Source organism: Sinohyriopsis cumingii, chromosome 7 (genome assembly GCF_028554795.1).
Source record: "Sinohyriopsis cumingii isolate HCF-2022 chromosome 7, ASM2855479v2, whole genome shotgun sequence".
Lineage (NCBI taxonomy): Eukaryota > Metazoa > Mollusca > Bivalvia > Unionida > Unionidae > Sinohyriopsis > Sinohyriopsis cumingii.
The window spans coordinates 93,466,420-93,610,502 of NC_142967.1; the positions used below are offsets into that span (position 1 = coordinate 93,466,420).

Sequence of the window (144,083 nt, forward strand, 5' to 3'; positions counted from 1 at the left end):
CTTAGTAGGTGTAAAGTGTTTAAAATGGAACCAAGTAGTTACATTTTAATTTGGAATTAATTAGCTCTTAAGGATATATTTTACAGGTTATTTCCACCTAATATAACATATTTGGAAATTCTAATATGCATTAAATGTTGCAAATTAGTGTGTGTGGAGACTGACTATAACTTGGTCATAAAGTTATTTTTGTATGTTTTTTTTTTTTTGTATGTATACTAAAATTAGATGAAGGTCTGCAGTTAACACAAGCAGATTGTAAGTTAGCACTGCATCAAGTCTAGAAAGTTCTTTAAGGAATGCTTTCTCTGAAGTCCACTAAAAGTCTTTATAAGCTTGTGCCAACTAAAGTGGATAGAGCCAGTATAAATAACTAAATTAGGGTCTAATTAAATGTTAAAAAGAACACACTCTGGTGTGTCTAATTCCCACATGCGCAGTTACATCAAATTATGCACTACAAGAGTAATCTGATAAATAACATGCATTGCAAAGCACAATGCTTCGAATCTATATGGCTTCTTTTCCAGACATAGGCTTTAGGTCCCACATATCCTTCATGCTTATTGGCAAGAAAATTAAAAATTCAGGTTAAGAGACAAGACTCAATTGACAATTCAAAAGACATATTCAAAACCTTGCCAAAAAAAAGTTGTTAGCTTAGTTTATTTGAATATGCATACAGTGTATTGTAAAAAGTTTTCAAACTGTAATGCAGTCAAGTAGAATGCAATATCAATGTAGCTTTGCGGTACGGGTTTTAAAAATAAATTTAATGTGTGCGAATTTGGCTGATGTAATGTTTCAAAGATGTTTAAATATTTTTGAAAAAATAAAAAGTATAAATAGTTGGCCATTGTGTAATGTTAAATGTGTTATATATCTTCCGGCATGTTCTGTATATAAAGAACAGCATTTACGATGAAAGTTAAGTCATTAGGATGATTTCTGTAGAAAGTTGTTTCTTTTAACCTACCATATCTGAAAACTCCTTATTCATTGTTTCAATATGATTTTAATGCCTACTTTATGAACTATTGCATTTAAAAGTTAAAACTCATGTATTTAACACACAGTTACTGACTACAAGCTTCTACAAGCTTGAAACTGAAACAGGTCACAATCATGGAAATAGTTTGTATAGAATGAAGGGTTTGACACCTTTCTAACACATTGACCCTGCAATAAGTACATAATAGTAAACAGGGTAAATGACAAGAGAAACTGCAGGTTCTTACTTAGATCTCAATTTCTGTACAGGAGGCATACTTGCATGACAGTAATAAACTAAATGTCATTGTGAGTTCATGTCAAAATTGTATCATTTTTTTTTGATGATCTTTTCCATCAGACAGTTTCATAACCATGACGTTTTGTACCCACTATTTATACACATGATATTTTTTTCTTCCTTTAAATAAAAAAGATTTGTGAATGTTTATAATGTATTTTTATTTGTTAAAAATCAAAGCTGTCAAACTTTACAATAAAAGTACAATAAAACAATAAAAACAGAAAAACACATAACAAGTCTAAATTGATTCTTAAAATAACTGTATACATATGTATTATAGTACATAAAATCACAATGTCAAATGATTACAGTTAAAAACATATGTGAATAGGGCAAAAAGGCTTAAATTGTCAATTATCATTAAGATGAATGTGAATACCATCCTTTTTGAAGTTAATGTACTTTTGATATACATATATACATATATATATATATATATATATATATATATATATATATATATATATATACACATGCTAGCAAATGTATATATTGTTCTATAAAAAGAGAAATATTTACAAAGCAATCATCACAAATTTTTAATTTTAAAACTAATAAAAGTCCTTGCTTAGACAAAATGAATAAAGGAAATTAACTTTTAATCCCGATAATAAAGCAGCAATTAGAACAATATTCAAAAAATAGCTCTAATAGTACAAGTTAAAGTTAAAGCAATAGCAAAGAATGTGTGAAAATAAATTATATAAAAAAACAAAAACTTCTTTTGAAATTTCACAATACAAATCCCTGTTACGAACGACTGACGAATACACTTCCAACAAGTGTTATAGGTAATTAATAAAAGAAACAAATTACCAAATTACTTGAATTAAACCACTTTTTCACTTTGTTTCTTTTTATCCTTTCTTCTCTCTTCATGTTATTGGCTTGTTTGCTCGGACGCGGGCGTTAAGATTTGTTATTTTGAGTTTAGTTTTTTTCCTTGCTGATAAATTAAAGAAGGAGTTAAAAATATTGTCACCGGTTTTTATCCACCAATGAGAGGCTAGGTTTTTCAAAAGCCAATCAAATCAATCGTTTCTCAGCGCACTAGGAAGCGGTACATTCGAACGGTAACAAACAACGAACGGTATTAACCTTTGATAATGTTATAAAATTATATTTGAACAAAGGTAAAAAGTTAGCACCAGATCAGTGGGAATATTCATGGCGTTTTATTCACCGTTGTGTGGGCGGAGAGGTTTACTGGACTTTGCATTTGAAAGAATTGCTTTGCCGTAGACCTCGACTGTCCACCACCCCCACTCGCCCGTTTATTTGTAAAAAATTAAAATCATATGATTGTTTCACATTGGATACACAATTATTAAGGGTTCTTTGGTCTAATCCCCAAGACACATGCAAAGAAACACAGGAAGTTGTACTTAAGGGCTGTTGCTAATATGAATTGACGTGTTTGTGTGTGTGCGATTTGGATTTTTTAAAAGTGCTTTAACAGTTTTTTTCAGTCATATCTTGACAATGTATACAGTGTGGCTGTTTATAGTAATGTCAAGCAGTGGGGCATCATGCTTGCAGACATGTAGTTTGATGTCCCACCCAGTCACATTATCCTGACACCAGGCCGACCAGTCCTAACACTAACCTAGCAATCCTAGTCCTATAACGTAAGACACATATATTTTTGTTCTGAGGGGAGATGGGTCTTACTGCCTGACTAACGGTGCTGTGTAGCGTGTTTTGATGTAATGAAAGTAAAATTTTCAGGAATATCACACACAACTGGCAACCAATAATGACGCTTTTCTACAAAGTGAAGTTATATTTTTTTGTTAGACTCTACCTATCATGATGTCTTTTTCTAATAAATTCAAATTCTTACAAAAGGAATGGACCTGTTTTCAAGTTTTGTTGGCCTACATTTCAGTTGGCTGGAAAGCAATGAAAGCCAGGAATGCTAAAATCGGGTTAAGTTGAAATATTATTCTTTAACAAAATAAATAAGAATATGTTATGCCTATTGGAACTGTAAGCAATTTTTTGTTTTGTTCAAGAAACATATCCCCCACTTGAACCTACTTAAACATACCTCCACTACCGTCGCATTGCAACAAATTCAAATGTATGTCAACGGAACATGAAAATGCATCCATTTGCTAGTGTCATATTTTCAATCTGCCAGGATAAAGACAGCACAGTAAGTATATTAATTACACATAAATTAGTGGAAGAGTGTCGATATAGTCTGCCAAGTGTGTGAGATGTTCCTGAAACTTTGACTAATTCCGATGTCAATCGACATTGGAACACGCTGTATAAGGCCATAATTTGGATAGTAAGACATAGGACTAAAATAAAAACAACACATGCTATGTCTTGCATTGTAGGACTACTAGCAACCCCAGTCTAACACGGACAAGATCACAGTTTACCTGGAAATCTGATGAAACTGTTGACCAAGTGTAGATTTTTCATTGCAGCATCAATACATGTCATCGGATTGCAACACATTTTATATATTGTAAAAGCAAATAAAATTATCTATAAAGGGCATATTTACTTGTCATATTTGATGCTATATTAATGGAATTATTACTTTATAATCATCAAAAGTAACAGATTTCACTCATCATTGGAAATAAGTGCTGATCATGCCACGGTTGTGGGACACCTCTCTACATTGTTACAAAATGCACGTTATTAAAACTTCATGCATATTCATGACATTTTCAATCAAATAAGAAATTTAAATAATTCTGTCAGTGGTTGTAGCACGTTTCTATGATATTCCTACACAAAGAAATAATCCCTCAAACTTTTCGCAGATTTGACCAAAGGTTTGGCAGTTTAAATAAATGCATCATATATCATAAAATTCAGCATATTCCAAGCCTTATTTTACTACCAAATTTATATATCGGAAATGTTTATAAACCAACCACAACAAGCATTGAACTTTTAATACATTTGAATCTCCCTGTGTTGACATTGTCCCGGTCCGCCATGTTCAAATTTTCTAACAGCTGATAATAATGTTACCTTCTTCACATACGAGGTTCCAAACTAAGCTTATCATTAATTTTGTAATAATTGGTGTGCCAGAAGAATATGCTGCGATCTTTTTTTAAATATTTTTTATATATTATTTACGCTTGTACGGTTTAGGCAATATGCAGTCGCAAAATGAACACGCAAAGTGTAGATTTTCATCCACTATAAATATGCTCAAGTTGTTGATGCTGTAAATATCTGAATTGACAAACAGTAATCGGTTTTAAAACCTCATATTCATTATGTTATTGCATTTGTTTAACTTTTATAATGGGACATTGTCTGATGAATTAATGATAAAAATTTGCATCACTATCAGACAAATTATCTGATGAAATAATGATAAAAATTTGCATTGTGTTTTTTGATAAAATGCATTTGACTGGGTGTCTTAATTGTTTCACGTTTTATAAAACTTTTCATCTCCTTTAATTTTTGTGTAATATCTGTGGAGTGAAAGTCCCTCTTCAGGTTGTTTTTTAATTAGAATGTATGGAATATTCTTATTTTGTTCTTGTTTCATATATATTACCTTGTTTTTTTTGTATAAACCAGATGCAGTCTATTTTCCTCATCAAGCACAAAAATGGTACAATTTGTTATCACAATTTTGTATATACACCGCTCCCTCGATAACTCGCGCCCTGATAACTCGTGAACCCGCTTATAAAGCAGGGTCAGGCATGGATCACATTTTTTAAACCTGGAAATACCCCAAAAATTGATCCCTATTTGTTAAACTTGAAGAAAATCACGATCAAAATTGGTAATGGAAACTTGAATGTATCGCTCGTTTTATCGTCGACAGTGGTAGATAGGACCTAGAAATTTTAATGAACCTAGGTCATACAATATTTTAAATGAAAATAGGCCATACAGTATTTTAAATTTTCTTTCCAAATGACATTCTTAGCGCACAGCAATTAACGATATGTAAGGAAATTTCGATCATGAAAATGTCACTCACGCTGAGCGGAGGCGGTATCATGTCTTTCATTTTTAATACCCACCTGAAGATAATGAAAAATACTTGCCATTAGTTACTTATCCTAAATAAACCTTATATGTGTGCCTTGGTCATCACCAGGCACTCTGCCCTGAACAGTCCTCTTTACTAGAAGCTACCACAGTGCAGACTATGACTACAACATCACCCTCATGAGCAGCATGGTGTGCATACAGCCACACACACTCCACTGCTCCAAACCAAAAGGTCACCTTCACATCAACACTAAGCAGATGTCGGTCCACTCCAAGGTGGAGGAATATGTGTCCACCCTGGACCAGCCTCTCCAGGACCTGCCAGACCATGATGCCATATCCAAGTGGAATGCCATGAAGGGTGCCATCTACAGCACAGACATGTCCACCTTTGGCAAGAAGGAATGGCCCAGTCAGGACTGGTTGAATGCAAGTCTTTTAAGGGTGGAACCAATAATTGAGGACAAACAAAAACCCTTCATAGCTTTAAAAAATGCCTCAATGAACGGATGCTTAGTTTTACCCATCACCCCTGCCGGGGTATAGGCTGCCCACAAAAGATAGCCAGAGGCTTCTGTCCTGTGCCGTCCCTTCAAGCTGACTCCAGGTGTGACCCATCTTAGTGATGTCCACCTTAAGGTCGCGTCGCCAGGTGTTTCTTGGTCATCCCCTTCTTCGCTTGCCTTGAGGGTTCCATTTCAATGCCTGTCTGTTAATGTTGGTTGGCGGCTTACTTAGGGTGTGTCCTATCCAACCCCACCTTCTCTTCTTGATCTCATCCTCTGCTGGAATCTGGGAGGTTCTCTGCCACAGGTTTGGTTTTGGTATTGGTGATGGTATCTGGCAAGCGGATCTGGAGAATTCTTCTTAGGCAGCTGTTGATGAAGGTCTGGAATGGATGCTTGCTGCCCTCAAAAGTGCCAGAAGCATCACCCAACGCATTGCTAGTCACTGGGTGAATGAGTACTGGTAGTAACTGTGAAAGAATCCAGTGCAATGCTGAATCTGAAAACAGCCAAGTCATGTACAGTGGCATCAAGAAGGCCCTAGGTCCTACAGCAAAAAGTATCCCCCCCCCCAACTCTGATGGGATCAGATCACAGACCATAAGCAACACATGGCCAGATGGGTGGAGCACTACTCAGAACTGTATTCCAAAAAAATGTCAGTCACCAATGTGGCCATTAGCAGCATACAGAAACTGCTCACCATGGAGGAGATCAACTTTAATGGAGCTCAGCAAAGCCATCAACTCCCTCCCAAACAACAAAGCACCAGGTAGTGACAGCATCCTGCCAGAAGCTATCAAACGTGGGAAACCAACATTGCTTCAGCCACTTCATGAGCTACTCTGCCTTTGCTGGAAGGAAGGAGCAGTCCCTCAAGACATGTGTGATACCACCATTGTGGCCCTTTACAAAAACAAACCGCAGTGACTGTAGCAGTTACAGAGGGATCTCGTTTTTGATCATCGTTGGAAAAGTATATGCCTGCATCCTCCTCAAGAGGCTGCAGCTGCTGGTGGACCGTGTGTACCCAGAATCATAGTGCGGCTTTGGAGCAAGCAGGTCAACAACAGACATGATCTTCTTCCTCCGTCAACTCCAAGAGAAGAGCAGAGAGCAAGGTCAGCCACTCTACATGATATTCATCGACCTCACCAAGGCCTTAAACCTGGTCAGCAGAAAGGGCCTATTCTCAGGAAGATTGGCTGCCCCCAAAACTCCACAGCATGATAATCTCTTTTCATGCTGACATGAAGGGAACAGTCATGTATGATGGATTCTTCTCAGACTCCTCCATCAACAGCAGTGTGAAACAGGGCTGCATGCTGGCACCAACCCTTTTTGGGATCTTCTCCCTGCTCCTGTCCTACGCCTTTGACTGATGGCGTTCAACCTGGCACGACTTTGCTTGAAGACCAAAGTGAGGTCAGTGCTCATCAGGGAGATGTTTTTGCTGATGATGCAGCTCTTGTGATCCACACGGAGGATGCCCTCCAGAGACAGGGAGACTGTTTCCTTGATGGCTGCAAGCAGTTCGGGCTGATCATCAGCCTGAAAAAGACAACTGCCAGTGCGCCAGATGCCGCCACAGCCCCACCCATCAAAATCAATGGTGTCATCCTGGAAGCAGTCAACGGCATAACTTACCTTGGGTCAACCATCATCAACACTCTTTCACTCAATGTGGAGCTGGAGAGAATGCTTGGAAAGGCAGACACCATCATGGCCCGACTAACGAAGAATTTGAATTTGATAGCAAGTATAAGAACTATTCTAGTTGAGGTATGCATTTCTACTGGTGTGTGAGAAGTCTTTTCTTGCAAAATAAGAGCATGAATCAAATTAAGAAAAAGACAGATTTTAAAAAAGTTACAAACTGATCATGTAAGATAAATCGCCAGTTGCATACTTTACAAGATGGTACTTCATTCACATCTTATGGCTGTCACGGTTGTCACTAATCATAAATGAAATATAATTCAACATGTTCTTCATTGTTGCAAGCAGCTGAGATAAATACCGTTTTCACAAACAATCATACTAAAATATCCATTCTAAAGAGCCACACATTGGAAAGGAAGATTGCTGATTGACTAAAGAAGTGGAATAATAGGTCATTACATCAACTAGATTTCAACCAATAAGCTGATGTCGTGACATTATCTGCTTTATAAGTACATTACACCAGAATGCATTGTTCTAAAGTTGGTAGGAGTCAGCAGTGGTACCTAAAATACTCATTTTTAAAGAATTACAGTAACTGTAAACTTGTATGATTCTTCTTTTACTTATTGAAGTATCTGCTGGCATCTTCCTTTGGCATGACAGCGTATCAATAAAGCTTCACTTTTGAAACAACCAGTTACCAGGGGCAACTGTAATGTTGTCTAACCAGATGAAAAATAAAAACAAATGTTGACATTATCTCTTTGAGGTCTAACTTGTAAAGATGTCTGATATCATATTGAAAGGAAAACTTACTCAGTAATCAAAATGATGCCTAAGTTACTGAAAAGTGTCACTGTAAATGCGAACACCATTATTAAATCTAGGGGTGAAGCTGCAAAATAGTATATTCCTAATATTTACCCATTTTAATATCAATCTTCCATCAGGTAACTGGAAAAGAAAACTCAGTCATTTCCTTGGCGACATGTTTTAGGCTGATAACAAGTAGGCAAATTAGGCAAAGGTTACTTATAATTGACTCGTGCCAAATGTTAAGTGATGTTGAACTTCAGTCTTTTTCAGGGGTAGAAAATGTACTATGGTTTATTAACAAGGCACAGATCTGCATCTACTTTGCACAGGGACATGTTTGTACTAAAGTTTTACTTAGCTTGGCCAGTTTTTACCTGGTCAAGACAAGAGGACAAGTAGTAGTTTTCTTGAGCCTGCAAAAACAAACCTTGAAAATCTTGTTTTCACTCAAGAATATAAGAGCTGGATTCAGTGCTCCATAGTTAAAAAGACACTTTTTTGTGGCTGGTAGTGTGTCAGTCCCTTCAAGGGACTTGTTGCTTTTTATCATAAAGCTTTGTTGTTGTTGTTGTGGGGTTTAACGCCATTTTTTAGCACACAATAAGCTATACATGGCGGCCAGTATTGATGGTGGAGGAAGAACCTGGGAAAACCCCGGAAAGAACCACCGACCCACGAGAAGCTATTGGCAAGCTTTCTCACATACCCACATTGGCTGAATCCGATCTTTCCACCTAGACATCTCTTTTTTTGTGTGTGTGTGTGTTTGGGTGGAAAAAATGCCAATGCAGACTGCCACTGGTTGTCTGAAACTAGAAGATGAATTGAGGAGTTGTTGGAGTGTTGTGATGCTGTCTTTATCTAATTGAAAGTTAGTTAAAAAGTTCAATTAAATCAGAAAAATATATCTGATAATAATCATGCCTTGAATTTATCACAAATGTCTTTGTGGCTGAAGTACAATTAGATGCAAACTTTACTAGCCCTGATGAATCTTCGCTATAGTAAAAGTTGCAAAGGTCATGTATGCAAATTTACTCAAATTAAGTTAAGTAAAAATTGTTGTTTTAAAATATAATACTAGTTTTACTTAACCAAAGTCTATTAAATCCAGGCTATTGATTGATCTGCACCTTAACTGTTACCAAGAAACTTCCAGATGAAAATTATTGATCGCTATGGACAATTACCACAGTGACCATAAACTAAACTGGGTCAAGAATGGGCACATCGAGTCTATCATTATAATGAAGGGTAGTATGAATTTGTTTATCAATATGCATTTGCTTTCATTATGACATTACAGTGCGCGACATTCAATCCAGATTGTACTGGATCATACCTTTGGTTGATCTTGTCCAAAAATATCCATTGATTTTGCCATACATACATACTTCTTGGGGCATTTAAATAATGATTTTTCAAAGGAATTTGGAGGTGTGAGGATCCAGATAAAGTGAATAATTGTCATTTAAAGGTGTGTACAATCAGATTTTAAAAAATGACACCATTATTGAAATACTTGGTGCTGAATGCCTGCATGACATCTGTGGCATTTACTGTGGTTGGTGACAACTGAAACTTTACCTGGGGCTATTGAATTTATGAAAATTACTAGTCTGACAGGAAATTGACTAGCTTTGGACTTGAAGGCTACTGGTATTTTTTTTTTAGCCCTGAGCACTACCCTCACAAATAGACAAATTGGTTTTATATCTGCTAAATTACCTGTATATGATTTGCACACTGTACAGGGATTTTTAGGGATCTTCATAAGCTAACAAGAGATCCCAGTTGCAATATAAATGGACCTTAATCCCAGTATAAAATATTTCAGAGTTTTATTTTTTTACTCCTGGAATTTTATTAACCATTGAAGAATGTTTGTCTTCAAAATGTTGGGATATGATATGTATCCAGTCATCTAAGAACATTTTGCATAATTGATTTATGTAGGATATAACAAGTATCTTAGAAGCTGTATACATTGCGGACAAACTTCTCTTTTTAATCTTTTCAGTCGATTGCATGAACGAATACGATCCTGATCTGGATACACCATGAGGAAGAACAAACCTGTCAAGACTTACGGCCGACACAGAAACAGAGTTATTGCCACTGAACCCTGGTTGTCAGACAGTGTCAAAAAGAAAAATATCTTTAGCACCAGCTCAGAATATGAAAAGTCATCGCATTCTAGTATCTTTCACATAAGCAGCTCCCAATCACTCAACTTGACGAGCAATAGCTCAGTTTCCAGCCCTGCTGTGCAGAACAAAAAAAGAAAGGGGTAAGCATTCATGTTTTGATTACCATAATGGCAGTGATACTGTTAGTTTCATATTTACGGATTAAAATTTTAAGTGACAGTAAAATATTTGTAAAAGTATTCAATGCCAGATAAAAAAAATCGTTGTTCAATAAAAGCAATGCAACAGTTCAGTAAAGCCTATGTGACTGTCCTATACAATCCCCATCATGAAACTACCTGCCTGATACAGACACGTGCCAAGGGTAAACATGATATCTAAAGGGTTCCAAGCATTTCTGACAGTATGTCATTGATGATCGCATATCTTTATGTGGAACCAATCAGACAGCTTGTCATGTTCATGTGTGTAAAAATATTGATCTTCACCAAAAATTAACCAAAATGAAAAATAAATGTATATTCTGTCACATAAAGAAGACAGACAAAATGGCAAAAGTCCTATCAGTAATTGAATATGAAAACACACAAAACAGAAAGAATAATTCTGCTAATTTAGTTTCCAAAACAAGATCTTAAGCATGATAATTTTTGGTATGTGGCTTGTTAATCAGCTTGAAATTTTGTTCACTGCCATACAAGGCCAGCATGATAAAACATTTCACTGATCCTGCCAAAATTTCATTGATCATGCAAACAGTCAAACAAGTAAGTTCAGTTTCTAATTCAACATCTATTTTTCATTAACATCAAATTAATAAATGTTTAGGAAGCAAGATCATTAAAAGTTAAAGTTGCTATCCACTTTCAGCCTGTATAACCATTTTTGTAGTCAATGAATTTCTTATTTCTTGGTCCATTAGCATGCCATAGCTTGTTGGCATCATGTGGGTTTTAATCCTTGTTGCCTGGTGAGTTAAGGACACCAATGTTAGTCTGATCTCAGACATGATTTATAGAAATTTCCATACCCATCAACAAATTATAATGAAGTAACACACTCACTTTTGTATTTCTCTTAATATGCAGTGCAGAAAGTGCACAAGTTCACATCCATTCCTGTGTTATACTTTTGTCATTCATATGCATTTTCCCAGCATTTCTGTTACTTTCTTACTCTCTTCTCTTGATTATATTTTTATGATCTCTATCTCTCTCTCTTATTTGTGTGGCCACCTCCGAACCTCTAGCTATGAGAATCTAGCTGGCCTTTGTAGTTGATTCCACCACTGTTTGAAAGTTCAAAGATTTTATATGTCTGTGTGTCTCCACCAATCTGAATCAGTGTTAAGGGTATTTTTGAAAAAGTAAACAGAATTTTGAGGAAAAGAATTAAAAAGTTTTTATGGGGTTCCTCTTTTTTTTTTTGGGACATACTTGTTTAGATTCCTGTTGCCAGCTTTGCATTCATTCTATCCCTGAACCTAAATTGTTTATCAAAACACTTGTAGTCATATCCTCAGGCATTACACATTATGGCTGGTTACCTTGCCTGTTTTGGAAATATTAAGTGATCCTTGTCATGGATTGATCTAGTTTTTTCTTTCATGTATCAGAAAGTTATGGTGTATTTGTTGTATATATGCTGTTTTCCCATCATTCATGTAATTGTCAAGACCAGCTTTTTTATTGCAACAAGTGTTTTGAGTTCTTTTATTTAATAATACCCAAAATATAAAAAGCTTGGTTGATATAAGGTTGTGTTTATTCTTAAACTGAATGCTAGCCAGGACAATAATGCCCTGTACTCATTTTAAAACAGATGTGCACATAGCACAGAAAGATTACTAGGCAAAACAGGAATTTAAGAAAAACCATTTTATTATTTAGTGTCTTGTGACTTTCAGTATCGGTGCAAGTCAACAAATAACCCTTCATTTAATGATTTAATGACAAAGGAAATGTTGTTTTTGAATGTTTTTTATGGTATTTGTTCTTGAGAAAAATTACTGTGTAAAATCAGTTTGATAATAATTCCACTTTTTATATCAACATACCGTTAAACCTGTCCTAAAAGCCATCTTTATATAGCGGTCACCTGGTCGTAATGGCCATTCTAATTTCTTCATGGCAAACTTTCTGTATAAATGATCCATGTGTAATGGGCATCTGCCTTTCTGCAAGGTGCCCATTCAAAAAGTACAAGAGTGCAAAGCATGCATCTTTGACATTAAATAATTAAGTAAGTTATTGTCCTACTTTACTGATGTTTGTAGATGTTGTAAATAGTTACATATGCATTAAAGTTGTAAAACTTTTAAAAATCAGTGTTTGTTCCTAAAATTCGATGTTTTTGTCATAAGCAGTCAGTATTTTTGTACTCAGGGGTTGGCAGCTATATAGAGGTCACCTGTGTACAAAGGCCAGTTTGGCCTTTGCCCATGGGTGGCAGCTATTGAGAGGGTTTGACTTTATTTAAGTGGCTCTACTTTCTGTTGTTTGAACTGGTAATTATATGTTGCTGTTCCATTTTGATAGAGCCAGGTTCAAGAATGACAAAGAAAATGTTGCTGCTAAGACCAGGGCAAGGCTGAAAGTCAAGAATGGACATAACATTTTCTCTGACAAAGTAAGTAAAGATGCATCAGTTAAATATATGAATACAATGATTTTTGTGTTAGACAATTAACAAACTGAGAAATAGTTTATTGGCATGTAAAGAGGCCAACAGGTAATTCAGTATACACCCATTGACAATAACCTGGATAATAAAATGGACAATTTTCCCACACTGTACTCGACATTGTCGTGATCACGCCCACTTAATATAGAAGTGCAACTCGCTGAATGGAATGCTGCCCTCTCATCGGTCAAATGAAAATGACCTAATAATCCAATTTAGAACTTATTTTTGTATTATTATATAGTATATATATGGCTGATCGTTAAATTGGAAACAATGATACAAGCCACTGTGATCAACGTTGGACCTCTGTCTGCTTTCCTTATTTTCTTTTTATAGTATCTACATGAAACAGTTTCAAGAAAACAGATTTGTTTCTTGAATGTGAAACCATAAGTCACAGATTCATTTTGTTTTGATACCACATACATAGTGGACCAGTGTAAATTGAAAATAAATGGCACCAGATATTGTAATGAACGGGCTCTGTCAAAGTGACTGATGGATGTTATATGACTGAAAAATGTTAGAGGAGACAGAATTTTGTTAACTTAAAAACTTGTTGCATCCGGAAATTGACAAATCAATAGCATTTTAAAAACTTTGCAATAAGAATTCAGCAGTGATGTAATATAACAGTCATCATTTGTAGAAATAATGACTATTCACAAAAGTTTCTGTAGACTAGTTAATGTAAGTGTTATGCATAAATAGTTTATGAATTTCTTTTGTGTCTATACTTTTGTACTAACTACTAATTCACATGGATTTAGCCAATCTGTGACAAAATGTTTGTTGCAGATCCAGGTAAGTAGCAAAAATAAATGTACATTTTTCATACAGTTTTCTGTAATTATGTCTTCCTATGCTCAGTTTATGCTTTTTTGCCACTTATATTAGTAATAACTACACTTATACCTCTTTTGGGGGTTCACATGTGTAAACCTGCAACAAAGCAGTTCAGGTACACATTTAATACAATTTCCCTTTGATCAGGTACTCAGATAACCAGTTTTTAGGATCAATGGGTACCCAGCTGAAATTTCCTTAAAATTTTACATCTCTGTTTGTCTTACTGAAAACACAATTAAATCACAGTTGCAGTGTCTACTATTTCATGATATAGACTGCAATTTTGCTGTCAGTATTTTTACATGAAAAGTAGAGATTATCAAAAGCAAAATATCTTGCCTTGGACAGGATTGATAGGAGAATGTATTCAAATGATGTCTCACAAGGGGTTTAGCTGAAGTCAAATTGATGGCAAGAAGCAACAGAGAGTGGTAGAGTGTAATTTACTGATAATCTACCAAGGTTATTCTCTCTTATGGAAAAGGTGCATTATTACTTTGCATCACCCCTTTCAACCATAACTTTGCATTTCTTTTTCAGTTCATCATTAAGAATATCTGATCACAATATTAAGCCATCAAATTATTGTGGTTTGATAATATCTTTTCTTTTTATTTAGTATATTTGCTCAAGTACTGGAAGTGACAGTTCAGTGGGGTCGATTGAGTGTCATCCTCCTAGAAGAGTGCTTCGAGAAAGGAATAAAAATGTTCAATATAATATTTCGGACTCGTCCAGAAAGGAAACACAGGAAAAGAAAAGGAAGAGGCAACCAAAGGTTGTCAATTCAAGTTGTACGGAACCAGTCAAAAAGCACAATTCATATAATTTTAGTGATTTTGAAGAATACAGTTTAGTGATCTCTAGCTCACCATCAAAAAGTGCCAAAGATGATTTAAAGAAGGTTAATGGTGTGTCTTGTATCGAGACAAGTACTCCCTTAGCGAAAAGAACTAGATGTAAAACTCCAATTGAGGCGAAGATAAAAGAGTCTGATATTTCTCATATTGAGTACATTGAAAGCCCTACATCAAATGCTAGCTCTAGTCGTATTGATTCATCTCTTGGTTCGGCACCATCATCTAGCACAACTGGTGTTGAGAAGTGTAATTTATCCAGCATTCACTTCAGCCCTTCTATAGTTGACTCTGAAAGTGAAAAGTCAAACAGCCTAAACAAAGCAAGTAACACGAAGAGCCCAGTTGTCTTGAGTCCTTTGTTGCCAATTGTCCAGCTGGAGAAATTAAGAGATAGCTTCATATCCTTGCACATTTCCAGTAGAAGAAGGAAGCAAATGCCAAATCGACACAATGATTTCTATGATCAGTCAGCGAGTTTGTTTAGTGGTCCTAGCCAAAGTAGATATGGTCATTTGGAAAATGCTATGTCAGCAGTTTCAATTAAGAGTCAAATTCAAGACTCACTTGGCAGCTTGGGTATCAGTGAGGGAGAAAGTGAGGACGAAAGTGATACCACGGAGACAGAGTATGGGGATGAGGTGGTGGAAGAAGAGGAGGTTGAAGAAGATGATGAAGAGAAGGAAGATGATGGGTATAATAATAATGATAATGATAATAACAACACCAAAAGCACCTTTTTAATGCTTGTGATGCATGGCTCCACCTCATTTTGTTAATTCAGTTGAAGTGTTTGTTCTGTTTATTTTTTCTTCAAAGGAATTTCTCCATGAAGAATTTGCATATTTAACAAGATGTCACAATGAGGTAGTGGATCATAAAAGGCAAAAATGAGCATGTCTATACAAAATCATAAATAATTCTCAACTTTAAGAACTTACACTTTTGAATCAGAAAAATATACCAAGAACTGTGAAAATATTTATTTATTTGAAAAATACCAAGAACATTCCATTTTAATTACATCTGTGAAGTTGGGATTTTGCATTATTTTTCTACACTTTTATGTACCTCAAAAATGCACACACACCCCCCTCCGAAAACTAATATGTGGCCAGGAAGGTTTTATCTTTCTGTGACTCTCCTTTTTTAAAATTGCCACTTAAAGGCTAAATATTGTGGCCTTTGATAAAGCGAGATCTTTGGTTTTGTTTAGGGTATGGCACTTGTATATCAGATAACTAGACTGATTTAGGGTGTGATATTTGTATATCGGATAACTATAGTTTATTATGGTGTGATATTTGTATCACAGATAACTAGACTGATGTGTGATGTGGTATTTTCAGACAAGTTTGATATATAATCTTGACAATGTTAGCCTGCAGTGTAGCTCAGTACATTGTTAATTTCAGCATGCATTATTTTGGGGGTGGATAGAGTGTGTTGAAAGCCACACCATGGAATCGTGTCTCTTGAATGTGGAGAAACTCATAAACCACACACCATTGCAGAACCATGTCACTTCATCACATTAGAAAGATTAGTGCAAGGTGTGACCACCTGTTTTAAACCGGTGCACTAGCTCTAATATAGAAAACAATATTGCAAAATACAAACTATAATAAATTGTTTCTTTTAATTTACAATAAAATAAAAATACAGTATATTGAAGTTTTGAATTAGAGTATGTGGCAACTTAATGCTGTTCACTAATGTTGAAGTCATGTAAAGTCATATTTTCTTTATAAATGTAGTTTTTTTTCTCTAAAACTCGGCAAGCAGTACCAGATATTGCTTGGTAAAATTGTTTTATTTAAATTTTAAAAAACCACATGTAATTCTCTTAGTAAATCATGCTTCTCTTCATGAACATGTCTATTAAAGCTGATAATCAGTGAATTGTAATGATGTTGTTGAATAGATGTTCCTAGCTTAACATAATAGATATATTTGCACTGATATTTAAAAATATAATATGTTCAAAGCACAACAGAGTTTGTGTGTGTGTATGAGAGATATGATGAGAGGTCATTAACTAAATAATTATTTTAACTGAAAACAGTCCAGAATGATCAATAGGAATTTTTTTTCTGCATAGAAACTTTTTGATTTTGCCATAAAGCACAGTCTGAGATCAAAATAAACATAAATCATGTATTCTTTTAGGTTTCACAGATGACAAAAAAAAGAAACCACCAGTCTGATTTCGAAATTTGTTTTATATACCTATTATGCAAAGAGGATTTATTTAATTACTTTTTAGTTGATATTTAGGTGATAATGAAATTTGTATTCTATTTATATTTTCATGAGGTTGAGATTGTGCATAAACATTCATTAAACACTCAACCCTTCTCTTTTGCTATTTGTTTCTAATTTATTTTTCTTGTGATTTAATTTTACATCCTTCCCAATCATGGTGAATTTAAAAATAATGAAACTAACTTTTAGTTACAGTTTTTTTAATATTCTGCTTTGAACTTTTGAATGACCTCTCAGAACATTGTCTGTGTTGTTAGATGGACCTATGGTTTATTTTTATTTAAAATATCCATCTTAGTATATTTAAACTATTATGTAGCTAAGAACATCTTCACCAACTTGACTGTCGATGCATCTTCTTTAGACATATATGCTTGTAAAGAGAAGCATGTTTTGCCAAAAAAAGTGAACTATGTTTTACTGACAGAAATCAAAAAAGCATTTATATTTTTTTTTAAATTAGTAGTATATGAAACTTCATCTTTTTCTCTTCTCTCTCCTTTCTCCTCCTAAACCAAACCAAACACAACAGAATTTGATGATTTCAAATGTATATTCTTTTCAGTGAACACTAACAACCTGCCCCATGTTTATCTCTCTCTCTTGCTCTCTCTCTCTCTCTCTCAGTTTATACATACACTATTTTACAATACATTCATTACTAAGATACTTATACAATTAATACATTCAGTACTAAGATACTTATTATACAGTTAATACATTCAGTACTAAGATACTTATTATACAGTTAATACATTCAGTACTAAGATACTTATTATACAGTTAATACATTCAGTACTAAGATACTTTTTATACAGTTAATACATTCAGTACCAAGATACTTATTATACAATTAATACATTCAGTACTAAGATACTTATTATACAATTAATACATTCAGTACTAAGATACTTATTATACAATTAATACCTTCAGTACTAAGATACTTATTATACAGTTAATACATTCAGTACTAAGATACTTATTATACAATTAATACATTCAGTACTAAGATACTTGTTATACAATTAATACATTCAGTACTAAGATACTTGTTATACAGTTAATACATTCAGTACTAAGATACTTGTTATACAATTAATACATTCAGTACTAAGATACTTATTATACAATTAATACATTCAGTACTAAGATACTTATTATACAAATAATACATTCAGTACTAAGATACTTATTATACAAATAATACATTCAGTACTAAGATACTTATTATACAATTAATACATTCAGTACTAAGATACTTATACAATTAATACATTCAGTACTAAGATACTTATTATACAGTTAATACATTCAGTACTAAGATACTTATTATACAATTAATACATTCAGTACTAAGATACTTATTATATAGTTAATACATTCAGTACTAAGATACTTTTTATTCAGTTAATACATTCAGTACTAAGATACTTATTATACAGTTAATACATTCAGTACTAAGATACTTATTATACAGTTAATACATTCAGTACTAAGATACTTATTATACAGTTAATACATTCAGTACTAAGATACTTATTATACAATTAATACATTCAGTACTAAGATACTTATTATACAGTTAATACATTCAGTACTAAGATACTTATTATACAGTTAATACATTCAGTACTAAGATACTTATTATACAGTTAATACATTCAGTACTAAGATACTTATTATACAATTAATACATTCAGTACCAAGATACTTATTATACAGTTAATACATTCAGTACTAAGATACTTATACAATTAATACATTCAGTACTAAGATACTTATTATACAGTTAATACATTCAGTACTAAGATACTTATTATACAGTTAATACATTCAGTACTAAGATACTTTTTATTCAGTTAATACATTCAGTACTAAGATACTTATTATGCAGTTAATACATTCAGTACCAAGATACTTATTATACAATTAATACATTCAGTACTAAGATACTTATTATACAGTTAATACATTCAGTACCAATATACTCTTTATTCAGTAAGTGAGAAAGCTTGCCAGTAGCTTCTCGTGGGTCGGTGGTTCTTTCTGGGGTTTTCCCGGATTCTTCCTCCACCATTAATACTGGCCGCCATGTATAGCCTATCGTGTGCTGAAAAATGGCGTTAAACCCTATAACAACAACAACTTTTTATTCACTTAATACATTCAGTACCAAGATACTTATTATACAGTTAATACATTCAGTACCAAGATACTTATTATACAATTAATACATTCAGTACCAAGATACTTATTATACAGTTAATACATTCAGTACCAAGATACTTATTATACAGTTAATACATTCAGTACTAAGATACTTATACAATTAATACATTCAGCACTAAGATATTTTTTATACAGTTAATACATTCAGTACTAAGATATTTATTATACAGTTAATACATTCAGTACTAAGATACTTATTATACAATTAATACATTCAGTACTAAGATACTTATTATACAATTAATACATTCAGTACTAAGATACTTATTATAGAGTTAATACATTCAGTACTAAGATACTTATTATACAATTAATACATTCAGTACTAAGATACTTATTATACAATTAATACATTCAGTACCAAGATACTTATTATACAGTTAATACATTCAGTACCAAGATACTTATTATACAATTAATACATTCAGTACCAAGATACTTATTATACAATTAATACATTCAGTACCAAGATGCTTATTATACAGTTAATACATTCAGTACCAAGATACTTATTATACAATTAATATATTCAAGACTAAGATACTTATTATACAATTAATACATTCAGTACCAAGATACTTATTATACAGTTAATACATTCAGTACTAAGATACTTATACAATTAATACATTCAGTACTAAGATATTTATTATACAGTTAATACATTCAGTACTAAGATATTTATTATACAGTTAATACATTCAGTACTAAGATACTTATTATACAATTAATACATTCAGTACTAAGATACTTATTATACAGTTAATACATTCAGTACTAAGATACTTATTATACAATTAATACATTCAGTACTAAGATACTTATTATACAATTAATACATTCCGTACCAAGATACTTATTATACAGTTAATACATTCAGTACCAAGATACTTATTATACAATTAATACATTCAGTACTCAGATACTTATTATACAATTAATACATTCAGTACCAAGATACTTATTATACAGTTAATACATTCAGTACCAAGATACTTATTATACAATTAATACATTCAGTACCAAGATACTTATTATACAATTAATACATTCAGTACCAAGATACTTATTATACAGTTAATACATTCAGTACCAAGATACTTATTATACAATTAATACATTCAGTACTAAGATACTTATTATACAGTTAATACATTCAGTACCAAGATACTTATTATACAATTAATACATTCAGTACTAAGATATTTATTATACACTTAATACATTCAGTACTAAGGTATTTATTATACAGTTAATACATTCAGTACTAAGATACTTATTATACAGTTAATACATTCAGTACTAAGATACTTATTATACAGTTAATACATTCAGTACTAAGATACTTTTTATTCAGTTAATACATTCAGTACTAAGATACTTATTATGCAGTTAATACATTCAGTACCAAGATACTTATTATACAATTAATACATTCAGTACTAAGATACTTATTATACAGTTAATACATTCAGTACCAATATACTCTTTATTCAGTAAGTGAGAAAGCTTGCCAGTAGCTTCTCGTGGGTCGGTGGTTCTTTCTGGGGTTTTCCCGGATTCTTCCTCCACCATTAATACTGGCCGCCATGTATAGCCTATCGTGTGCTGAAAAATGGCGTTAAACCCTATAACAACAACAACTTTTTATTCACTTAATACATTCAGTACCAAGATACTTATTATACAGTTAATACATTCAGTACCAAGATACTTATTATACAATTAATACATTCAGTACCAAGATACTTATTATACAGTTAATACATTCAGTACCAAGATACTTATTATACAGTTAATACATTCAGTACTAAGATACTTATACAATTAATACATTCAGCACTAAGATATTTTTTATACAGTTAATACATTCAGTACTAAGATATTTATTATACAGTTAATACATTCAGTACTAAGATACTTATTATACAATTAATACATTCAGTACTAAGATACTTATTATACAATTAATACATTCAGTACTAAGATACTTATTATAGAGTTAATACATTCAGTACTAAGATACTTATTATACAATTAATACATTCAGTACTAAGATACTTATTATACAATTAATACATTCAGTACCAAGATACTTATTATACAGTTAATACATTCAGTACCAAGATACTTATTATACAATTAATACATTCAGTACCAAGATACTTATTATACAATTAATACATTCAGTACCAAGATGCTTATTATACAGTTAATACATTCAGTACCAAGATACTTATTATACAATTAATATATTCAAGACTAAGATACTTATTATACAATTAATACATTCAGTACCAAGATACTTATTATACAGTTAATACATTCAGTACTAAGATACTTATACAATTAATACATTCAGTACTAAGATATTTATTATACAGTTAATACATTCAGTACTAAGATATTTATTATACAGTTAATACATTCAGTACTAAGATACTTATTATACAATTAATACATTCAGTACTAAGATACTTATTATACAGTTAATACATTCAGTACTAAGATACTTATTATACAATTAATACATTCAGTACTAAGATACTTATTATACAATTAATACATTCCGTACCAAGATACTTATTATACAGTTAATACATTCAGTACCAAGATACTTATTATACAATTAATACATTCAGTACTCAGATACTTATTATACAATTAATACATTCAGTACCAAGATACTTATTATACAGTTAATACATTCAGTACCAAGATACTTATTATACAATTAATACATTCAGTACCAAGATACTTATTATACAATTAATACATTCAGTACCAAGATACTTATTATACAGTTAATACATTCAGTACCAAGATACTTATTATACAATTAATACATTCAGTACTAAGATACTTATTATACAGTTAATACATTCAGTACCAAGATACTTATTATACAATTAATACATTCAGTACTAAGATATTTATTATACACTTAATACATTCAGTACTAAGGTATTTATTATACAGTTAATACATTCAGTACTAAGATACTTATTATACAATTAATACATTCAGTACTAAGATACTTATTATACAGTTAATACATTCAGTACTGAGATACTTATACAATTAATACATTCAGTACTGAGATACTTATACAATTAATACATTCAGTACTAAGATACTTATTATACAATTAATACATTCAGTACCAAGATACTTATTGTACAGTTAATACATTCAGTACTAAGATACTTATTATACAATTAATACATTCAGTACTAAGATACTTATTATACAGTTAATACATTCAGTACTAAGATACTTATTATACAATTAATACATTCAGTACTAAGATACTTATTATACAATTAATACATTCAGTACTAAGATACTTATTATACAATTAATACATTCAGTACTAAGATACTTATTATACAGTTAATACATTCAGTACTAAGATACTTATACAATTAATACATTCAGTACTAAGATACTTATTATACAATTAATACATTCAGTACCAAGATACTTATTATACAGTTAATACATTCAGTACTAAGATACTTATACAATTAATACATTCAGTACTAAGATACTTATTATACAGTTAATATATTCAGTACTAAGATACTTATTATACAGTTAATACATTCAGTACTAAGATACTTTTTATTCAGTTAATACATTCAGTACTAAGATACTTATTATACAGTTAATACATTCAGTACCAAGATGCTTATTATACAATTAATACATTCAGTACTAAGATACTTATTATACAGTTAATATATTCAGTACCAATATACTCTTTATTCAGTAAGTGAGAAAGCTTGCCAGTAGCTTCTCGTGGGTCGGTGGTTCTTTCTGGGGTTTTCCCGGATTCTTCCTCCACCATTAATACTGGCCGCCATGTATAGCCTATCGTGTGCTGAAAAATGGCGTTAAACCCTATAACAACAACAACTTTTTATTCACTTAATACATTCAGTACCAAGATACTTATTATACAGTTAATACATTCAGTACCAAGATACTTATTATACAATTAATACATTCAGTACCAAGATACTTATTATACAGTTAATACATTCAGTACCAAGATACTTATTATACAGTTAATACATTCAGTACTAAGATACTTATACAATTAATACATTCAGTACTAAGATTTTTATTATACAGTTAATACATTCAGTACTAAGATATTTATTATACAGTTAATACATTCAGTACTAAGATGCTTATTATACAATTAATACATTCAGTACTAAGATACTTATTATACAATTAATACATTCAGTACTAAGATACTGATTATAGAGTTAATACATTCAGTACTAAGATACTTATTATACAACTAATACATTCAGTACTAAGATACTTATTATACAATTAATACATTCAGTACCAAGATACTTATTATACAGTTAATACATTCAGTACCAAGATACTTATTATACAATTAATACATTCAGTACTAAGATACTTATTATACAATTAATACATTCAGTACCAAGATACTTATTATACAGTTAATACATTCAGTACTAAGATACTTATACAATTAATACATTCAGTACTAAGATATTTATTATACAGTTAATACATTCAGTACTAAGATATTTATTATACAGTTAATACATTCAGTACTAAGATACTTATTATACAGTTAATACATTCAGTACTAAGATACTTATTATACAATTAATACATTCAGTACTAAGATACTTATTATACAATTAATACATTCAGTACCAAGATACTTATTATAAAGTTAATATATTCAGTACCAAGATACTTATTATACAATTAATACATTCAGTACTAAGATACTTATTATACAGTTAATACATTCAGTACCAAGATACTTATTATACAGTTAATACATTCAGTACTAAGATACTTATACAATTAATACATTCAGTACTAAGATATTTATTATACAGTTAATACATTCAGTACTAAGATATTTATTATATAGTTAATACATTCAGTACTAAGATACTTATACAATTAATACATTCAGTACTAAGATACTTATTATACAATACATTCAGTACTAAGATACTTATTATACAATTAATACATTCAGTACCAAGATACTTATTATACAGTTAATACATTGAGTACCAAGATACTTATTATACAATTAATACATTCAGTACCAAGATACTTATTATACAATTAATACATTCAGTACCAAGATACTTATTATACAGTTAATACATTCAGTACCAAGATGCTTATTATACAGTTAATACATTCAGTACGAAGATACTTATTATACAATTAATACATTCAGTACCAAGATACTTATTATACAATTAATACATTCATTACTAAGATACTTATTATACAATTAATACATTCAGTACCAAGATACTTATTATACAGTTAATACATTCAGTACTAAGATACTTATTATCCAGTTAATACATTCAGTACCAAGATACTTATTATACAGTTAATACATTCAGTACCAAGATACTTATTATACAATTAATACATGCAGTACTAAGATACTTATTATACAGTTAATACATTCAGTACTGAGATACTTATTATACATTTAGTACATTCATTACTGAGATACTTATTATACAGTTAATACATTCAGTACTATGATACTTATTATACAGTTAATACATTCAGTACTAAGATACTTATTATACAGTTAATACATTCAGTACGAAGATACTTATTATACAGTTAATACATTCAGTACTAAGATACTTATTATACAATTAATACATTCAGTACTAAGATACTTGTTATACAAGTAATACATTCAGTACTAAGATACTTATTATACAGTTAATACATTCAGTACTAAGATACTTATTATACAATTAATACATTCAGTACTAAGATACTTATTATACAATTAATACATTCAGTACTAGGATACTTATTATACAGTTAATACATTCAGTACTAAGATACTTATACAATTAATACATTCAGTACTAAGATACTTATTATACAAATAATACATTCAGTACTTAGATACTTATTATACAATTAATACATTCAGTACTAAGATCCTTATTATTCAGTTAATACATTCAGTACTAAGATACATATTATGCAAATAATACATTCAGTACTAAGATACTTGTTATACAGTTAATACATTCAGTACTAAGATACTTATTATACAATTAATACATTCAGTACTAAGATATTTATTATACAGTTAATACATTCAGTACTAAGATACTTATACAATTAATACATTCAGTACTAAGATACTTATACAATTAATACATTCAGTACTAAGATATTTATTATACAGTTAATACATTCAGTACTAAGATACTTATTATACAGTTAATACATTCAGTACTAAGATACTTATACAATTAATACATTCAGTACTAAGATACTTATACAATTAAGACATTCAGTACTAAGATATTTATTATACAATTAATACATTCAGTACTAAGATATTTATTATACAGTTAATACATTCAGTACTAAGCTACTTATTATACAATTAATACATTCAGTACTAAGATACTTATTATACAATTAATACATTCAGTACTAAGATACTTTTTATACAGTTAATACATTCAGTACTAAGATACTTATACAATTAATACATTCAATACTAAGATACTTATTATACAGTTAATACATTCAGTACTTAGATACTTATTATACAATTAATACATTCAGTACTAAGATACTTATTATACAGTTAATACATTCAGTACTAAGATACATATTATACAAATAATACATTCAGTACTAAGATACTTGTTATACAGTTAATACATTCAGTACTAAGATACTTATTATACAATTAATACATTCAGTACTAAGATATTTATTATACAGTTAATACATTCAGTAGTAAGATACTTATACAATTAATACATTCAGTACTAAGATACTTATACAATTAATACATTCAGTACTAAGATATTTATTATACAATTAATACATTCAGTACTAAGATATTTATTATACAATTGATACATTCAGTACTAAGATACTTATTATACAATTAATACATTCAGAACCAAGATACTTATTATACAATTAATACATTCATTACTAAGATATTTATTATACAGTTAATACATTCAGTACTAAGATACTTATACAGTTAATACATTCAGTACTAAGATACTTATACAATTAATACATTCAGTACTAAGATATTTATTATACAGTTAATACATTCAGTACTAAGATACTTATACAATTAATACATTCAGTACTAAGATATTTATTATACAGTTAAGACATTCAGTACCAAGATACTTATTATACAGTTAATACATTCAGTACTAAGATACTTATTATACAATTGATACATTCAGTACTAAGATACTTATTATACAATTAATACATTCAGTACCAAGATACTTATTATACAATTAATACATTGATGACTAAGATACTTTTTATTCAGTTAATACATTCAGTACTAAGATACTTATTATACAGTTTATACATTCAGTACTAAGATACTTATTATACAATTAATAAATTCATTACTAAGATACTTTTTATACAGTTAATACATTCAGTACTAAGAAACTTATACAGTTAATACATTCAGTACTGAGATACTTATACAATTAATACATTCAGTACTAAGATATTTATTATACAGTTAATACATTCAGTACTAAGATACTTATACAATTAATACATTCAGTACTAAGATACTTATTATACAATTAATACATTCAGTACCAAGATACTTATTATACAGTTAATACATTCAGTACTAAGATACTTATACAATTAATACATTCAGTACTAAGATACTTATTATACAGTTAATACATTCAGTACTAAGATACTTATTATACAGTTAATACATTCAGTACTAAGATACTTTTTATTCAGTTAATACATTCAGTACTAAGATACTTATTTTACAGTTAATACATTCAGTACCAAGATGCTTATTATACAATTAATACATTCAGTACTAAGATACTTATTATACAGTTAATACATTCAGTACCAATATACTCTTTATTCAGTAAGTGAGAAAGCTTGCCAGTAGCTTCTCGTGGGTCGGTGGTTCTTTCTGGGGTTTTCCTGGATTCTTCCTCCACCATTAATACTGGCCGCCATGTATAGCCTATCGTGTGCTGAAAAATGGCGTTAAACCCTATAACAACAACAACTTTTTATTCACTTAATACATTCAGTACCAAGATACTTATTATACAGTTAATACATTCAGTACCAAGATACTTATTATACAATTAATACATTCAGTACCAAGATACTTATTATACAGTTAATACATTCAGTACCAAGATACTTATTATACAGTTAATACATTCAGTACTAAGATACTTATACAATTAATACATTCAGTACTAAGATTTTTATTATACAGTTAATACATTCAGTACTATGATATTTATTATACAGTTAATACATTCAGTACTAAGATACTTATTATACAATTAATACATTCAGTACTAAGATACTTATTATACAATTAATACATTCAGTACCAAGATACTTATTATACAATTAATACATTCAGTACCAAGATACTTATTATACAGTTAATACATTCAGTACCAAGATACTTAATATACAATTAATATATTCAGTACTAAGATGCTTATTATACAATTAATACATTCATTACCAAGATAGTTATTATACAGTTAATACATTCAGTACTAAGATACTTATACAATTAATACATTCAGTACTAAGATATTTATTATACAGTTAATACATTCAGTACTAAGATATTTATTATATAGTTAATACATTCAGTACTAAGATACTTATTATACAGTTAATGCATTCAGTACTAAGATACTTATTATACAATTAATACATTCAGTACTAAGATACTTATTATACAATTAATACATTCAGTACCAAGATACTTATTATACAGTTAATACATTCAGTACCAAGATACTTATTATACAATTAATACATTCAGTACTAAGATACTTATTATACAGTTAATACATTCACTACCAAGATACTTATTATACAGTTAATACATTCAGTACTAAGATACTTATACAATTAATACATTCAGTACTAAGATATTTATTATACAGTTAATACATTCAGTACTAAGATATTTATTATACAGTTAATACATTCAGTACTAAGATTCTTATTATACAATTAATACATTCAGTACTAATATACTTATTATACAATTAATACATTCAGTACCAAGATACTTATTATACAGTTAATACATTCAGTACCAAGATACTTATTATACAATTAATACATTCAGTACCAAGATACTTATTATACAATTAATACATTCAGTACCAAGATACTTATTATACAGTTAATACATTCAGTACCAAGATGCTTATTATACAGTTAATACATTCAGTACTAAGATACTTATTATACAATTAATACATTCAGTACTAAGATACTTATTATACAATTAATACATTCATTACTAAGATACTTATTATACAATTAATACATTCAGTACCAAGATACTTATTATACAGTTAATACATTCAGTACTAAGATACTTATTATACAGTTAATACATTCAGTACCAAGATACTTATTATACAGTTAATACATTCAGTACCAAGATACTTATTATACAGTTAATACATTCAGTACTAAGATACTTATTATACATTTAGTACATTCATTACTAAGATACTTATTATACAGTTAATACATTCAGTACTAAGATACTTATTATACAGTTAATACATTCAGTACTAAGATACTTATTATACAGTTAATACATTCAGTACTGAGATACTTATTATACACTTAATACATTCAGTACTAAGATACTTCTTATACAATTAATACATTCAGTACTAAGATACTTGTTATACAAGTAATTCATTCAGTACTAAGATACTTATTATACAGTTAATACATTCAGTACTAAGATACTTATTATACAATTAATACATTCAGTACTAAGATACTTATTATACAATTAATACATTCAGTACTAAGATATTTATTATACAGTTACTACATTCAGTACTAAGATACTTATTATACAATTAATACATTCAGTACTAAGATATTTATTATACAGTTAATACATTCGGTACTAAGATACTTATACAATTAATACATTCAGTACTAAGATTCTTATACAATTAAGACATTCAGTACTAAGATATTTATTATACAATTAATACATTCAGTACTAAGATATTTATTATACAGTTAATACATTCAGTACTAAGATACTTATTATACAATTAATACATTCAGTACTAAGATCCTTATTATACAATTAATACATTCAGTACTAAGATACTTATTATACAGTTAATACATTCAGTACTTAGATACTTATTATACAATTAATACATTCAGTACTAAGATACTTATTATACAGTTAATACATTCAGTACTAGGATACATATTATACAAATAATACATTCAGTACTAAGATACTTGTTATACAGTTAATACATTCAGTACTAAGATACTTATTATACAATTAATACATTCAGTACTAAGATATTTATTATACAGTTAATACATTCAGTACTAAGATACTTATACAATTAATACATTCAGTACTAAGATACTTATACAATTAATACATTCAGTACTAAGATATTTATTATACAGTTAATACATTCAGTACTAAGATACTTATTATACAATTAATACATTCAGTACTAAGATATTTATTATACAGTTAATACATTCAGTACTAAGATACTTATACAATTAATACATTCAGTACTAAGATACTTATACAATTAATACATTCAGTACTAAGATATTTATTATACAATTAATACATTCAGTACTAAGATATTTATTATACAGTTAATACATTCAGTACTAAGATACTTATTATACAATTGATACATTCAGTACTAAGATACTTATTATACAATTAATACATTCAGTACCAAGATACTTATTACACAATTAATACATTCATTACTAAGATATTTATTATACAGTTAATACATTCAGTACTAACATACTTATACAGTTAATACATTCAGTACTAAGATACTTATACAATTAATACATTCAGTACTAAGATATTTATTATACAGTTAATACATTCAGTTCTAAGATACTTATACAATTAATACATTCAGTACTAAGATACTTATAGAATTAATACATTCAGTACTAAGATATTTATTATACAGTTAATACATTCAGTACCAAGATACTTATTATACAGTTAATACATTCAGTACTAAGAGACTTATTATACAATTGATACATTCAGTACTAAGATACTTATTATACAATTAATACATTCAGTACCAAGATACTTATTATACAATTAATACATTCATTACTAAGATACTTATTATACAGTTAATACATTCAGTACTAAGATACTTTTTATTCAGTTAATACATTCAGTACTAAGATACTTATTATACAGTTAATACATTCAGTACTAAGATACTTATTATACAGTTTATACATTCAGTACTAAGATACTTATTATACAATTAATACATTCATTACTAAGATACTTATTATACAGTTAATACATTCAGTACTAAGATACTTATACAATTAATGCATTCAGTACTAAGATATTTATTATACCGTTAATACATTCAGTACTAAGATACTTATACAATTAATACATTCAGTACTAAGATACTTATACAATTAATACATTCAGTACTAAGATATTTATTATACAGTTAATACATTCAGTACCAGGATACTTATTATACAGTTAATACATTCAGTACTAAGATACTTATACAATTAATACATTCATTACTGAGATACTTATTATACAATTAATACATTCAGTACGAAGTTACTTATTATACAATTAATACATTCATTACTAAAATACTTATTATACAGTTAATACATTCAGTACTTAGATACTTTTTATTCAGTTAATACATTCAGTACTAAGATACTTATTATACAGTTAATACATTCAGTACTAAGATACTTATTATGCAGTTTATACATTCAGTACTAAGATACTTATTATACAATTAATACATTCATTACTAAGATACTTATTATACAGTTAATACATTCAGTACTAAGATACTTTTGATTCAGTTAATACATTCAGTACTAAGATACTTATTATACAGTTAATACATTCAGTACTAAGATACTTATTGTACTGTTTATACATTCAGTACTAAGATACTTATTATACAATTAATACTTTCAGTACTAAGATACTTATTATACAATTAATACATTCAGTACTAAGATACTTATTATACAATTAATACATTCAGTACTATGATACTTATTATACAGTTAATACATTCAGTACTAAGATACTTATACAATTAATACATTCAGTACTAAGATACTTTTTATACAATTAATACATTCAGTACCAAGATACTTATTATACAGTTAATACATTCAGTACTAAGATACTTATACAATTAATACATTCAGTACTAAGATACTTATTATACAGTTAATACATTCAGTACTAAGATACTTATTATACAGTTAATACATTCAGTACTAAGATACTTTTTATTCAGTTAATACATTCAGTACTAAGATACTTATTATACAGTTAATACATTCAGTACTAAGATACTTGTTATACAGTTAATACATTCAGTACTGAGATACTTATTATACAGTTAATACATTCAGTACCAAGATACTTATTATACAGTTAATACATTCAGTACCAATATACTTTTTATTCAGTATGTGAGAAAGCTTGCCAGTAGCTTTTCGTTGGTCGGTGGTTCTTTCTGGGGTTTTCCCGGATTCTTCCTCCACCATTAATACTGGCTGCCATGTATAGCCTATCGTGTGCTGAAAAATGGCGTTAAACCCTATAACAACAACAACTTTTTATTCACTTAATACATTCAGTACCAAGATACTTATTATACAGTTAATACATTCAGTACCAAGATACTTATTATACAATTAATACATTCAGTACCAAGATACTTATTATACAGTTAATACTTTCAGTACCAAGATACTTATTATACAGTTAATATATTCAGTACTAAGATACTTATACAATTAATACATTCAGTACTAAGATATTTATTATACAGTTAATACATTCAGTACTAAGATATTTATTATACAGTTAATACATTCAGTACCAAGATACTTATTATACAGTTAATACATTCAGTACCAAGATACTTATTATACAGTTAATACATTCAGTACTAAGATACTTATTATACAATTAATACATTCAGTACCAAGATACTTATTATACAGTTAATACTATCAGTACCAAGATACTTATTATACAATTAATACATTCAGTACCAAGATACTTATTATACAATTAATACATTCAGTACCAAGATACTTATTATACAGTTAATACATTCAGTACCAAGATACTTATTATACAATTAATACATTCAGTACTAAGATACTTATTATACAGTTAATACATTCAGTACTAAGATACTTATTATACAGTTAATACATTCAGTTCCAAGATACGTATTATACAGTTAATACATTCAGTACTAAGATACTTATTATACAATTAATACATTCAGTACCAAGATACTTATTATACAGTTAATACATTCAGTACCAAGATACTTATTATACAGTTAATACATTCAGTACTAAGATACTTATTATACAGTTAATACATTCAGTACCAAGATATTTATTATACAGTTAATACATTCAGTACCAAGATACTTATTATACAATTAATACATTCAGTACCAAGATACTTATTATGCAGTTAATACATTCAGTACCAAGATACTTATTATGCAGTTAATACATTCAGTACCAAGATACTTATTATACAATTAATACATTCAGTACCAAGATACTTATTATACAATTAATACATTCATTACTAAGATACTTATTATACAATTAATACATTCAGTACCAAGATACTTATTATACAGTTAATACATTCAGTACTAAGATACTTATTATACAGTTAATACATTCAGTACTAAGATACTTATTATACAGTTAATACATTCAGTACTAAGATACTTATTATACAATTAATACATTCAGTACTAAGATACTTATTATACAGTTAATACATTCAGTACTAAGATACTTATTATGCAATTAATACATTCATTACTAAGATACTTATTATGCAATTAATACATTCATTACTAAGATACTCGTTATACAGTTAATACATTCAGTACTAAGATACTTATTATACAATTAATACATTCATTACTAAGATACTTATTATACAAGTAATACATTCAGTACTAAGATACTTATTATACAATTAATACATTTAATACTAAGATACTTATACAATTAATACATTCAGTACTAAGATACTTATTATACAGTTAATACATTCAGTACTAAGATACTTATTATACAGTTAATACATTCAGTACTAAGATACTTATTATACAATTAATACATTCAGTACTAAGATACTTATGATACAATTAATACATTCAGTACTAAGATACTTATTATACAATTAATACATTCAGTACTAAGATACTTATTATACAGTGAATACATTCAGTACCAAGATACTTATTTTACAGTTAATACATTCAGTACTAAGATACTTATTATACAATTAATACATTCATTACTAAGATACTTATTATACAGTTAATACATTCAGTACTTAGATACTTATTATACATTTAATACATTCAGTACTAAGATACTTATTATACAGTTAATACATTCAGTACTAAGATACATATTATACAAATAATACATTCAGTACTAAGATACTTGTTATACAGTTAATACATTCAGTACTAAGATACTTTTGATACAATTAATACATTCAATACTAAGATATTTATTATACAGTTGATACATTCAGTACTAAGATACTTATTATACAATTAATACATTCAGTACTAAGATACTTATTATACAATTAATACATTCATTACTAAGATACGTATTATACAGTTAATACATTCAGTACTAAGATACTTATTATACAGTTAATACATTCAGTACAAAGATACTTTTTATTCAGTTAATACATTCAGTACTAAGATACTTATTATACAGTTAATACATTCAGTACTAAGATACTTGTTATACAGTTAATACATTCAGTACTGAGATACTTATTATATAGTTAATACATTCAGTACTGAGATACTTATTATATAGTTAATACATTCAGTACCAAGATACTTATTATACAGTTAATACATTCAGTACTAAGATACTTGTTATACAGTTAATACATTCAGTACTGAGATACTTATTATATAGTTAATACATTGAGTACTGAGATACTTATTTTACAGTTAATACATTCAGTACTAAGATACTTGTTATACAGTTAATACATTCAGTACTGAGATACTTATTATATAGTTAATACATTCAGTACCAAGATACTTATTATACAATTAATACATTCAGTACTGAGATACTTATTATATAGTTAATACATTCAGTACCAATATACTTTTTATTCAGTATGTGAGAAAGCTTGCCAGTAGCTTCTCGTGGGTCGGTGGTTCTTTCTGGGGTTTTCCCGGATTCTTCCTCCACCATTAATACTGGCCGCCATGTATAGCCTATCGTGTGCTGAAAAATGGCGTTAAACCCTATAACAACAACAACTTTTTATTCACTTAATACATTCAGTACCAAGATACTTATTATACAGTTAATACATTCAGTACCAAGATACTTATTATACAATTAATACATTCAGTACAGGGGCCCCGAGTGGCCGAGTGGTCTAAAGCATTCGCCGTTACGGATCACTGCGATCTCACCTCTGTCTGCGCCGGTTCGAGTCTCAGATTCAGCCAATGTAGATATGTGAGAAAGCATGCCGGTAGCTTCTCGTGGGTCGGTGGTTCTTTCCGGGGTTTTCCCGGGTTCTTCCTCCACCATTAATACTGGCCGCCATATATGGCCTATCGTGTGCTGAAAAATGGCGTTAAACCCCACAACAACAACAACAACAACAACATTCAGTACCAAGATACTTATTATACAGTTAATACATTCAGTACTAAGATACTTATTATACAGTTAATACATTCAGTACTAAGATACTTATTATACAGTTAATACATTCAGTACTAAGATACTTATTATACAGTTAATACATTCAGTACCAAGATACTTATTATACAGTTAATACATTCAGTACTAAGATACTTATACAATTAATACATTCAGTACTAAGATACTTATTATACAGTTAATACATTCAGTACCAAGATACTTATTATACAGTTAATACATTCAGTACTAAGATACTTATTATACAGTTAATACATTCAGTACTTTGATACTTATACAATTAATACATTCAGTACTAAGATACTTATTATACAGTTAATACATTCAGTACCAAGATACTTATTATATAGTTAATACATTCAGTACTAAGATACTTATTATACAGTTAATACATTCAGTACTAAGATACTTCTTATACAGTTAATACATTCAGTACTAAGATACTTATTATACAGTTAATACATTCAGTACCAAGATACTTATTATACAGTTAATACATTCAGTACTAAGATGCTTATAGAATTAATACATTCAGTACTAAGATACTTATTATACAGTTAATACATTCAGTACCAAGATACTTATTATATAGTTAATACATTCAGTACTAAGATACTTATTATACAGTTAATACATTCAGTACTAAGATACTTCTTATACAGTTAATACATTCAGTACTAAGATACTTATTATACAGTTAATACATTCAGTACTAAGATACTTCTTATACAGTTAATACATTCAGTACTAAGATACTTATTATACAGTTAATACATTCAGTACCAAGATACTTATTATACAGTTAATACATTCAGTACTAAGATGCTTATAGAATTAATACATTCAGTACTAAGATACTTATTATACAGTTAATACATTCAGTACTAAGATACTTATTATACAGTTAATACATTCAGTACTAAGATACTTATTATACAATTAATACATTCAGTACCAAGATACTTATTATACAGTTAATACATTCAGTTCTAAGATACTTATACAATTAATACATTCAGTACCAAGATACTTATTATACAGTTAATACATTCAGTACTAAGATACTTATTATACAGTTAATACATTCAGTACTAAGATACTTATTATACAGTTAATACATTCAGTACTAAGATACTTGTTATACAATTAATACATTCAGTACTAAGATACTTATACAATTAATACATTCAGTACTAAGATACTTATTATACAGTGAATACATTCAGTACCAAGATACTTATTATACAGTTAATATATTCAGTACTAAGATACTTATTATACAGTTAATACATTCAGTACTAAGATACTTATTATACAATTAATACATTCAGTACCAAGATACTTATTATACAGTTAATAGATTCAGTACTAAGATACTTATACAATTAATACATTGAGTACCAAGATACTTATTATACAGTTAATACATTCAGTACTAAGATACTTATTATACAGTTAATACATTCAGTACTAAGATACTTATTATACAGTTAATACATTCAGTACCAAGATACTTATTATACGGTTAATACATTCATTACTAAGATACTTGTTATACTGTTAATAAATTCAGTACTAAGATACTTATTATACAGTTAATACATTCAGTACTAAGATACTTATTATACAGTTAATACATTCAGTACTAAGATACTTGTTAAGCAAATAATACATTCATCAGGCTTCTGTCATTTTGCATTCTTGTTTTTCCTATCACTTGTATAAGTGGGTTTGCCAGCTTTTGCATGTAATGGATTTAGCAAGTTTTTAAAAATATATCACATTTAAATAAGTGAAGTATTGAGTTCAATATTCTTATTTATTGTATGATAAAGAAATCATTTGCAATTCTTGTGAAACAGGATTTTTTAAAATAAATAAAACTCCTGATCTCTAGATTATATTAAGCTCACATTTAAAAAAAAAAGTAAATGATTTTTTTTGGTGTGTGGTAGCTATCAAACTTAATAAGGTATGCAACCTGAAGACAACCAGCAACATTGATCCACCTCCAAAATGTGAAAACTGTTGTATAGGTTGTCTGCTCTTTTCTTGTACCACTTATTTGTAACTGCTGTGTTTACCTTTCAGCTATGATGATCTTAGTTCAATAAGTGAAAAGGAAGAGTGGGCGAACACTGAAGAGGAACAGAGGGAGAGTGAAGAATTACTAGATTCTTCAAAGACGCCACTGTGTTATAAATCAAGTGAAAAACTATACATGCTAAATGATGATTTCTCCTCTAAGATCCACATATATGGAGACATTGAAATTATCAGTGAGGAGGAGGAAGAGGTTGAAAATAGCAGTGCATCATCAGATATGTCTGATGAACAACTTCACTCCAGATCAAGTGAAACACTGTATATGCTCAATGAGGAATTACCAGGGGAGATTAGAGAATCATCACAAATAATTGAAAGCATCACTGAGGAAGACCATGATCTGTCATGTCTCAGTGGCAGGTCTGTTTACTGCACAGCTGAATCATCAGAGAATCATTCTCAGTCAACAGAGAAATCAAATTACCACACAGCAGATGATGAGGGGACATCTCCAGGCCCTGTGACAAGAGCTTACAGTCTCAGGAATAGAAATAATAACTCCATGGAAGAGTCATTTATGGTAGGATATTTTCAGATTTGATTTAAAATTTTGTAATATCATATTATTGCCCTTATTATCATGAGGTAATATAGTGAGCCAGGTTAGAAACTATATTGTCCATAGGACCATAGCTATATGTGAAAAATCGTAAAATTGAATGTTATTTTATTCTGATTACATGAAGATAGATGTACATGATCTCTGTTTATAAATTTATTTATTTTATGTTTTTGGTGCAAGGTTTGGCCACTTATACCCAGTATTCTTATGATTGTTTAGGTGTTCTGTGATGGTCTGTGTAGACAAAAAGCTTTGGAAATTAACCTACCATGTTACATTTGTTTTAGCTCTGACAATCAGTTAATTCCATCCTCAAGTGACTTCATATTCATGTATTTAAAGTGAAAAAGTCAAACAACTCTTGATATCTTTTGTTGGTTTAAGAAAACACTGACTACATGACATGTATAATGCTTAGGTGAATTTCTTATTACACGGTTAAATTAATCTATTTCAGGAGGTACTGACTCCCTCAAGGCAGAATGGTGACACCACAGAGATTGTGCCCCCACAGATAAAACTCTTCCAGCAATGTGAGCAGGATTCAGGACCCATAACTTTTGTTTCAGCCATTCCAGATAGGTAAGTTATTCCCTGGAGTTCTAAATTATTCATATTTGGGGCTCATAAACAGGGCTTTGTATGTGTGCGATTTAAGCTGAAATTTATGAAATGGGTGAAGTAATAGTCTTTCTTATCCATGGGAAGCAAGAGTGGAATTATTAAAGGAGCTTATAAATTTCTTTTGAAATGAATTTAAATCTAGAACTAATTAGGGTTCATTGAAAATTGCAGTGCAACAAACCACATAAACATGCAGCGAAATCACATTGAGGTAAATTGAATGCCTCAGAGAGCATTCAGGGATCATGTTTTTGCATTGAATGACATGATGATTAGATGTCATGTTGGATATCATGAGGTTGTTGTTGTTGTAGGGTTTAACACCATATTTCAGCACATGATATGCTGTACATGGCGGCCAGTATTAATGGTGGAGGAAGAACCCGGGAAAACCCCGGAAAGAACCACCAACCCACGAGAAGCTACTGGCAAGCTTTTTCAGATACCCACATTGGCTGAATCCGATTCTCGAAACCCATGCAGACAGAGGTGAGATGGCAATGATCCGTAACGGAGAGTGCTTTAGAACACTCAGCCACTTAGGGCCCTGATATCATGAGGTAATTTTAGAGATAATACGTAAAACAATAAATACTAGATTGGTAAATGAAACAGCATGTTAGCTAATTCATGTAGTATAGTTATATACTGTTTATACCAAAACTTTTTAAAAAAAAGTGGAATGGATTTTTCATTTCTGAAAAATTTGCAAGTTAAGTCTTGCAATGTTGGAAGTATTTATTATTATAGTAATAAGTTATGGTACTTATGCTGTTATACCATATTAAAGTTCATAAATGGCACACGATGTGTACATGAAATCTAAGACTTACGTTTGCCATGTGATTCTTAGCAAGCAAAATGAAACAGAATTGGCCTGGAGTACATGAATAAAAATACATGGAGTCTGTTTTATGTGATGCCAACCACCTACTACAGTGTGAAAATGATTTTTACCAAAATGTATTATCTGGTAAACATGTACCCAAGACAAAGGCACGACCATTGACCAAGCATAATTGATTTTAAAATTAGGATTTAGTATTAGTACATTGACAGGTAAGTTGAAGAACCATCACATCATGTTGGATTCATTTTGGGGAAGGCGGTTCTGTAAAAAGTCAGCCATTAACTGGTTGCAAGAGAAAAACAGGGGAAAACAGAGATCACTGATTCATACGGTGAAGAAAAAAGTGTGTGTGTGGGGGGCAAACTCTTGGCAGCTTGACAGCTTGTTTTAACACCAATTCACCATTCAAAATTTTGTTTAAAACATGATAAAGAAGATTGCATTGTGCAAGATTTTACAGATGAGACATTGCTAAGTCCATTATCATTTTTAGTGTAGATCATGCAAAACAATGAGTGTTTTGGAGAGATTTCACTGGGGCAAGAGTTAGTCACTATAAGGCACATTGCTGTACAGGACATCAAATGTCCCAGGTACAGAAGGACACAAGGTATGATAAAACAAAGCATGTCCTGACTTTCCAGGATCACTGGAAACAGATTTGGCCATGGGTTGAGTTTGATGAAAAGAGGTCAGTTAAGTTTTGTTCAGCATGTACGGAATTACCCTGAGTCAGCAAATCATTCAAATGCCATAAAACAAGTTCTGTTTTAAAACTGACCCAATGATGGCACATGAAACAAGCAAAGAACACATTATTTTCACCAGAAAGGTTATCGCTAGAAAATCAAATACCCACCTCTATCATTAGGATGCAGATTGCTGAAGCCTTTACAAAATTAATATTGGCATTACTGTTCCCTCTAAGCTCCATAGCTTAGGCTCATCTGGGCATTGTAAGGTCATATTGGTCCTTGACCAGTTAGTCGAAAGTGAAATTTTCAGGCCCTGTGCCCCTGAAAGATTTTCATTTTATTCGGCCTGAATCGAAGCTAAGACAGTTCATTCTGTAACATGTTTGCACGCCCTTTTTCCCTTGGGGTCACGATCAGTCAAAGAAAATTCACTTTAATGTTTTGGTTGAAGTTTTTTCATTTGCTAATAATTTATCAACACAAATTCCCAGTAGAGTTTTGGTCAAGTTTTTTTTGTTGCTAATGTTTCCTAAACATAACTGGAATATGACAGTATGAAGTTAGAATAATTCATTTGGTGGTGTACATGTTCTTGCTCAGTGCTCAGAGAAAACAGACAAAGGCCCAGGGTTTGTGACTTTAACAAAATCACAAGACTGGACTCAAATACCATAAGACCTGACTCCAATTTCTATATGCCTAAAATTGCCCCAATTTTATTAGTATTGTTATTTGTCAAACAACATTGCAATTGCTGCACATCAAATATTAAAAAAATTAAAACAAATATTAAATTGATTTGTGTGTTTATTTGGATATCAAAATATTTCATGTAAAGCAACGTTTTCCACCAGCCTGCTTCATTAGGAAAAATAACAGTAGTGTTGTTAATTTAATACAAGTTGCTCACTGGGATTAGAAAAAAGAATACTTCTGTCATTTCTTATATGAACATGGTTGGCTACAGTGTTTTCACAAATGGTGTAAACAGTCCTAACTATTGTCCACAGCAGTGAATATGTATGTTCACCTGAGATTGACTATAGTCCATTTCATGGTCTAATAGATAATACCCTTCCAATTTTTAGAAAAAGTACTTCTTCAAATTTTACAATTGATAGTTACAAACCTTGACAACATGGGAGTGTAATTATTTTGAGCAGGTGAACAAATGTCAATTTCAGTTAGAAGTTTTAATTTAAGCACAGAAATTCCTGTACAAGTTACCATTTTTGCAATTCATTGTGGTTAATCATCTGCATGTTATTATGGGTAAGACTGGGATCATATTTCTTTGCAGAATTATCATTGCTATATGGTGAGCTATATCCTCTAACAGATAACCCACACAGCCTTGCAGAAAAATTACCCACAATGGCTTGGGAAAAAAACCGATGGATTCATGCAAAAATATCCACATAATTTATACCATCATCAGCTTCAAACTGTTATTCTTGCTGACATTTTCTGCTCAAAACAACTGTTTGATGCTCAGAGAGTTTCTTACCATTTTATATTAGGTGAAGTATGCTCTCAGAAAGCCAGAAGGTTATAACTTTTACACCATATTGAAATGGATTTTAATGGATTGTACCTAACAGATCATGAATCTTTGAATATTTCATCATTACATGTATACACCAACTTAAAGAAGGTGACCCTGGAAAAGAAAGAAATAGTTACGTGGAATGCTATCTGTAGTAATTGTTGATTCAGTTTTATCATGCATGCCCAGAACAAAGACTGCTGAATCATTACCAGTAAACAAAAAAGAAGAAATTGTCATCACATTTTTATATTAAAAATTAAGGAAATGAGCCAATATTTTGCCATTTTTACTTAAGCATATAATAATTTTTTTAAAAAATTGCTGTTTCAGTTATTAAATGAGAAGAATAGGCTACTGTGGTGTATTTCAGTAGATTTCTTGCCTATAAAATAATATATGTCTTTAGCAATGATGCCATATATTATTGTGTTGTTTAATCTCAAGCAAGAATTTGATGTGATATGTTTGGTTTTTTTGTGTGTGTTTTTAGCATGTGTTTACATGTCTGTATCAAGCCTGATAACTGTTGATATTACACTAATGGAATATTGTGTTTGATATTACAGGATGATGAAGAAGTGTGTTAAAATTGGGGAAGGAGTATATGGAGAGGTTTTCAGGACTCAAAATAGGGGGGCATCAGTTGCTCTGAAAGTAAGTTTGATAACTGTCTGATGATTGAAACAATCTCAAATCACATCATTCATAGTCTTTGATGTCCATCTGGCATCCAACTAAACACTCTGAAATGGGTAATTTTACCAAGAAATATGCGCTTAATTTGTGCTTGGTTTTTTTCACTCACAATTTCGTAGTACTGAGGTTCCAGGAACTGCCTAAATTCTGTAGATAGCAATGTGTACATGGGATTTCAGTTAAAAAAATAAAGTAAGAGGCTGAAGTGGAAAATCAGCCAGGCTACACTCTCACCTCTTAGGTTCCAAATGGCAATGCCTCAGTGGAGGGGGTTCAAACCCCTCCCATCTTTTGCTGGACACACATCACTGAAATGGCTTGATTCTGTCAACTTAATTTAAACTCGCCCCCATGATGGAAAAATGTGAAATTTGTTTGAAATGTATCGCCGATAAAAAGGAAAAATGAAAAAAAACAACTGCACAAATTTCTGGAAAGAATGTTCATTTATTTTTCATTGAATATGATTACATGCATTGATTGTGAATGATACTGACATTTCATTGCATATAATCATACATGTCATGAGAATTCATCTTCAAGTCTGTATTTATCAACATTAATCAGATTCATCACTTTAGGCAACCCCCTTTTTTCTGCAAAACTTGTGACTTTGTTTCATTATCCACATCTTTTATTAGACCCATTTATGTCCCACTGTCTGGTAATGACACCCATTTGTGTTCCACTGTCTGGTAACAACACCCATCTGTGTCCCACTGTCTGGTAATGACACCCATTTGTGTTCCACTGTCTGGTAACAACACCCATCTGTGTCCCACTGTCTGGTAATGACACCCATTTGTGTTCCAATGTCTGGTAATGACACCTGGTCTTGGATAATTTATGTTCATCTTGATGTGCTTTTTATCTGTTTATATTGAACTTCTGTTACAGTTTATATATTGTACATGCATTCATCTGCTTGCCTATCTGTTTCATGCTGCAACCCCAACCCCATCTACATACTGCATAATTTATAGAGCTATCATATGTTAATTTGTTTCATACCCTTTTTTAAAATTTCTATTCCCCCATTTTATCTAGTAGCTACTGCTGTCCTCTCATTGCTATTGGAAGATGATTGTTACAGATTGGAGGTAAAAGTAAAGGGGCTGAACATTTATTATTCATTTTTTTATAGAGAGTGCCTATATGTCAGGCATTTGTTTCTTATAATGACAAATAGGTAAATGAAATCATCTTTTAGACTCAGGCTATACTGTGTCAACCTGAAGAAGATAATCATAATTTGATTAGATGTGTCTTATGGAATTTTGGCAGTGAAGTTTTAGATGATTAAACTTTATTTAAAAATTCTGGAATTGTAGGTAGTAATTCATGTACAAATGGTGAAAAATTGCTGCCTACCAGCTTCTATTGAAACCCATGTGTACAGTTAAGGTTTATACAGGTCCTTAAAAACCTTGAAAGTGCTTGAGTTTTGATATGGCAAAAAGAAAGGCTTTGAATGACCTTTAACATTTACATGGTAACTGAAAGGTCCTTGGAAGATTTAGCGGAAGGTCAGAGATGACTTCAGTAATTTTCTGAAAGTTGCAGTCAGGTTTTATTATATGCATTGACTGATGTGGAAACAGACCATATTTTGAATAAAATATATCTTATTTAGAGCACAGTCAAGGAAAACAGGTACATAATTGATCCATAATTTGTTTTACGAATATCAAGAAGAAGAAAAAAACTTACAATCTCTTGTGATTTGTCATGAGTTAGGTCCATGAAAATTATCATGTGCATCTTTTAAAGTTTATAAAATGGCCTTGATTTTAATACTTACAATTTTGTATGAACCCAGGGTTTTACCATAATAACACAACTGCTTTTTTATCAAATATGGTGACCGCTCTGGTGGCCCCAGCTGAGTCATAGCAAAGACTTATAAAAATGGTACTAACAGCTGCCTTGCTAGATGCTCAGCATTAAGAGTGTAGTGTTAGGACTGGTTGGCCTGGTGTCAGAATATTGAGTGGGTGAGACATGATGCTTCAGTGCTAGACATCACTATAAACTGCCACACTGCAAACATTGTAGTGATAAACCTGAAAAATTGTTAAAGCAACATTAAAAATCCAAATCACAAACACATCAAATATGGAGCATACAGATGACCAAAAGTGATCAGCCCAATGCTCAGAGGTCAAGAAGGTTGTTGAGAAGTTGTTGCAAACAAGACTGTTTAACTCCTAATACTATCAGAAATTATACTCTGAACATCTTATGGTTTTAAATATGTTACATGATAATAATACTCAGGCATACAACCACTACCTTGAAAATCCAGCCCTCCCATGCTGTGTTTTAGCAATATAAAAGCTAAAAGTCATCAGCAAACATTGGTGGGAGTCGGGTAAGTGTGATCTACCCATGAATCAATATATTGGCACTGAATCCCATCCATATTTGGTTACTATTTCGCTAATGCTAGAAAGCATATTTTTTAACAGGCATTGCAAAACTGATTTTTTCACCTTGGGGGTGAGTTTAAGGAGGTTTCTCTCTCTCTTGGAAGTATGTGCTATCTTTTTTACATCTTTTTCTTGCTCTTTTTTGTCCAAGATGAAGTTTCTCACTTTATTGGTTGAACCTGTTGGTGCCTTTTGGTCACATGCCCTATAGTTGGTAGCATGATCAATCAAATAATGTGTACTTGGCCAAGTATGTGTAATCAGTCACTAATTGTGTTATATTATTTAAAGAAAGATCATGCAAGAAATTATTATTGACATTTGTGTTGGTCATTTGGTCATTAGTGTCCTCTTTGCAGTATGTCTACGCAACATTTGATTGATTTCACCTGTATAGGCTACTATACAGATTTCTATATTTACAGGTGTCCAGAGGATGGGCTTGGAGTGCAGGTGCTTTAAGCTGGCTTAGGATAACCATGTTATATGCGAGAAATATATCGTGTGCAATTTGAATCAAACATGTGATATGTAAATAGATGCCAACATGGAAGGGTGGGGTGCTTTATGGGAGATCTTTGTTTATGTAGGGAGAAGGATGTAGCCCTTCAGGAACATCTAATGCCTGTCAGTTGCCTGTAGGAAAAGACCTTAATTCATGCATATCAATCTTGGCAGGATACCCTGTTCTAAAAGAGTTTTCTCTTTCTTCCATTGTCATGGTGGTAATTATATTAGAAGGCAATGAGAAACAAAATGTGCTGATCTCTGCTTTCTGATTTGAGGTTTTCTACATTAGTGTCATTAACAAATTCACATCCATGACCAACACATAAAATCAGTGTCCTAATGGACTCATTGAATTGAATCAGCTAATCCAAACCAAATGGTCTTTTCACCCAACAGTTTGCAGATAAAACTACACCCACTGGGGTCAACCACTCATAGATTTTTATGCATCATGTTGGATTGCAAAGCCACTATCCTTTGTATCTTAAATCCCTGGTCATAAGGCCTGGGCAGTAGATGCATTTTTCATGAATTTGAATGGTCTAGATCAGGGATCTCAAACTACCCTGAGGGCCGCATGAGGTCATTTTCGATGGCCTACAGCTTGCTATCTCTCATGACACCTTGTGACACAAATCATTTTGCGGGACACATGGCTGGGCCACATGATTGAGACCCTTGGTCTATATGCATATGTATTTCCTTCAATTTCTTTGATCTCTAGGTCTTGCAGAAAGCGAGGGAATCAGAGTACCATCTCATCTGGATTGCTTCTTTCAAACAGAAAAATCATAGATAATGATTTTGCTTGGCTGTGGAAATTCCATTGTGTGGTTTCCTCGTCTGCTCAAGCAACCTGATATTTAGCAATCATATTAAATAAGCCCTCAGGGGCAAACATTTCTCATAATAAGTGGTGGAAAGAATTGCTTGGGCTGAAACATTGATACCACAAATAGCTAACTTCCTGTGGCTTTCTGAGGATAAGAAGCTAACACATGTTACAACAGAAGGCCATGGTTCCACAGTCTCAAAAGTGTTTTGTCACTGCAGAAGAAAGGATATAAGCCAAAACAAAGACCTCTGTGACTTTCTGCCAAACTTTGACCTGTCATGGCCAAGGCTTTGGACTGATGTCTGAAATGGAATGTTCCATAGGTTCTGACATGACTGAATCAAGCTCTATTTGAACATTACCTAGAACCTCTTTGACTCATCTCTCATTAGATCTGCTTCCTAGTTTTGGCTACAGCATACAGAATCTGCTTCCTAGTTATGGCTACAGCATGCAGAATCAGCAAAATACATGCCTTGCGAGTTGCTGCCAGCAGATTCTTCATGGTGTTTGATTTCATTTATGACAGCCCTGTTTTCATTGCTAAAAACAGGTTCATGCTTATGGAAATTCTTTTCTTTTGGGATCTTTGCCTCCGAACCATCTGCAGGACAATGTAGATTCTTTGCAGTGGTACCTGAAATGAATCAGTCAGGTACAAAGAGGTAAATCTTGATTTGTTTCTACCAGTGAGGAAAAGTGAGGTAAATATTTCAGCTCAGATTTATCATCCATGATTCAATGTTTTTTTTTTTTGTGCTCTGCTTATAAAGAATTAATTTTAGACCAAATTAATTCCTTGCATAGAAATTCAAGCATGAATGCTCTGTAACTGAAATCCAAGTTATGGGATGGTAGTCAGAGATGATGGTCTCTAGCATTTACTTCAGAGATCTTTCATCTCATAGGGCTGTATAACCTGGTGGAGCCTATAACTACAGAACATTAGGCTCCTTCGTAGGTCATTCAGCATCTTTGCAATGTCATGCCGCTTGACTTCTGCTAGATTTATGAGGATGAGGAGGTGGGTTCCTATTAGCTGTATCAGGATATATGGAGTCACTACTTTAGCTCATGTAGTTCACAAGATTCTCATGCTACTTCATATTCCTTAGGGGATCAGAGATGGGGCCTTCTCTGGGATAAGAGGATGTAACTCTCTCCACCTCTTTCTGATTTTCCACAGTTATTTTTATCAGGTAACTTATTTGAAGAAGAAACAAATGTTTGAATTAAAATAAATGTAATTGATAATACTTACCCAATCATAATGTGCTCACATCCTCAGATATCTTGGAAATGCTTAATCATGTGTATTTGGACGCAATATTTTGTATGGGATGTAGAAAATCTGTTATGCAGGAGTCCTCTGTATGCGTGCAATAGCTGGACGGCAAATTCAAAGGTTTGCCAGTCCTGCTTTATCCACCCACTGAGTGGGAAATTATGTTGATCAATTGATCATTTTAGCTGTGTTAATATTTACAATGAGAGAAGTCAATGGCTGAAAGACCTCCAGATGTACATGTCATTGTAAGAGTACATCAGAAGAACATAGTTGAAGACATGTTCAAAGAATTCGACTAGCTGCTGAGTGGTGGGCAAATGTGCTGATATTTACAATGACTAAATTCAGAGGAAGAAAGACCCAGTGATGTCATTATAAGAGTACATCAAATGAACAACTTTAGCTCTCATTATTGTCTTCATTTCCAAGTGTAGCCAGCTAAGTAGTACATGTGACCTTGAAAATCAAGATACATTGAGACTTCAACAAAATGCCGTTGCAAATTTGGATTAGTATTTTGGGGTTAAATGGCAAATTGATGAAGATTATGAGAATTCAGAAGAGTGCTTAGGTTATCAGAACTGATTGTTCGCATGGAACAGTAGCAAGATGTAAGAAAGTGTGTGATGCCTAGCTTAGTGCATGGAATAAGACCTTTCCTTGGCTGACATAATACAGTCTCACTCTAATGGACAGACAAGAGCTTTATGTCAGTGGTGTAAAGATTTTAGAGAATTAAACTCAGTGGCAACCACTGGTTCTTCTCATCTGATGATTTAGCCAACTCATTTATGCCCAATATGCTCTTGGGAGAGAATGCAAATTTGCTGGTGGGACTCCTATTTTTCCCAAAATAGGAGTCATAGACTCCTAGTTTTAAAATCCTAGCGAGACCTGATCCTGCCAACCTCCCTACAGTTACATTTTACTCACTCCTGCCAACCTCCCTACATTCACATTTTGATCACAAGTTGTGCATTTCTGCTCCAGTAAGATCTGAAGTCAATCCAAGGGGAGGTCATTCTTGTCTAATTCCCACTGATGTGGGCAGATGACTTCTAGCTTTGTAATTGTTGAAACGGTCTTTTTAAAATTGGAGGGCTGGATTTGTGAAATTGTGGTCATGCTGCTAAATTATGATAATCAGTTGAGTTTTATCAAAGAAACATATTCTTCATAAATTAGTTTCTCCAGTTATCCATATTAATAAATAGTCTGTAGTTGTGAAATTTGAGAAGTTTCATGTGTGTAGATTTTTATGGAAAGTAATTTTTCTGAGGTGTAATTTGGTTTGATAACACTGAGAATTTCGAATTTTATACTGGGGCACGGTGTTGGCTTTTTACAAAACACAGAAGCTAAAGTAGTTGAGCAGGAATATTTTTTCATCATTTGTCTCAGATGAAGAAAAATGAAGACCACAGTTTTGATTTAAGTGAGCAAAGTACAATGATTTGCTTGATATCATTTGTATGTAGTAACAGTGTGGACTTGTAAGAGGTGTGACCTAATATGTTTTACGAAGGGGTGAAGAATTGTCTCATGCTGATGCAAGGTCACATGGCTTCCTGTCAAGAGTTAGCCTTTCTCATAAGGAGGAAGGGAACTTGTACATATAAGAGGGAGACCACTGCACAGTAGCTAATGGATATTTTTTTTCTTCAGGTTTTAGTAAATATAGTCCCTCTTTTCCTTTTTCAATTACAGATTATTCCTATAGAGGGAGATTTTACTGTCAATGATGAACCACAAAAAACATTTGAGGAAATTCTCCCAGAAATCGTTATATCTAAGTAAGTCTGTAATTTTAGAGCAAGATTCTGATCTTTCATGCACCATAATCATTTTCTTAACCTCCACAACATATTGAAGTATATGTAAGTGTTTGAAAGTTGTATGATAAAACATCAGTTCTGCTTGCAGCTGAAAATTTGAGTTCTGCATAACCCTTGATGCTTTGATGCCGACTGACTAGCATGAAAAATGAATTGTGTAGATATATTAATAGAAATCCAACTCACATTATGAATCACGTGGAGATTTAAAATAATTAAGATCTTAATTTGTGATGAAACATTTTTTATGGAAGTCTATTGACAAGAAATAATAGAAATAAGCTCTTCATAGCTTAAGGGTTTAAAAGGTCTTGCCATTTATTTTAAGTTTGTAGATGACCTGTATATAAAAGTAGACTTTAACATAGTAAAAAGAAATTAACGTCAAGAACTTAGTATTCGAGATTCTTTTGTTTCTTTTTGAGCCTTTTTTTATTGGGGGAGGAGTATATGATAATTGTTGTGTGCCTGTTCTGCAGACAGTCATGTTAGTGCAACTAGTCCTGCAAGTTTGCTGTATAACTTGGTAAATATTATGGTAATGACTTGTAGATTCACGTATATATCGATCACTTTAATCCTGCAGCTTTTATTGAGAGTTTTTGTCCTTCTTGCAGCATGAATACTATACCACATGCATGAAATCTGATTTATTAACACATGACTTTGCCCAGTAATATTTGAAGGATATCATGGACATTGCGATTTCAGGCTGTACTTTAAGACCTAGGACATATTTGATATAAGCATTCATACAGTACACTTTTATGGAGTTATGACTGTGGTTTGACTTAGAACTTTGCCCTTCATTTGCTTAATTTTGTTGGGGGCATATCATATAGGCATACATTTGATGGGTTTTTTTTTTTTTTTGCTTGTTATTACCAGTGTAAACAAACATGCAGAGTGTCACTGTGGGTGGATAGGTGGGTGGGTTGATGCATGCGTATGTTAATGGCAAAACCTGACTTTGTGATCTACCAGTAAAGAACTTCAATAACAACTTGACTTGGCTATCTGGAAGAACAGTTATCCCTTTACCTCATAGAGTGTATGGCTTTTTTAGCCCTTCAATACACATGTAGCAAAGTTACCCAGTGCAGTGCACTATAAATAGAACACCCGTTACCTATTCACGACCCAGTTACTTTAAATAGCAAATTTCAACCAGAGCATAAACAGAGACCACGTGATCTGACATAATGGTTGTTCACGGCATTGAATGAGGTATCTAATAGGGGTTTTTCTCTGTAAATGGCCACTACGAAAACCTGCTAAAAATGTTTACAGCATTTGATGCAAATTGGGTACAGGCCTCCAAATGCATTTGTATGCAAATCGGTTAGAGGCATCTAAAGGCGCTTGTATGCGAATGGAGTAGAGGTGTCCAACGGTGCTTGCATGAGGTAAAGGGTTATTACAGGGATTAGAACCATTAAAGCACAAATGTAACAGAATGATTAGCTGACCTTTCTTGTATTTTGAATTACTTTGTATTAAAACCTCTAACCCATACGCAGATCTGCAGATCTTTAACAGTAAGCAATTATTCCATCAGATTGTTGCACCTAATACAATAAACTGGATATTACATATATATGGAAATTTTGAGATTAAAACTATATGGATGGTAGAAATTTTCAGCAAATTCCATAATACATGATGACACTCATAATTAAATCATTGTGGCAGGTTGTTTGTTTTTCATCTAATTACCTATATTATAATAGCTATTGTTAGGTTAAAGCCAGTATTTAGTTCTTGGTTTTAGCATACCTCTTTTGTAGATAAGTAATTCATTTTTATTTTGGTCCTAGTGGTAATTGAATGGCTTAGGCTGTTTGTTAGAATTAATATACTCATACTTTGTTACAGAGAACTCAGCCAGCTCAGGTGCAGAGACATAAATTCCACTCATAATTTCTGCCAGGTGAACAGGTATATATTGTTCATTATTAATAAATATCAGTGATCGGGATTTAATTATTATTTTGAACATGTTCTTATATGATCTTGCTTGTCACATTTAGTTTGACTTGTACACTTCATTATCAGCTGTATTAAAACATTGAAAATGCATGTCTTGAAAATATATTTGTTCATATAAGACTCTTATTTTAGCTCTACTGGTCAGAGACAAGAAGAGATTTGAGGATGGTCTTTGTGTCATTGGTTCATCTATTAGCACAAGATTTTTTATCGCTACTCCTCCTGAGTAACTTGGAGGACTGCCTTGAAACTTGACAATCACAAATATCTAGTTGGTCTTAATTAAAATTGTGCCATTTGGACATCCAATATGGACAACACACTGGTCTGTTTCAGTATTTTGTTATCACTACATAGATGGTCATATCAACATGGGCTTTTCACTAAAATACTTCTTAGGATTTCTAATTCATCCTAAAGAAAAATGGAGCTGATCTGATGTTCAAAATGGCTACCACAGCTGCTATCTTGAAAACCTGGTCATGGCTACTGTTGGTCAGTAAGTCATATTGACATGTGGTTCTTCACTAAAAGACTTCTTATGATGTCTAATTGGTCTTAAATGAAAATGGGGCTGATCTGATGCCCATTATGAAAATCTTGTTATCCCTTTCCTCCGGAGCTAAAGCCTGCCAGTAGCTTCTGGTGGGTCGGCGGTTCTTTCTTGGGTTTTCCAGGGTTCTTCCTCCACCAGTTATACTGGCCGCCATATATGGCCTATCTTGTGCTGAGAAATGGCGTTAAACCCTAGAACAACAACAACAAAATCCTCCGGAGCTAAAAGTAATATTGCCATGGGTTTTTTTGTACCAGAAAACTTCTTATGTGTAGTTGGTTCAAAAAGTCATTTCATTATGGGGTTTCCACCAGGAGACATTTTATGTTGCCTTGTTGGTCCCAAATGAAAACAGTACCAAGCTGACATCTAGCATGTCTACCAGCTAATTTGAAAATCTTGTTGTTGAAAAATATCAAAAATGGTCTCAAGACTCAGTAGTTAAAAGGATGAAATGATCTTATCATGAATTTCTAGTTAAAAGGATGAAATGGTCTTATCTTGAATTTCCAGTTCGTAATATGAAATTGTCTTATCTTGAATTTCTGGTTAAAAAGATGAAATGGTCTTATCTTGAATTTTCAGTTGATAGTATGAAATGGTCTTATCTTGAATTTCTGGTTAAAAGGATTAAATGGTCTTATCTTGAATTTCTAGAAATTCTTTTCAGCCAGTAGAGCATCAGTGCTTTCAAGGGACTCTTGTTTTTTCATAGCAGATGTGTAAATACCCTCAAATTTTTATAGTAAGTCAATACTTGAAAACAATTTATATAGCAAATAAGCTCAACAGGTCCTTTCCATATATTTATAGCAATGTTGTATAAGTAAATATGTACATGTGTGTAAAAGGGACTAAAAGTATGAAATGTAAAATTCACTTTTCTGGTGATTACATTATCATATTGTTACTGTTTCCTTCTTTCTATCTTTCATTTCTCTTTACATCATATGCTGTAAAATCTTATTCAATATAGAAAGATAATATTAAGTACAGCATTCTCATGTTATAATATGGCAGTCAGGGTCAGTCACCATTGACTGCATTATGTAACAAACTTTATTATACTGAGTACTGTGATATATTGAGAACAGCTTAATATACAAAACTGTGATATATAAGGCAAAATAAAAATTTGTTAAATAATGGTGTTTTGAAAAGGAAGTCGATATATGACTAAGTTTCACCTTGTTTCCTTTCAACCCTTATTGTTATACTGGTATGATTTTGGTCAGGGGGTCCATAAGAGTGCTGTGTTATAATGAGGTATGTTATGACGGGGAAGAGCCTTGATTTTTTTTTTACTGTCAATAAGTGTATGATACAGAAATAAGCATATAATCCTCATTTATTACAGTATTGCTGTTAATGAGATTTATCATCTGAGAATAGCAATCACATGATTTTCTAAGTTCAAATATTTGCTGGAGTAGTAGGAAGATTTCGAACCTTGGGGTGCAAACTCTTGTTTGCTGGCAAAAGCTAGAACTTAGCAATCCAGTATGATTCTTCTAGTAATCACTGCCTTGAATATCAGTTTTGTATAAAGAAAAACATGCATGCCTATGTAATTGTTAGCAAGGAAAATTTTAGTAATATGTCTAATGAAGTGATTTTGCACATGAAGAAAAATCTATGAAAATGCATCACAGAAAGTAAAACAAAGTACCAAGGTTTCAGCAATTTAGTTTTAATGAGAAGTGTTTGTATTTTTTTTGTTTTTGTAATTCTTGTTTTGCACTGTTAGGCTCTACTTGCATAAAATATCTAAAGTTTGATTGCACACTCAACTTAAACTGTATACATGAATACAATTTGTAAACTATAAAAGGTTGGATATATTAAGCCTAAATTTTAGATTGAACTTGTTATTTTCAAGCATTTTGTTCAGAAATTGACCACAAATTTGATATTGTCAGTATTCCGTATTGAGATAAGTTTTGTATTAAATATGTGCTTGACTGGACAAGTTGTATGAAAGACATGAAGATTGTCATCAGACTCTGTGCCTATTGATGTTTAGGCAGTGATTCATTTGAGTTAGGGCTTATCTGCTAAATTAATTCATTTGTACTTTGTGGGTCACATACAATGCAGTGATCTGCTCCGTAGGGACATTGCATATATGACTTGTAACCATAGTTTGAATCCAGTCAGTACTTGCCAATTATTTTCATCTTCAGTGTTGCCTGTGTAAAGGGAAGGTATCCTGATCATTTACTTGAACAGTGGGACATTTACAATGAAGAAAGGCAGTCTGAAAATGATAGGCCAGGTAAATGTATGCACAATGGTTATTGCTGTTAGAGTTTAAATTGTTGAACACATCATTTTTATGCCCTGCCATGAATGTGGAACTGGCATATTTACCTGTGTCTTAACATCCATCCATCTGTCTCTCTGTCACACCTTGATCAAGTTTGTTCATGTTAGGCAATTCATGTATTGCAAATGAAGGGATGGTTGATTTTTCATGTTCAATAAAAAAAATCCTGGTTCCATAAAAATATACAGTTATGACTCTATTTTTTAAAATCTTTCTAAAGTATAATTTGTCTATAAAGGTTTGAATTATGCATGGTATTGATGGTAAGTTTTTCTCAGTTTATACTGTATTATAGTTTATACTATATTATAGATGCTCAGCATCTAAAACAGTCGAAGGTATACTCATAATAAATTAAGGCTGAAAATTATGAATATTTGTATAAAATCAAAAGAAAAGCTTATAGGCTTACTTCACCAAATATCAGCACAGATGACAGGATACACAGCATCTAACATGTATTCGGACAGTGTCAGTTAAACCAGAAAGAGTTGCTGCAAGTTGGAATCGTTTTTGTGTTACAGTTAACTGTACACTATCAACCCGTCCTTCAGTGATGTAATACTTTCACCTCAGCTTCAGCTAGACTGGTTGGAAGAAGGGCCTGGTTGGCTCAATTTTGCCAAAGTTTATACAGGTCACATTCATAAGGAACATCTCCAGTACTTAGTGCTGACAGCACCATATTGCCCACTGACAAAGAAAAGATACTTCAAAGATGGGCACAACACTTCAACAACATCCTCAATAAATAGTCATCTATCAGTGAAAGGCAATGGATCGACTGCCCAAAGTGGATATCAATATATCACTTGCTGATCCTCAAATGCTGACTGAAACTGTGAAAAACAATTTACCCATATCCATCATCCACTTGTGCAAGCAGGAGGGCAACAGACAATCCTGTTCAATCATCATATTATCTCCTTGCTGTCAATAGCTTGCAAATTCTTACCAGAAATTTGCCGAATCATCATTTACATCACATTGATCAATGGTTCCTGCCAGAGGGTCACTGTGCCTTCAGGATAGGACAAGGGACCATAGACATAGCATTGGTGTTTACAACTTGTTAACTAAAGGAGATATGCCAGGAACAGAACTCCAAGCTTTACACTACATTTATCAACCTTACAAAGCCTTTGAAGATCTTGGCAAAATTGAATATTTTTTTTGTACTTTAGAGACTGCCCTAAGAAGAAACATGGGAAGATATCCAAAAATCAAAACAGGAGAAATGCAGGAACTTCCCCAAGTCTTGGAAATTTGTGGAAGCTACAGCTTCACTTAACATAGCTGAAACATTCTACCCATTGCAGAGTGGAAGAAGAAACAATCCATGGACTGTCTGTACCCAGATGGACATTAGATGCCAGAAGGACAAAGTAATTTCACAGCCATAATGCATGAGCAGCCACTGAAACTGTGGGTGAAGAGATAACTCCATTAATCAGTGTTATAGTGTAGCAAATAGAAGAAAAAAATCCAATGTTAAAGATGGGAAGCGATTTCAATCCAGCCCATAAATAGATCTTACTACTGGTACTAGTAATCATAGAAACAGTTTGACAAAATATATTACTTCAGACTGGAAATAGAAAAGATTAAAGAAACTACTAGACTTGTAAAATGATCTGATTATCCTAGCTTGTTAATAAGTTTGGAAGAGGATGAAGACTGGAGAAACCCTGATATCATACCAGGGAAGGTTCTCAGATGCCCAGAATTTGTACCACTTTCATAAATATGTATTATGCCGTTGCCAAGATTTAAAGGTCAATATTGATGAAATTAGTTACATGACACAGTCACAGTCTGCCTTAAAGGGACCTTTCTGAAAGAAAGTGATAGAACTAATTCAGAATATTTCACAACCTACAAAAACTTGTCAGGAAATATTGATAAGGCTGCCATAAGAGCATCCATCATTATCAGTAATAAAACTCAGTCGGATTTATGTCAGTACTACATCACAGGCCATTGTTGTTCACATGCCCATACACAAACCTTTCCACTCTCCTCAGTTTGTCTCCCTCCAAGCACTCCAGTCAGTCAGTCTGATCTTCACCATTTTGTTGTACTTAGTAACTTTAATAGCCACCATACAGTTTGTGGCTGTAAAGATAACAGTGAAAGTGAGAAGAAAATACAAACACAATATCTGCCTTTTTTTAAATCCTGCTACATGATTTTTCTTGTCCTTAGAACTGACAGTCTGCAAACTATCTCTCACTGATTTCTCTTTGGATAATAGTGATGACATTTGTGGTAGTGACAGATTGAAATTTTCAAAATCTAAAACTGGATGCACTTTTGGTTGTTATATAGAATTAATAATGATTCTCTTGATCCTGTTGCTGAGAAGACCAGATTTGCAGGACTTAATTTTGACCATAAACGTCATAACTGCCCTGCATGTTAGACACCTTGGGGATAAATGTAAAAATAAAACCTGGATTTAGACAGCTTGGGGAGAAGACTGATAGGTCCACTCCAGCTATGCTAATATAATCTTCTTGTGTTCAGTTTCACACATTGTATGATTAAAGTATTACCTACAAAGCTCAAGCTCACTCTTTAAATAAGCATCTGTATGTGCAGGGTTGCATCTAGGACACGCGATTGTGCAAATCCTCCCCTCCCAATTTTTGTGTGGCATAGTGGTTAGAGTGTCCACCTTGGATGTGGGAGGTTGTGGGTTTGAACCGTGGCCAAGTCATACCAAAGACTTTTAAAAATGGTACTAACAGATGCCTCGTGTGGCACTCAGCCTTAAGAGGTTAGTGTTAGGGCTGGTCAGCCTGGTGTCAGGATAATATGACTGGGTGGGACATCATGCTACATGTCTGCAGCATGATGCCCCAGTGCTAGACATCACTATAAACTGTCACACTGCAGACATCGTAGCGATATGACTGAAAAATTGTTAAAGTTACATTAAAAATCTAAATCACACACACACAAACCTAAATTTAAGATTTCCCGCAAAAGTTTTAATCCTATGCGGGCAGAATTGCCCCAAAAATAAGAATTGTGTGCATTTTTTTGTGATGAATGCATTATTTTCTTTTCTTTTTGCAGTAGAATTCCCACTCATCACTCTTGGCGAATATGTTGTACTCGCATAGTTGTAAATACGTCACGTATTTCTATGTATCGTGTGCAATTTTGATTGGTTAATTAAGAAAGGTCAGAAGAGCACGTTTGATACAGAGGCTGGCTTGGCAGAACAATGTGTCAAATGGCAAAATCAGTTAAAACTCTGACCCTTTTTCATTATTTTAGCATTAACACTTCTAATAACAGTCGGGGTGCTGAAGTTTCTGTTAATAGGCACAATGAGAGAGAACAAACACTTCCTCAGGCTAATCCTGTATCGGATGATGCTAGTAATGATGTGCTTAAAGATGGCATCTAATGCCAAGAAAAAAATACTCATTCAATTCAGACTGGAAACCAAATCGACCATGGCTGGAAATGAATGAAAAAAATTAGATGATTTGCATATGGTGGGTAAAAACTGGCCAAAAAAATTCTTTCCCACTTGGAAATGCTAATTTCAGGACATCAGCCCTTGAGTATCATGTTGAATTACCAGCTCACAAACGGGCGATTCAGGATTTGAAACTAAGTGAAAATCTTAAAACTACATGCATGGCAGATATCAGCAAGAAATCTGAATCAGCTATTCATGCTATGTCAGTTGCCTGTTACTTGGCAAAGGAGAATATTGCTTCTCTAAAATATGGCTCACTGTTGGATTTTGTGGACTTTCTGGGTATTGGTGTTGGCAGCATGAGAGTAGGAGGAAACAAAAACATATTCGTCAAAGACTTCTGTAGAGGAATTTCAGATCAGTCCTTTTATTTTATTTACATTTGTTCTGTTGAAATTAAATTGGTGTATGCTAACAACTTACAAGTAACCAAAACATGATCATTTAGGTTCCGATCAGTGCATATCTTGAGTAATCCATGTGTTACTAAAATAGTTCCTAGCATCGTGATAACTTCCTGTCAGCGTTTATTGGTGGATAATGTTTTTCTTTTATAATCAATCTGATTATTGGTACCTGTTGTTTTTTGTCCTGAAATTCTTTTCTGTCACGACAGGTCACATTTCAGTATCACTGTAACGAGTTTTCATGTGTTTGAAATGATACAGTCACTGTTGTTTGAATGATTTCCTGAGCATGTAAGGAGTTGCTGTCGACATCGCGATACCATACAGTAGTCAGACAAATCCCACTGCTTGAAACGTACATAATGCTTTAGAAAATAAGTTATTATTATTTGCTCTGATGATCATTGAAGCAAATAACATTGACCCTGCTTATATCACAACTGTGCATATGTAGGGACCCATCATTGATGTATATAATACAATGATAGAATCTAAGTTAATGCAGGAAGTATGATGTAGTCCATTCATTAGCATCTTAATTGATGAGGGTGCAGACATTTAAAATACCAAGAAGCTGGTCATTTATGCCAGAATCATTGAAACAACCATTTTTTCTATACAACTCATTTTCTTGGTAATGTGTCAGGAGAAGAAATCAAAAGAAGCTATCAGTCCCCCTTTGTGTGACCCAAAACATGTTTTGACAGAGTGGTCTCTTGTTAAGACTATCATTAAAAGAGAAATTTACCCTGGAGACAAAATGTGCAGACTCTGGCAGATTGTACATCAACATCAAGGCAGACACATTTCCAAATCTTCAATTAGCATCAGTGCTATGGTTATGCCACACCAAACCGCTGACAGAGAGCATTCAGCAATCAAAATCGTATCAAAACTGCAGAAAGAAGCCATCTAGAAGAAATGGTTCAACTTTAAGAAGGCATTGGTAGAGTGGAGGATGAGGAAGGACAGGAGGCTGTTTAGGAAATAGTGATCATATTTGTAGTCACAATTACAGTCAGTTTCAGTGCAGATGTATATATGTTCCAGTTAAGAGTTAACTGTTATAGAAACTGTACAGTAGTCCCCCTCTTATAAGGCCACCCCTACTGCAGCAGGGAAGTGGCCTTATAATGAGGGTGGCCTTTCTAGAGGGGGATGACAAATGTGAATAGTAAATACATATGAAGAAAGTCACAAGTACATTTAATTTTAAAACATTTAATATTTTCATTAAAACATCACATGCATGTTGTGAAATAAATGAAAAACAAACTGTTTTGTCATTTTCGAAAGAATATTATGTCCAGCAATAACAATTGATATAGTTTTAAAACTGTCTTTATAATTATGTTACAGATCACATCATCTGTCACTCTGTTGGTAACAGTCTAGAAAACAAACCAGTCTCGTCACAATTAAAAATATCCTTGCTGTCATATCTCCTACATATATCGTTTAGTCTTTTGTTCTGATCTTCGACAACTTCATTCTCCACTAAGGACAGAATACTGAATATTGTGTCGCACTTGAAATCTGTGCAACCATCCGTTACTTGTGGTAAAGTCGGCATATCCAAATTCAACTGACAAAATTGTTGCTTTTTCTAGTCATTCAAATCACATCTCCTGGCTCAAACAATCTTCCTTTCTCCGTCCATTTCACCTTCCCACTTCTGCAGAACTGTTTCCTTATCTTTCCCAATATTGTTTACCTGAGTCTTTCCAACTTTAGTTTTCTGCAAGGATCCTCGACCCCCCTCCCCCGAACCTCTCGGTCAGTTGAATTACTTTCACTTTCTCTTCTAAATTGATAATTTTTCTTTTCCTCTATGACATGTTGATCTTTTTGCAGTAAGTTATTCATGTTGCCAACTACAATACTGATAAAACAATTTTTTTTAAGCATATAAACCAATTGCCGTGTGTTTTTAAGGAAGTGATCTTGTCACGTGATTCGTTAGTCACAGTCTGGTACTCTATTGTTTTTATACATTTCTTTACATTAAGTGAGGGAAGCCAAAACAGCTTCGATATTTACCATTTAACATCACACAGATTTGACCTTGCGGCTGTTAGGATTTGTAATTCTGACAATTATTGTCAGTAGTATTAGCCACTAATTATCAAAATGAACATCTTACTAAGGGAAGCCATAAAGACTATCAAACCATTTTCCTGCTGACTTGTGTATTGTACATCGATGCTGCCCTTTCTCAGCTGTTACTACTGTTCAATAATTGTAATCTTAACAATTATCGAAGTAACTAAACCGGACATATTATGATAACACAGCAGTAAGGCTAATTGGATTACATGTACTTACCCTTTTTTATGGATTAAAATTTTAGTCTTTCTCGGCTTTATGGAAGAAATGTGGCTTGTCGTGAGGCGTAAATGATATAATATTAACCTTAGTGGTACATGTACTTTAGTCAACACTTCTTTCAGTAATGAAAACTTGACATCGGGAAACAGAAATCAGTTTACTTAACACACGTTATGAATAAAATACTGGTTCTAGACATCAAAATAAAATGCAGCAGCTTGTGAGGGGTAAATTTTATATTATTGCACTAATATTCTGGCCGCTGGTTGCGTTAGCCGGGTGGCCTATCGTGAGGGGTACTTTTGAACACAAACTTGTCGGTGCCAGCAGATTCTGGCCGTAAAGAGTGGGTGGCCGCTGGTCAGGGGGGCTGTTCAAGAGGGGGACTATTGTATATATACTTTCCATAATTCATTTTGAGCTTTGGACTTTTCCTTAAAAATTATTTGTTAGCATCCATAAAAGGAAAATATGTGCTCTTCTGATCTTTCTTAGTATGGAGTTGTAACCAATCAGAATTGAGCATGTGACACGCAAGAAGTACGTGACACTGTTTTATAAGATTGGCCAGAGGAGTGACATTATTTGCAGTCTTTGATTTGATTCTTTAATGGTTAGTGTGTAGATAGAATATTGTTATTAGAAAACAAGACTTTGATTTCAATTTTAAGTGTTATACTATAATATACAGAAGACATAATATGCTTTTAATGCACTTATTATACTTGCTATTGCTCTTTTTGAATACAATGAAGTTTTTTTATGCCATTCTGGAACCACCCCCCATATGGCTACATTGACCCCCTTTTTTCAGATTCAGTGGGGGCAAGTTCCCACATTTATCAAATCCTAGATGCAACCCTGCTGTATATGACATTGAGGACAGAGGAAGGGAGTCAGATGATATTTATGACTAGGCCTCAATGATTTACTAGATAATGATGGAGGATTTCAGAACTTTATCAGACAGTGATGGCAAATTCTTGGACATAAGTACTAGATGATAATAGGTAGTGATATTTATAGAATAATATGAATTTGTAAAAAATGTGAATTTAGCTTAAGGTTGGTACACATTTAGTACAATTTTCCATTGATTGGGCACCCAGGTAATCGATCATTAGAATCGACAGGTACCTGGTAGAAGTTATCAGAAATTTTTATGTGTACTGACAGGGAACACATTCTTGTCAAGTGTATCAACTTCCACCCTGTTGTCAAGTGTATCAACTTCCATCCTGTTAATCTAGTTTTATTATGTGAACTACTTGAAGAAACCTGATAATGTACCACCCAAGAAAATTCTGGACTTTTTGTGGGAATGTGGATATATGATAAATTTTGACCATTTCTTTTAAGGATTTTTACAGTATCTTTAAATTTTATTTGATACATCTTTTAATGTTTTTAATATGGTTTAAGGATTTTACTTTTGTTTTATCCACATCCTTTATTTCATATACCTTTTGCAAAATTTTAACAACTTTACCTTTTTATATTTAATCTTGTCCATCATGTTTTTGTTTATTTGGAAGGACCTATCTTCCTGGGATTTTTTGTGAAAGTCTTTGTTTTAACATTGCTAGAACTTTGCTTTTAATTGGCACCATATAGTTATTATTGTGCTGAGGTGCAGTTAAATTGTAATACATCATTTTGAAGGTTTTTAACATCTCTAGTCTTTAGCTTATATTAATATTTCATGTTTGGGTGTATTTGGAAAGCTTTAGCTTCCTGTAGTTATTTAAGTACAAGTCTTTATAAAGTCAAACCTGTCAACAGCTGCCACTCATGGGAAAAGGCAGAACTAGACATTATTTATGGGTGACTGAAGTTCACATGTTTGCCTTTAAAAATTATTTTTTGAACAAATGCTATGCCCTGGATGGATGTCATCATCATCATCGTTTTACTTTTTGAAAAAATTATAACGAACAGATATATGTTCTCTTCCAAATTTTTGTTCCTTGCAAGATTACTGTATCATCATCATCATTTTAATCCATCCAGTAAATTAAATCATAGCAAACTTAAAATAGTCACTGATCTTAGATTGTTTTGTGCACAATGACAAACAAAACACTAATTTCACCTCAGATTTACAGCATACATACTGTAGTCAAAAGAGAGCCCTATGGGATATTCTTTGTGACCTGTGAGCTGAAACTTTGCTTTACAGACAAGTTTTTAAATACTGAATGACTCTTGACCTTAATGAAAAGGGGTGTACCGTATTTACCGCATATGTTGGGACACCGTATTTGTTGGAACACCATAAATTAATTTTAAAAGTAATTTTTTTTGTGCACTGTATGTTCTGTGGCACATTGTTTTTTTCGAGTTGTAAGTTGTGGGACACCTATTAAATCATTCGAAAATTACATGTTGGAAATTGCAATCCAACTGAAATTTTATTTTTTAAATATAAAACTACTTGAGATAAAACTGTTTAATCCACTGCAGCAGCATCTCATCAACACAACCCTTCTCCTGCACACGTACGGTCTATTATTTTGGTACATGAATACTTTTTTAACTTTCTCATACCGTGAAAAATTGTTGGAGGCAACACACCACCTGAAGTGGAAACTGCAAGAACAAAAGGAAGATTTTTTTCAAATCTGCACTAGTCTTGCTAATTCTCACACTTTTGATGCCCATCTTATCGTCAGTCCATCCAGGAATGCGATCAAAGTACACTAGAGTTTCATCCATGTTAATGATCATATTGTCGGCGAAATGATCTGTGTCTCTTCTGGTCATCACGAATTCATCATGTGATTTTATTTTCTCCAGATCTTCTGGATGATGCTGGGTCATCGATGTTCACGCACGAAGCACTATATTGTGCAACTTTAAAAACTGTTCTATTGTTTTGCTTTATTGTCAAACTTTTTGTGAATACTGTTGAAAAGGAACCAAAGTTAGCTTCCATATCTCGGCCGTCTTTGTATATTCAAAGCTAAAAAAACAAATCGGCACACTTAAAAGAATCCAGTAGTCAGCATCTGAGGTCAGCTTGCTTTGCAATAAAATAACCTTTGTATTGATGTCCTTTAAAAAAAAATCGGCTTCCGAGTCCAAAGTCGGCTTCCAACGTCTGCTTGCTTTGTAATAAAAATAACCTTTGTCTTTGATGTCCTGTCGGCAAGTTCAAAGAAGTTTACTGCTGGCTGCCAGTTGTGTTTATTTACCACCAGGGCTTATATGTGCTTGGCATCTTTAGTAATAATTAATACAAAGGTGCACTGATGTCTGCGGGTAAATATTAATGATACTTATGTAACCCGAGCTGGCGAAAAGATTGTCACTTGCACTCAAGTGAATGTGTTTTAAAATAATGATTTTTATTTGCGAGATACTGGTATACAGTATAGTTCTCTTCTGGCCTTAACGAATTTATCACATGATTTTATTTTCTCCAAATATTCTGGGTGACGCTGGGTCATCGACATCTGTGCACAAAGCACTACATTGTGTCATTTTAAAATTTGTTCCATTGTTTCAATTTATTTTCAAAATTCCCGTGAATACAGTTGAAAAGGAACCCAAGTATGCTTCCATATCTCGGCCATCTTTGTATATTCAAAAATTTTTTTTAAAAAGTCGGCTCACTTCACAGAATCCATAGTCAACTTCCGATGTTGGCTTGCTTTGCAATAAAATAACCTTTGTATTGATATCCTTTACAAAATAAAGTAACCGGGGTTGGCTTCTGAGATTGCCTGCTTTGTAATAAAAATAACCTTTTGTCTTTGATGTCCTGTTGGTAGGTTCAAAGAAGGAGTTAACTGCTTGCTGCCAGTCGTGTTTATTCACCACCAGGGCTTATGTGTGCTTGATATAGTAAGGATAATTATGTAACCCTAGCTGGTGAAAAGACTGTCACTTGTACTCAAGTGAATGTGTTTTCAGATGATGATTTTTATTTGCGAGATATTGTCATACAGTAGACCTGGATATAATTCAATCTTGATTATTTTGCACCCAACACTGTGTCATGCGTGAATGGCATCTTCAAGATATCAGTTGACTATTTCCCTCTTGTATGCGATTTTGTTGGCTCCAGTTTTCAGTCGGATAACATGTTCAAACCTTTGAGCACAACCACACACAATTGTTTCTCAGTGTTCATGTCAATGAACAACATGGTGTGTGGTATCGGACATAATTGATACACGCTACAGTATGGAAGCCTACGCTACTTATATGGATTTCGTGGAAATATTTTATTCTTTAATGCTCATGTTGAAAAAAGGAATAAATGATAACAACACAAGGTTAGTTTCTTTCTTTTTATTATCAATTAAATGTTTTATTTATCTATTTTATTGCGACCTGCAGTTGGGGGAGGGGGGGAAGCACAAATGCAATACAAATTTATTTCGTTTCTTAAGTCTTGGGACATATGACCAAAGTGAAAAAATGTTTCACCATAAGTTCTGGGACAGGAGAAAAAAAAATTATTTTATCGTGTCCCAACAGATGTGGTAAATACGGTAACTCGTATCCCCTCAAAGATGAATTTATTCATCAGAGATTAATTTGCAATTAAATAGATGAAGATATTATAGATGTCACACTGACGCAAAAGGTTACTTCAGTTTCTGCTGAGATAACCTGACTACTTTATTAACCATCCAGCAAATGAATTTCTTCGTACGTCTATGTAAATTATAAAAATTGCCTTGCTTTTGAATTTGATATAATTACACCTTTGAGTTACATTGACAGTGTGATATGGGTACAGTAAGTTCAAGTGAGATAAAAATTGTTTGCACATTGATGCACATGAAATTCCTTTATCTATACAATGTGTTCCTCATGAAACAGTTGGTTGTGTGTATGTAAATCAGATATTCTATTGTTAAAGCTACATTAAAAATCCAAATCACACTCACACTCCATTGACCACTTAAAGCAGGGAGAAACCATTGTTTGGTTAGGAAATTCTTGACCACAGTAAGCAGAGAACCATTTCACACGTGACATTTATATAGATAATTTGCTTGAAGGTGGATGTTAGATTAACCATTTTGACTTTGTGACCATTATGTATAGGTGACATTAGGAAATGTTTGACTGTTTACAGTTTTAGAACTTGCATTTTATCAGCACAATGTAGAAAGTGTTATGCCAGTAAACCATATTATTAAATAGTACTACTTACTGTACCTCAGAAAGCAGAAAGGTTAAATTTGTAATGTAGCAGAGTTGTTTGCTTTGTTTGATCATAAGTTGCATCAAGCAAGTAGGAGGTTAAATTCAGATCAATATAGGTAATAATTTTTCAACAGAGACATGTAATTTTCTCCACAGATATCTTCACAGACAACCAGTTGTATATTATGTTTGAGTTTGCGGATGGAGGAAGAGACCTGGAGTCCTTCAAGGTGAGAAATATATGTCTAAAAAATATGCTTTATACTATTCCCTTAACATAGTAATCAGAACTTTTTGGTACTTAGCCATGTCTGTATGAGTCTAAAAAAAAAGCAGAGATATACTTTTAATAAGTTGATCTGACAGGCACCTATAAAATAGATCTGACAGGCATGTATAAAGTAGATCTGACAGGCAGCAATAAGGATTTACATTATCTCAGAGATATTGATTTTAATCATACTGATGTCTGTTAAACATGGATGCCTGTGTAGCACTTCAGACATTTTCATCATCAGTCATCCACTTCCTGTATTTTGAGTGGAAATGTTGTTTTATGGATAGTTTAATGTCACTATAGTTCATAAACTATGTTTGCATGTTCAGCTGTCCGTATAATTAACCTTGCTGAAGTAATTATGGAATTAAAAGTTGCTCAGATCTTGGATTTATTTGGCCTAATAGGGGCTGTTATTTGTTAACTGAAGCACAGTCAAGCCTTGTCTAGTAACAGCATGCATAGAAAAACTACTTATCCAGAGACAAATTTTCTTATATAGACTGACAACCTGCCTAACACAAATAACAACTGTAATTTGCCCCCTCCACTCATTAGCAGATGGCATTACTTACTTGCAATCAGTATGTTGCAGATTGAATAAACAGCTGATTTTTGGTCCCATATTTAATGCTGGGGTGCATGTCTGCTTCTCTTGTGTGTGTATTTCTATTTTAACCTTTATATACTTTGATATTTTTCCAAGGAATCTGGAGTGACTAAAGTGCTTAGATCAGAATTACTGGGTCAATATGCAGTGTAACTGTTACACATGTATATCTAAACCATTGACTTTGTAGCATTTTTGGTGATGTGTTAATGGTCGAGAGGATATTGTGGTTGGTTTATGTAGGCAAGGCGATGAATGCCATAACCAACTGACCTATGTTTGAATCTTCATTGAGTATGAATTAAAAAGTCTCAATTCTGTATGATAATGTTATTTTTTCATCATTTCAAAATTCTGGTGATGTTTTTTTAGCATTCTCATGTAGGAACCATGATAGCACTTATCATTCTGTAATTAGAGTGACAAAAGAAGAAATATTGATCTTTCTGGTTATTAAATGTACTGGAAAATGTGTCATATTTGGCTTCAGATTTTCTACTGCATTAGTGTTAGTATTCTTCCATGATCAACTGGTTTACTCTCAAACTAAAACATTTTTTCTCTGAGAAAACTATACAGCACATTAGAATTTCAACCAACAACTAATAATTGACAACAAGCTGACTTGCTTCTTATTACCCCTGATTAACATGGATTTTGGTAAAGTTTTATTTGATAAAGTCCCAAAATAAATCTTGGAAGATTGCAGTTTGATTAAAAAATCAGATCTTCACTTTCCTTTGTGAAGATCTGACAGTGACCACTTTGGGTTCATGGTTTGGTGACCTTTCAATTAGCCAGTGGAAATGATGCTTCCAGATATCTGAATATGAATCAAATCTTTCTGCACACATTGATGCACTTCAGCTAAAATGCTCAGTCTCCCAAATGTGAAGATATAAGACATAATCTGATTTGCTGATAAAAATAGTGATTATGGTAATAACATAGGTCACCAGAACATGACCCCAAAGCAGTTGCTGTCGGATCTTCATGTAGGACAGTGTAGATCTGATTTCAGTCAGATTGGGAAAATGGTAATAAAAGGTAGTTGTTGTAGGTAGTATCATTTTTCCTGAATTTGGGCCTGGTCTTCGCATATTTTTCTCTAAAGATTTTATGTGCTGAAACATCTCAACACAACAAAGTACATGGTGAAAGGGACTGATCTAATGTCTATTAGTATTGATCCTGCATGCATTCATTCAGTTAAAGGGTTTTTGATAAACCTAGGAGATAAGTTCTTACATCTTTTGTGTTGTATTTTGTGGTCATAGGGAATTTCAACATTTGGGAAGACATGCTGACCAAACAAGCTTGGTCGATAACACATTTTTTGATTGTCATACAAATGTTTTTTAGCCATCTTTTTGAATTAAGCTTAGTCAGAAACAATCTGTAAACTTTTAATTTTATTTTGTTAAGGTGTGTATTTGGCTGTTAAATATATAAACAAATTAAAGCTAAGGTGTTGTACTGATATTTGAGAACTCTTGTGACTGATGTTCAGTTGCTTATAGTTTATGCCAGTCAAAATCTTTTGATGTACCAGACATGTCATGTCTTGAAAGCACTCTGTGATCCAACTAGCTGTCCCAATTAGCTGACTTACATAAGTTTTATTTCTGTTTATAGACCACCTTTCTGTTGGAACCATTATTAGCTGGTTCATTGAGTTACTGATTTGTACAGGTTTAACTGTGGATCTAAAGTCATTTTGACTTCTGGACAATGGCCTTTTGTCTCCTATTGACTTGATTTCACTGATTATGAACTCTTATATCCAAATTATACTGCTGTCAAAATACTTCCTTAGCAGTGTGTGTTAGCAGCCATTGTTTGGCCGATTAAATATGCTTAGCAGTTAGTTTGCTTCCTTAGTGGTAAGTATTGAGAAGTCATTTGTTTTTTAAAATAAAAACCTCTGGAATGTTGAATGTAGACTAATAAATAAATAATAATGGTAGAATAATTACTGTGTGCATTTTCCTTTTAGTTTGAAAGTTTTCTGGAAGCAAAGAGTATCCTTGTACAAGTGATTTATTCTCTTGCTGTGGCAGAGGAGGCATTGCAATTTGAGCATCGTGACCTACATTGGGGAAATGTGCTGGTCCAACGTACAGACCGCCAGGAAATTGAGTATAAAATCCTTGGGGTAGAGCAGATAATCCCCTCACATGGAGTAGAAGTCAGTATTATTGATTTTACACTGTCAAGACTACAGAAAGGTTTGTCAATATTTGCTGAAACGTTTGCAATACTATCTACTCATTTTCATTCAAAATAACAGATAGGTCTTTCTGGAAATCATTTATAACATTGTTTTTAGATGGTTTATTGAATTTATGTAATAATCATTTATTAATATCAATCAAATTAATATAGAATGGTTATTGAATTATTCAGATAGCCATTTTTAGTGACAGTTGGATAGATTTTAGTACACTGTAACAGACTTTTATGATACAGTCTCTCAGACATCTTGAGAAATTTCTGTGTCATATGACTGGATTCAGAGTTAGATTGCTTGATACTTATCACTGAATAGCCGTCTGTAATGTTTACCTTTATGCAGTGTGCATGGGAGCTTTGCAACAGATAAGTATTCAATACAGAATCGGAAAAAAATCACCATCTCAAATGGTGTAGCAGATGAAGCTGTCAAAATTTACCCAATCAAAGGGAGATTGTATTAAATGTGAACCTGAACAGCTTTGTTGCAGGTTCATACATGCCAATCCCGCAAGAGAGGTATAAGTGTAATTATTATTAATATTATAAGTGGCAAAAAAACCATATTCAGAGTATGGAAAGAGCAGTCTATATTTTACATACCATAATTACATAAATTTGTATAAAAATGTACATTTATTTTTTACTACTTACCTGGGTTTGTAGTTAAAATTCTTTTCATAAATTGGCTAAAGCCATATGGATTAATAGTTTGCACAAGTGTATAGACACAAAACAGATTGATATATTATTTATGCATAACACTCGTTTTAACTAGTCTACATGTCTACCTTTTGCTGAATGGTCATTTAGTCCACAAATTGTAAATGCTATATTGCATAACTGTCGAATTCTTCTTTAAAAATGTTTTAAGTGCTATTGATTTGTCCTTTTTCTGAAGCAGCATCTTTTAAAGTTTAACAAAATCCCTCTCCTCTAATACTTTCAGTCATTAACATTGATTTAAAAATTTTCATTTGTGTAACATCCATGAGTCACATCTATATATGGCACCTTTTTTTCAGTTTTGACTGGTCTTTTGTGTTTATCAACATATGTATCTGTGACAAGTGATTTCATATTCGAAAAACCCTTCTATAATTAAAAATATGTTTGTAAAATGTTGATTATCTGGAACCATTAGGACAATGGTTCTCATACCTTCTGCACCTCCACTTTTATGTTTCTCATTCAACTATGTTCCACTATCACAGTACATTAGAAGTATTAGCCTGCTACCTCGCAAATCCAGCCCTAATAAAAGACAAAAATCATCTTATCCCAATGTCAAATAAACAAAGGGCAGTAACTCTTGCCCATTACCTCCCCTTCGCACCGCCAGGCGTTCAGAGGGTGCTCACCAGTTATTATGTACTTTTGAGAGATTGACGTATATAAGTTGAAGTTGTTTGCTTTTAAAACATGCACAATGGGGAGAATGTTGGCATACTTCTATGCTACATTAATATAATATGGATGATATTTCTTTGGAAATTGTACATGATCTAAACACACTGCTAACTAAAATGACTGCTCCCATGTGCTAAAAAAATCAGCCTGAATTAGTCTAAAGTACATTATCCATAGCAGCTATTAAAATAGGGAAAATGAATTTTGCCAGACTTGACAATACCAGCTTCTGAAAGTGCAATAAATGAATTACCAAATATATGAAATGTAAAATAAAAGTATTGGCTCTTTTTTATACAATTTACCTCAGAAGCTTAGGAAGTGAAAATGACCAAGTGGAGCTAGCACTTTTTGAAAGGTGCACATCTGGGGTAAGGCCAAGCTGTATACTCTATAACCCATATTACACCCTTCAATCATACACCAAAAAAATGGAATTAAAAGTTCTTTGAATTATATACCTAACATATATAAGGTCTTTTTTAAGTAGCCAGTATAACCAGTGACGAAAGTTGGTGCAAATAGTTTTCTTTAAAATCCTAACCATATGCAAAATACAAAACTGTAGGCTTAAAAGCCCTTCCAACCACCCTGCAATGCAAGCATACTTGTTAGTATCTTGGTTCCCTAAAAATTGGTGACACGTGGTGGTATCAAGGAAAGATAACTACCACACTAAAAGGCACATCATTATAACACAGTTCCTGTTATAAGATAATATTGTTATGGTTCCCATGTCATTGAGTGGTAGTTATATTAAATATATTATGTACTTCATCAAAAGGCAGTCTCATTATAATGTGCTACATTCTATGATTCCCAAGGACATCATTATGAGGGATCCTTGTATGTACATATCGAGTTGTATTGTCCTTAGAATAATTTCTTGGTCACGTTATTTTATTAATGAGGAATATACTTGATGTTGAGGCTATTGTTAAGGATTTGCTAATTATACCCACACCTCCATGCTTGCTGGGGAATATAGTAATCTTTGTTTCTATCTGTCCTTCCCTACAGCACTTAATCTTATTAGCACAACTAGTCCTGTGATTTTTTATTGATTGCCAGAAAACTAGGTAAGCATTGAAGTCATCTTCTAAGGATTTGTGTGTCAAAAAATCACTTTGTACCTTTTTGTTTGAGATTTGCAAGAGCTTTCTAGCCCTGTTTTGAGACTGAAATTCAGCCTCCTTCGTAATGCCAATGAGTATTAAAATAATTCCCAGTAGAAGTTTTAAAACTCAAATGTGCGTTGCAGCCTCATTCGTAATGCCAATGAGTATTAAAATAATTCCCAGTAGAAGTTTTAAAACTCAAATGTGCGTTGATTACTTTATGTATTCTTGGAGAGACAATGTGATAAAGACAGAGAGTGATGCAAACAGACTTGCACACATACATATTGATACTTACAAAACATAAATAGATATTTAATAGCCGAGTTGTACCTTCTAGCTGTCTAGTAGTCCAAACTGTTTATCATTCTGTAACAAACTTTGTTTCCTTCAGTTTCATTCTTTTCTGGAGTTATAATTTAGACAATTTTAGAATTTGTTTCAGAGCTTATTTTTAATCTGTTAGACTTTGAGCACATTCTTTTGGCTATGGGAATATACAGTTTTTGTTTCGGCCGTGTCAGGACTTGGGTATTTGTTTCTTTGTTGACTTGGTGTTAATTGTTTTTTATAACTTACTTTTCACAAGTTTATATTATGGCACAATTTGTGTACAAGGGACATAGGATTCTTTGGATCCATTGATTTACCAATATTAACATTAGTTCATTCCTCAGTACTATTTGTTTTTCCATTCATTTCCGATAACTTTAGAAAGACTGGATAGTTTAAAATTTTTGAAAGTTTTGGATAGATATGTGTAATTTATATTAAAATTTTCTGTGCAGGTACTAATAGGTTTGTCCCATATTTGACTTGTTTGTTCATACCCATTGAGTATATGACGTAATATTTTATTTCTTTTTCTTTTTATGATAATAGTAGTGGAATAAATGTTACCTTTGTTCATCCATTAGGCTGTGACATGGGTGGGATGGGGACAGTACTGGGCTCCATAAATTTCAATGTGGATTCATGGTTTTGATGAGTAATCCCTACCATATCTAAACTATGTAATTGTGACCTAATTTTCATGCTTGAGTGACTTTGTATTTTTACATATTTGCTCATTAAACCCTAAAATCATGAACGTTGTTCCATTTGCCTTAAAATTAGGAAGTGGATGTTCTTCAAGGAAGATAACTCAACCATACCAAACTCAGTGACTAAAGCTTAATTTTCATGCTCAAGAGACTGCCTTTCATCAATCCGTTAATTACACCCTCCATATTTTAGACCGTATTTCACCTACTCATACATATTGGTATGCAGATGCATTTCAACAGAAGTAACTCAGATAGGCCAAAAGTAGGTCTGTGACCCAATTATCAAGTTTGAATGCCTCTTGTATTTTCTTAACATCATCACTTAATCCTAATGTATTCATGCTGGTGATGGGATTTTTATTAACAAGTGAACCCCATGTTTAGTATTAAAAAGAATTATTATATACAAGGGTAATGTTTAGCCAATATATTTTCTTTACTTCATTCTGTTTCTTGATTTAAAGAGACTATCCCTTAAGCTGTGCATTGTTGGAAAGCATACAGTTCCCATTCAAATTGTAATTATGCAACTAATTTCATGGATTCATTTCAGATGGTTGCACAGTATACTGTGACTTGGCAAAGGATGAAACACTGTTTGAAGGCAAGGGAGATTATCAGTTTGAAGTATACAGGTTGATGAAAGAAGAAAATGGGTATTTGTTCTCATTTTCATCTAAAATTTGTGTGTTCTGTGTCTCTCTCTCTCTTTCTCCCTTGCTCTGGTGGCCTAGTGGTTAGAGCATCCGCCTCAGATGCAGGAGGTTGCGGGTTCGAGACCTGGTTGAGTCTTACTCAAGACTTATAAAAATGGTACTGACAGCTGCCTCGCTAGGTGCTCAGCACTAAGAGGTTAGTGTTAGAACTGGTTGTCCTGGTGTCAGGATAATGTGATGTGACTGGATGAGACATCATGCTACATGTCTGTGGCATGATGCCCCAGTACTAGATATCACTATAATCTGCCACATTGCAGACATCGTAGCGATATGACTGAAAAATTGTTAAAGCTATGTTAAAAATCCAAATCACATCACATTGCCCATTTGTCTGTCCATCCATACATCCATTATTTACACTTTTATTTCTCAGGCAAAACTTCATACCATTTAAGACATTTTTATGGAAGTATTAAGTATATTCAATAATGCTTTTTTAATTTTGTGGAGTGAGAATAAATTTCAAGAGTGTTTTTTCATTCAGTGCACAAATCAAACTTTTACACTCATTTGTTTATAGATTTCTGATTGATACAAGAAATGAAATAGGCTGGCATAACTGGAAATAATTGCTGAACATGTGCTGGTTTCTTGGAAACTATACAATATATGCACAGTTTGGCAGCTTTAAAGCTGGAAAATATTGAGAGATTATGCGTCTCTTATTGATAGACATAGGATCAAGCAAATGCTTGTTGTTAATGAGATGGAAACATTAATGCCTCATGTGCAACATCAACTAATTGGTGGAAAAAGTATGTGGTGGAACTAGCTGTTTGTGAGCATAAATAATCAGAAAATGATGGATTTGTTTAATTGGTACCTAGGGTTTCTTTTGACATAAATATTTATTTTTTATCTTCACTTTGACTTAAGCAGGACAAATTTGATTGTAGCAATAGATCATGGACCGGGTCTTGCATTTTTGGTGACATAGGTGATTTGCTGACACAATTAATATCGATAAAAGTGGGTAGGACTTTAGTCGTTTGGTATATTTATTAGATCAGTAGACTAAGTGTAGTTGTGCATTTACAAATTCACAATCCCCCATTTTCAGCATTTTTAACATTTCCACCTGTTTCCTTGTCTATCCATCCATGGTTCGCACTTTCATTTTCAGGGCATATGGTACATCACTCAAAATTGGGCATGAGTACATGATGGGCTCAAAATTTATATTTGTCTGGTCATCCATGGCAAAACAAATGTTAGGGAACTTTTGTAACTAGTCTTTCAGACTAGTTAAAGAACGAATAAATCAAAATTAGACATAAAAAAGAACAACAAAACCCATACGAATTGGATAGATTCCAACTTTAGCAAGACACACAAAAAAGAAAAATTAAGTTCATGACTAATTCTGGCTCACATTTCAGAATAAAACCATGTTTCTGTTATCAAGATGTTGACTTTTCCACAAATGACTGTCAGATATCTAAATGTTTAGCACCAGATTACACATGACCAGCTCAGCTATTGAATATTGCAAATGGCTGCCCTAAGAAGATACAGTATTTTGCATGTTGTGATAGTAATCACATGAATCTTAAGTTCTAACTTTAAAATCGGTCTAGAATTAATATTTACCCCAATCAGTGCAGTTGGGGCTTTGGTATTTATGGGGGTGGGGGATTTCTCGGCCCATTTTAATGATGGAATGTGTATCCTTTTATAGCAATGGAAATGTGTCTGAACAGACCGTGTAACAAGTTGGATGTTACTAGTGTATTTGGGACTACTAAAAGCTGTCAGGGACTAGTAATATTGGAATATTTGGGACTACTAAAAGCTGTCAGGGACTAGTAACATTGGAATATTTGGGACTACTAAAAGCTGTCAGGGACTAGTAATATTGGAATATTTGGGACTACTAAAAGCTGTCAGGGACTAGTAACATTGGAATATTTGGGACTACTAAAAGCTGTCAGGGACTAGTAACATTGGAATATTTGGGACTACTAAAAGCTGTCAGGGACTAGTAACATTGGAATATTTGGGACTACTAAAAGCTGTCAGGGACTAGTAACATTGGAATATTTGGGTCTACTAAAAGCTGTCAGGGACTAGTAATATTGGAATCGGCAAAATACTTCCTTGTGTAAACAGATCTGAAAGGCATCAGTCCCCGGTACATGGGATGATGGTACAAGATGTTACGTACTATTATATCATGGTAGAAAGGTAGATAGATATATTAGCGGATAAGTACATGGATGGATATTATGTCTGTTTTGAGAAGCTTTGCATTAAACATTTGCAAAATATTTAGAATTCATGTATTTGTATTTTTTCAGGAACAATTGGGAGCTTTTCAATCCTCACACAAACGTATTATGGATCCACTATCTGGCTGACAAAATGGTTTATGCAAAGAGATATGCACAGAACAGAAGAGAGGATAGAGAAGTGATGCGTGAATTTAGACAATTTGTGAAGGAGGCAACTGAATACCAAAGTGCTCTAGAACTTGTATACAAAAGTCATTTTGTCAGCTCTTATATTGAATCATAGCTACTAATGAATGTCAATGGATATTAAGTATTAACGAGACTGAATAGGTGCATGTCTCAGTAAGAAATCTGAGGTACTTGTCTCATAAATTTGATCATAATAATGAAAAAGTTTGTTCTCGTGTATTAGGAAAGAGCAAGACATTGGTACTGTATATATTTGCTTATAAGTCGAAGCAAACTGCACAGACCCTGGTCTACCATTGCATACTGAGCAGTTCTGGGTATGTGCAATTTGTTAGGTGTTGTCAGTAAAACAAACATCATGGGCCATTATCTACCAGTGCATTATATAGTGGCAAAAAAGGGTCTATATTGTTTGCAACTGGACATGACATATACATGAGTATATATGATAATCCTTTTCTAATAGAATTATCTTCCCTTTAAACAAAACTGTTTTGTGGAAATGTTTTTGAAAGTCCTATAACATGAACGATGAAAAAATTGCAGCTAATGTAACTTTTGAGGAATCATTACTTTTAGTGACAATTCACATTCCCAATTATTATATGAGAAACTAATTGACTAGATTGTTTGTAATAGGTTAAAAAATGGCAGCAGAGAAGAAAAGAGAAGGAAGATGCAGATAATTTGTCAGGAAAATTAATGTTTTGGCCAGGAATGCTGAAAAATTGAAGGTTCCAAACTTGAGTCGATAGATCATTTATTCTTGCTGGACTTTAATTTTCACTTTGTATGGGTATGTATAAGCACACAGGAAGTTGTAATATTATTGTATACAAGTTTGTTCATTTAAAGAAATGTGTTAACCATTCTGCATGGGCTGCCTAGAGTCTGAAAAATTTATACCATGGTTCCTGATTAGCATGGTCATGATCATGTGTTTCACAGATAAGACTCCCATCAATTATGTGGAACCCATGCCTATACTTGAAATTATCTTTATGTGAAGACATTGTGGAGATTGTGATGCCTACCATCTTTCCATACTTCCACATTCTCCCTTTATGATGAAATGTAAAGATGGTTAATATCTGAAGGTTTGTACTCATGGGTTCTAAAGAGAAGCAGAATAGTGGTGAATTGTTTATAAGAACACATGGGTGTGTGTGTATATTTTTTGTATTTTTCTAACAGCAATATAAGTAATATACAGGAAGTACAATGGAAAGACCTATATATATATATATATGGAAGTAAAAGGACGTTAAACATCTTGGTCATGTGTCAAGAGAGGAGAGTTGATGTGAAAACCAGACATGATTATTGTCTTGCTTTATCAAGAATCTTGAATGCATGTGTCTTAAGTATTCCAGTTTTAAAAAAGAAAGACTAATTGGTTCTGTCCTAAATGGTATTCACAAAAATGCAGCAGTATTGTATTTTTTTTGTACCCTATCATCTGCTGTGTGTACAGAAAGCTATGTATCAGATGTGCCATTAAAATTGTTGCAGTGAAGAAAATAAAATGTATTGAGAGATTTCCACACCCCAGCATTTATTCTATTGGCAATGTAAATATTTTACATATTTTATTTTTTTATATGCAGTGTGTTTTAAACCTCTTGAACACAGTTTAATCAAATTAATATTCTGCAAGGTATGCAGCAAAACTGTCTCATTATATTAATGAGGTATTATTTATGTTTTCATTTTTGTTTGTTGTATTTCCATCAGTTATCTTATGCTTGTACTTAGTTTTGAAGAATATGAAAAAATATCATTCTCTATCCATTTGAAATGAATACTAATACTTGGGTAAGTGTAACCATGCTTGTGAAGTATTAGATTAATGTAACCATCTTTGAATAATTGTGAAGTACCACTTTCTTCTTTGCCCATGAATTACTGAATGGCACTATGTGTTCAGTATTGTGCTGACATGCCATTAAACGATGCACATAATACTACTGTGACTTCAAGTATTTATGGATTTTGTTACAAACCAAAAATCATTGATAGATCTGCAGAAATAATATGAGTCTTTTCCCTTTTCTATGTATTTAAGTACCACAGAAATATGTCCATTTTTGTAATATTACAAAAATTGCCAAACAGGAAAACAAATGCCTTGAGAGTAATACCTATTATTAAATACCTTAATGAAAGAATTGAGAGTACCGATGGTTTTCATGGTTCAGGTACTACTAGATTAAACAGGAATGTAAAGTGATGAACATAATTTTTAAGATAATTGTGTTTTATTTTAATGAATATGAGCCAATGTCATCTTTCAGAATATATTTTAATATTAATTATCCATGTTTAATGTTTTTTCTTCTCTTTATCTCATAAAAGAAACTGAAAAAAATCATTGATATTTTTTTTAATCAGACTTAAACAATTACTTCGGAGTTTTTTTTCTGTGAAAAGGTTCTATAAAATTCTATATAGAAGCTGTCAAACTACTTCAAGGGAGGTAACCACCCTGATTAACCTTTTGCTTCCCATATAAAAATCTAACACTCTTACCTGTGCGTCCCATATGACGTTCATGATGTCATACTCTTGCTCCGCATACAAAAACTCGATAAACCATAAAGCAACGTTATCTTCACAAAAATATTATTCTCACATTCCTGAGAAAGCCTCAATAACCTAATCATTTCCACCACAAGTCTGCATTTGTTATTAATGCCAGATTACCATAAGTTATTATTTGTCATCATTTCGCAATAAAAACAACTGCTGATGCATAAGTTGTTTTGTTTTAATCACTGCAACTTGCGCTTCAAAACTTTAAACATCAATATGTAAATACTAACATATATTTAATCAGCATACTTGGTGACATTATTTTAGAAAATATTTAACTAAAACTTTTCACTGCCGTGTTCGCGTTATTTTCTTCGTAATATCTGTTGGAAGTCACAAGTGAACCTGACAAGAGGCAGAAACGTAATAATGACAGACATCGCATTATCTAGGCAGTACCTGTTCATTAGGCAGACTGTAATTATAATTCATTTGGCATATACATTAAGGAATATATAAAACTCATAAGGAGGCCCCGAGTGGACGAGTGGTCTAAAGTGCTCACCGTTCCGGATCACTGCCATCTCACCTCTGTCTGCGTGGGTTCGAGTCCAAGGCAACAACAACAGAATTCGTAAGAAACATGATATAAACATTCTGTGATTAAATATTTAGCTATTTAAAAAAATAATAGACTGAAATATATTACAATATGCGACATTGGAGAAATCAATGTGGTATATAAGGTTAAGGTTATTTTTTATATCACTCATTTTGTAATGATAATAACATAACATAAACAAGAAAATCATATCTAACAAATAGAAAATAATATTACGAGTACATACTAGTTATTACAACCTATAATTATCAATTTTTTTAAACATAGTTAAAACATGAGTGGTCATATTAAGAAAATCCCCGTTTCTAAAAATAGATGCACCCACATGGCATGTGTGGGGCCATTTTACTCATGGCCATAGTGTGATTCAGTTGGATATAGGAATCTGTTTCATGCAAGCATGGACTTTTATGATTCATTTCATCATCGATGAAAAACTCGGGTACTGTTTTGTCGGAAATATGAAATTAAGCATCATAGTTTTGATGTTTTATCTTTGGAGCTTGAAATTATTCGTACTTTATGTGTGACTAATATTCTAGATTTTTCAAGTGCAATTCAATGGTCTTCACAGAAACATATTTTATAAAGTTATTTATTCACTTAGCCTTCTTTTCATACATGGCCTTATTAAAGGCTATTAAAAATATTTCATAGTGAGTTCTTGTTATTTGTCATTAGTGATGTGGCTAAGGATATGTAAATCTATCTGGTAAGGCATATATATGTGAGAGGAAAAAAAGATCTTACCTAATGATGTTTCATTTCATTGAAGAACTGATCTCAAATATAAATATGAACTATTTAGCAAATCACTTCTTTATCAGACTTTCATGTTGAGAAACAAAACAAACAAACGTGAGAATAAGAAAAAACTATCTACAATTGTATTGGAGCACATCATAGCTACTTCTCTACTATGACCATGCTTTGATGAAACAGGCTGTGACATTCTATGCAGCATAGATGGTCATTGCAAATGACACAGCCAAATTTGGTTTCTTTACGTCTCTGTTCTCCACACTTGGTACGGTATTTGCAGCTGGATTTTTTTATTTTAAGTGTCTGCAGTATATGTGTCTCAATATTGGCCTGTGTCACTGGGGCTACAGATTTTTGATGCATGGTAACCTTCCTGCACTTGAAACTTCCTATGAGCTGCTTCGCCAAATTAATTTGAAAATCTAACTGTCTGAATCGTTTTCTTCTTTCCTGACCCTCAGGATGACTCTTCACCATTGTTATAAAACCATTGATTATACATATATTTATAATGAAATGAAACATATATTGCCACCATTTCTTTGATGATCATCCAACCAGATATTTAGCCCTGATTTGGTCACATATGTCAACCCCTCGGTAGTACTGTTGGTAATTTGTTATGGCCTTTGGACAGTTAACCAGTCGCACTGTCCCATCTTTGTTTCCGGTTAGCAATATCAATGATGGTTGGATCTGCTGCTGTGGATGGGACAGTCGCTGGTTTCTTGTCCTTCCACAGTGTGGCTGTCAGGTTTCCATCCTGTCTGACTAAATGGTCTCCTTGCTCCATATATGGTGGATATTTAAATTCTTCTGGGAAGCCTTTATAGTTTTTCCTCATGGTGCCACAGGCATATATACCATGTCTCAAATAAACTTCATATCAGTCGAATGGATGTAAAAAAGTTATCAAAATATACATGATAAAATTTTCCTCTCAAAGGCATAGTAAGCTTTTGCACAAGTCGATAGCCAAGACCCTTCATGCTCTCATTTTCTTCATCTGTATCTTCCTTCCCCTGGTAAAACTCAAACTGGTGACAGAAACCAGACAAACTATCACAGCGCATCCATACTTTCAGGCCCCACTTGATTGGCTTTGAAGGAAGATACTACTTGGCCTTGTGTTGTCCCTTGAATGCAATCTTACCTGCATTATCTTCTTGATAAATCATTTAATGAAGTACTGTATGAAGTTTTAATCTAAACTAAAAATAGGACCAGTGAATGAAAAGTTAATTTATTTTTATTTTTAATTTATTTGTATTATTTTGAAAAGGTGTGCATTAAATTTAAGATATTCATGGATGTAATGTTTAGATTTATGTATGGAGATGTGATAGATTGGAGTTGTGTGGTTATGGATATCTAATGTATGTTTTTGTGTGTATATCATATGCAAATCAACATGAATATATTATGGGCTATTTGTTTTAATTTTATTTTTAAAATTATCACATTAATGTAAAGATGAAAGAAAATATAATGTGTATGCATGCATGTATGTGTATTTCTTTTATGATCTCTATATGTGAGTGTGTCTGCTGTGCAATTTACTGTTGGAAAGAAATACATTATTTGTAATGAATGTAGAAATTTATAAAACCCTTCATCATTGGTTTGATGTTGGCGAGGCTTGTATGTTTTCTCAATGTTTGCCAGAACTTCATCCAGTATTGGACATATTTTGTGAAGTTTATCATGGTTAGGGTGATCGGCAGGAAAATTGGTGTTGTCATCATTTAGGTGAAGGTATTGGAGGAGTTTTTCAAACCTTTTGCGTGGCATTGCATTTTTGATTCCTTCATTGGATAGAAAATTGTCATTTGACCAATAAAAACTATAGTCTGGAGCTTTGATTATCCCCATGAAGATCAACATGCCAATGAAGGCAGACATCTCAGGCACACTGGTCTCTGTCCAGTTTGCATCACTGATTTCATGATCCTTATGTTATTCAGCTGCAAATTTATTTGTTTCACTTTCAGAAAGTCCAACTGGAAAATATAAATGGAAATAGTCTAGTTCTGGTGCTGTTTCCTGCAAATGGACTTCTGTTAATATCATGCACGTCTTCAAACCAATTTGGCTAATCATCATCAGTGTCACTCGAGTCTGATGACATTTCAATGTCGACATCTGATGACAGAATTTCACATCCTTCGTCATTAAAGGCATCATTGTTTATAAAATCTGGTATTTCATTGGAACTGAATCCAGAAAAATCATTTTCACTTCCAGACAAATCACTGTAACCAACAGACGAGGATGACATTGCCATGACGAGATCAGGGAATGCCTTTTGTAAATAAACAATTTCACTTCCGGTATCGTCTGTTACACGATTTGATTGAAACTTTGCATATTGAAATGAATGGAAGAAATGAACAACACAGACATTCTTAATTATTTTATTTTATTTTATATGCCACCCAATTATGTCAGATTTCGTGTTTTAAACACGTTAAAGCTACATTATACATTACAATGTATGGAAGAAGACTTGCCATATTTGCATCCCATTCTACGAATGTGATTTTCCACATAAAGAACATGACATTATGAATTTATACTAGTAATGTAAATTTCAGCATTATAGTTGGAAAAGAATACAATTACGAGTAACTTACATATGTTGAAAAGGCCATAATATTTACATCAAATTGTGGTAATACATTAGGCCCATGACACCATTTTGGATGCGGCCGTGGAAAACCCACCTATGTATAATTGGCCGGTTAAATTTAGATTTATATGTTCTAATGTTAAGTAATACATCATTAAAATCGAATGTTAGGAAAGATGATTTTTTTTTTTTTACCAGCATTTGGATACCTCACGCGAATCGATGTTTAAATGGAACATGTAACATATTCATAGTAGATACTGTGTAATGCGTAGGTAAAAGCGTAGTTACGCGTAGATGCGTACCTGGGGAGTAAAGGGTTAATAATTTCCACAGGATTAAAATTTCAGATGTATTCCATGACATTTTGACTGACCTTTCCAGATACATGTAATAAATTACTCGACGTCAGATTTTGAAGGAGAAAATTAAAAGTTATGTGTCAGTACTTAAAATTTCCATTGCATTTTGTCAATTTTAATCAAGTTTTGTTTGCTTAGGTCGTACATACCTGGGACCCAGGGAAAACACTTTTAGTGTTGGGTACTCACCCATGGATGCAGTTGAGAATTTTCCTGTCATTTTAATGTGAACTATGGGAAGTCAAAATACCCTGGCATATATTTTTTAAAAACTGCCTTCCCTGGGTACCATGTAGTTTTAAATCGAACAGCCCTTATGCAGCAAGGATATATTGAAAAGACATTATTCACATTGGTTTCAAAAATATTTACAGAAATCATCATGGGAAGAACATAAAATTGAAGAGATACAGCAGATTGATCAACAAATGAGTTTACTTTGAGCTCTCCTCTTTAATAATAATATTTTATTGCAAACATTGAGACATGTTAATGAGGTAAAGAGAATTGGACTTAGGATATTGTAATAATGCTAGACATTAACTTATAATTAGTTTAGGTTATTGTAATAATACCAGACATTAACTTATTATTAGTTTACAGCAGAAACGTGTTCCCGTAAACATGCAAATCAAGAAACTTAATTTTGACTTGAGTGGTAGATATTTGTAATAACCAGATAAATAGTAGAGATATAATGGCTTAAAGTGATGACAAAAGTAGTGATCAGGCAGATCTCTTAGTTGTAACTATTTACTTATAGACTGCTTTTGAGGTTCATGTTAAACTGTGGTGAGAGAGACTAGTTCCAATCTTTACTGTCAATACAAATTATTAAGGAGGGGGTGGCTGGCACACTTCAAGTATGACTGCTGGTTGAATTAAATAATTGGCTTTATAACAAATTTATGTTGAAAATTAGGAAACAATGGTGTTTCCTGTATATTTTAGGTTTTAATAGTCTGATATTTTAAACACCATGGCATACACCAAAGGAGCCTATGATAGGGCAATGGTGATGAATCTGTGCCCCCCCAATAAGGGGTGCTTATTTCTAATATATTGTGATTGAACCTGGTAAGGTTAGTTTCTCTGGCAGCAATGAAATAATGGAAAAGTTTTATTATGAGCAAAAGCATCTCTATTTAGTAATGAGTGGTCCTGCAGACATTTATCTCAGTAGGTTATTACCCTACATATTTTTTCAGTGAATGGAGTTCAATTGAATTTGGAGTGCATGCTTACATCATTAAGCTCTTGTGAGCACCATCTGTGCATAATGATTATGTGATTTTATTATTATTATTTATTTTTTTTTACCATGAAAATTGAGACCCATTAAAATAAGGGATACTACAGTAATCAGAGCTTTAATATTTTTAAATTGCTATTGTGCTTCAGGACAAAAGTCAATTATGTGGTTTAAACAGAAAAGAAGTTAATTATCCTTACCCACCCACTACTTGTCAGGACCAGCAGACAAGGGGATTTATTGAGCCCTGATGGTACAGTTCCTGTTTATTTGGTATTTAGCATACAGAGTGTGTTGATTATTATCATCTTTTAAGGAGTTTAATTTTGTAATTTATATTCATGTTGACAATACTTGGGGATTAATTTACATGTAAAATTATGTCATTTTGTCTTTACCGTTTTAAATAAGACTACAGTCAGATTAATGATGAAAAATTTTGATGATTATCATGTTGTTAAAAGAGATCTAGGTAATAATATTATAGAAAATAGCAGCATTAGTAGCATTGCAGAAACCACACGGTAATATACTAAATACTTAATAATGAAAGTTAGTTTAAGTACAGCAGCAAAAACAAAAACATGCAAAAAAAATCAAACTATATTTAATGTATTAAGATATAGTACAATGTTTTAACACTTAGAAAGCACATATTTAAGGTTTGTACAAACTTTTGTGAGTTAACGCAACACATCTATGACATGTTGAAAATGTTTACCTGTGAAGCATTCATGTTTGCCATTTTGCTCAGATATTGACAGTATATAATGACAAAATTAATGTACATATACGGTGCTAGAATCTGTCATTTGGGGAGTTATAGATTCCGATAATAATAAAGACTAGAAAGAAAAAAAACAATCTTTGCTGATTGCTCATGTTGATTATTTTAACATGTTAATGTAGTGAGAGGTTTGGCATAAAGATCTGTACATTTAATGCACTGGCTTTGCATCCATTATATGGAATAAGATAGACATCTCTGCCTTGTGGAAATTGATCAACCACAAAAACAACAGCTCTCAACAGATTAATGATTTAGGGCCATTCCATTTAAACATGCATGGTACCCAGGGAAGGCAGTTTTTAAAAAATATATGCCAGAATGCTTTGATTTATATTAAAATGATAATTCTAATTCATCTATGGGTAATACCCCACATTAAAAGTGCCCTCTCTGGGTCCCAAGTATTTTTTACTGGAACAGCTCTTATCCAGAAGATTTTATTTTGAACAAAATTCAACTGAGTCGGGGTTTACAGTTTGAGATAATAAATTAATTCTGGATAAAAGTTACAACTTTGTAAACAATTTAGTCAAATCTGCCTACATCATTTGCGATTAAAGCGTTATTTATGAATCCAGTGAAACCCTACTATAACACACTTTGTTATAGGTGAATTCAGTTATCAAAATTTTGGCTTGGCTCCCAAAATGTTACTATAATTTCACCATTTTCTTGAAGTACCTTAAAGTTTTAGTGGACAAAGAAACAAGAGTTTAATTTAATAATTTGGCAATATCACTGCTTCTTTAAAGGAATACTAGTTTCTAATTGTTAGTGTTCATTCCAGTTGCATCAATATTTAATCACTGCACTTTAAACTTAGCTTAATTTGTTTTGAACGATGATAATTGAGTCAAATTATTATCGAACCATCAACAATAAAACTAATCCGCTTTTTTTCTTGTTTTCTGTGCATGTAGTTTTGCACCCACTCCTGCACACACACTATTTGCAGAGCCTTGGGAATATACATGAATCATTTTTGTCAGTTAACTGCTGACTTGCTGCATAATACATTACATAGCCATTTTGTTATAGTGGTATTTCGTTGTAACTTATAATGAGATCTGTCAGTACTCATTGTTATTATGTGTCTTGAGTGAGAGACAGCTGGTGGCCAATAGGTGGAGCCTGGCAATTTGTAAAGTTTACGTTACCTTACAACTCTTTGATGGAATACTTGCTATAGCAAGTTCTTTCTATGGCTATGTTATATTACATTTATTGATTATATAGTAGTATGACAAGTTATGAGAGACCACCTGTCTTGAGAGACCATACTTTTTTGGCAGATGGGGTGGTCTTTCAAGAGAGGTTCTACTGTATAACATCTTTCCCAGAATTTCCATGTAGCATATAAGCCACTTGAAAATTTAGAAGGCAACAGTGATCTTTTTAATCATGTATCACTAAAAGTCCATATTTGAGTATGTTTAGCTCATCTGACCATGAAGGCCATGTAAGCTTTTTGTATGATTGTGTGCCCTTCTTGCATTGTTTGTCAACAATTGCTTATTACCACTTTGGAGTCCACAATTCTGATCAAATTTCAGTCAAACTGAATATGGATTAATATCATCATAATCACCTACAAGATCAATAAAATTAAAGATCCAAGCATATTATTGAGGTGATCCTGCCTCTGACTGGTTAAACTTGTATCCACTCTGCAGACCAGATTTCTGCTCCAATTTTCACCACAATAAACCAGTAAGGCCTCAAGCAAGTTTGAAAATGAATGAGATCCACTCACACTAATGAGCTGATCATACATTTGATTGGCTTAACTACACTGGGACTTGATGAAACTTGGAATATATGCTTATATCACTAAATCTTCAATGAGTGAGATCCATGCATGCTTATTGGGTGATCTGGCATCCAACTGACCGAGCTTGTTGTGTCATTAGAATTCATACATCTGATCTCATTTTTATCTAATTTAATATGGGTTTATGTCATCAAGATTGTGGTTGGGTTCCAAGCATATTAATGAGGTAAGCTTACATCTGATTGGCCAATGTTGATACCGTTTTGGATGTCAGATTTCTGATCTTATTTTAATCAAAACTTGAAATAACTGCTTATATTATGAAAATCCTGGACCAGTTCTAGAATAAGCACTATCCACTCATTAATGAGATGTGCTTGCATCTGATTGCATATGTGTGACATAACCAGGGCATCAGACCAGTAGATTACAAATTCTGATCATTAGAATGCTTCTGAAACAGTCTATTATTTATGGACATACATTTTATGTGTTTTAAAAGGACTAAAAAGAAAATAAGTCGTTTTTAACAAAAAACTGTATTCTTTGCATTCTACAATAAATTCCAACTTATAAACATAAATCAGATTCTGACAGAAAATGTTACAATAAAAATGAATGAATACCAGACACTTTATTGTCCATTAAATAGAAAAGGAAGAGTTGTATTATCTCGTAGTACGTTGCTAAGATATGCTTTTTTTCTAAAGTCTACAAGCATTTTAGTTTCCTTTACAAGATATGGAGTGGTGACCATTAAGCTTCATACTTAACAGGCTCTCAGTAGTTTTCTGGTTTCTGGACTAGATTTCACTTGCATCATTTCGTATTTTGCCAAGAATGGAGAGAATGTCCTCCTTTTATCAGCTTTATAAGTGGCAATGACAAAACAACCATGCTCAGCCTATAAAGAAGTTTGTTTTCCCTGTGGTTGGGTTTTTAAGGTTGTTGACTTCTTTCCAATACCAATCCAAGATAAGCTTACAGAGGAGGAAGTTCCTGAACAAGACTTGGGATGTATTTGCAAGTCTCATATTTCTTAGCCAGTTTAGCATTGGGAGAATGCACATTATTCAACATTTTGACATGATATCAACATAACATGTATGAGCTGCCCATATCAAAAACATTAAAACATCTTGAACAAGTCAATGACAGACATTACATAATCTAAAATTATTAGTAAATGTGTCTTAGACAAAATCATTTTCGGTTTGTCTCTCCTGTTTATCTCACCTTTGCCAAGGGTCAGCCAAATTTTTTGCAAGGACTTGAAAACCATCATTTAGTAACTTGGATCCCTTTACTACTTACAACACCTCATAGAACATTCTGGATTTGGCCTTAACCCCTTTAGAATACAATAATGAGGTAATCAATTAATGGTTTGTTGTATACATGTTAGCCTTCTTAAGCTGATTACTCTACACATCAATGCACTGGTACAACACTTCTGGCACCCCACCCCCCAGTAGAATGGTTTCTGTAATGTGTTGATAGAACATGTAAAGTTCAGATCTTTATACATTCTGTAAAAATCGCTCCGGTGGTCTAGTGGTTAGAGCGCCCGCCTTGGATGCAGGAGGTTGTGGGTTCGATCCTCCGGCTGAGTCATACCAAAGACTTACAAAAATGGTACTAACAGCTGCCTCGCTTGGTGCTCAGCATTAAGAGGTTAGTGTTAGGACTGGTTGGCCTGGTGTCAGGATAATGTGACTGGGTAGGACATCATGCTACATGTATGCAGCATGATGCCCCAGCGCTAGACATCACTATAAACTGTCACACTGCAGACATCGTAGCGATATACTGCAAAATTGTTAAAGCTACGTTAAAAATCCAAATCACTCACACATTATGTAAAATGTCTATTTTAAAAAAGCAGTAAATTTCAACTATAAAACAGTATTACAGTAGATGGCCTTTAAAACTTACTTTGTCCTACCAGCAGTAGAATCACATGTATGTGATTGTTAGAACTTATTACCATACTGGAGGCCACATTTCTGATAATGTTTTGGTCAAATTTGGAATTTATGCTTATATCAGGAAGATCTTGAATACATTAAATATCAAGGAAGATGCCTGCATAGTAACAAACTGATTTTGCACCTGAGATTGTGTCCACAATTAAAACCATTTTTCTGATCCCATAATGTTAAAACTTTAAATATCGGCTAATATGCTTGAGATCTTACATGGGTTCAATACTGAGCCAAATCCACTCATTAATGACATAATCTTGCATCTGACTGGTTGAACTTATCACTCTGGAAATAATATATGGGATCCACTGTTATTAAACCTAGAATATATACTGATATCAAGATGTTGGAATGTCTTAGTAATGAGTAAGATCCAAATACATTTATAAAGTGATTTTACATGTGACTGGCACAAAACCTAATTTTGATTTGATTTTAATCACAACTGGAATATGGGCTTGTATTTTCAAGATTTTGGGCAATTTTTAAAGCAAGCATATGACATGTTAATGAGATGATCTTGAAACTTATTGGCTGCCCAAGTTGACATTCCTGAAACCACATTTTTGATAAGATGGATTTACTACCATCAAGATCTTGATGACTGATTTTCAGCAAAACTCCAGGATAATTGAAACTTTATTTTTAACCCATGTGAAATGGAGTTCTTCAAGTTATGAACAGTTTATGAATTATTCATGAACTGAACAAGAAACGTCCTTGAAATTTGTTTTGGCAGTTCATGGACTACAGCCGCAGTTGATTTGTTCAGATATGTATACATTATTTCTGTGTACTATTTATAGAAATAAAAACTGCAGTCACTTTTCATATTATGCAGTAGGGCTCCTTTAATACGTGAATCAAAGTTAGGAAGATCCTGAAAGCTCCATGAATGTTTATATCACTGTAAGTTAGAGAATGTAAAATTTTTTAGATTGAGCTTAAATGTCTATTGTTTGTGTAAAAGAATTAGTTAAAAAAATTAAAGAGCATACCATCTGACTGATCATCAAAGTATTTAATACAGCATGGTTACTCTGGTAGTAGTAATATAGTTGTGTCTGTGACTGTGTGTGTGTGTTGCAAGCTGGTAATAGTGGTATAGTTGTGTCTGTGAGTGTGTTGCCAGCTGGTAGTAGTGGTGTAGTTGTGTCTATGAGTATGTATGTGTGTTGCCAGCTGGTACTAGTGGTATAGTTGTGTCTGTGAGTGTACGTGTGTTGCCAGCTGATAGTAGTGGTATAGTTGTGTCTGTGAGTGTATGTGTGTTGCCAGCTGGTACTAGTGGTATAGTTGTGTCTGTGAGTGTATGTGTGTTGCCAGCTGGTAGTAGTGGTATAGTTGTCTGTGAGTGTATGTGTTGCCAGAGGGTAGTAGTGGTATAGTTGTGTCTGTGAGTGTACGTGTTGCCAGAGGGTAGTAGTGGTATAGTTGTATCTGTGAGTGTATGTGTTGCCAGAGGGTAGTAGTGGTATAGTTGTGTCTGTGAGTGTACGTGTTGCCAGAGGGTAGTAGTGGTATAGTTGTATCTGTGAGTGTATGTGTTGCCAGCTGGTAGTAGTGGTATAGTTGTGTCTGTGAGTGTACGTGTTGCCAGAGGGTAGTAGTGGTATAGTTGTATCTGTGAGTGTATGTGTGTGTTGCCAGATGGTAGTAGTGGTATAGTTGTATCTGTGAGTGTATGTGTGTGTTGCCAGATGGTAGTAGTGGTATAGTTTTATCTGTATGTGTGTGTTGCCAGATGGTAGTAGTGGTATAGTTGTGTCTGTGAGTGTATGTGTGTTGCCAGAGGGTAGTAGTAGTATAGTTTTATCTGTGAGTGTATGTGTGTTGCCAGATGGTAGTAGTGGTATAGTTTTATCTGTGAGTGTATATGTGTGTTGCCAGAGGGTAGTAGTTGTATAGTTTTATCTGTGAGTTTATGTGTGTGTTGCCAGATGGTAGTAGTGGTATAGTTTTATCTGTGAGTGTATGTGTGTGTTGCCAGATGGTAGTAGTGGTATAGTTTTATATGTGAGTATATGTGTTTGTGTTGCCAGATGAGAGTAGTGGTATAGTTGTGTCCAAGTGTTTCTGTGTGTTGCCAGATAACTTGTCAACAAATATGTTGAATGCATGTTGCAAGAGAGCAAGTTCTTTCATCAAGTGGACTTCATCCTGAATATTATAATGAAAAGTTCAACAAAGGGTGGAGCTTTGAAAAGTTTTGAAGTCATGAATCAGGAACTAGACAGCATGGTCTGAGAGAGATCCCATGGACAATGCTGGCTGTATAAATGACCTCTTTTTATGTGGGCAAAGTTGTGTTGTATTGTCCATCATGGATGATGTATTACATTAATAGACAATTTAGCAACTATATTTTCTGTAAAGTAAGAAACAAAAATATTTTATGGTAAGACAAATATAGCACCAGTCTGCTGTAAAAATTTTTTTATTTATTTCTTTGCAGACTCTTTGCATGCCATGAGAGGCTATCTGAGGCAACATTTGACCCAGGATGCAAACATGATAACACTAAAAAGTTTTAAAATATTTATATTTGTATTATATTTTTAGTTTGTATTTTACAGATTTCATCCATTTTTCACTTTATCTTTGTCTTCTATGTATATTTTCGTAGACGGCCTAAACAAACTTATGGCTAAATAGCCAGGGCTGTGCTTCTAAGCTTTTAAACCCATCCACGTACACATGGATAAAGTATTGAATATTTTCAAACTTCCATTTGTTTAAATACTTTTTTTTTGCAGTTGTGATATAGGTACATTTTATATTCCTAGTGGGGGTTCAAGGAGTATCAATGTGTGAATTATACAGCAACATATGTTCTCAACCACCTTACATCTTCAAACGACTTTTGTTAATTGACACTGGCTGATCCCACACAAATGTGCTTCAGACTAACTTGATACAACTTTGTTGCACATGTATGTATTTTTGAACAACTGTATAACACAGTTTTAACCAGAATGTTATGAATGTTTACATAACTCATTTTTTCTATCAGTTCTCCAGCAACAATTATCAACACTAATTATCATGCTGGAAAGAAATTCAGACTAAAGTGATTTTGTCTAGCAGTTCATAAAATACATAATAAAAAGAACATTAATTTTTGTTATATCAAATTATTGGTACTGTAATGAGTTGATAAAAATAACAGAATAATGTATTTCTTTTTTTAAAAAAGATATTTTTTTCTTAAACTCAGTTTCAGAAGCTATTATGATTGACCTCCTATAAAAGCCAGATTTTACAGAAAGAAAGTCACAGGCTTTCAATAACCAAAATACAATATGACTGTTCTCATAAGCATGGTTCATGGATTTGTAATTACTCTTAACTACTAGAGCTCCAATCAAATCCATACAGTGTATGCACACACACATACATATGTATGTAAGTTCGGGCAGTTGGGTGCACATATGTATATCCATATGTCTTTGCATATGTACTTACATATTATGTTCTTTTGTGTGAAGGCATAAAGGTAGTTTAGTTCTTCAGCTGTCACCATCTTGAAATGCAGCCATTATTATTATAATTATTATTATTATTACTTATCTAATTCCTTGTCATTCACATGTACAGTACAAAGTTAATCTGTTCAATGTATGTGTGTACGTGTTTTTTATAAAAAAATATTTATATCTTTAACAATTTGAGTCATATCACTATGATGTCTGCAGCACAGCAGTTTATAGTGATATCTAGCACTGGGACATAATGCTGCAGACATGTAGCATCATGTCCCACCCAGTCACATTATCCTGACACCAAGTCGACCAGTCCTAACACTAACCTCTTAATGCTGAGTCCCAAGTGAGGCAGCTGCTAACACCATTTTTATAGTCTTTGGTATGACTCAGCTGGGGTTTGAACATGCAACCTTTTCACATCTGAGACAGATGCTCTAACCACCAGAGCAGTCCTGTTGAAGGTAACATCACAATATGCAGAGTATAGTCATCAATATGGAAAGTTTACCCACTTCATATATATTTATTTTATTTCCAATTGCTGTGGTTGGAAAAGGCTTTAATGTGGACAAGAAGGCATATAGAATTGAGGGAGGGGAATCTTTGGCAAGGCACTAAATACAAAGATTTATCTGGAGTTGATAAAGTATAAACAATAGGTCACGGTGACATTCTTTGGTTGTATGGGTGAAGTACTGACAGATGCACCAGAATATAAAGTAAATGTATTTTAAACACACTGATGCATTTCAGGGCCGGCCTTAGGTCGATTCAACTGATTTGGTCCAATTGGCCCTGCACTCACAGGGGCCTCACGCTTTAGTAATTTTTAAATATATATCTATATAGAGGAAGTAATTTTAAAGTGACTGAAGAAATTTTAAGTTCAGTATCATTTAAAACCTGTTTAAAAGTTTATTTTCAAATGCATAAATCCAGTGGGCCATGCCAAAATGATCCAAATTGGACCCCACATTTGCTAAGGCCATTACTGATGCGTGCAATATTCTGGAGTATGAAATATAGGTAACAGAAAAACCTTTTGCAACAAGGGTACAGTACTTATCAAGATGTATATCCGCACTAAGTTTCACGCTTCTAGGTAGAATAGTATGAATACAGCAGGATAGCCAGCAAAAGATGTCATAATGGTAATGGCCACATGAGCTTCTGTTGTAGGAGTGTGGTACTAACAGAGATGTACATTATCGTTAATTTCACAATTCTAGCATGAACAGTGATTGAGAAATAACGTAAGATGCAATAATTGACCCATCAGTAAGTGTAAAATACAGGCCATAATGACCTACTTCTGCAATGAATAGTGCTCACAAAGTGCATCTGCTTGACAGGTGTCAAGATACAAGGTAGTACAGTACATATAGAGCATGCCAAAAATTTATATAGTCATAAACTTAATGCAAAAACTTACCCTAAGACAGGTACAATGTGAAATGTATGTCGCAATAACAAAATTGTTATGGGTGGGGTACTAACAGATTTGTATTGGTCGTCTAGTTTAATGATTCTACTATGAGCAGTTAAAATACAAAATGCCACAAGTCAATGAAGTGTGAAAAATGATCACATTGACCTACTTTTGTGTAGCACTGATGAAGATACATCCCTTCAAAAGGTTTAATGATTACATGTATACATGTGTTTTTTTGCACCCTGTATACATACTGTTATATAACAGGATTCCTACAGGTTGTAAGAAACCTATCTGGTAACAAGCTAAACAAAATTCAACTACAACACGTGAAATGTGGGTTACGGTGGACTGTTGTAATTGTTAATATGAAATATGGGTGACAGTAACTGATTTGTTTAGATTTCTAGTGTTAATCACAATGCATTCCCTCACCAAGTTTCATTATTCCCAGTGTACAGAAAACCTGAACTAAATGCAAAAACTTAATGAAGAATTACAAATAATGTACATGTACAAAATTAGCCCCCCTTACTATAAAACCCACTACAAACTGATGCCTTGGACCTATGATGCATCAACACTTCTTCTCTACTTTTACTCATTCATATCTTGGTATAGCCATATTTCTATACAAATGAGTGCACTCAAATTTAAATATGCAGGGAAAATAAGAAACAAGGCTATAGCCCACTAGAAATATGTAGCAAACTTTCTGAAAGGGATATAACACTAGCACAAAAATAATCTGTAGGATGTCATATATACTTCTTAAAAAAACAAAGCTACTTATAGGACATACTTTCAGACATTCCACCCTGCACTGGGCCATCTGATTACTTGTTGGGCGAAGATAGCATAATATGTATGGTAGCTGTGATTGCCACAGGAACTACATAATTGTAGAATATGTATTTACAAATTTCTTGATCAAAATCACCTCCATCAACCCCATCACACTTTTAAAAATGTTTCAGTGTCCTTGGAAAGGACATGACATAGCACCTACTATACAGATCATTATATGGTTCGATACAGGCTTTCTGATGATGGATGCAATTTTGACAGATGAGGTCTATGTTTTGGAGGCTTATTTGACAGTCTCATAATTATCGTCTTGATCTATTTCAGTATATTCATTTTCCTCCACCTCCTGTTTTGCCTCTGGATAAACCAAAGGGTCACTAGATTTAGCAAGCTTCACTTGTTCTGACTGTAATTGCTTTTTGGGCTTTTTTGCCTTTGTACCTCCCTGTAAATTGTGGGTGCCATCTTTGGAAGATGAATAAGCTGTTGACTGATTTACCTTTGGCAACTCGGGTCTTTTATCCGACTCCTCTGAAATACCTGATCCTTTCTGTTTTGCAACTTGCTGTGAATGTGAAGGGCCTACTATAACCACAGGATTGTATGATATTTGCAACTTTGTCACAAGATCTTGAACCAGGCCATTAATTTCCTGAGCTTTGCGAGTCTGGAATCTGAAATGTCCTTCTCCACTGTCACACCTTCTTCCTGCTTCAATTACAAACACATTTTTATTATTCTCTACTCCATATCTTCGAATATAAACATACGGCCAACTATACACCACATTCTGTTTACTGTCCAGAAGACCAATGCTTGTGCTACTTATATGGATGGTGTAATGTCCCTTTAGGTGGCATCTCTTTGCTGCGTCATTTTCATCTATCTTAATTTTAAACTTTGAAGCTGAAAAGAATCAAATGAATGTGTTTAGAGTCCTGATAGAGGTTCATACAAAGAAGAGAAAATTAAACTGATGCCCTGCATTTGAAACATTTTGCATGGTTAATAAATCAAGGAACAAAGACCGAAGTGGATCTGAGAGATTTTATTTGCCCGATTCCCAAATGTAAGAGCAGCTGGCCATGAACTCTGGGTTGGTAGGATGTTTTCTGCAAAACTTTCTTCAAACTCTTTAACTGGATATGAAAACATTTTTAGAATTAGGTCTCTATATTTTTAGTATCTTCAGCCATATATGATGGCAAATACATTTTTTACAACCTATAACAGGCTTAAACTAACATAGTATCTCTCAAATTTAGTCAAATAAATATGGAGCTGGGGTTTTTGTCATTTTTTTGTTTTTAGTAACTGCACAGCGGATGCAAGGTGAGCATCATTTGTATCATTTGAAAGGTAACATAAAATAATTCTTTCTGTACAGTTCTGTCAATGTCTTTTTCTTTTAGGAATTCATTTTCATGTTATCTTATCTTTCAATAGCATGGCCATGCTGGAAGGTGGATTCGCACTGTGTGTACAAGTTTTAAATGCCTTTATGCCAAGATTCTTTCTGTCAAATCTGGTTGAATTATGTTTCACAGTATTTGAGAACAAAGAGGTTGAAGGGTTTTCTGTTTTTAGTATCAGCAGCCATTTGGAAAGTAGATGGACATGATTTGTATGAACTTGAAATGGTCTTCCTGTATTAGTGTTGTGTTAAATCTAGACAGATTTTGTTGAGTGTTATTTTATAAGTCCTTTAAATGTTTTTCAGTTTTATGGAACAATGTCCATAGTGGATGGTGATGGTGGTGGGAATGGAAATGTTTAAATGAGTGGTCTTTAGGATGGAACCTTCTGGACCTTGAATCTTATCCATCTGTAAAATTTCCAGGGAATAAATTAAACCATTCCACTGTCAAGTAAACACACTATAGGAAATGTTCCAGGTTTTTGCGCTTTTGAGTAGGAATGGGTGTACTGTCTCCCCTCTCCCATTTAATTTGCTTTTGTTTTTGTGTTTGTGTCAGTAGTAATACTAGTGGAGGGGGGCAGACAAATTGAGTCATCTGTAGAACTTTGAAAGGCTTTTATGCAAGGATGTTTTTTGTCACATTTGGATAGCCTGAGAAAGAAGACTTTTTAAAGGCTCTTTTTTCAGTATTGTTTTGTTATACTGGATGAAGGGGTGATACAAATGTACAAAACTGAAAGGCATTTATGCAAAATTCCTTTCTGCCCAATTTGGTTCAGTTCTGTCGAGTGGTCTTTGAGAAGTCTTTGAAAGCAGGGTATTTCTGCTTCAGTAATGTCAGCATTGTTCAATGGCAGATTAGTATTTGCCACATACAAAAAGACATTTATGCCAGAATACTCTTTCAAATTTAGGAGAAACTGATTAGATAGTTTTGGGGAAGAACATGACATCTTGATCTATGATGAAAATTTTGCACAGCATACTTCAGATGACAAACAATGGATTAGGTACAGGAACATAATGCTGGGTCATGTCACAAGATCACATGGACTTAACGACCATTTCGGCTAATAAGAGACATTTTCATAGTGATTACCGTATATACACATGCTTTCAGCATAGACCTTGATCTTGCACTGCATGATACTGATTCTTTAAATTCTCACTGAATAAGTATACCCTTTCAGTTTCATGGACAATGTAAAAAAATTCAGTTGTTTTGAGCAGTTAAATGAATTTTAATTGATATTGCACATGTAATTTTTGCAGACAATGGCAACCATGTAAATTCCTGTACATAAAAGGCAAGGCCATTTTGGCAAGACATTGTAGTTAGTTTCCAGCAAGACACTGTAGTCAAAACTTGTTCAATGCTATATTTTTGCTAGTCCACTCCTATATTAATAAAATAATTTTCAGAGATGAATTATAATGAAACATCAATTGTGCAGGCCATTGTCTGCTAAATTCATACTTGTAAATGAAATTCAAATTCATTTAACAAGTCCAAAACACGGTAGGCTCAAATGTTGCCATGGTCTGTAGTTATTATATTTTTTCATTATTTTTTTCATAAAACTGGAAGGATACACCCACTCAACCATGCTGAAATATTTAATACATTGTGAATCCTGATCTGCCCATGAATATTGTCCAATGGCATATATGGAAATGAAAACAGATCACAATTAATACTTCCAGTTCAGTACCCACAAATGTAGTCCCAGTCTATCTTTAGAGCGTTTTTTCCAGGTCTCCTTTTGGTGATAATACAAGAGTTAGATTTAGGTATTCTTGGGATGGATTTAGAGGCAATTGTTTATTCTTCAGAATATGAGCTTATGGTGTGGTTGTCTGTGTGTGTTTCGGCGACAGTTGTTGTTGTAGGGTTTAACGCCATTTCTCAGCACAAGATAGGCTATACATGGCGGCCAGTATAACTGGTGGAGGAAGAACCCTGGAAAACCCAGGGAAGAACCACCGACCCACGAGAAGCTACTGGCAGGCTTTCCCACATACCCACGCTAGCCGAGCCTTGGACTCGAACCCACGCAGACAGAGGTGAGATGGCAGTGATCCGGAACGGTGAACGCTTTAGACCATTCGGCCACTCGGGGGCCCCTGTTTCGGCGACAGTATACAGTGAGTAATAAGGTCTTGGTGATGATTGATTATCACAGAGTGTTAAGTTCAGTACTGAGAAACAAATGTAGAGAATATCTAGTACAATTAATTGTGTTTTATGTCCTGTCAGTGTAGCATTTAAGTTTAAATTGGTATAAAATCTTTATTATTAAAGACAAACACATGAAATTTTAATATTTTATGTATACTGACTTTGAGAATAAAAGAATGAAATTAAAAAAAATAAATTTTATTTTAAAAATTTGAATGAAATTTTAAAAAAAAATGACATTCCTCCCTCCCAATGCACATATATAATGTTTATTGGGAATGCTATTAAATGATATCAGCATGTATGTATTCCTACACCATATACAAGCTGCAATGATGAATATTTATCAAATTTTGTTAGAGAAAATATCTTTCTAAGTCAAAATGAGACCTTCATTTAAAATACACGAAGACAAAATTCTGTATTGTGTCTTTAGGTCATTCAAACTGTTTATTAGGTGTCCAAACAGTTAATTTTTGTGTTTATGTATGGATTGAGAGGCAATTGTTTATTCTTTAGAATATGAGCTTATGGTGTGGTTGTCTGTGTGTGTTTCGGTGACAGTGTACAGTGAGTAATAAGGTCTTGGTGATGATCTGGAAGTGAAATCTGTGTTCCATTGCATGCTGGTTTATTTACAGTCCAGCCTCTCAAAAAATGCTGGTGAACCTATGACAAAAACTTCACCCTGAAGTCATCTTTGAAGGTATTTTAGATTAACATATGATTTGTATTTATTATTACAGAGTGTTAAGTCCTTACTGAGAAACAAATGCAAAGAATATATAGTAAAATTAATTGTGTTCTCTGTCTAAATGTGGTAGGGCATGCTTGATTGGTCAGTGCTAACACAAATTTGAACTGTTCTGTGTGTTCTGACTATTCTTTCAAATTGAACACATATAAATTTTTCTGTTATTTGCTTAGGATTCTACTTTTTCGATTGTGCTAATTCCCATAAAGCATGTCAACTGATGCAAATATATCTCCATATTTGGTGTGATTCCATTTGTAATTTTTTATTTTTATCTGTCTTTACAAAACTTACATTCAGGGTACATTAATGAAAGATATTACTGAGAAACAAAAATGTATGGCACATGCTACATCAGGTCAGATGTGTAACGCCATCTTGATTCTCTCTAAACCAACATCTAGTATGGAACAGTTGGCACTCTACCAGAATCAAATTTTATGTTATACGATTGGGATTCTTAAAATTCTGGCTGTGCTGATTCCCAAACAAGAATGCACACAAAATATAATGTTAAGAAAGAAACCTTTTGCCATTTACCAAATTGTCCTTAAAATGTGTACCCATGATACTGTAACATGTAATGTTCTATTTCTACTAAGCTTTATAAAACCATAAAGTAACCGTAATAAAACTGAAATAATCTATTTTCCTTACTTGTATTTCCTTACCTTCTACAAGTGATATGAACAGTTGAATTTCCTGACTTTCAAGTAGCAAATTTTTTGGAAAACAAGGGTGATGGAAGATTCAACCTTGCTTACATTGTTCACAAATGTCACAAAAAAGTTCTAATTAATAAAAGGTTTTAATATGTATATGAAACCCCTTAAACAAAATACCCTCAGGAACCAAGAAACATCCATTTTGAGAAGTTTTCTGTTTATTGAGCTTTTTGCAGATGAGAGAAATAAAAGTATTTTTGTAAGCACTTACGTGATTCAAGAGTGTGTAAAATTATGAAAGCATCAGTGTCTATTTGTAAGAGACACTTACATTTCCAATACAATTTATCAATATTTTCAAATTTCAAACATTCGTTAAGACAGAACTTATGTTGTATTACAATTAAGTTTTTACTGCATTGAAAGCTGTTGTTCTTTGTTAAATACATGTATTTAGCGAAACATTGGCTATGCAATGTATGTTCCTGCAGAAGCGGACATTTTGTCACATATAGTTTTCTACATAGAAAGATGAAGATGATTTTAACCTTAAGTCATTAACTTTAGTCTCTCATTAATTACGAGTGCTTTAATCAATATCTTCATTTTACTCTGAATTGCTTGTATTTCCAAACTAATCATGTGCTGAGTTAATGCTAAAGTATTTATTTATGCAGTTTTATTCCTTCCAATACTTAATAATCGTTAATCCCACTTAGAAAATGCATTACATTACTGATTCGTGGTTGATTTGCAATGCAATTCAGCTGACAAGAAATTATGACCATGAATTTTTCTATAAAAAAATCAGTTTGAAACTTATCTCATCTGGCAATCGTCAGCACACTACAAAACATATCATTCATATGCAACGTCGAATATCTGAGCTCTAAATTCCATTGCCGAAACATGTCTTCTTAGGCACTTGTCCTATGTTGTGCGATGAAAACCCATTTGGAAGCCATTAAGCCCTATCATAATAACACACCACCCGTCCCCTCAATTGTGTTATTATTTGTAACAAAACTATAAAGAGTAGCTAAAAGGTATTCAATGCATCCAGGAATATTAAAAATCTAACCATATTTTCTATCCTCCAACGATGACATAATGTTGATAACCCTACTAGGAAGTAATACACATCTCGAAATTTTAAAATCCAGACGACTCTCCCAGCAACAAAGACTATGCACGGTACCCGAGCAGCGAATATAAACGTTTTCCTGATTGGATAAATCAGGGTATGCCAGTTGTTGCTTAAAATTTCTGATAAAGTTTCAGTATATATAAAAAATTTACGAACTTGTGTGAAAGTTAATGTTTACAAAACAGTATGCAAAAGACTCAGAATTTACTCCGAAAACAAATAACGGCTTGATGCAATACTTAGGCCAGCTGGATTTCCCGACAGCATGGCAAATATCGATTTTGCATTATGAACTTTGCATGAAATATTAGTAGTGGGAAAATGCACAGGTGCTCGACACGAGCTTGATGTTAAGAAAAAAAACAAAAACAAACCAATAATCTAAAGGAAAAAAATCATACAGAGTGAAAAAAAAAATACCTTAGCTTACCCCGATGACCCGTTCTGACATAGGACCCTCTCTATCAAAAATACTTTTGATTACCCCGATGACCCGTTTTGACATAGGACCCTCTCTATCATAATATATAATCATACAGAGTGAAAAAAAAATACCTTAGATTACCCCGATGACCCGTTCTGACATAGGACCCTCTCTATCAAAAATACCTTAGATTACCCCGATGACCCGTTCTGACATAGGACCCTCTCTATCATAGGGTCCTATGTCAGAACGAGTCGTCGGGGTAATCTAAAGTATTTTTGATAGAGAGGGTCCTATGTCAGAACGGGTCATCGGGGTAATCTAAGGTATTTTTTTCACTGTATGATTTTTTTCCTTTAGATTATTCTTTTTTTCTTTCTTAACATCAAGCTCGCGTCGAGCACCTGTGGGAAAATGGCGAATTTGGACCACATAGCATTATGCGACAGGTGTTAATTAAATAGCCGCTGTACGTGTTTTCTGAGTTGCAAAATTTTCAGGCTACATATGGAGGGCATAGGTAAGTTTCGGAGACTAGTATTAATAGTACCCCGCACAGGCTGTTTAACCTGCAAGGCGCCATGGAGGGGCATTGAACAGCATTTTGAGATAAATGCTTATAAGACGCTTCAAAAATCCTCAAAGACTTGTATTGAAAGTAACTGCGCAGGCTGTTTGATCACCAAAAAAAACTACAAAGTAGGGAATATAAGCAAATTCGAGACGAAAATATTATTCGTTTACTTTCCCGTTTGTACCCCTCCGATTAAAAAAGCATTAAAGAAAAAAAAAAAGAACAAAAAAAGAACAAAAAAAAAATAAAAAAGAAAAAAATAAATAAATATGCATGTGATCAAAGAGATGTAACTCCTAAATTAACTGAATGATTAATAGCTCATTGAAGACGGCGAATTACTTCACGTCTGTTGCCTGAAAACATAGACCCATGCAAATATTACGACCGTGTTACTAAAGAAAATCCCGCCTCGGAAGCGGAAGGTCGTGGATTCGATCAAGTCATACCAAAGACTTAACACAATTGGTACTAACAGTTGCCTCCCTTGGCGCTCAGCATTAAGAGGTTAGTGTTAGGACTGGTCGGCCTGGTGTCAGGATAATGTGACTGGGTAGGACATCATGCTATACGTCTGCGGCTTGATGCCCCAGTGCTAGACATCACTATAAACTGTCACACTGCAGACATCGTAGCAATATAATAATAATAATAATAATAATAATAATGAGGACTTTGTATAGCGCCTAATCTTTAGAAGCTCTAAGCGCTTTACAACATTAGACAACACCTATGAGATAAAAAAAACAAACATATAATGATATGATTACAAAAACAAACACCATGAAATTAGAAAACATTAAAAAACATGCAGAGAATATTAAAGGTAGGAAACATTATTAGTTCTTTAAGTTTGTTCCTGCAGTCGAAATAAGTGAGTTTTGAGAGCCCTCTTGAATGTGATCACTGTGTCTTTGTGTCTAAGTTCAGTGGGCAATTCATTCCATGTTGCTGGGCCCTGGTAAGTAGTGCCTTTCACCCTTTGGTCACCCTAGGGACACTGGGAATTACCATTAAAAACACCCTTGGGTCACTCTGGGGACTATGTAAATTTAACATTAACCACCCTGGGTCACTCTAGAGACAATGGAAATTTAACATGGGTAAAAAACCCTGGTTTACTCTGGGGACAAGGGAATTTAACATTGGAGAAAGGAAATATCCATGCTAGGGACATTCTAGGGACAAAGGCATTCGAACAATGGAAATTTAACATGGGAGATAATGCTGGGTCACTCTAGGGACAATGGGAATTGAACATGGGGAATAGAGTTTGGGCATGTCTAGGGACAAGGGGAATTGAACATGGGGAATAGAGTTTGGGCCTGTATAGGGACAAGGGGAATTGAACATGGGATTTTTTTTTTTAAAAACAAAAATTTTAAAAAACGGGTAGGCAATGGAAAGTCAATCTCTTTTCGAGAAATGTGGGTGGCCCTGAAAAGGGCCTTTGGTTTCATCATCATCATCTTCTTCTTTTATTTCCTCCACTTCTGTAGCTCTCTTCTAACTTTTGCCATCATTCCTTTCTTCTTCTTTTCTGTTTCCGGTATCCAGTCCGGGTGACCCATGGCTCGGAACTTCTGTTGGATTTTTATCCAGTTAGCGTTCAGTTTCTCTAGTTCTTCCTTTTTTTCTATTTTCTTCTTCTTTTCTATCTTTTGCCCACCTGTCCTTTATTTTCTCCACTTCTTCATCTATCACCTTTCTCATCTTTTCTTCCCCTTTTTTCAATCTTTCAACACTCCTTTTGACAAAGGGCCACTCTGACCTTTTTTCTATCTCTTCCAAAAACCTTCTTACTTCTTCTACCTTCTCCAGGGCCTCTTTTAATGTTCCCACTCTGACATAAGGGGGATTTATTAGCCCTCTCAGTCTCTTCACTTCTTCTTCAATTAATCCTTCTATCATCTCCCCGGCTAATTTTAGTTCGTTCACATAGTGCACACTTGTTCTTAACCTCCAATCTCTTTCAATCCTTTCAACTCCATATTCACCATCCACCATCCAAAAATAAACATGCCTTAAATCATTGAACAGTTGGGACACTTCCATCTTCTTTTTTATTCTTTGTGGAATGGTTTGAACATCAAACCTTGTGGGTTCTTATAGTGAAAGCGCGGACGTGAAGGAAAACATCCCCTACTTTTCTCATTTCATATAATATACTATCCACATAAGTGAAGCAACATTTAACAAACCCCAAATCTACTATTTACACACGCAAATCATTAAAACTAAATCCATAATCTACTCTCCACACAATCGTACGTGAGCGGTTACAAAACCCAAACTATACTCTCCACATACGCTAAGAAACAATAAACAAATCCATAATCTACTATCCACACAATCGTACGTGAGCTGTTACAAACACAAACACAAACACACAAACACATACACTCACACTATGAAAAAAGAGTCAGTGTTTATATTCACACTACTCTACATACACACATTGGCAAATCGATTGTTATTTCTTTTCTAGAGTATTGGGTAGCCCTGAAAAGGCTGTTGGTTTTTAACTCCAGATGCACCTATCTAATGCTGGCACCTTCGTGGCCTGGCGCCACACACACATCTTCTTCCCCAGTCTCTTTTCACTCTTTTGTGGGGCAGAGCAGAGGCGGGATATGTGGCTTCAGAATCCCAATTTTCTGTCTCTGGGATTCTGAAATTTCTTCTCTCCTTTTCCCCCTCTTCTTTTTTTCTTCTTTCCTCCTCCTCTTTCATCCTTCCCTCCTCGACAATGGCCTCCGCGGCCAGTTCGTTCAACAGGCGCCTGGCATATTCCAGGTGCATCTGGAGTTCTAGAAGCTTTACAATTCTGGTATTCATTCTCTTCATCAGTCAGCAAGGGTAGCTAGACTGCCCAGCGAGTTTCAATTTATACTGAAAGCGCGGACGTGATGGAAAACATCCCCCTAAAAACATAAAATTGATCTTACTTAGATCATGACCAAAACAACGCGCGGACCTAAAAGAAACACTCACTCACTTTTTTATACTACCCATTACTATTCTAAAAAAAAATTCATTAATCACTTCAATATACTATCCACATACGCAAAGCAATCCAATCAAACCCCCAGATCTACTCTCCCCACACCTCAAACAGCCAAAAACATGATCTTAATCTACTATCCACACCAACGTACGTGAGCACTTACAAACACACAATCCTATACACAAACACATACCCTCTCACTATAAAAAAAGAGTTAGTGTTTACATTCACACTACTCTACCTACACACATTGGCAAATCGATTGTTATTTCTTTTCTAGAGTATTGGGGTAGCCCTGAAAAGGGCTGTTTTTTTGGGTTTTTTTGTTTGCTATGGCAGTCTTTTAGTTTCTAAGAATACGACGTCCTCTGAAGATAGACTTTCTGACGATAGGTCTGCTTCTTCGGAAAGGGAAGAAGAACTCTTTGGTGTCGATACGACAATCGACAAAGCCTCTGTCAGGTTCAGGTTCCTGCTGCTGCTGCTGCTGCTGTTGTTGTTGTTGCTGTTGCTGCTGTCTCTGAAGTCTGTACTTCTCTGTCCATTCTTCTTTCTCCCTGTTCACTTCTTCTCTGAAGAGCTCTTCTATCAGGTCTTCAGTGACTTTTAGCATTCTCACATTCTCTATCTCTTCTGGCTTCGGTATCAGACTGTGTCTGACCCTATGCAAATTCACGTAGGCTTCGTTTAGCTTAGCTAGTTTGGAGCACATCTTCGTGGGAGGATGAGTCGACAATGGATGGTTAGACTGGAAACTACCTCGGTTCTTAAAGTCAAAGCGCGGGCGTGAAGGAAAACATCCCTCTACGGTTTTCGAGCCGCAACGTTCAATGAGTGTCATGAGAGGGATAGTAAGAAGTCAAAGAGCATGAATCAACATTCTTATAGCCAAACAAAACACAAAGGCATTTTTTTTCAAAACACAACATATTTTATTCAAAATCACTTAACACTAACCAACAACTCTAACATTTTTAACAATAATCCAACAATATAACATCAAACATTTTTTTCAAATCACAAACATTTTTTTCAATTCACACTCTACTTTAAACAGGGTTGACAACGTTGTGAATGAAATTGTGATTTCCACTGTTGGAAGTCATTAGGCCATTGATGGACACTACGTTTCCTAGCTTGAGACAAAAGATAAGCACAATGGTCACAAAACCATTGATCTACTTTCACATCGTTTCTTGAAGAAGAACGAGGATCAAAATGAGTCACTAAATGTTCTAAGGAATAGCCCAGGCTGCGATGATGCAGAAAATACACACAGTACTGTCCACACACCAAGGAATCTGTGCCTTGTAATTTTACATTATTGAATCGGGTGGTCTGAGCATTTCTTCTCATAAAGTCAATGATATCGTCTTCCAAAGGGGGGCAATCCGTATGAATCGAAATATTCCACACATCCTTCTTGAGGAAAGTAGACGGCTACCCAGTGGGTTCCTGGGAGATGACTGTCGTCCGTGTTGCGGACATAAGCTAGATGGTCTTGAGGTTTGCGATGAGGGAGTTCATCTTTAGCACAGACGATAGGATTCCAAGAAGCCGTGTACGAATTGTGGTTCAAAAGGTAATAAAGTTCCCAGGTATCCATGTTTGTTTTCTTCTTCACAGGTAATAATAAGTCATCAATTCGATCCTGACTTTTTGCTTGAAAATGTCTGACAAATAACCGTTTCTTCGTTTCGTCTCCCCACTCTGATTCAGGACATCTTCGATACGATGAATCTCTTGAGTGGTTAATGGTGGACAAGAATGTTCACGCAAGTCTTTATACCACTGATGCAACACGACTTCGTCCGAGATGAGACTCCAAGCTTCGTCCAGATACTCATCCAATTTTTCTTCTTGACTCAGCATCAGACATTTATCGTGTTGAATTTGACTGGGATGATCGTTTTGACATCCATAGCAATTTTTCTTGATCAATTCCGTCATTCTTTCGACCAAGTGTTTGGCAAAACAGGAGACTAAATGGGCTTCTTGTTCTGGCCATCTTGACTTCATCAAAAGTTCATCGTCTTTGTCTTGGGATTCTCCTTCCACGGTCTCCTCACATTCCATCTCCAAAGTTTCTCCACAAGGTAAAGAGGGATAACAGTCTTCCATGGCTTCTAATAGTCTAGAATGACTTCTCTAAAACTGTTGATTTCTATGGTATTGTCGAATTCGGCATACAGGAGGACGTTCACCGTCTCTGTTAGATTTGTAGTAAACTGAATTTCCACACGAATCTGGCCAGATTTTATAGGGTGGAAATGTCCCTCATCGCTGCCTTGGTCTGGAGTGAAATCGAAAGCCCACAAAGCGTAGCCTCCTGCGTAATCCTCGTACGTAATGCCGTGACTGGTGTTGGTTCCTAACTGACCAGTGGCTTCGTACAGAGACAAGTACGACCTCAAGTAATTCTTCTTGTCAAAGTTAGGTTCGAAAGGTCGGGTACACAAGGTCTTGCCATCGCGACTGACTTCGATCTTGGACACGTCAAAGTGTTTAAAGTGGAAAGGATTTTTAGCCAAAGCTCCGTTGAAAGCAGCATTCTCGACGATACCAAGGATCAAACGTTTGGGTAACTGTCCTTGGAACAGATGATCTTCGATCATGGATCGCAGCCCCGTAGGAATGGTGAAGGTTTTCACTTCCACGCGTCGTATGAGATACTTGGCGGTCGTTCTGCTCAACGTCTGACTGATGTCGTTACCCACTTTAGGTAACACGTCCATGCGTCGTACGTAGAGCCTGGCTTCCTCGATGACAGTTTTGCAAGCAGTAGTACCTATCAAATGGAAAGCGGCACTACTACGATTCAGTCTCAGGCGGAGATTCACTCCGTTCAGCAAATACTTTTCTTGTAACCACATGTCCAAATGCAAACGATCCATCAGTTCTAAACTATCTCCACTTTTGATTCTGTCTCTTCGTTCTACAAATCCCGCATTGTGTTCTTTGGTTGTATTAATTTCGAATTCTTCAAACTGGCCTGCATCGTCAGCTTCCCATACCACACAGGCATTGAGATGAGTGTTCTTGGCGTCTATTCCGTACTTCAAGAGATTTTCCAGGTACGCTCGATAAGGGTAAGTATCCATGCTGCTACTGACTAGTTTGTTATTCAAGTACAAGTCCACTCCACTGAACAAGGAATGCATGAAATTGTTGACGGGAGCTATTACCTCATCACCATCTAGGGGCGTATTATCCTCATTGACAACTTTGACTTTCAGGTACAAGTAACTGCTATTCAGATCGATGTAATCTTCGGGCTGTCCTTTGATTTCAAACTCGTTGGGAGCTGAGGCTGTCAAAGAGGAGACGGGGTGAAATTCCACCCACTGGGATTCTTGCATGGTCATCATGGTGGGGGGCATGGCAAACAGATCCAGTTCCGACTTGGAACAAGCGCAAGATTCTCGGTGCATCATTTTGTTCTTTCTCAATAATCGAAAACGTCTAAGTCTCGAACGGTTCTTCTTTTCTTTGTCTTTCTAGCTTTAGACGTGTGAAGTCTGGTGAAAGGGTGTTTTCTTCGTCGTCTCTTTCTGCCTTGTCCTTGCTGAATGCCTGACTCGGTAGCGTGCAGGGCATTTATAGGTCTTTCTCGTCGACCCAAAAGGTCTTTGCCCGTTTGCAGCAAGACATTTTTGCCTGCCCTCATGAAGGCTTCTTTAGGGTTTTGTTTGTCGATGATGACATTTTGGAGAAATCCTTTGCCTTGTGTCAGTGCCGCATCTTTCAAGGCGTGCAATCCGCGTGTCACCATCGGTTTCAAGACTGGGGCCACCGAACGAAAGGCCGATTTCAGCATATCTCCTAAACCGTGTCCTCGCTGTCGAGCAACCCCTCGGTACACTGGATACATGACTTACGAGTCGTTTCACCGTGACTTTTCCTTTGGTGAATGGAATATTTTGTTCCAGATCTCCTTTTATAGCAATGTTGACCGTGTCCAAATAAGACTTACTGACAGGCAAATAGTGAGGATGGACTAATTCGCGGTGAACGTGGTAAGTGTTTCCACCTTCCTCGTCAGCTTTCGTGGCAGAATCCACTTTGAAAGGAATGACACACAGTAACGGTACGGAGGTGTGTCCCACACGTTGTACTCCACCTCATCGGAGTACACAAACCTCAAATTCAGTCCTTGGTTCAGTTCTACCGGGGCACGAAATAACTTGCTAAAAGACTCGTTGTTGTAAACGATTGGTAATTCGTTTTTCTTGATCATGGCCATTCTCATGTCCATGTCTCCGCCCAACATGTCAAACAATTCAGGACAAAATAAAATGGACAGGATTTTACTCCCGTCAAATTTCATCAAGAAGCGACGAGCTGTTTTGTGGTATTCCATGGTGACACTTTTTTTGACACTTTCCAAAGCTTTCAGAAACACGACATTAAACCTAGAGGTAATGGTGCTCACCAAATGTTGACCACTAAAATAATAGCCTGGGGGAATGAACAAGTAATAGGTGGTGTACTTTTGATTTCTTGTGCCAGGGGTTTTCTTGTCATATTTGCCATGGGTATCCAAGTACTGTTGCATTTGCTCGTCATAAACTTCCACATCAAAAAAGTTTTGATTGGGAAGGACATTGAGGACTTGGGTCGGGTGAATGATTTCCACTAAAGCCACTTCCCAATGGGCTTCGTGATCTAATGGGATGGCCTGAGGTAATTTGGCCGTGTAACAGCACAACGTGTTGTGGGGAAACACCTCCATGGAACTGTCACTGGGTAAGGTTAAGTAAAATTGGTTTTGGTGACTCATAATTCCAGAGTTCTGTGGCTGTTAGAGGGGTTACTGGACGTCAGAGGTGTGTCTCCGCCCAAAATGGGGTTCTGATTGTGGTTGTTATTGGAGTGGTGACTGGCACTGGCACTAGACACAAGGTTCCCGTGGTTCCCGTTCGAGGAGAATTTCAGGGAGGGATTGGGAAGCAGGTAACCGATGCAGCTGCTCAATAAAATGGTCCACAATTGTTTGTCTCCTTGTATCAAACTCAAATTGGCGATGGCTGACCCGATGACACAATACACCACGAAGATTTGGCAGAAAAAGACGATTTGCGTTTTAGGCACACGTTCTCCACACCACACCCACAAGGGTTGTTTTTGTAAATCTTGCACAGAAGAACTGGGTGAAGGAGTGGTCGACGTAGCTGCGTCTGTGTGAAAGGGCATGATGGTCACTTCTTTTTATAGTCGATGACTTGCGAAGCGTCGATCCAAGAATCAAAACTGGGTGGATATCCTTTCCAACGTACTTTGACTTCTTTGACACGTCGTTTGCCCACTTTATGGGTTCTGCGTTCGAGAATGCTTTCGATGTCGTACACGTCGTCTTCTTTTTTGGTGACACGTTGTAACTCGGGCAAATAAAACGTTCCTTTGAGCACTTCTCCGTTCATGTCTTCCAATTTATAGACGGCAGGATGACGGCCATGCACTCGTCCAGTGACGCGAAACAATTCGGTCGTCCAGTTAGGTAAGTAACCTTTGTCGAAAGTGCGTTTGGTTTTGCCAATGCGCACCCAATCTCCTACGGCCAACTCTCCACTTTTCTTGGGGACAGCCCTCGTCGGGGACGTACCAAACAGGCGCTCAAACACCAACACTTCGTTGTCGGGAGTCACGTCTTGCGGGGCACGTCCGATGCTTCGATGGTAAGATTGGTTGTACGCTTGCACCAGGTACGGTAAGATGTCGATGTACTTCAGAGTGTGGTGATGCGTAAAATATTTCCACATGCGTTCTTTCAAAGTGCGTTGAAAACCTTCCACGATGCTGACTTTAGTTTCAGGATTCTCGGTGGTAAAAAAATGAATGTCACGTTTCTTTAATTCTTTTTGGAAAGCTTGGTTCAGAAATTCGGTGCCTTTGTCCGTTTGCCATCGAAGAGGGTGACGACCGCTTTGTTTCAACACCCGTTGTAGGGCTCGCACTAACTCGCTGCTGGATTTGGAAGTCAAGGGCACGACCCAGGCAAATTTGGAAAAGACGTCGATGACACAAAACAAATATTTGTAGCCACGATTGTAGCTGGCCAAATGAGAGACATCGGCTAAATCGGCTTGCCATTGATGATCGATGCCTTCCACTCGGGTGCGACTTCTGGCAAACTTGCGTCGAATGGGTTTGTGTAAAGTGTAGGTAGCTTGTTCTTGTAACCATCGTTGCACTTGAGGTAAACGGAGACTTTTCAGTCGAGTTTTGGCAGCACGATACAATTTTTGAACTCCTGCGTAACCTGCAGGATGGGAGGGATCGTAGTAAATGCTGTCTAATACTTTTTCCATTTTTCGTGTTTGTGTGTTAATAAGACACCCACTCTTGGAGGATCCTACTCTTTTTCTCTTGGGGTACTTTCTTGGATTGCAATGCTTTGCGTGTGCGACCGGCAATAGGTGTCGAAGAGGAGGATGTGTGAACAGGGGATATAGGTTCTTGTTTCACTTCTGTCTTCACTTCTGTCTTCACTTTCTTTTTCTCTTGTGATGAAGAAGGGGTGGCCATCATCTTTTTAATCCATCCAATTCTAGACGTAGGTGGTGTTGTTAACTTGCGTACCTTTTCTGGTGGAGTTTGAAACCCTTCCTCTTCTTCTTCTCCTTTTTCTGTCTTGGTCACTGGTAGTGGTGGTACTGGTACTGGTGATGGTGCTGGTCTTTTCATCAAGGTCTTAAAATCTTTCAGAGTGGGTAGAGCTGTTTCGTCTAAAGCTTTCTGGTGAAAGAGTTGCAGTAGTTGGAAGAGTTGACCGTACTTTTGCGATTTTTCCGTTTCGGACAAATCTTGGCGATCCATCAAGGACTGCAATTCGTGTTGTAACTGGGACATCTCGCTCAAATTGGGATTGGGAGGTAAATGCGGGGTGCGTTGTTCTTGCCAACGATGGTATTCCATCCATCGTTTGTAAGGCACTAAAGCTAGTTTTCGTCCTTCCATGGGGTTGTCAAGGGTCGATTCTGAGATCTTAGGACTTCCGAGGGCCTTTTTATCTTGCTCCCACCAGTCCTCCCAACATGGTTCCCAAGACTCCTCTCAGTAAGGGGCCTAACAAGAGAGGTAAAACGCCTCCACGTTGGACCAACATCTTCTTTTGACGAATGGGAATTTTCTTTTGAACCATTTGGCGAAGAACGTGACGATGTTTGCATAAGCATTGTTTCTGGTGTTTGGACAAAGGGATCGTGCCTTTCAAGACGTTCAAACAACATTCGCACACGGTATCGATGACCTCTTTGGAGGCTGATTGAATGAGTTTTTTTCGTAGAGGTGGAGAAGCTTTGGATAGGACAGATAACATGTCCCCATGTTTGACTAAACGTGGAGGTAGTCCTTTTCTTTTCTTTCCTTGGGGCTGTTTAGAAGAGGGATGTTTTCTGGAGGGTGACATCTTTGAGTCTTCAGGAGCACCAAAAAACACTGATACCCCGACTTGGTCACAGGCCTTTTTTATACTGGAACGCGTCGCCACTGATTGTCTTTACGTCGTATCAGTTTGAGGACAGGCATGACACGTCGTGCAGGGGTACGTAACGGACTAAATCGAGCCATTTCTTGCTTGGACAAATCCAGTAAACTTTGTAACATGCCCGATCTTTCATGAACTTTGATTTTGGGAGAAGGTACTTTGTGAGCAGCAGCCACTGCCACTAAATTGGAGGGTCCTGCCACTGGGGAAGTTCTTTTTGGGGTCATCAACGGAGAAGTTCTTGGTGTGATCAACGTCTCCAAGTACTCTTCAGTTCTTGGTGTCATCAACGGAGAAGTGGATGGACTTGAGGCTGCCGGAGACGTAGTCACCGCCGTGGCAGGTCGTGGTTTGTGAGTGTAAAGTTGCGTCCTGGCCGAAGTGCCTCTCTTGCGACTAGTTTTCTTCTGTGGACTTTTCTTTTTCTGGGGGCTTCTTTTCTTTTTCCGGGGTGGCGTCTGGTAAGAGGAGGGTCCCGGCACTGGAGAAGTTCTCCTTGGGGACCTGGTCTTTTTCTTCTTTTTGGAGCTTCGTTTGACTTTCTTCTTGGGGAGAAGTTTGGGGGCATTAGGATCCAATCTTAAGAGAGAGCGAATGACGACCCCTCCTAGAGTACCGCTCCCTCCAGGTTTCAAAATGATTTGTTTTTTGGTTTGAGTGTCGATGCGGGGATCAGCCAGTTTGGTCAAAGCGACTTTGTTTCGATCGAAAAAGCGTTTGGTTTGATGAGGAATCTGAATGATTCCTTGGAGTAATTGACGTGCCGTCACCGTGAACCATCGTAAGACTTCTTTGAGACTAGCTTCTAACACACGAGCTCGTGTTTGTGGATTTTTTTTCTCGATTGATGAAATACAAGGCACGAATTAATTTGACGGGAAGATGCGACTGAAGGGACTTCATGCTCAAAATGTGTGTGAGACAGACGAAAAGGGTCTGAGGTTTTTATAGATTTTTTTGTGGAGTGAAATTAAGTCGAGGACGGAGACGTGTACAGGACAGGCCCTCCGTCTTGGCCCCAGTGGTGAAACAAGTGGGTACGAAATCGCAAATCCTCGGTAGTCGTAGGTTTCAAATCGACGAGTAAATAGGCGTGTGGAGTTTGAGTGGCATCGTCGTACGCCTGAGTCAGCCAAGGTGTCCCTAACTGTTTGGCTAAGACTTGCACTTGCGATTTATCTCGAGGGCTTTTAAACAAGACCACGTAATGCGCATTGAGACTGATGGTACGATGGGCTTTACTTTGTTGAAACAAATTTTGGGTGATGTAAACGACACTGGCATTACGGTGATGCCCTTTGCGCGTGAACCACAGTTTAATTTCTTCTTCGTCTTCTCCTAACATGTCGTCAAAAATGACCAAATGGGTTTGACGGGAGTCAGAGACGATGCCGTCGTCTTCTTTAGGAATGCCTTCCACAAACACGATGGAATCGCCTTGACTTTCTTGCAAGAGGCTGTACGCCGTTTGCCACTCTTTGTAACACCACACGATCCGCTGAGGTGGTCGATCGATCAAATGATGTTTATGTTCGATCAAACGTTTGACGAATTCGGTTTTGCCTGAATCGCTAGGTCCAGCAATGAGCATGTTAAAGGGATGACGAAGATACAAAGCCTCCCAGCTGGCACGATCTAAGTGTTCGTCGATGACTTTGACAGTGGAGGAAGAGGGAGCAGAGACAGCAGAGGTAGCCATAGTGTGAGAAATGTCACTTGTGACACAAAAACAAACAAGACGAGAGTTTATATACTTTTTTTTCAGAACACGTTTATTGAATGTTTTAAACATGAATACGAAAGACAAAAAATACATAAAAGCCAAGGGCTTAAGTACAACGATAAAAGGCACATGATAACCATGAACATGGAATAAACACAAGTGTCTGTACAACATATTTTGGGTAATGTTCTGACCAGTTCTATAGGGGGTAAGGTCACACAAGTGTCCTCCCGAAAGGGTCTTTCAGGCCTGTCCACGACAGTCCTGTCCTGGGTGACGGGTTCTTCTGGTACTGTCACTAACACAGGTTGAAAAGTCGCAAGGTTCACAATCGCATTTCACTTCAGAAGCCCCACACTTTAATTGTGCCTGTCTAAACTTGTTTTGTGTTTCTCTGAAAGTATTCATCTTGTTCGCTCGGTCTTGGTAGTCACAGTGAACTATCGATCTTGCCTAGGGTTCCTTTTTATATACAGACCAATACCGACGTGTCCATACGGTAAGGTGAAATGATTGGGAAGTCGAACTCGCTTCTGGTACACGATTTGATAGACTTTTTCCAGGGGTCGACTGACGATGTGGTGAGTGGGTAAACGTACAATCTTGTTCGGTTGATAGGTGGTCACTTTAAAGTGTTCATCCTCTCCGGATTGCAAGGCTTCTTTCAATACCCCAAAGTTCACCACACGACTTGTACGATAATTCAGAGTCAATCCTTTCATTGTACACGTCGTGTGCACTTCTCCTTGTGGGTCCCGGTATTCGTAGGCGTAATTTTTGGGACCGCCACTGACGAAACTTAGAATCTTGTCGTCGGGATGCTCGTCTGTCCAGGCTACTAAACGGTCTCCTTCGATGTCAGGGTGCTGTTGACTCGGGTGATGGATGTAAATGGAACTGTCCGTGTCAAAGTACAGGACACGTTCCCCTAACAGTTCTAAAGCTTCGTACAATTTTAAGCGAGCATGAGCTGTCACGTAAGCCGCAATGATGACATTTCCAAAGGGGTCGTCTTGTACAAAGTCCAGATCTTCTTCGTAATTGACCAAGATCAAATCCTCGCGAACGACGTCCACGTATTTCATGTATTTGGTTTTGTCGTGAATCATCTGGAAGTAGCGGGAAGGTTCTGTCAAATATTCCGTCTTGGGTAAACACGGTCGTTGTGCCATTCCACCCCACAAGCAATTTAACATCACTTTGGCAAACGATCGCCTGCCTTCGTTTTTCTCGATGTGTTCTAATGAGATTCCTTCTTGTTCATAGTATTTCTCTTTGAATATCTTTTGGTCTTCGGGAGTGTGACACCAGGAAGGATAGCCGCTGGCTTCTTGTTTTAGTTTCAAAAAGGCATCCACGTAGTCGGCGAAAATGCCTTTCTGACTGGGGTCACCCTTGTGGTATTGTTGTGTCTTGGGAAAGTGGCAAATTTCGTACACTTCTAACAGTTGGTATCCCATGTCCAGAGCTTTGAACAATTCTACGCTGACCCACGTCCCCGTCAAGGCCCGTTCTTCCTGGGTGTGCTGACAAGGTTGGTCTTGGTTGCACGTTTCGGCACAAGTACGGCACAATGGAAACATCAGTTTGCCTTGGCAATGGTGAGGTAAGACGGGATGGTACAAGTCCGTGGGAGGCAAAACTTTACACTTGATCAAGGCTTCGTATTGTCGAATGTTTTTCAGGTCGATGTGTTCCGTCAGCAATTGCGGGTGCCCTACAGGAAAGTGACAATATTTGCACAGTAGGGATACAGCGAACACACGTCCAAGTATTTGATTTCTTCTCCTTTCTCTTTGTCGGCTTGGTACAGCAAACAAGTGGCATTGGTCCTTCCTCCGTACAAACTATCCATGAACTGGTAACTTTCCACGAGGCGTTTAAATTCAAGATCGGTTTTCATACGGTGATCGAACTCGTGTTCCCACATTTCCACCACTTGGTATTCTGCCTGTTCCAACTTTAGGCGTCGCTGACAAGTGTCCTGGTACAAGTCTTCCATGGTTCGTTGGTAAAACTGATTTTTAGTGCTACGATCAGGGTAACAGACGGGACATCCGTGAAATAAGCAACCGTTAAACTCGTACACGATCTTGGGGTTTTCTAAGTCCCAGCCATCTACCGAATACGTTCCGATGGTCTTTTCACCCCCTCCGTTGCGGGCATGCTGAATCCACTTGTCTTCCTTGTCGCACAAGTAATGTAACCAACGTAGGGCTTTGACCGAGTATTGACGTTTGACAAAGTGGGTCGTTTGAGGACTGATGACAGCCACGGTGTTTTCAGGCATGAATCGTTGTCGATACACTAAGGAACACGCTTTGGCAATGGTGCAAGCTTCTTTCAAAGGATCGACCCCTCCGTGTTCCATGAACAGTTCTCGAAATTTCCCATAGCAACGTCGTAAAATGTCCACGTCGGAACGACAATACTTTAACATTTCTTCCTGAAAGTCGAAAGGGTCCGAGGCGTGAGCCTGGTGCCAAGCGTAGAAAGCTTCTCGTTGTTCGGTACGGATGTTGTCGGGGTCGTAATAGTGAGCCACAGGTAAATGGGGTAGAACGGCGTGTTGATTGGCTTCCGTATTGAAAAAGTGTGGAAAGTACCCTTTAGCCATTTCTGTCATTCCAAACGTTTTAGGCATTCGACTCAAAGGCATGGCCAAATAGCTCATCGAATCTTTAAACTGCACCTGTCACACTTGCATGAAAATGATTTTGGCTCCGTTCAAAGTGACTTTAGGACGTTCGGTGCCTTGTTCCGTATAGTATCTCAAAAGAAACTGTCCATCGTATCCGAAGAAATTGTGAGCCATCACTGTGGCATGACGATGACAATCTCCGTAACGTTCGATGTCCTCTTGGCTCCACGTCTTGTCGATGGGGTCTAAGACCCATTGGGCAAAATCGGCTAACGTGTTCGGTCCCCGAAAGATTTTTTCACGCCCTCCGGGAATCTTACTGCAGTGAGGGCAATGACTGAAGATAGGTTCTTGAATGCACTTCTCGCACGCTCGATGAGCCACGCAGAAATTAGGAATGTGAATACCGGTCTCTTGCATGCATTCGAAATCGAAAAAGATGAAATTGCCTTTCTTCTTGTGACCGTCCTCTTTCTCTGGTGGGGGTTGGTATTTTTGCACGTAGCATTGGTGTTCCAAGTCCACGATGTGGTGACAAATGTGACATTTTTTTTTCCTGAACATACGTGTGCCTTGGTATTATTGGTACGTAGGTCTTGTCCACAAATAGGGCACAATCTCAGGAGTTGACAAGCACATTTCTGCTGTGAACCTTGCGTCTTCAGATGTTGTTGGTAACAGGCAGGGCTGACAAACGTGCGCAGACAAGCAGGACAATGTACTCTTTCTTGTCCTTCGCTCAGACAGGGTGGAGAGGCCAAACATTTCAATCCACAATGTTTGTGTTGTTCTCGATTTTTATGGCCATAGTCACATTTCTCACAATAATAAACATATCCCAGGAATCCAATGATACTGGTAATGGTATCGAAATGGTCATCGTGATGATAAAGGTGAATGTATTTTCCATCCTTAAAGTCTTTCCCTCGAAACAACAGAGGTCCGCGCATTTCTTGAGGGTGCACTTTCAAGGTGTAGAATGGAGCTAGGACATCTTGCAATTTTTGCATCTCAGGAATGCCACAGGGTGTGTCTTTGGACAGTCCGGCTTGTTGTAACAGGAGTTCTGCTTCATTTCGTTGTTTGGCTCGGTCCGATTTTCGAATAGTCTCCCAGGCTCTTTTCCATTCTGTCGTGTCGTTCTTGTTGGCATAGGTTCGTCCCACCACGATGGCTCGGGCTAAACACATCTGGTCTTGAGAATTGTGAATTCGGACGAGACGTGTTTTGGTGTTGCGAGGGTCGTCCACCAATAAGACCTTTTTGCGTCCAGTCCCTTGAGGAGGAGAGACGTGGGCCATTTTCAGTGTGGCTTTACCATCGGTGATGTCAAACTGATCATTAGATTGTTATACGTGTTGAATCTTGTCCATGACTTTGGAAGGGGTTAGTACTGCGGGTCTGCTAAACTCGATCCAAACAGGGGATTTCAAGCTGTCGTGATCTATGGATAGTGTCAAGCGATCGTCTTCTTTGGGTTGACATTGTCGCTTGAATGCGGTGAGCAAAGAATCCCACATCTCGGTGATAAACCCTTCTGCTTTCTCCAACGGTACGTCGGACTTGAAATCTTTAAACTTCACTGTGTAGGTGTAAGCCGTGGTTCTAAATTTTCTAGAGGAGCGCTTTTCCGTCTCTCGAATGGAATAGTACTTTTCAGGGTTGACTAAGGGTGGTGAACTTTGTTTAGAGGGTTCGGATTCTGGTTCACTCATGTCCTCTTCAAAATCACTGGCATGAATTTGTGCCAAGACTTCAGCTCTGGTACGAGGCGATAGGTCACGTTTCTGCCTCTTACTTTCTTCTTCGTTCTTCTTGAATGAATAGGATCGTTTCATCTTGAGTGCAAAACGTCAAATGACTCAAGTTTAAACACCATAGACTAATTTATAGTCATGGCAAACCAGCGTATATAAAAGGGTGTGTGTCTTGTCCTTTCACTATTCATTTCACTCTCAAACCGAGCACAACGATGGAAGAGACTACCCAGATGGAACGTTTCATCAGAGCTTTGCGAGGGGTCATTAGAAAATTCTCTTCAGACCAGCCGACGGACTACTCTCCTTCCTTTCGAGATAGAAGTCAAGATACTTGCTATATCTGTCAGAAGAAAGGGCATTGGTCTTCAGAGTGTCCAGACCGTCAAAAAAGAAAAAAAAAACAGGGGCTAGAAAAGACAAAATTCAAGATACCTGTTATCATTGTCAAGAAAAAGGACATTGGTCTCCAGATTGCCCAAAAAAGAAACAAGAGGAGTCAGAAGAAAAGAGGGATTCCTCGGAAGAAGAGAGAGATTCTTCAGAGGAAGAAAGCAGCCAGGTGAAGAAAAATAAACAGGAGAAGAAAAGAAGAAGGGAAGAAAGTGAGGAGGAAGCGGAGGAGAAGACTGTGACGGTGAAGAAATTAAAAAAAAAGAGAGAGTAAAAAAAAGAAACAGAAGAAGTGAATGTAATTTATAAAGTGTTCTGTTGTAAATTGTGAATTGGATTGTAACTATGGAGAAAAGAATACATTAATTATATAAGGTAAGTGTCTTTGAATTTTGATTTTAAATAAGATTTTTGAGTTATTGGCAAAGTGAAAGGCTATCTCTTTTCGAGAGAAGTGGGTGGCCCTGAAGAGGGCCTTTTTTTGGTGTAGGGGTGAGTTTAAGCAATCAACTTTAACTGCCTTAAGCCTTTGCCACGGCCGAGGCCTACTTCTGATGATGATGATTGGGTTGAAATCACTAAGGGTTGTACGGTAGGCTTAGTCACAGGGTTGGCGTGTTTAGCTCGGGAAGGTCGTATTCTCTTCGGTCGTGATAAAGAAGTCTGACACATTTGTTTCAGACTTCTTAACTCCGCTAAAATGTCCAACAGTACCGTAGCCGTTTGATTTTCACCCTCTTGTTTCTTTGCTGCTACTTCTTCTTGTTGTTGTTTTTTTCTTACCTCTTCTTGTTGCTGTTGTTGTTGCTGTAGGAGAAAAGCTTGTTCCGCTTCCTTTTGTCGTTGCATAAATTTCTCCAATTCTTCTTTCTGTCTCTGTCTAAAATTCTCTACTTGCGGTAATGAAGAATGAGACGAAGGTTCCGGAACAAATTCTTGCGAGGTAAGAAAATCCACGAAATCCCAATGTACCTCTTCTGAAAGTAAGTCCGGGTTCCCTTGGGCGGTTTCCACTGCTGGTGCACCCCAGTGAATCGTTTTCTGAGTTTCCGTCATGTTGAATCACTGTCGCATAGATTGACTGCACACAGGCGCTAGCGAATCTATATAGACCACGTGACGTCACAGACTGCTCTCTTCGGATTGGATGCGGGCTGACTGAATTTTGTCACGCGTGTTTGGATTGGTGAATGAACTCAATCCGTTTCAATCCTTCCTCTCCCTATAAATAAGCGCAGTTCAGCGCAATCACTCACCTGTTCTCGGAGCCTCAAGATGTGGACCGACGTTCAATCTTCCACCCTTGTGTCAACAATGATGTTCAGGATAGGGGTAGGCAATGGAAAGACATTCTCTTTTCGAGAAATGTTGGTGGCCCTGAAAAGGGCCTATGGTTTCATCATTATCTTCTTCTTTTATTTCCTCCACTTCTGTAGCCATCTTCTAACTTTTGCCATTATTCCTGTCTTCTTCTTTATTTCTGATTCAGGCATCCAGTCCGGGTGACCCATGGCTCGGAATTTCACCTGTATTCGTATCCAGTTATTGTTCACTTTCTCAAAGCTTTCTTTTCTCTTTCTATTTTCTTCTTCTTTTCTTTCTTTATTCCATCTCTCTTTAATCTTCTTTACCTCTACCTACATATTTTCAAGAAAGCACCTGATTTTGCTTGCATTGTCAAGTTCTTCCTTTAGGCTTCCCACTCTGACATAGGTGTGATTTATCATACCTCTCAATCTCTTTTCCTCCTCTTCTATCATTTCTGCTATCACTTCTTTTGCTACGTTTAGGCATTTAGCGTAGTCCAGATACTCTGCTATCTTCCATTCTTTTTCTAGTCTCTCCACTACATAGATACCATCCATTATCCAATTGTATATATCTACCAAGTTGTGGAACAAATCACTTGCAACCACCATCTTCGTTTTTATCATTCCGTAGAATGGTTCGAACATCAAACCTTGTGGATTCTTATAGTGAAGGCGCGGACGTGATGGAAAACGTCCCCCTAAAAACATAAAATTGATCTTACCTAGATCATGACCAAAAACAACGCGCGGACGTGAAGGAAAACATCCCCCTACTTTCTCATTTCATATAATAAAACCCAAACTATACTCTCCACATACGCTAAGAAACAATAAAGAAACCCATAATCTACTATTCACACAAACTTACGTGATCAGTTACAAACACAAACACACAAACACATACACTCGCACTATTAAAAAAGAGTCAGTGTTTATATTCACACTACTCTACCTACACACATTGGCAAATTGATGGTTATTTCTTTTCTAGAGTATTGGGTAGCCCTGAAAAGGGCTGTTTTTTTGGAACTTCATGGACACCTGGTTAATGGTGGCACCTTCCAGGCCTGGCGCCACATACACATCTTGTTCCCCAGTTGCTTTTTACTTTTTTTGTGGAGAGAGCAGAGGCAGGATAAATAGCTTCAGAATCCCAGTTTTCTGTCTCTGGGATTCTGAAATTTCTTCTTCTTCTCTACTTTTCCTCCTCTTCTCTGTTTCTTCTCTCCTCCTCCTCTTCTTTGTATCTTCTCTCCGCCTCTTCTTTGTATCTTCTCTCCTCCTCTTCTTTGTTTCTTCTTTCCTCCTCCTCTCTCATCCTTCCCTTTTCGACAATGGCCTCCGCGGCCAGTTCGTTCAACAGGCGCCTGGCATATTCCAGACGCACATGAAGTTCCAACAGTTTCGCTAGTCTGGTGTTCATTCTGGTGTTGATCAATCAACAAGGGTAGCTGGACTGCCGAACGAGTTTCAATTTATACTAAAAGTGCGGACGTGAAGGAAAACATCCCCCTAAAAACATAAAATTGATCTTACCTAGATCATGACCAAAAACAACGCGCGGACCTAAAAGAAACACTCACTCACTTTTTTATACTTCCCATTCCTATTCTAAAAAATTTTTCATTAATCACTTCAATATACTATTCACATACGCAAAGCAATCCAATCAAACCCCCAAATCTTCTCTCCCCACACCTCAAACACCAAAAAACCCCATCATTTTAATCTACTATCCACACCAACGTACGTGAGCGATTACAAACACACAAACACATACCCTCGCACTATTAAAAAAAGAGTTAGTGTTTATATTCACACTACTCTATCTACACACATTGGCAAATCGATTGTTATTTCTTTTTTAGAGTATTGGGGTAGCCCTGAAAAGGGCTGTTTTTTTTGTTTGCTATGGCAATCTTTTAGTTTCTAAGAATGCGATGTCCTCTGAGGATAGACTTTCTGACGATAGGTCTGCTTCTTCGGAAAGAGAAGAAGAACTCTTTGGTGTCGATACGACAATCGACAAAGCCTCTGTCAGGTTCAGGTTGCTGCTGCTGCTGCTGTTGTTGTAGTTGTTGTTGTTGTTGTTGTTGCTATTGCTGCTGTCTCTGAAGTCTGTACTTCTCTGTCCATTCTTCTTTCTCCCTGTTCACTTCTTCTCTGAAGAGCTCTTCTATCAGGTCTTCAGTGACTTTTAGCATTCTCACATTCTCTATCTCTTCTGGCTTCGGTATCAGACTGTGTCTGACCCTATGCAAATTCACGTAGGCTTCGTTTAGCTTAGCTAGTTTGGAGCACATCTTCGTGGGAGGATGAGTCGACAATGGATGGTTAGACTGGAAACAAACCGGTTCTTAAAGTCAAAGCGCGGACGTGAAGGAAAACATCCCTCTACGGTTTTCGAGCCGCAACCTTCAATGAGTGTCATGAGAGGGATAGTAAGAAATTAAAGAGCATCAATCAAACATTCTTATAGTCAAACAAAAGACAAAGGCATTTTTTTTTCAAAACACAACATTTTTTATTCAAAAATCACTTAACACTAACAAACAACTCTAACATTTTTAACAATAATCCAACATTATAACATCAAACATTTTTTCTAATCACAAACATTTTTTTCAATTTACACTCTACTTTAAACAGGGCTGACAACGTTGTGAATGAAATTGCGATTTCCACTGTTGGAAGTCATTAGGCCATTGATGGACACTACGTTTCCTAGCTTGAGACAAAAGATAAGCACAATGGTCACAAAACCATCGATCTACTTTCACATCATTTCTAGAAGAAGAACGAGGATCAAAATGAGTCACTAAATGTTCTAAGGAATAGCCCAGGCTGCGATGATGCAGAAAATACACACAGTACTGTCCACACACCAAGGAATCTGTGCCTTGTAATTTCACATTATTGAATCGGGTGGTTTGAGCATTTCTTCTCATAAAGTCAATGATATCGTCTTGCAAATGGGGCAATCCGTACGAATCAAAATATTCCACACATCCTTCTTGAGGAAAGTAGACGGCTACCCAGTGGGTTCCTGGGAGATGACTGTCGTCCGTGTTGATGACATAAGCTTGATGGTCTTGAGGTTTGCGATGAGGGAGTTCATCTTTAGCACAGACGACAGGATTCGAAGAAGACGTATACGAACTGTGGTTCAAAAGGTAATAAAGTTCCCAGGTATCCATTGTTTTGTGTTTTTTTTCTTCTTCTTCACAGGTAATAATAAGTCATCAATTCGATCCTGACTTTTTGCTTGAAAATGTCTGACAAGTAACCGTTTCTTCGTTTCGTTTCCTCACTCTGATTCAGGAGAGCTTCGATACGATCGATCTCTTGAGTGGTTAATGGTGGACAAGAATGTTCACGCAAGTCTTTATATCACTGATGCAACACGTCTTCGTCCGAGATGAGACTCCAAGCTTCGTCCAGATACTCGTCCAATTTTTCTTCTTGACTCAGCATCAGGCATTGATCGTGTTGAATTTGACTGGGATGATCGTTTTGACATCCATAGCAATTTTTCTTGATCAATTCCGTCATTTTTTCCGCTAAGTGTTTGGCAAAACAGGAGACTAAATGCGCTTCTTGTTCTGGCCATCTTGACTTCATCATGATATTTTCTTCGTCTTTGTCTTGGGATTATTCTTCCACAGTTTGCTCACATTTCATCTTCAAAGTTTCTCCACTAAGTAAAGAGGGATAACAGTCTTCCATGGTTTCTAGTAATCTAGAATGACTTCTCTCAAACTGTTGATTTCTATGGTATTATCAAATTCTGCATACAGGATGACGTTGACTGTCTCTGGCAGAGGATCTGCAAACTGAAGTTCCACACGAATCTGGCCGGATTTTATAGGGTGAAAATGTCCCTCGTCACTGCCTTGGTCTGGAGTGAAATCGAAAGCCCACAAAGCATAACCTCCTGCGTAATCTTCGTACGTTATGCCGTGACTGGTGTTGGTCCCTAACTGTCCCGTGGCTTCGTACAGGGACAAGTACGATCTCAAGTAATTCATCTTTGTGGAATCAAAGTTAGGTTCGAAAGGTCGGGTACACAAGGTCTTGCCATCGCGACTGACTTCGATTTTTATCACGTTGAAGTGATGAAAGTTGAAAGGATTTTTTTCGAAGTCTCCGTTGAAGGCTGAATTCAGGACCATACCAAGGATTAAACGCTTGGGTAACTGTCCTTGAAACAGATGATCTTCGATCATGGATCGCTGTCCAGCAGGAATGGTGAACGTTTTCACTTCCACGCGTCGTATGGGATATTTGGCGGTCGTTTTGCTCAACGTCTGACTAATGTCGTTTCCCACTTTAGGTAACACTTCCACGCGTCGTACGTAGAGTTTGGCCTCCTCGATTTTGCTTTTAGGATTGCCAGTCTTAGTAGCATCATCATCAGCCAACAAACGGAAAGCGACACTGCTGCGATTCAGTCTCAAGCGGACATCCACCCCGTTTAGTAAATATTTCTCTTGCAACCACATGTCCAAATGCAAACGATCCATCAGTTCTAAACTCTGTCCACCTGTGAGTTTGTTTCGTCTTTCCTCAAAGCCGTCACTGTCTTTACCTATTAGGTCAAACTTCTTCGCTTCGTCAGGTTCCCATAGCACACAAGCATTGAGATGAGTATTCTTGGCATCTATTCCGTACGTCAAGAGATTTTCGAGGTAGGCACGGTAAGGGTAAGTATCCATGCTGCTACTGACCAGTTTGTTATTCAAGTACAAGTCCACTGAGCTGAACAAGGAATGCATGAAATTGTTGACGGGAGCTATATTTTCAGTGTTTTCTACTGTACCATTATCCTTATCTAGAACTTTGACTTTCAAGTACAAGTAACTGCTATTCAGATCGATGTAATCTTCGGGCTGTCCCTTCATTTCAAACTGGATGGGAGCGGTATCTGTCAGTGAGGAGACGGGGTGAAATTCCACCCATTGGGATTCTTGCATCGTCATCATCGTGGGGGGCATGGCAAACAGGTCCAGTTCCGTCTTGGAACAAGCGCAAGATTCTCGGTGCATCATTTTTCTTTGTGTCTCAATAATCGAAAACGTCTAGGTCTCGAACGGTTCTTCTTTTCTTGGCCTTTCTAGCTTTAGAAGTGTGAAGTCTGGTGAAAGGGTGTTTTCTTCGTCGTCTCTTTCTGCCTTGTCCTTGCTGAATGCCTGATTCGGTAGCGTGCAGGGCATTTATAGGTGTGTCTCGTCGGCCTAAAATGTCTTTGCCCGTTTGCAGCAAGACATTTTTGCCAGCCCTCATGAAGGCTTCTTTAGGGTTTTGTTTGTCGATGATGACATTTTGGAGAAATTCTTTGCCTTGCGTCAGTGCTGCATCTTTCAAGGCGTGCAATCCGCGTGTCACCATCGGTTTTAACACCGGGGCCACCGAACGAAAGGCCGAATTTAACATATCTCCTAAACCGTGTCCTCGCTGTCGAGCAACCCCTCGGTACACTGGATACATGACTTACGAATCGTGAGAGAACCGTTTTCTAAAATGGAGTTTCACCGTGACTTTTCCTTTAGTGAATGAAATATTTTGTCCCAAATCTCCTTTTATAGCAATGTTGACCGTGTCCAAATACGACTTGCTGACAGGCAAATAGTGAGGATGTACAAATTCGCGGTGGACGTGATAAGTGTTTCCACCTTCCTCGTCAGTGTTCGTGGCAGAATCCACTTTGAAAGGAATGACACGCAGTAACGGCACAGAGGTGTGTCCCACCACGTTATACTCCACCACATCGGAGTACACGAACATCAAATTCAGTCCTTCGTTCAGTTCTACCGGGGTACGAAAATACTTGGCAAAAGTATCGTTGTCAGAAAGGACTAGTAATTCGACTTTTTCTTTTTGTACTTTCTTCTTCATCTCCATGTCACCACCCAACATGTCAAACAATTCTGGACAAAATAAGAAAGACATGATTTTACCCCCCTCAGGAAATTTCATCAGGAAGCGACGAGCTGTTTTGTGGTATTCCAGGGTGACACTTTTTCTGGCATGCTCCAAAGCTTTCAGAAACACGACATTAAACCTGGAGGCTATGGTGTTGACCAAATGTTGACCACTAAAATAATAGCCATGGGGAATAAACAAGTGATAGTCGGTCCAGTTTGGATTTTCTGTGTTACGGGTTTTCTTGTCATCTTTGACATTCTTATCCAAGTACTCTTGCACTTGCTCGTCATGAACTTGCACCGTAAAAAAATTTTGATTGGGAAGGACATTGTAGACTTGGGTTGGGTGAATGATTTCCACTAAAGCCACTTCCCAATGGGCTTCGTGATCTAAGGGGATGGCCTGAGGTAATTTGGCTGTGTAACAGCACAACGTGTTGTGGGGAAACACCTCCATGGAACTCACTGGGTAAGGTTAAGTAAAATTGGTTTTGGTGACTCATAATTCCAGAGTTCTGTGGCTGTCCGAGGGGTTACTGGAAGTCAGAGGCGTGTCTCCGCCCAAAATAGGGTTCTGGTTGTGGTTGTTGTTGGAGTGGTGACTGGCACTGGCACTGGACACAAGGTTCCCGTGGTTCCCGTTCGAAGAGAATTTCAGGGAGGGATTGGGAAGCAGGTAACCGATGCAACTGCTCAATAAAATGGTCCACAATTGTTTGTCTCCTTGTTGCAAACTCAAATTAGCGATGGCTGCCCCGATGACACAACACACCACGAAGATTTGGCAGAAAAAGACGATTTGCGTTTTAGGCACACGTTCTCCGCACCACACTCACAAGGGTTGTTTTTGTAAATCTTGCACAGAAGAACTAGGTCAAGGAGTGGTCGACGTAGCTGCGTCTGTGTGAAAGGGCATGATGGTCACTTCTTTTTATAGTCGATGACTTGCGAAGCGTCGATCCAAGAATCAAAACTGGGTGGATATCCTTTCCAACGTACTTTGACTTCTTTGACACGTCGTTTGCCCACTTTATGGGTTCTGCGTTCGAGAATGCTTTCGATGTCGTACACGTCGTCTTCTTTTTTGGTGACACGTTGTAACTCGGGCAAATAAAACGTTCCTTTGAGCACTTCTCCATTCATGTCTTCCAATTTATAGACGGCAGGATGACGGCCATGCACTCGTCCAGTGACGCGAAACAATTCGGTCGTCCAGTTAGGTAAGTAACCTTTGTCGAAAGTGCGTTTGGTTTTGCCAATGCGCACCCAATCTCCTACGGCCAACTCTCCACTTTTCTTGGGGACAGCCCTCGTCGGGGACGTACCAAACAGGCGCTCAAACACCAACACTTCGTTGTCGGGAGTCACGTCTTGCGGGGCACGTCCGATGCTTCGATGGTAAGATTGGTTGTACGCTTGCACCAGGTGCGGTAAGATGTCGATGTACTTCAGAGTGTGGTGATGCGTAAAATATTTCCACATGCGTTCTTTCAAAGTGCGTTGAAAACCTTCCACGATGCTGACTTTAGTTTCAGGATTCTCGGTGGTAAAAAAATGAATGTCACGTTTCTTTAATTCTTTTTGGAAAGCTTGGTTCAGAAATTCGGTGCCTTTGTCCGTTTGCCATCGAAGAGGGTGACGACCGCTTTGTTTCAACACCCGTTGTAGGGCTCGCACTAACTCGCTGCTGGATTTGGAAGTCAAGGGCACGACCCAGGCAAATTTGGAAAAGACGTCGATGACACAAAACAAATATTTGTAGCCACGATTGTAGCTGGCCAAATGAGAGACATCGGCTAAATCGGCTTGCCATTGATGATCGATGCCTTCCACTCGGGTGCGACTTCTGGCAAACTTGCGTCGAATGGGTTTGTGTAAAGTGTAGGTAGCTTGTTCTTGTAACCATCGTTGCACTTGAGGTAAACGGAGACTTTTCAGTCGAGTTTTGGCAGCACGATACAATTTTTGAACTCCTGCGTAACCTGCAGGATGGGAGGGATCGTAGTAAATGCTGTCTAATACTTTTTCCATTTTTCGTGTTTGTGTGTTAATAAGACACCCACTCTTGGAGGATCCTACTCTTTTTCTCTTGGGGTACTTTCTTGGATTGCAATGCTTTGCGTGTGCGACCGGCAATAGGTGTCGAAGAGGAGGATGTGTGAACAGGGGATATAGGTTCTTGTTTCACTTCTGTCTTCACTTTCTTTTTCTCTTGTGATGAAGAAGTGGTGGCCATCATCTTTTTAATCCATCCAATTCTGGAGGTAGGTGGTGTTGTTAACTTGCATACTTTTTCTGGTGGAGTTTGAAACCCTTCTTCTTCTTCTTTTTCTTCTCCTTTTTCTGTCTTGGTCACTGGTAGTGGAGGTACTGGTACTGGTGATGGTGCTGAAATCTTCATCAAGGTCTTAAAATCTTTCAGAGTGGGTAGAGCTGTTTCGTCTAAAGCTTCTGGTGAAAGAGTTGCAATCGCTGCAAAAGTTGACCGTACTTTTGCGATTTTTCCGTTTCGGAAAAATCTTGGCGATCCATCAAGGACTGCAATTCGTGTTGTAACTGGGACATCTCGCTCCAATTGGGATTGGGAGGTAAATGCGGGGTGCGTTGTTCTTGCCAACGATGGTATGCCATCCATCGTTTGTAAGGCACTAAAGCTAGTTTTCGTCCTTCCATGGGGTTGTCAGGGGTCGATTCTGAGATCTTAGGACTTCCGAGGGCCTTTTTATCTTGCTCCCACCAGTCTTCCCAACATGGTTCCCAAGACTCCTTTCAGTAAGGGACCTAACAAGAGGGGTAAAATGCCTCCACGTTGGACCAACATCTTCTTCTTTTGACGAATGGGAATTTTCTTTTGAACCATTTGGCGAAGAACGTGACGATGTTTGCATAAGCATTGTTTCTGGTGTTTGGACAAAGGGATCGTGCCTTTCAAGACGTTCAAACAACATTCGCACACGGTATCGATGACCTCTTTGGAGGCTGATTGAATGAGTTTTTTTCGTAGAGGTGGAGAAGCTTTGGATAGGACAGATAACATGTCCCCATGTTTGACTAAACGAGGAGGCAGTCCTTTCCTTTTCTTTCCTTGGGGCTGTTTAGAAGAGCTATGGTTTCTGGAGGGTGACATTTTTGAGTCTTCAGGAGCACCAGAAAACACTGATACCCCCGACTTGGTCACAGGCCTTTTTTATACTGGAACGCGTCGCCACTGATTGTCTTTACGTCGTATCAGTTTGAGGACAGGCATGACACGTCGTGGAGGGCTACGCACCGGACTAAATCGAGCCATTTCTTGCTTGGACAAATCCAGTAAACTTTGTAACATTCCCGATCTTTCATGGACTTTGATTTTGGGAGAAGGTACTTTGTGAGCAGCAGCCACTGCCACTAAATTGGAGGGTCCTGCCACTGGGGAAGTTCTTTTTGGGGTCATCAACGGAGAAGTTCTTGGTGTGATCAACGTCTCCAAGTGCTCTTCAGTTCTTGGTGTCATCAACGGAGAAGTGGATGAACGTGAGGCTGTCGGAGACACGGTCACCGCCGTGGCAGGTCGTGGTTTGCGGGTGTAAAGTTGCGTCCTGGCCGAAGTGCCTCTTTTGCGACTAGTTTTCTTCTGTGGACTTTTCTTTTTCTGGGGGCTTCTTTTCTTTTTCCGGGGTGGTGTCTGGTAAGAGGAGGGTCCCGGCACTGGAGAAGTTCTCCTTGGGGACCTGGTCTTTTTCTTCTTCTTCTTGGAGCTTCGTTTGACTTTTTTCTTGGGGAGAAGTTTGGGGGCATTAGGATCCCATCTTAAGAGAGAGCGAATGATGACCCTTCTTAGAGTACCGCTTGTAAAGTATCCATGAACAGATTATGGTAAGTTACTTCAATGTCTCGGTCCCACTAAGGGTAAGTAATGACAATTCGGTGACCATCGAGCATGTTCTACGTAGGCCGAATCTTGCGGTTGCCAGTGGTGAAGTGACACACCGCAACTGAAGCACTTGACTGTATTTCCTTCGCCCAAGTAGAAAAATCCGGCTCTGGCTAATTCTTCGGGGGTCGGTCCTCCCAGATACTTAGGCCATTTTCCTTTGAACGATTGAAGACGATTTTCAAAGTCGCAGCATTCCGACAAACGCACAGGAATCGAATATTCGTCTTTCACAGGTTCGTTTCGATGAGGGTTGGGTGACATGAACAGGAGTTTGCTCAGGGCTGGATGACATCCGTATAGGGGTAGACGTGAAGGTGAACATTCCCCTTTAAAACGAAACCCAGTAAAATGTCCAAGAGGACGAGCGGCATCACTTTCGCATCCCTCAGGTTTGACACGCACAGCATCACTTTCCATAATAGGGGTAGTGACACTAAAGTTCCCATGATGCTTTACGGCATCGCTAAGGTCACAACGTACAGCATCGTACCCATCGCAAGGCTCACAATCGCATTCAAATTCAGAAGCCCCACACTTGAATTGTGCCTTTCTAAACAACTTGTTTCGTGTTTCTCTGAAAGTATTCATCTTGTTCGCTCGGGCTTGGTAGTCACAATGAACTATCGATCTTGCCTAGGGTTCCTTTTTATATACAGACCAATACCGACGTGTCCATACGGTAAGGTGAAATGATTGGGAAGTCGAACTCGCTTCTGGTACACGATTTGATAGACTTTTTCCAAGGGCCGACTGACGATGTGGTGAGTGGGTAAACGTACAATCTTGTTCGGTTGATAAGTGGTCACTTTAAAGTTTCCATCCTCTCCCGATTTCAAGGCTTCTTTCAGTACCCCAAAGTTGACCACTCGACTGGTACAATAATTCAGAGTCAATCCTTTCACTTTACACTCCGTGTGCACTTCTTCTTGTGGGTCCCGGTATTCGTAGCCGTAATTTTTAGGACCACCACTCGCGAAACTTAGAATCTTGTCGTCAGGATGCTCGTCTGTCCAGGCTCCTAAACGGTCTCCTTCGATGTCAGGGTGATGTTGAATCGGGTGATGGATGTAAATGGAACTGTCCGTGTCAAAGTACAGGACGCGTTCCCCTAACAGTTCTAAAGCTTCGTACAATTTTAAGCGAGCATGGGCTGCCACGTAAGCCGCAATGATGACATTTCCAAAGGGGTCGTCTTGTACAAAGTCCAGATCTTCTTCGTAATTGACCAAGATCAAATCCTCGCGAACAACGTCCACGTGTTTCATGTATTTGGTTTTGTCGTGAATCATCTGGAAGTAGCGGGAAGGTTCAAATATTCCGTCTTGGGTAAACACGGACGTTGCGCCATTTTTCCCCACAAGCAATTTAACATCACTTTGGCAAACGATCGCCTGCCTTCGTTTTTCTCGATGTGATCTAAAGTGATGCCTTGTTGTTCATAGTATTTCTCTTTGAATTGTATTTGGTCTTCGGGAGTGTGACACCAGGAAGGATAGCCGCTGGCTTCTTGTTTTAGTTTCAAAAAGGCATCCACGTAGTCGGCGAAAATGCCTTTCTGACTGGGGTCACCCTTGTGGTATTGTTGTGTCTTGGGAAAGTGACAAATTTCGTACACTTCTAACAGTTGGTATCCCATGTCCATAGCTTTGAACAATTCCACGCTAACCCAGGTTCCCGTCAAGGCCCGTTCTTCCTGGGTGTGCTGACAAGGTTGGTCTTGGTTGCACGTTTCGGCACAAGTACGGCACAATGGAAACATCAGTTTGCCTTGACAATGGTGAGGTAAGTCGGGATGGTACAAGTCCGTGGGAGGCAAAACTTTACACTTGATCAGACCTTCGTATTGTCGAATGTTTTTCAGGTCGATGTGTTCCGTCAGCAATTGTGGGTGCCCTACAGGAAAGCGACAATATTTGCACACGTAGGGATACAGCGAACACACGTCCAAGTATTTGATTTCTTCTCCTTTCTCTTCGTCGGCTTGGTACAGCAAACAAGTGGCATTGGTCCTTCCTCCGTACAAACTATCCCTCGGGTTTAGGGGGTCCATCAGCTTGTAACTTTCCACGAGGCGTTTAAACTCGGGATCGGTTTTCAAACGGTGATCGAACTCGTGTTCCCACATTTCCACCACTTGGTATCCTTGCTGTTCTAACTTTAGGCGCCGCTAGCAAGTGTCCTGGTACAGGTCTTCCATGGTTCGTTGTAAAAACTGATTTTTAGTGCCACGGTCAGGGTAACAGACGGGACATCCGTGAAATAAGCAACCGTTAAACTCGTACACGATCTTGGGGTTTTCTAAGTCCCAGCCATCGACCGAATACGTTCCGATGGTCTTTTCGCCCCCTCCGTTGCGGACATGCTGAATCCACTTGTCTTCCTTGTCGCACAAGTAATGTAACCAACGTAGGGCTTTGACCGAGTATTGACGTTTGACATAGTGGGTCGTTTGAGGACTGATGACAGCCACGGTGTTTTCAGACATGAATCGTTGTCTGTACGCTAAGGAACACGCTTTGGCAATGGTGCAAGCTTCTTTCAAAGGATCGACCCCTCCGTGTTCCATGAACAGTTCTCGAAATTTTCCACAGCAACGTCGTAAAATGTCCACGTCGGAACGACAATACTTTAGCATTTCTTCCTGAAAGTCGAAAGGGTCCGAGGCGTGAGCCTGGTGCCAAGCGTAGAAAACTTCTCGTTGTTCGGTACGCATGTTGTCGGGGTCGTAATAGTGAGCCTCAGGTAAATGGGGTAGAACGGCGTGTTGATTGGCTTCCGTATTGAAAAAGTGTGGAAAGTACCCTTTAGCCATTTCTGTCATTCCAAACGTTTCAGGCATTCGGCTCAAAGGCATGGCCAAGTAACTCATCGAATCTTTAATCTGTACTTGTCCCACTTGCATGAAAATGATTTTGGCTCCGTTCAAAGTGACTTTAGGACGCTCGGTGCCATGTTCCGTATAGTATCTGAGAAGAAACTGTCCATCGTATCCGGAGAAATTGTGAGCCATCACTGTGGCATGACGATGACAATCTCCGTAACGTTCGATGTCCTCTTGGCTCCACGTCTTGTCGATGGGGTCTAAGACCCATTGGGCAAAATCGGCTAACGTGTTCGGTCCCCGAAAGATTTTTTCACGCCCTCCAGGAATCTTGCTGCAGTGAGAGCAATGACTGAAGATAGGTTCTTGAATGCACTTCTCGCACGCTCGATGAGCCACGCAGAAATTAGGAATGTGAATACCGGTCTCTTGCATGCATTCGAAATCGAAAAAGATGAAATTGCCTTTCTTCTTGTGACCGTCCTCTTTCTCTGGTGGGGGTTGGTATTTTTGCACGTAACATTCGTGTTCCAAGTCCACGATGTGGTGACAAATGTGACATATTTTCTTTCCTCGACATACGTGTGCCTTGGTATTATTGGTACATAGGCCTTGTCCACAAGTAGGGCACAATCTCAGGAGTTGACGAGCACACTTCTGCTGTGAACCTTGCGTCTTCAGATGTTGTTGGTAACAGGCAGGGCTGACAAACGTGCGCAGACAAGTTGAACAAGGCACTGGTCCTTCGCTCAGACAGGGTGGAGGGGCCAGACATCCTGAGCATTTCAATCCGCAATGTTTGTGTTGCTCTCGATTATTATAACCATGGTCACATTTCTCACAGTAATAACCGTATCCCAGGAATTCAGTTATACTGGTAATGGTATCGAAATGGTCATCGTGATAATAGACATGAATGTATTTTCCGTCCTTAAAGTCTTTCCCTCGAAACAACAGAGGTCCGCGCACTTCTTGAGGGTGCACTTTCAAGGTGTAGCGTGGAGCTAGGACATCTTGCAATTTTTGCATCTCAGGAATGCCACAGGGTGTGTCTTTGGATAGGGCAGCTTGTTGCAACAGGAGTTCTGCTTCGTTTCGTTGTTTGGCTCGGTCCGATTGTTGAATAGTTTTCCAGGCTTTTCCATTCTGTCGTGTCGTTCTTGTTGGCATAGGTTCGTCCCACCACGATGGCTCGGGCTAAACACATCTGGTTTTGAGGGTTGTGAATTTGGACGAGGCTACGCTTAATGCTGCGAAGCTCGTTCACCAATAACATCTTTTTGCGTCCGGTCCCTTGACGAGGAGAGACGTGGGTCATGTCCAGTGTGGCTTTACCATCGGTGATGTCAAACTGATCATTAGATTGTTGCACGTGTTGAATCTTGTCCATGACTTTGGAAGCGGTCAATTCTGCAGGGGTGCTAAACTCGATCCAAACAGGGGATTTCAAACCGTCGTGTTGTATGGAAAGTCTCAAGCGATCGTCTTCTTTGGGTTGACATTGTCGCTTGAGTGCGGTGAGCAAAGAATCCCACACCCCAGTGATGAACCCTTCTGCTTTCTCTAACGGTACTTCAGCCTTGAAATCTTTAAACTTCACCGTGTATTTGTAAGCCGTGGTTCTAAATTTTCTAGAGGAGCGCTTTTCCGTCTCTCGAATGGAATAGTATTTTTCAGGGTTGACTAAGGGTGGCGAACTTGGTTTAGAGGGTTCGGATTCTGGTTCACTCATGTCCTCTTCAAAATCACTGGCATGAATTTGTGCCAAGACTTCAGCTCTGGTACGAGGCGATAGATCACTTTCCTGCCTCTTACTTTCTTCTTCTTTCTTCTGGAATGAATTGGATCGTTTCATCTTGAGTGCAAAACGTCAAATGACTCAAGTTTAAACACCATAGACTAATTTATAGTCATGGCAAACCAGCGTATATAAAAGGGTGTGTGTCTTGTCCTTTCACTATTTATTTCACTCTCTAACCGAGCACAACGATGGAAGAGACTACCCAGATGGAACGTTTCATCAGAGCTTTGCGAGGGGTCATTAGAAAATTCTCTTCAGACCAGCCGACGGACTACTCTCCTTCCTTTCGAGATAAACGTCAAGATACTTGCTATATCTGTCAAAAGAAAGGGCATTGGTCTTCAGAGTGTCCAGATCGTCAAAAAAGAAAAACAGGGGCTAAAAAAAACCAGAAGTCAAGATACCTGTTATTATTGTCAAGAAAAAGGACATTGGTCTCCAGATTGCCCAAAAAAGAAACAAGAGGAGTCGGAAGAAAAGAGGGATTCTTCAAAAGAAGAGAGGGATTCTTCGGAAGAGGAAGAAAGCAGACAGGTGAAGAAAAAGAAACAGGAGAAGAAAAGAAGAAGGGAAGAAAGCGAGGAGGAAGAAGAGGATAAGAGTGTGACGGTGAAGAAATTTAAAAAACAGAGAGACTAAACAAGGAGACAGAAGAAGTGTATGAACTTTTTAAAGTGATCTGTTGTGAATTGTGAATTGAATTGTAACTATGGATAAAAGAAGAAATTAATTATATAAGGTAAGTGTCTTTGAGTTTTGATTTTAAAATAAGAACGTACACTCACACACTCATACACAGACACGTACTATAAGGGTAAAATGGTTTTTTGTTTGGAGTGATTGGCAAATTGAAAGGCTATCTCTTTTCGAGAAATGTGGGTGGCCCTGAAAAGGGCCTTTTTTTGGAGTAGGGGTGAGTTTAAGCAATCAACTTTAACTGCCTTAAGCCTTTGCCACGGCCAAGGCCTACGTCTGATGATGATGATTGGGTTGAAATCACTAAGGGTGGTACGGTAGGCTTAGTCACAGGGTTGGCGTGTTTAGCTCGGGAAGGTCGTATTCTCTTCGGTCGTGATAAAGAAGTCTGATACATTTGTTCAGACTCCTTAACTCCGCTAAAATGTCCAACAGTACCGTGACCGTTTGATTTTCACCCTCTTGTTTCTTTGCTGCTACTTCTTGTTGTTGTTGTTGTTGTTTTTTTCTTACCTCTTCTTCTTGCTGCTGTTGCTGTAGGAGAAAAGCTTGTTCCGCTTTCTTTTGTCGTTGTATAAATTTCTCCAATTCTTCTTTCTGTCTCTGTCTAAAATTCTCCACGTGTGGTAATGAAGAAGGTAACGAAGGTTCCGGAACAAATTCTTGCGAGGTAAGAAAATCCACAAAATCCCAATCCACCTCTTCTGAAAGTAAGTCCGGGTTCCCTTGGGTGGTCTCCACTGCTGGTGCACCCCAATGGATCGTTTTCTGAGTTTCCGTCATGTTGAATCACTGTCGCATAGATTGACTGCACACAGGCGCTAGAGAATCTATATAGACCACGTGACGTCACAGACTGCTCTCTTCGGATTGGATGCGGGCTGACTGAATTTTGTAACGCGTGCTCGGATTGGTGAATGAACTCAATCCGTTTCAATCCTTCCTCTACCTATAAATAAGCGCAGTTCACTGCATTGATTCACCTGTTCTCGTCGCCTCACGATGTGGACCACAGTCGAATCATCCACCCTTGTTTCTTCGATGATTTTTAGGACGGACATGCTCATGTATGTCCGGTCCAAGTGGACTGTTGTTGATAGGACAGATACTAGTCTATGGATGAGAAGAGTTTACATAGAAAGACAAGGATGTCTCAAGAGGGTACTTGTGTATGGACCTGCAGTTAGAAGGAGTTTAAGAAGAAGAAGATGTGACAGATGCCATGTATGTTAATATTAATATTAACATAAACCCAAAGGCCCTTTTCAGGGCCACCCACATTTCTCGAATAGAGAATGACTTTCCATTGCCTACCCTTCTTTTTAAAAAAAATTTAAAAAAAAAAAATCCCAAGTTCAATTTCCCTTGACGCTATACAGTCCCACCCTGTTTAAATTTCTTTGACGCTATACAGTCCCTATTCCCATGTTCAAATCCCCTTGACGCTCAACAGTCCCACGACTTTTTCTCCATGTTAATTTCCCTTGACGCTCTATGTTCCCACGATTTTTCGTAATGTTAAATTTCCCTTGACGCTATATGTTCCCACGGGGTGTTTTTAATGCTAAGTCCCATTGACGCTATAGTATCCTTATTAACTACTCTAGAGATTCACATATTCTTCTAATTTTTCTACTGGTGCGTCGACGTATTGTTTATGTTCAGCGGTCGTCAGTCGAGGTCGCCCAATCCGTGATCCTTTTTGCAGTTAAGTTAAGGTCTTTGAAAGAAACTTACAGTGTAATTATTATGATACATTATTTTACGCAAAAACGTTGATATCCATGCTGTGTTCTCCATTCTGTGACAGTGGGTTTAAAGGCTGTATTACTATTTTGATTAAAGAAGTTCCAAAATTTTGCAATGGTTTTAGGAGAGATTTTGTGTTTTTAATAACATATCTAGCTCCTAAATATATGCAGAAATGATGATTGTTTTTCGATAGAAAGCATCCTGGCTTAAAGACTTTTCACGTGTATGCACTTAATGCCAATCCCCTTTACCATATTGCATTTGAGCATAAAACTGGAAGAACATGTAATTGACCTTAAAAACATTCAACAGAATTTGACTAAATCTCACAGAAAGCATTTTTTCACAAAACCTTTCCAATTTACACAAATGATATCAATATGCCATCCCAGTTACTAAAAACAGAAATCCTATTAATGACCTCCTAAAACCTTCTCCACAAGATTTAACCAAATTTAAGAGTAATCGTCTTGAGTTGAATAACTTAAATTGCAGATTTATCATCATATATATGTGTAAAGGCTGTATAAATTGAGAAAGCTATTTTGATAAATGTTTTCATAACCAATAAAAGCAATTGAAGAAATTTTAACAAAGACCATCTTTTCACGCCACATTGTTTGGCTTTTGACCATCAGATAGATGTGAACCATGTAAAGGATATAGGTGCCATCTGCGCATCGTTCATATTCTTTATCGACAATTCAGAGTGTTCCACATGCAGGGCCTCATTTAAATTCTCTGAGACTCTTATTGTATGAATTGCTAAGTGAAAAGCTAACGGGTTTCCTCTCTCTCTTCTTTTCAGCAATGCGTTCTTGTTTTGATATTACGATAGTGGAAAATGACGCAGCGAAGAGATGTCATTTAAAGGGCAAGTACGTTATCCATGTCAGTGCTACAGGCATTGGTCTTCTCGATGTCAACCTGGCAACCCCGAGAGCCACCTGCTATTCGATATAACTTCTCAAAACCACGTCTTTGTCGTCGATATACTTTTCACGTCATCTTCCTGGTCGTCAGCATACTTCTTTGCGTGCGGGTTTTGATGGTCAAGGTATTCTTTTGTAACTGCATTTTGCGCACACAGTTTTGTTTACGTTCATGTCTGTCATATGCTTAGACCATTTATCGGATAGGTATAGTAATTTCCTTAGTTCACATTTTCTCTTGTTGCTGCATCGTAGGGATCTACAGGATGAAGAAGGCCCACGATTATGTGTGCATTCGTATTCAGGGGGAGGAAGCGACCAGAAGCTTAAAAGTATATTTCAGTTATTGTATTTCGTGGAGTTACAGGATCTATCATGTCCACGACAATACTCGATTTTAATGATATGCAACCATAACCGGTGTAGCATTTTTCATCTTCGAGGTAGTTCACTACCGCGCAATGGAAGTGTTTGACCAGCAGTTTAGGAATGGTAGAATGCAAACCCCCTACCTCAACCCTAACCGTAATCCCCCGTCACTTGTGCAGAAGGTTTGTGTCCGCCCGTTTAAGTGGGCGGCAGTATAGTAACATAGCAAAGATTGTCCCCATGAAAATATAAATGTGTCCATATGGCACAAGGCCGGGTAGAAGACGGAAAACCATTCCCATGCACTCTGCTCGACATACACATCATAAGTGCCGATTTTACCGTTTAAGATTTTATTTGCTTGGAAGGTAAAGAACGTTATGTCAAAGGATGCGGCGAATTAAATGTAATTGGTGATGATCCTGATATCTGTGCTCACGACGTGGTCCCGTCATTTAAAATCTTAAAGCCATTTAGTGAGAGCATGCTAGACAGAGCCCCACAGTTGAGAGATATTTAGTTCCCCGCCACCGCTACTGATGTTTCCCTGAAATCATCAAAGTTACCAGGCCCAGCAAGCGACATATTGGTTCAGGATATTTTTCTACTTTCGCAGAAACAACCAAGCAACAATTCAGAAGAGCTATTGGGATGCGCTTTGCATCTAAGAAGCCAGAGGCCACTGTCACGAAACGTGCATGTGCGGAGGCGCAAACAAAAAGTACAGCACGTCTCAGCCTTTTATCGCCCACAGCCCCAGCTCCGCCCACCAAAAGTAGCTCCAAGAGAATACTGGGGTCAACATCCGCCAGGTTTTTCGTGGTGATAATTTGCTCGAAATGTACGTAGATCCGCGGAATGTTGGGGATTACAATCGCGTAGGCCGACCAACATTCCCCATTTTGCCAAAATTGTGAAGTAAGACCTGGCTTAAGTTGAAAGGAACATCTCACATTGGTTGCTTTAAGCGTCGTCTTTTACCTCATCACTCACAAAATAACCCACTTTGATCAATGCCCATGGTCATTTGATCCTTGTAATTCAAAAATTTTCCTTCTCTCTGTCGTCAGTTCCCCGGGTGACCGAGTGGTTTAAGGCTCTCCCCTTTACAGATCTCTGACATCTAGTCTCTGTGGGTACGTGAGAAATCTTGCCAATAGTTTATCACGGGTCTGCTTTTCTTCTCTTGGTTTTTCGGAGTTTTTTCTCCATCAAATATAATGGCCGTCTTGTGTAGCCGATCGTGTGCTGAACAGTGGTGTTAAACTCAGAAACTCAAACTAAACCAATCTTTCTATTGTCAAATTGGAGGATTCCTTCAGCAAAACATTTTATTTTAGGTAGCACATAGTTTTATTTTCTTTAACCTCTTCATCTGGCTCCAGAATACGAAGACTGGACTTCGATAGAAAAGGGTCATTTATTCATTTCCAGTATCATAGATAGGACAGAGTCAGCGCATGTCATAACAGTGATCTCAGATCTTTGGTCAGTCGCTATGAATTTGTTTGTTTTTATTCTTTCTTTTCAAAATTAAGTATATGTTTGGTTGTTTTATTTGGTCTAACATTCACTGTTCAATGTTTATATGCATTTTCATCTTTAAAGAAAGATCCTCTGTTATGTCTCAAGTGACCATGACCTTTAGTAATAGCTGGTGAAAAATTACCAGTTCGAGCTAGACATGATTGGTAATACTTCTACAGTATTCATAATTATATATATTGCTGAAGTGAAATTCTTTTCTATATAGCATTAATACTGCTTTGAAACGCAATACCGATGAACCGACAAAGACCTTGGTTGATGTAGCATTTGTAGCTACACTGTAACACATATAATTCTGTCTCTTGTGACGAAATCACACAAGAAATGAAGTCAGTTTCCATTGTTTTGGTTAACTTAGCCATTATATCTTAAGTAATTGGGTCATACTGAAGATAGATATTATCCAAATCATAATTCCATATAGCGCCACCGATGCTTTCTCTAACACAATAGTAAATCTAAGATCTCGTGGAATGATACAATGGACGCTGATATATTAGAATCTGAAATCAATTGGTATTCTAATACTCTTTAATATAATATAAACTGAACACATTCAGTATAATTGTTTTGCGCATTAGAATCTCTTGACTTTCATTTTTTTATTCGTAATACCCTGATCTATTTTAGTTGTTCTCATAGATGTTGGTAAGAATAAAATCTTTAATTATCACGAAGATTGTATAATTTGTTTTAGTTTAAGAATATCATCGCTACCTTAAGAAATAGTTATATCTGTAATAATGGATCCTCTTGAAGTTTACAAATGAATTATTAGCATTTTCTTTTACCTTGATATTGAACACACACACACACACACACACACACATATATATATATATATATATATATATATATATATATATATATATATATATATATATATATATATATATATAAATAAATAAAGCTAAGTATAACCACATGCAAATGTTGCTCAGATTTTAAACGTCTGATGTTTTGAATTGTGGACGTGTTACACCTTGTGTTTTTTGTTTTCTTGTTGGTGGGGAGTTACACATGTTCCGTATGTCGCCATATATTTAGCTAAATTATGTCTGTCCATCTGTGTGCTTCCTTCTAAGAGATACTTGTAACTAAAACAATAGCTCCTACTGCAAGACCAAAAATTACATATTCGTATGAAATCTGTTTATCAGAAGCCTGGTAAGAATAATTAAGATTAGGTTCTTTATAAATATATCAAAGAACTTGTTCGTCTGTGCGAGTAGAAAAATAAAGAAACAAAGCCTTGTTCAAATTATTTAAGTTTTGAATAACCAAACCTTGTTCTAGCAATCTTTCATTCGGGTTATCTAGTGATTTTTCTCTGTTTATAAAACTCAATAATGTTCTTTTGCAATTTCTAAAGTGAATTACTTGCATATCATCTGTCTCACTTCCACATCATCTGTACCGTTTGGATCAAATAATTTAAACATGCAATTTCTTCCCGTGAATGCTAATGCTTTTGCAATTGCACTTCCTACCATAACTTACAGTTGTCATAGTAATGCAATGATTGAAAATCTTGCCAGTGTCTCCTATATCAAATAAGAATGTAAGTGTGTCACTATCTTTGTAAGCTGTTTCTATCGCAATAATACAAGCTTGAGCTGTTTCATATAAAGAGTTATTGATTAGTCCACGTGACTTCAGGAAAGGACTAGGGACCACATACATTTTGTTTGAAGCTCGCCAGCTCCAGGATAAATGCCAGGAGCAGAACTTCAACATGTAAATGGTATTCATCTGCCTGCCGAACACCTTTGACACAGCTAACCATGGAGGCCTTTTGGAAGATTAGGCAAATTTAGTATGCCCAGAGAAATTCTTCATGATTTTTCGGTTGTTCAATGATATAATGTTAGCTCTTGTTGTGGACAATCGTCAGTCAGCTGAACCATTACCAGTCGCGAATGGAGTCAAGCATGGCTTTATGTTGGCCCCAACACTCTTCAGTATGATGTTCTTTGCCAAGCTTACTAATGTCTTCCTTGACTGTGATACTGGGATCGACATTAGATACCGGATAGGAAATCAGTGTTCGTGATCTCCTTTTTGTTTACGGCTGTTTCCTGAATGACAAATCTGAGTCTGATATGAATCACAGCATGGACCATTTCTCTTTACATTTTCCTTGCATGCATCTTTAGAGCATAACTGTCAAAGTATTTTATAATAAACTCTACATTTGAATGGGTTAAGAATTTTGGACTTGTAGAACTTGTTGACTACTCATGTTTGCTCTCTTTCTATTCTCCCTCATATTCTGAACTAATAATGTCACTGTTATCAATTGGTAATTGTAGCTTATGTTTTGTGTTTTCTTTTATACCACTTAAAAAGAATATATTATCCGGTTTTGATTTCTGATTTAAATTAATTAATGTTTTAATTTATGAGTTAATGGACTACCTCTAAAGGCCAAACGCTTAGTATATTTCTTAATCTTTAACATTTGTGAAGAAAAATTGAAGCATCTCGGTTTTCTTCATTGTTGAAAACGAAAAGGTGTATAATGGTACCAGTATATGAATATTCATAGGGATTTGCATTCAGTTTTGATTTTGAGTGGCTTAGTGTTTCTAAATTAAATGGTGATGCGTTACAAATGGCCTAATTTTTTCTTTTAAAATTTGTGCACTAATATACATACGTATATCTACCGAGATAATCAAACGCCTGCGTGATTTTGGATTGAAATCCATTGTTTTCCACTAGTCAAGGATCTATGGACAACAATCGTTGCCAACAGGAAGATTCCTTAACGCCCAGAGACAAAACATTTCTTTGATCAACCAATGACCACAAATAACGCAACTATAACTTCATAGTTGCGTGGCTTCTCCTTGATTCACATTTACATGATTCAGCAGTAAGACTCTCGAAGCTGGGCTTTAATGTTTCCTATTCCATCTCTGAGCCAATCTGAAAAACAAATTTGAACCGCAATTCAACCTAACCCAGCATGTACCCTTCGAACACTGTTTTCACAAACATAATAAAAGGCATTCAGAATAATGGTGTGCCTGCTTTCCCTATTATTTCATGGTAAAAGTATTGGTCCCTGACACATGTATTTCACACGCCACTAAATTAAGATATAAAACATTATATCGTATTTCACACGCCACTAAATTAAGATATAATACATTATATCCTGTTCTGACCCCATCTCAAGTAACTAAACACACATACCTAAAATACCTATCAAATTCCCTATGATAAGAAATTTATTACAATATCTTGCTTGTTATGTCCTTTATTTCTTCTTCCGAAAATGATGTCTAGTCAACTTTTTCTGAAACAAGTGACCTAGCTTTTATTTAAAAGTATAAAATTGGGGATGGTCACATGTTTTGGACCTATTGTTTTATAAACAAACAAAAAATAGCGTAGGTCCACATATAAGCTATCTTGTATTTTCATAACCGGTTTTAACCCGTCTATAGTGAATAACTGGTTCAGAAACTACATTCTGTTTCCATGCACTTTTAAATTATTACCTATCCGGTGGGGCAAGAGACATTAATCATGCAGTTTAGATGGAAAATACGCGTCTTTACCCACCCACTGCTTGTAATGACCAACAGACGTAAAGACTGTTTAAAATCTGATGATGCGATTACTGTTCATCGGAATTTAGCATACACTGTAATTCAGTTATTTATGAAACATTTCTATTTTTAAGTCCTTTCTCAAAACCATTTTAAATGCAAGACTGCACACTGATTAATGATAATATTTTGTTCACTATCATGTTTTCGAAGAAAAATGGGTAACAATATTTCCAAAAATAGCAACAGCCTACTGGCGACTTTTCAAAACCAATACTAATAATTGCTTAAATTAATAACTACCGAATTGTCATTCGATGACTCTAACTCCTAGCCCAAAATTATATATTTCATGTAAAAATATGATTTATTGCTCTTAAATATCATTCCTGCTTTTTAAAGTTAAAAAGACACAGCTTGGTTGTTGCTTATTTGCGAAATATTTTTTCTTGAGAAGTTGCGAAGATGTTGTCGACATATAAGGAAACAAAAGGCCAATGTAATCCGTATATCGACGACGTAACATATATATTTTAACAATTGGCTACTTTATAAGCAAGCTTATCTTGTATTGAAAAAAAAAAAACTAAACATGTGGAACCTATCTCCCATACTAGACGTATCACCATATTTCGCCATGTCCTAAGAAACTGGTATAAATAGCGTCTGACTGCGGAGTCATTAGTTCATTCGTCGGAATCTCAAGGAGGCTTGTGTCGTTACAGGTAAGATCATCGTATATGTACAATTTTTTCATATAGTATAAGGATTTTTATTGTTAAGATGTTTATCTAACATCAGTACGTTGCAACATTGGATTATTTTAATATTTCTTTACCATTTGTTAATATAATGTATTGGAAAGTTTAATTGTTTGAAGAAATTATATTTACTTGCAGTTATATTATTGATCATAATATTCAAAAAAAGTTCGCTACCAACTTCATACTCAGTAATAGTTAATTTAGAAATAAAATACTCTTTAAGTTTAATATGTTGACATTCAAGATTAAATTCAGTAAAATATATTTCTATAAATGATTGTGGTATTAGTCTGAAATATTGATTTTTAGATTCTTTAGCTATCTTGAATTTATTCGGTATTTAATTATCTGCATTATATTCTAAAAGGCAGAAATTATACAAATGTATGATGTTGGTAAGTGAAGGAATATCGTAGTTTTATATGTATCTCTTTTATCCGTAATTTAAGTTTATGTTGATGATATTGGAATTTAATTTGATATGTTGAGTGTTTCAATAAAGTTAGTTCATTCGTCGGAATCTCAAAGAGGCTTGTGTCGTTACAGCATCCCGAAGTACCTCCCGCAACGCCTTCCCCCCTCCCCCCCCCCTTGATGTAGGCATATCTACACCGTTATGAGTGATACCCTCTTTCGAGAGAGCCCGGAACTCTCTCTCTCTCTCTCTCTCTCAGCATGGGCAAAGTCATTTCTTAACTGATGAGTAATCCTTCTCATAGCAAGAAATGAGAAGGTTATGAGAAAAATCCTTTTTCATAACATACATTTTAGGAAAAACTAAATGT

At 35.7% G+C, this 144,083-nt stretch overlaps 2 protein-coding genes across 2 annotated transcripts; one reads left to right on the forward strand and one right to left on the reverse strand.

Annotated features, from left to right (window-relative positions):
* The first annotated feature begins 2,337 nt into the window (after nt 1–2,337).
* LOC149795732 (uncharacterized) lies at nt 2,338–79,109 on the forward strand. The gene is made up of 14 exons (XM_089965641.1): nt 2,338–2,384; nt 10,295–10,564; nt 12,962–13,052; nt 14,578–15,509; nt 37,322–37,856; nt 38,356–38,480; nt 42,183–42,270; nt 49,082–49,167; nt 51,085–51,147; nt 53,938–54,029; nt 65,631–65,704; nt 68,358–68,589; nt 72,721–72,823; nt 75,184–79,109. The coding sequence occupies exons 2-14, from the start codon at nt 10,335–10,337 to the stop codon at nt 75,398–75,400; spliced, it is 2,868 nt and encodes a 955-aa protein (XP_089821767.1). The 5' UTR covers nt 2,338–2,384; nt 10,295–10,334; the 3' UTR covers nt 75,401–79,109.
* An 11,323-nt stretch (nt 79,110–90,432) lies between these two features.
* Nucleotides 90,433–99,940, reverse strand: LOC149795733 (docking protein 1-like). Its single transcript, XM_089965642.1, has 2 exons — nt 99,835–99,940; nt 90,433–94,641 (listed from the first exon to the last, which is right to left on the reverse strand). Exons 1-2 carry the CDS (start codon nt 99,860–99,862, stop codon nt 94,019–94,021), a joined length of 651 nt encoding a protein of 216 aa, XP_089821768.1. The 5' UTR covers nt 99,863–99,940; the 3' UTR covers nt 90,433–94,018.
* Between the last annotated feature and the right edge of the window lie 44,143 nt (nt 99,941–144,083).

Coding starts and splice junctions, on each gene's coding strand:
- LOC149795732 (XM_089965641.1), top strand. CDS start 10,335: ATGAGGAAGAACAAACCTGTCAAGACTTACGGCCGACACAGAAACAGA. Junction 38,481..42,182: donor GTTTCAGCCATTCCAGATAG/GTAAGTTATTCC, acceptor TTGATATTACAG/GATGATGAAGAAGTGTGTTA. Junction 54,030..65,630: donor GTCTGAAAATGATAGGCCAG/GTAAATGTATGC, acceptor TTTTCTCCACAG/ATATCTTCACAGACAACCAG.
- LOC149795733 (XM_089965642.1), bottom strand. CDS start 99,862: ATGTCATCGTTGGAGGATAGAAAATATG. Junction 94,642..99,834: donor GTTGGAGGATAGAAAATATG/GTTAGATTTTTA, acceptor GATTCTTTTCAG/CTTCAAAGTTTAAAATTAAG.